Source organism: Mustela lutreola, chromosome 10 (assembly GCF_030435805.1).
Source record: "Mustela lutreola isolate mMusLut2 chromosome 10, mMusLut2.pri, whole genome shotgun sequence".
Lineage (NCBI taxonomy): Eukaryota > Metazoa > Chordata > Mammalia > Carnivora > Mustelidae > Mustela > Mustela lutreola.
This window is the reverse complement of record NC_081299.1, coordinates 105378301-105522479: the sequence shown is the minus strand read 5'-3', so window position 1 is coordinate 105522479 and position 144179 is coordinate 105378301. Positions and strand designations below refer to the sequence as shown.

At 48.0% G+C, this 144179-nt stretch overlaps 1 long non-coding RNA gene across 2 annotated transcripts; it reads left to right on the top strand.

The window, feature by feature from the left end:
* The first annotated feature begins 119285 nt into the window (after window positions 1-119285).
* On the top strand, window positions 119286-122290 carry LOC131809648 (uncharacterized). Of its 2 annotated transcripts, none has more exons than XR_009345242.1 (4): window positions 119286-119471; window positions 120149-120317; window positions 120993-121390; window positions 122149-122289. It is a non-coding gene; the product is annotated as an uncharacterized LOC131809648 (long non-coding RNA). The 2 variants fall into 2 exon arrangements; XR_009345243.1 differs by lacking the exon at window positions 119286-119471 and adding an exon at window positions 119478-119672 and having other exon boundaries at window positions 122149-122290.
* Window positions 122291-144179: the final 21889 nt, after the last annotated feature.

Sequence of the window (144179 nt, the reverse complement as noted above, 5' to 3'; positions counted from 1 at the left end):
TTCAGTTTGGGTTCTGTTTCAAAACATGATCAAGGAATAACAGGCCTCAAGAAATTAACTCTGAAAAATACCTTCTCACATAAAGTTGTCCCGGGTGGGGCAATTCTGTTTTTCAACCTCGAAGTAGGCACAGAAGGACATTTTGTTGGCTCCATGTTGTCTCAAGGAAAATGGCAGAAGTCGAATGGCTGAGAGAGGACCTACCTGGAAAGGGTATAAAGGGCCAGATGAAGTGGTCCTGTGTTCATTTCTCCATCTTTGCAGCTTTTCAGTGCAATTTATTTTTAGGTCGTGAAGTCCATGAAGTTCACGGAGTACATTCTAAATGTCTTAAAAAGCATTAATGTCTTTGTCCAAGCTCCCTGGAACCCACCTTCCCATCTCCTTGGCATCTTGTCCATCTAAAGCTCTTTAGCATGCGTCAGACTCTTCCCGCGAGCGCCTCCTTCCAGCCCTTGGCAAACACCATTCTACTTTCTGTCCTTCGGAATCCACTCTAGGTAGGTCCTCAGAGTGGAGTCAAAGTTGGTTATCTTCATGCATACTCCTCTCACTTAGCATACCCTCCTCAACCTTCGCCCACGGGGTGGCGCATGTCAATGTTTTTGTCCTCTTTAGCGAATGAATACTATCCCAACGTCTGTATATACATCTGTTCCTCCCTGGACAGATACTTGGATTGCGTTCATGGGTTAGCTTTTAGGAACCATGCTGCCATGAGAAGGTGTGCTCAGATAAGTCTCCAGGACCACACTATCCTGTTCATGAATGTGGGTACCTAGCACAGAAGGGCAAGTACTAAAACACACGGTAGTGCGAAAGTTGATTTTTTAAAAACAGTTTATTCATTCATTTGTCAGCATGAGAAAGAGGCATGCAGAAGCAGGAGAAGTGGCAGGCAGAGCAGGCAGGGGAGAAGCAGGCTCCCGGCTGAGCAAGAAGCCCGATGCGGGACTCCATCCCCGGATCCTGAGACCGTGACCTGAGCCGAAGGCAGGCACTCAACAGACTGAGCCACCCAGGTGTCCCACTAAAGTTGATTTTTGGGAAGAGCTGTCATACTGATTTCACAACCATACTCTTAAACATTCCTACCACACCCAATCAGCAAGGTTCCTAATTCTCTCTATCTTTGCCATGGCTTGGTCTTTTCCTTTCTCCCGAGTGTTTTGTTTTGTTTTGCTTTGCTTTGTTGTGTTTTGTTTTGTTTTTCTTTTTCCATGGGGAGCCAACCTCATGGATGCATAAAGGTATCTCATCGCTTGCAATTTCGTTCCTTGCGTATAGCTTTGAGGTTAGGTCTCTTGCCCATGTGTACATTCACACATCACATTTGACTTGTTTTTCTCTTGTTGTTGATGTTGTTGAGTTCCTGGGATCTCTAGCTATTGTGGATATTGAGAACCTGCCAGATCCATGGTTTGCAAACATGCTCTCCCGACTTCTGGACTGTGCTTTCCCTTGGTTGATAACGTCATTCAAGTCACAAAGATTTTAAGTGTCCTGAATGTCCCGTGTGTGAGTTTCCTTTTCTTTTCCATCCTGTGCCTTGCAGGTCGTATCCATGAAATCATTGCGCAATCCTGTTAAGTGAAGGTGAGGAAGATGGATGCTGCGGCGCTCGGAATTCAGAGATGAAACAGGATCGCTGGTGGAGGCAGGCAGCAGCAGGAACTGGAGACGCACAGGCCTGATGCTGGGGTCCTGACCAGATGCGATGGCGCGATGATAGGAATAGGTACGGTGGGCGAGCAGGAGCCGTGTACTGGAAATGGTACCCTGCCCATTTGGGGCAGCACTGTGTGTGGTGATGGCAGCAGTGAGACATAGGACTGGACATGTCCCCAAGCTCAGCCCTTCTTCACAGGGAGCCTTTTATTGCACCCTGCTCCAGTCCTGTTTGAAGGGTTTCTTAATCCGACGAGGGACATAGACTCCTTCCACGACAAAGGGTGATGATAGTGGTGTGGTGACACCTGTCTCCGAGGAACTTCTCATCCCTCTATCGTGAGCCACTGTGACAGGTGAGCCACTGTCTGGAGTCAGCCGCCAAGAAGGGGTTCGAATGCCTCAAGGACACTGGGAACAACCTCCAAGAGGGACCAGTCTGTCATTGCCATGCTGAGCTGAATTCAGGTAAGACCTTTGTACCGTTGTTGTGTGTTCCCAGTTCATGGTCACGTAGTTCTGCAGGTTCTTCGATGGGAGAGAGGGCAGGGCCGTGTCTGAAGGGGAGCTGGAGAGCTCTGGCACGTCCACGACTGAGATGGAGACCCTGCCCCGAGTCATCCCTCAAGTGAACAAAGGGATGGATGTCATGCAGCATCCACCTTCCAGCCACTACTATTCATGCCACCTTTCTGGAAAACTTGTAGTGAGGCCCTCGGAAAGGATGGAGGGGGCGCACCTGTAGTCGCTCCTGTGGCACGTAGGGATATTACCTGCTTGGGGTGAGTCACCTTGAAGAAAAAAAGGGTTTGCCCCCTGTCAAGAGTGCTCCGAAATGACTAGAAGGGCATGAGGACTGCAACTGGTGAAAGCCTGTTTGAAAACCTCTCTAGGGCTGAAAGGGGTAGAATGTCCTGAGCATTGCCTCCTCGTGAATAGGCTATGTCATTTCCTTGCTTGAGGGAAGAAAAGAAATCATCCCGTATTTTCCACACTGAAAATCAAGGAAACACAGAACCTTGGATTGTATTTTGTTGTTGTTGTGGAAAGTCAGTAAGCCACCGTACAGTACCTCATCAGCTTCCGAGGTAGTGCCCAGCTGTTCATCAGTTGCGTTTCGCCCCCAGTGCTCATCCCATCGCATGCCCTCCTTTATGCTCCTGCCCGAATCGTCCCATACCCGCACCCAGCTCCCCTCCAGCAACCCTCTGCTTGTTTCTTTGCTTTTTTTTAAATTTAATTTTTCTTTATTTTCAGCATAACAGTATTCATTATTTTTGCACCACCCCCAGTGCTCCGTGCAATCCGTGCCCTCTATAATACCCACCACCTGGTACCCCGACCTCCCACGCCCCCGCCCCTTCAAAACCCTCAGATTGTTTTCCAGAGTCTATAGTCTCTCAAGGTTCACCTCCCCTTCCAGTTTTCCCCAACTCCCTTCTCCTCTCTAACTCCCCATGTGCTCCCTGCTATTTGTTAGGCTCCTCTGCTTGTTTCTTAGGGAAGAGCCTCGCATCGTTTTTCTCCCTCTCTGGTGGCTTCCCATTCAGTTTTCCCTCCCTTCCCCTGTGATTATCAAATGGCTTCATGCATAGGTGGAACTTAAGACCCAGGGCAGGGGATCCCAGTGGGCTTTCTTTCAGTGAGGTTATTGTGTACCTTTCCATGTTTGGCCGCGTTTCGCTTTTCCTGGGAACTGACCCATTCCAGTGATATGTGTCCATTGTGTGTGGGGGGACGGGGGTTCTTCATTCTTGCTCAGGGAGTTGGGATCCTGAAGCTGGTGTCAGGAGAACCTCCTCTGTGTTCCTGTTCCCCTGGTGCCCTTGTGGGGCCTCCCTTTCCTTCTCTGGAAGACGATGAGAGATCCAGTTGTGCAGTGTTTTCCAGAAGGCCCTCTAGCTCCAGTCTTCCAGGGGCTAGAAATAGCCTGCTTTGGTTTAGTCCACCAAACACGGGGTAGCAATATTTCCTTCAACTCCTTCAGGAAGACACACAACGAGGTAGAATGGAAATACCAGAGGAGCGTAGCTCCAAGGGGACGTGGGTGAAATGCTTTTACGACAGCCAATATCATAGGAAGGTGTGTTTTTTCTGTGATCACTGAGGTGGGCACTGGCCTTTCCATATCAACAGATGTCACTTTTGTCTTTGGGCTCTTTCACTGATCTTTAATGTGCATTCACGTACAGCCGGAGGAGACCTGATTGGGAAACTCTCAGAGCGTAATCTCATCTTCGATCTCCTAATACCCACCTTTCAAAGACAATTTTGAAAATACAGTCTAATGGACGTACAGTATTTTCGTCGTTTCAGTTGAAGAGTAGGGATTCAGGAGTTCTGTATGTGACTCCGTGCTCAGCACAGTAAGTGTCTTCTTAATCCCCACCCCCACTTCCACCCCTCCGCCCACCTGGTTCCCACCAGTATGTTCCCTATATTTGAGCCGGTGTTTTTGATGGCCTCTCTTTCCTGATTCCCTTTATTCTTTTCTGTTTCTGAAAAGTCACACATGAATCAAAGCCCATGTTAACAAAACACCCACGGATGTTAAGTCTTCCGTCTGTATCTTGGTCTGTGTGAATTGTGGAGAAGAGACCACCAGGTTCGGTCCACAGTGGCTCCCAGGGTTCCCCATCCCTGCTCTGTACCTGCCTGTCTCTCCTCTGAGCGGTTGCTGAAAGGTTTCTGACCAAGGGAACATAGGGCAAGAGATGGTCTTTGACAGCTTCAAGCTTTCATGACCAAACCCGTTGTCACTTCCCTGGGACTCTCTTGTGTTCCATCGCTTTCTGCCCAGGATCCCGGAACTTGGCAAGGCAGCACTGGTGTTTCGAATGGCCTTGCACAGAGGCCACAGTGGAAGCAGCGTAGGAGTGCCCAGGCTACTAGGGAGAAAGGGACTCAAGCTCAGGATTTCGCTTCCACTGAACAAACTGTCTTTCCTGCCATCCTGCCTCCCTATACTCTGGAGGAGAAGAGGAGGAGAGGCCTGTGGGGGGTGGACCAAGCCCTGCCTGGCTGTTGATCTTCCTGACAATCAAACACCTCTTTGTGGCTGCCAGACGGTTGCCCATCGATCTCTTCCTGGTGGTGAAAGAGAGGACGTTTTGTCCAGTGGTCCGCTGGCAAGTTGTCTCTCCGTGTGCTCCGGGGACAGGTGGCCGGGGCATTAGCTGCGAGCATGCTGGAAGTGCAGAGTGTCAGTTCCCTCCCAGGGGTACTCAGTCGGAATCTGCCCTTTGCCGAGAAACCCTGGGCATCAGAGCCTGAGAGGGTCGTCCCCCCAAAAGCACTGTGGAATGTTCCACAGAGGGAACGCTAATGGGCCACCTTGATCCACCAGCGGGGAAGGGGTGGTTGTTTCCTGGGCCCTTTGGGCCATTTCTCTCTGCCGAGAACCCCCTGAAGGGTTGATTCCCCAGTGGCCCTGGTGGGGATGGTTCTGGGAGAAAGGAAAGAACACCCCCCAGGCTGGGACTTAGAGTCGAGATGGAAGCTAAGCCTGCACCCATAGCAGGAGCTCCAACTCACCCAGGCTGAGCGACTGCTCAGGAGCTCTGTGTTGTGCTTTGGCTAGGTCCTTATGTGTCAGCTGATGGTATTGGGGATTTTTCTTGTGGTGCTGGATCCTGTCTTCTTAGATTCCCTGGCGCTGCATCTGCAAGGTTGGGGACCCTTGGCGTGTCCTTTTGCTTCCATGTAATTTTGGACATCCTCTTTGGATTCCGGGTTGACCCAGTGCTGGTTGGGTAGCATGTAATTGAACTTCCATGGATTCGTGGTCTCTCCAGGGTTGCTCTTAGGGTTCATTTGGCGTTCCATAGCATCGTGCTGAGAAAAGATGCGTGGGATGATATCCATCTCTTGGAGTTTGTTGAGACTTGGGTTGTGCCCTAACGTGTGATCTACTCTGGAGAATGTTCCATGTGCACTGGAAAGCACTGCGGATGCTGCTGTTTCAGGGTGGAAGGTTCTGCATCTACGTGTTGAAACGGGTGCATCCCTCAAAGCCATAGATTCCTTGTTGATTGTCAGTTTGGATCCTGTGTCCATTAGCAGATGTGGGGTGTTAGAGTCCCCCACTGCATGGTACTGCTGTCAAAGGTGACCTAATTTGTTATGCACTGTAGGATGCCTTTGGGTGCTCCCCTGGTGCGTGTCTACATATTTCGAGATGTTCTCTCCTATTACATGGCCTCCCTTGCGAGGAAGTAGTGTCCTTCTCTGTGGCTTCGTACCTCCCCCCTTTGGTTCAGAGTCTGTTGTGTCTGGAGAGAAGGATTCCTACCCTTGCTTCGTTTCACATCCATTTGCATGATAGATGCTTCTCCCCTGCTCACATTCCCTGTGTGTGTTGGTCTACCGTGTCAGGCGAGTTCCCCATTTCAGACAAGTGAGTGGAACATGGGTGTGTCACCTGGTGGATGATGGAGACCAGGGACTTCAGAACCACCTGGACCTGACAGTGCCCTTGGCCAGCCAGGAGAGTGTGGGGTTTCTCTGGTCAAGGATCCGAACCTTTATCCTGGCAAGGGAGAACCAATCTCTGCTCCATCAGGCCCCAGTCAGGGAGCAGTGGCTACCATGGACCTGACCAAGAGGGTCAGGGGCCTGAAGGGCCCCACGGCCTTGCCAAGAACTGCGTAAGGAAATGCAGGATGGCTGGACATCCTAGTTCCTAGGTCAGCATAGATGTGAATAGAGCCAGGGACACCTCCCAGTTTCTTTAGTTTTTCTCCAGCCTCACCCAAAAGAAGCAGGGAAAAGGAATCCAGAGATCCTGGATAAGGATCCCAGGGGGATTCCAGTCTTGGTAAAGGGTGAACCTGGAGAGCCTATAGGGAAACTGAGGACGGGATGTCCTGCCTGCCCTTCTTCCATTTACAAAATATCTTCCTCAGGTTTTGGAGCTTCCACAGGCAGGGTTGGATCTCTTTGCATGTGTTTTCCCTACATCGTGCTGATGCAATTCAGGAGACTGACCTCGACAACCGTCAGTCCCAAATACTGGGTCCAAACCCACACAAGCACACGCACACATAGCATATCCCCAAGGAAGCAAGACATCGTCCTCCTTGCTTTAGAGGGGAGAGAAGCAGCCCCTCTCCTGGGCAGCACATAGTTCTGGGGAGGGGAAGGAACTCTCCAGGACTCTCCTGGTCAGGGTATGTTGCCTTCCTGGGGAAGGACCTGCAACGTCTCCATCTCAGGGGCCCTGAGGGCTGTCTCTGCTGTTTGCCCAGATGCCTGACACAGAAATGAACCTGTCCTCTGAGGAAACGGCATTTGGAGGTGCCACCAGTATTGAGTAGTGCCACCAGAAGTGAGGAGGGCTGGCTCCTCTCCTTTCTGCCCCATTGAATAGCTGCTGACTCTGTAAGATTTCTGGGTTCAGGAATGAAGAAGAGAGTCTGGACACGTTGTACATTACCGTAGGAAATAAAAGAACCAAACGCACACGTGGGCAGGTAGAGGAGAAAATAAAAACCTTTATTATTATTATTATTATTATTATTACTATTACTATTTTGGTAAGAAAACTTTAATCCCAAGGGTTCTCATTCCTTTTTGTTGTTGTTGTTGTTGTTGTTGTTGTTGTGGTTAAATAACAACCCTTTATTTATATTCAATATTGCCCCCTCCAGAACAAGTAATTCTGTAGGGGAGAGGAAGGGGTGTTGAGCAGCAGATGGGGCTCGTGCACCACAAGTAGCCCAGGGGCCGAGGGGCAATCCTTGGCTCAGCCAGTGTGCACGGGTTCAGGTCTGATGGTGGCTGTAGCCAGTGGTCCTGGTGCTTGTGTTCTGCTGGCCAGCTAGGACCGCGGCTCCAGCTGGCATGACAGGTTGTAGCTAAGGACAGAGGGACACCTGTGAGTCGAGCAGCAGCTGGCATTCAGGAGTCCCTCCCAGGGTTTTCCCACAGCTGGTGTCTGGCTGCCCAGGGAGCCCTAGAAGGAGGATCCCAGGCGGGGCCAGCAGAAAGAGTCCACCCCGACGTCACCTGACCCAGCTCCTGAGTGGGCCTCACCTGTCATCCTCGCTGAGCCGCTCCACAGCCCAGAACCAGGCCGTGAATGGATGCTGGGGCTCTAGGCAGTAATTCTCTGCCGCCGCCTGGAGCAGCATGATGTCCGTGAGGACTCGGTATTCCTGGGCCGGGAGAGAGGCACAGGATGCACCCCGAGCCTGGGTGGGGAAGCTACAGGGCCAGGTGAGGGCCGAGCAGCGGGACAGGGGACGGGTCCTGGGTCTTGGCACACATGACCACCCTCCTGCATGCAACTTCCTCTGGTCCCAAACTGTTCTCAGAGGCTAGTAGAATTAGCCCCTCCTCCATCAAGGGAAGTTCTCCTTGATGCCCTTCTGGATCCCTATTGACTGACTCGATGGGTCCTGCACTTCATTCTTAGCAACCTGTCCCAGGAAATGGGAGATGGAGGGGAGTGGATGGAGCCAAGCAATGTTCTTCCCAGGGGCGTCTCTGATAGGGGTTGCCTGCCCTTCCCTACAGCCAGGGCTACGTATGCTCACCTTATTCTTTTTGCGGTGGTTGATCTCATTGCCCTGGAAAGCAGACAACCGTTGTCCTTCAGAAAGAGGCCCCCGGTCAGTCCTAGCAGCTTACACCCACCCGTTCTGAGGCTGCGTGTAGGCCAGGACCCAGGAGGGGGCCGCCAAGCCACACACACAATGAGACTGGGGTTAGGGCAAGCCCTGGGGTCCAGAGGAAGGAAGACTGGGGGCTGGTGAAAGGGCTCCAGGTCAGCCCCCTGCAGCACAACAGTCTGTGGTGACTGAAGGGAGCGGCAGACGCCTCAGGCAGGCAGGGCCTGCTGGGCTCCTGAAGTGTGGCTGATGTGCAGGGTCCTGACTTCACTGTCCCCGACAGGCAAGGTCTGAGGGAGAGGCTGCAGCCCATGCACACAGAGCGCATGCAGCTTCACCTTCAGGATGCGCTGGCGCTTGCCCAGTCCTGGGCCACCCGTCTGGGTGCAGACTCCCTTCCCGCAGCACTGAGATGGGCGCAGAGTCCCTTCCCTCAGCACTGAGATGGGCAAGAGATGCCAGTTCTTAGGGGCGGCTGTGAGGCTGTGGGGAAGGGAGGTCTCCGAAGGACTCAGAGCTCAGGGCTCAGTCCGGGGACTCTCTGCTCCCTGTCCTCAGGACTCTGGTCCCTCCTCCACAATCCTCAGGCTCACCCACCTCCAGGTAGTCCTCCATTGCTGTATCCAGCACCACCAGGTCGGAGAGGAAAGTGCCAAGGTATGGGACGACACCCTGTGTCATGAGGGGTAGGTTTGGGATGGATGCGTCCCTGCTGTCTGGTGCCCACAGGGGCCCTCCCCGAAAAGACTTCAGCGTCCTGGCCCACCCCACTTTCCCACATGGAAAAGGGCCTAGGACCCTTAGTTGCTTCCCCTGGATTCGCTTTCCCCTCACCCTCCCAGAACATCAGACTCCTCCTAATCCCCTCCAGGGCCTGCTTTTTGAAATTCAAAAAACCCCTGGCTATGGAGCCCTGGGCCCCTCCCCAGCCCCAAATCCATTCTCTACCCAGCCTGCTAGACTACTTCCTCCTGGTCACGGTGGGGGGGGGAAGAAGACATTGAGCAACTGTGGTGGCAGGAGGTGGAGCTGGAGTGGCAGGTCCCACCTGTCCTGATCTGGACGCTTCTAGCCCTCAGGGAGGAGCCCCTCTCCCCTGGCCTTGGAGGCCCTGTCCCTCAGGCACACTCACCTTCTTGGGCAGCCCCTTCCGCGCTCTCTGCAGCTGCCTCACCAGGCTGGCCAGTTTATTCGAGGGCCGCGTCTAGAGGGCCAAGGACAAGATCCTTGAGAGCAGAATAGCCTCAGTCCCCTTGCGCCCACCGTCTTTGACTGCAGACCCTAGACGTCCGACCTACGTCTGCTGATACTGACGCTCCATTCCCCTGAAGCATGCCACGAGTCCTTGTAGAACAATCTCAGCTCCCCCATTCAGTCCATGGGGGACCTGCAGCTTGGAGCCTGGCCTCCCTGAGCCTGTTTTCCCATGGGCAGAAGGGGGAACTCCACCTACCTCCTGTGGTCTCCTGAGCACTCAGGATCCTCTTAGGATCATCATTTTTGTGGCCCACAACCCATCCCCACCCCATCTGTGAGCAGGGGCCTGTCCTCTGGGCTGTCCGCGTTCATGTGGGCCCCCAGGTGGACCTTCTCGATGGACACAGAGAGACCTAAAATCTAGCCTAGGGAGTGTGGATGGGCAGCACCCGCTTGTCCCAGCCCCAGGGGGAATCTTCAGCCCAGGCTGTCAGCACATTCCTGCCAAAGGCTTCTGCTCCCCGAGGAATGCTTCAGGCCATTCCCTACTTCATCCACACAGGATCATGCCTCCTCACACCCCTCTCCTGTCCTTGGAGCCCTGCACCTCCCGTGCTACCTTGATGAGTAGTTCCCTGCCCTGGGGGTTGTCTTCTCTGCAGAGCTTTTGGAATGTTCGGAAGCTCTTCCTAGAAGAGAGGGAAAGAAGTTAGGCTCAGGGGAGTCCTAACGTGGCAGGGTAGAGTGCGAGTCCCTTTTCTTGGAGAAGCCCCGCATGTCCCCGGGGCTGGCTGAGGGTTTGCTCTGGGCTGCTCTGAGCACTGGGGTCTTCGTAGGACATGGGAGGGAGTTCTCCTGGGCGTCCCCCTGGGCGTCCCTTCCCAGCTTAATTGAACAGCTCGGTTTGGGTGGGGTTCTGGCTGAACCATGGGCCGAGACTTCAGTGGCTGCCAAGTCACCACGTGGAAATATGGGATTCAGCTGAGGCCAGGGTGGGGCATGGAGGACATTGGATTTCTCAAGCAAGAGGCCTGGTGGCCTGTTCCCCAGGAAGGCTGAGAGGAGCAGCCCCGGGCCCAGGTCCTTTGGTCGGGGTTTGCTGCCTCCCAGGAGGTCCAAGCTGACTGAGGGGGGCAAAGGACAGGCCTGGGGGAGATCCCGCCTCCATCCTGGTCCCTCCTGCAGAGAAGCCTCCTCACCTGGAAACGTTGTCCCATGTCCTCTGCAGGCGGTGGATGGAGGCACTCTGCAGAGCCGCCAGGATGGCACGCAGGGAGGAGTAGTTCCCTAGGATCTGACAGGCCTGGGGGAGGGAAGAGAAGGAGCTGTCAGTGGGAGAGCAGGAGCCCCAGATGCTCGAGAGCTTTAGTGCCCCCCTCGGTTTAGGGCTCCCCCACGGGTGAAGCTGATGTCCAGGGAGCTGCAGAAGGGCACAGGTCAGCCCTAAAGAGGAACACTGCTGGCGAGAGGGAGGATTTTCCCTCACTGCAAAGGAGGAGTCACGTGGGAACTGAGCGTCCCAACGTTGGGCCATGCCCCCGGGAGGAAGAGCCTAGGGACCACAGGCCTTAGAGCAGGGCCTTCAGCCCTGAGAAGGGAGCAAGACAGAAGAGCAGTTCCCGAGGCTCAGGAGAGCCTCAGGGAGCTGGGCCTCCCACAGCATACCTTGGCCACCCGGATCCAGTGGCCCACCACCACGGCCCTGTCCCGCGCTGTCATGCTTGGGTCGCCAAGGCACGTGGTGACGATGCAGCTGGCCACAGCATTGAACTGGGCGATGGTGGCCCGGACTGTGGGTGCCAGGTGCTCGTTGCCAGGCCTGTTCCTCCGGGACCAGACGGAGCCCAGGCACTGATGGGGCACCACCTTCTTGAACAGCTCCTAGGGGACAGGGGGAGGTGTGTTGAGCCCCACACATGTTCGCCCATGCAAGGCTCATGTCCTCGGGAGGGGTCCCAGGTCAGAGCTGGAGCTCAGGAGGCTGCGAATGTGGCCGGAGCCTGCTTAGAGAGCCTGGATTTCATGCCCCTCTTCTTCTCCGAGGGAAGCCAGTGCGGGATGCCCCAGGAGCCAAGAGAGGCAAGGGAAGGGAGGAAGGCGTGTGCACCCTGATCATTCCATGTCCAGGGGGCCGCTCCAGGTGGTGCTCCCAAGGGGGCATCTCCTCCTCCAAATGCTCCTCCCTGCGGTCCCTGTCTCCTTTCAGGTGCCCATTGTCACCTGGTGGCTGAAAGCATGGCTTTCCGTGTCTAGCCTGTCCTTCAGGACGCATCAGATGCCTAAGCCCGGTTGATGGTGCTCAGGCTCCCAGGCAGATGGGTGGGCGACCCGTGGACGGGATTGCACCCAGGGAGCTGCCCTCCTCCCCGCGGGGGACCAGAGCCTTCCCATTTACGGGCTCTCGCTTCTGACTCATTGCATCTGCGTGGTACCTCTGCCTCAGTCCTTCTCCGTGCCTGTCTCCACAGTCCGCAGCTGGACAGTGAAAGCTCAGGTCTAAAAACCCTGATGGGTTTCCCCGGCCGGTTAGGGCTGCAGCTGAGATCTGGCCCTATATCCTAGGAGTCCACATCAGGGAAAAGCCGGTATAGGGCAGCGGAGAGCAGAAGAAAAGCCGGCCCTGCCCTCCTGCCCTGGGGGGCCCAGCTGCTCACCGCATCCATGTAGGTGAGCTGCTCTGCCACCAGCTTGGGAGGGAAGTCCAGGAGGTCAGGCTCCCTCTCTTTGAGCCGCTTCTTGGGTTGGCAGGATGCCTCTGCGGCTGGAGTGGGCTCAGTGGCACCTGAGACAGGTGGCGTGCAAACTCCCAGGCAAGCCGATGGCCCAGCCGTCTGTGCCTCAGGACCCGGCGACCATCCGTAACCTAGGAGCCCCTGTTCCAGTTCTGGAGCAGCCGGTGGAGGGGAGGCTGGCTCGGACCCTGAAGGTGATGGCTGATGCAGAGCCAGGGTTGCCTCTCGCTCCATGGGAGGCTCTTTGGCCGGCTCAGCTGCTGGAACGCGTCGCATAGCGGACACGGGGGTGGGAGTAAGGGGAACGATTCAGCCACATCACTGACACTCCATGTGCCTTTCCCTGAACAGGACGGATCCCATGGCCTTTCAAGGAATACCCAGCCCATGAGCCCCATCCCAGATGGCCTTCCCAGCTTGCAATGCCCCTTACCCTCCGCCTCAGCCTCTGTGAGCTGCAGAAGTTGCCGCTGCCTCAGCGGAACGGGGGCATGGGTGTTCAGGTCCCGGTCATGCCACGTGACGTGCACATAGGCCCCCTTGACCTCCACATGGGCAGTGTGCAGGGACTGCCTGATATCCTGCCGTGTCTGCTCGGGCCAGGTTCCCAAGATGGGACACAGAGTGCTGGGGAAAGTCAAATGTGGGGCAGAGTCAGAGACCTGGCCTTCCCTTCCTTTTCCACGCTACTCCCACAGCACCATTCTTTCGGTGTGGGCCCCACAGAATGGCGCCAGCCCACGTGCAACCCCTCTGGAGCTGTCCTTGCTGACTGCTGACCACGTGGGATGAGGGAGGGACCTCCCATAGGTCTGTCCTTTGGCCCCTCAGTCATGCATCCTCCCTGCAGACCAGTGTCTGGGCTTTGGTTGGAGGCCGACGGGTGAGTGGTCCGGTCCCCACCCTTTCTGTCCTTGGCCCCACTGGTGGTGGTCGGCGGAGGTGGGTATGGATAGGGGCAGGCGGAGCAAGAATGGACCATCCAAGGGATGGCTGTTGTAGGCACCACCTCAGCCCACAATGGGCTCTGCTTCCCAGAGTGCTTGGCATCCCGTCCACACCTCTCTCGGACTCTTTGGCTTCTTCAGAGGAAGCCGCCCCACTGAGCTCTCCCGTGGAAATCGAGAGTCCTGGGAGATCCATGGTTCTGAACATCCCTCGCCAGCAACATCCCCTGTCGCCTCCCACCCCGCTCTGTGGAGGCAGCAGGACCTCCTCTGGCACCCAAAGACCTATCCTGTTCTTCCTTGATCGTAGAGGTGCATCCTCGTAGTCCCAAGAGAGGTGGATCCATTCTTCCCTAGAGTAGGTCACAGAGATGCCCCATCTGATGAACGCTAGACATGCGTGCTTAGGATGTGGAGAGTGCCTATGTGACCCTGGGGCGAGAATGGAGACCCAGACATTGTCTCTACGTTACCCATTCACTGCTCTTGGTGACTAGAGAGTGCCTGCATTCCTAGGTGCTTAAGAGCCATGATTGAATGAAATCATCCCAAACAAGACTTTGCAAATCCGGAGTGGCCCTTGGGCTGCTCTGCCTGCTCCCAGTGTCCCCTCGACCTGGGCACATAAAGGACCACAGTCAGGAGCAGCTAGATGGCATCTCAGAGGTCCTTTGCCAATAGGCAAGCTGCCAGCTTTCCGTTTCCTTTCTACAGACCCAGCAGGACCACAGGCCTGTGAGGGTTGAGCCTGAACGCGTCTTCCCTGGAGAGGGAAATGTTCAGCGCGAAGATGCCCAGCATGTCCAGCAGCCCTTTCTGCAGAGCCGGGCCCCAGAGAGGCGCGTGCCATGTTTCCTCCCATGACTCCCTGCAGTCGCCCTACGAGGTTCATCCTCTTAGCACCTCCACTTTTCCGGACAGGAGAGGGAAAGTCAGAGAGGTGCAGTGACATTCCCAAGACCTACAACTAGTAGACGGAAGGCTCCCCCTTGTGCTGGCTACGGGGTGGGCACTCACCTAGGGAACTGCTGATCCAGGACCTGCTGGGCTGACGTGAACATCTGATAGATGGAGCACATGGTGGTGACGTTTGAGAGGCTTCTATCCGGGAAGGATAGCAGCAGGGAATGTCCCCATCTCTGCACTGCGCCTTCTCTGAGCGCCAGCATCGTGCAGGCCTCGTCCGGGGACAGGGATGATGCCTTTTCCAGCAGGCAGACAAGGGGGCGGGGTGGGGAGCAACATAGTCAGCTTCAACGCCGTGAAGCCCCAGGAAGAGCAGGGTCTGGAGCTCAGACTGCATCCTCCCATCCCTTTGGGAACTTGGGCAAGACGACGAGGGACTTGTGTGCCCACCCAGAAAAAAGGTTCTTGGCTGAAAACCTAAAAGCAACCTCCAAAGGACCCATCTAGGCTTAAATGTACTGGTGCCTTCAACATGTGTGGTTAGCTGGACAGCAATAGCCTGTCTGTCTCTTCCCAGCCTGTATGAAGATCTGTATGTGTATGCCATGGAGTCCTGAGGAAGGAGCCCTGCTGTCGAGAGGACAAAAGAGAGGTTGAGAATCTCCAAGCCTGCTCAAGATCATCCGCGTTGGGTCTGAGATCTGTCCAAAGCATGGGCTGCATGGCATTTCGCCTATGCTGATGCGGTTTGGCCTGTTGCTGTCAGGGGCAGAAAGGTTCAGGGGGAAACCACCTTCCTTGGCAGGCCCCAGGGCAGCCAGTTGTGTCTAGTCTGGGTTGTGGCCTGGCCCCGGTCATCTCTGGGTCCTGAGACTGGCCATGAACCTGGGCCCGTTCTCACCCCAGACCAGGACTGGATGTTGTTGGTGGCCTGAGGTCCCTGCTGCTTGTCAAGGGAGGTGGAGTAGCTGAAGCCTTGCAGCAGCTCATGCCAGAGCCAGCTACCTGGGCCAGGAGGCATCGGAGGCCTTCCACCCAATCTTTGGGTCTACGGTCTGGCAGATGGAGTGACCCAAATCATCTGTGAGGACCCTTGAGGTGCCCGTTCCTTGCAGCATTGCTGGAATGGGCAAGCAATTTGAGTCACGTCAAGTTCCAGCAGCAATGCTAGACCGAGTCACTGTGGCAGACCACGTCCTTTAGGGGGGACTGTGAGGACCTAGAGGGAAAGAGCCTGTGAGCTGGTGGACCTCCTAGGATTCGATGTGTTCTGAGAGATGATACATTCCAGAAAGACCTGTAGAATGGCTTGATCCCACCGGCCCCTTGGTAGGTTCAATCACCCTATCTGGTATGAGGATTTAGAAGGGCGTGGGCCAGTTCTCCAGAACCCAGCTGGGTTCTCCACAGCTTAGCTGGCATGAGTAGGGAAAAATCGTAAAACCCGTGGGAAAAGGCCCAGATACTCATGGCTTCGTGAAAAGCAACACAAGGCCAGAGGAAAGAAAGCAAAACAACTTCCCCCCATGCCCCGGAAAGCATTCACTCTATTCTCTACCAGTCCCACGTAGGTGAAGAGTGTCTTCCTCCCTTACTTACTCATAGGTGTGGCATATGTGCGGAGGTGTGGGTTACTCTGGGGTGGGGCCGGTGGAATAGTCAAGTGGAAACACTCTGGGAAGGCCCCAGGTTTGTCCCCATCGTTGCATGGGGGCCCTGGGTGTGGAGGAGCTTCTTCCTATTCTCACCTCAGAGCAGCACTGATCCTGGGTGGCCTGGGACACCTGACCCTTGTCCAGCGAGTTGGAGTCGTTGAAGTCCCCAGCCAGCTCATTCACAGTCTCTGGGGTGCAGCTCTGAAAATGCAGTGCCCCATAGACACAGGGCCAAGAGCCATTAGCAGCCTCCCGGAACATTGCCACCAGGGGACACCCCCACTAGACATCGTGTTCTCCAGTTCAGGCTAAGAGGGATGGCTGAAAAGACATCGAGCAAGGAGGTAGCCAGAGGACACTCTAAGGCTCATGACTACCATGAGCCTTATCATTGTGTCAGCCCTCCCCTTTTCATCCAGCCTGCTATGACCTGGGGTATGAACATGACAGATGGGTCCAGCCTCCAACACCAGGCAGCTTGCTTCTGCCCAGGAAGGGCATATCCCTCATTCCCTGTCCCAAATTCTACAGACACACACACACACACACACACACACACACACACACACACAGAGAGAGAGAGAGAGAGACGAGCTCCCACACTGTAAGAGACAGTGGTGTGTGCCCGCTGAGGTGGGACCACAGTTGTTGCCCGCTCTCCAGTGGGCTGCCCCGAGCTGCCTTGTGTTACCTGTTGGTGTCTCCGGCCCCATGACCAGAAGCTTCGGAAAAGAGGGCTGAAGCACTGTCTGCAACTGCAGTAATGTCTCTGGCTCTGGGCTCCCGTGGGCCCAGCACCCCTGGAAGTAGGAAGACAACAACTGAACATGGTGTTCTGTCGAAGGTCTCCACTCAAGTGTGCTGGAGAGCAGGTTGCCCTTTGAAAGTGGGTGCCTGGTTACCAGAGTTCCAAGTTCGGTTGGGGCCTATCATGAAGAATATGAGGTCACGCTTTCAGGATTCTAATACCTGGGGCCCTTCTTAAAGTCACCCCCTCTCTGCAGCCCCTTCACTTGACTCTTGACCTCTCTTCCCCGGGACTGTACACAATGAGCCAAAAGTGCCAGAGGCACCATGCTCTGGAATTGGCACTCAGGTCCTCCCTTTCAGGAGACAGAGCTGAAGTCAGACGTTTGTTCTCTGTCCTTTCCCACTCCTGTGTCCTCAGTCATTGTGTGTCTCCCCTAGTGCCCACATTCCCAACCTGCATAGTGGGGACCAGGGAGAATCTAGTTCCTTGGGACATCTTAGGGTGTATGTAGACCGTATTTGTGGTATGTGTGCGACGGTGTCACGGGAATCAGAGGCACACAGAGAAGGCCAGATGAATTGCAGGAAGGGGTGGGACGTGGCCTGGAGGAACACTCCGAGGAGGCCTGGGTCCCGGCTTTGTGTCGTTTTGGAACCGTCCCTTTCCCTCTTGGCGTCATTATAATGGGGCACCATGATGGGGTGGAAATGCACGCAGATGCAGACTTGGTCATCCTCGGTAGTGAAACGGTTCAGTTGTTTCCCACATAGCTTTAGAAAGAGACATCTTTCCCTCGTTCTGGTATATGAGGGGAGCAGCCTTCCCAGTGGCTCCCAGGGATCCCGACCTGTGGTGGAGGCATCACTCTCCAAGCTCTGGGTGGTTAGCGAGTGGCTTCTGAGCCACACGATGTACTTACTCAACGTGATGAAATAGCATGCCTCGTGTTTCTCTAGATGTCAGGCAAGGAGTTGCGCACTTCCTAGTTTCTTTGCTCATGGTCCACTTCTCCCTTGTTCCCCTTTTCTTCTCGGACTCTGAAGCGAAAAGCATGCCCAGATGGTTGGGGCTGCCATCCATCGAGGCTCACAGTGCCAGGAACGGAGGCAGTGGCAAGGCCAACATGCGCCCAGAAACTCAGATTCTGAGTTGAATGGCTCCCCGAATGATGGGTGCTAAGTTGGGGAAAATCCTCTGCTAGTCGAGCCTCAGTCACAACCACGGGCTCACAAGTATGGTGATGTGGAGGAAACATGCGAATTTGTGCCTCCATTCCTCTTCTGCAACAACCGTGGGGCATTCAGTCCGTGCATTTGAAGATGCAGGGTATTGGGGCAATGCCGTTGCAGAGGGACAAGAGATCGCTACCTGTCTCCCAGGCCTGAGGCCCTGTCCCTGCCTTCCTCACTACCCTCTGCTCTGCTCCCAGTTGCTCTCCAGCCACACTGGATGCCTCTTTCATGTCCTCTGGCCAACCCAGCTTCTGGTAGTGAGGCTCTAAGGCAGAGGTGCCTTCCCTCTTCATGACACAGGGCAGCCAGACTTGTGCGGGACTAGCTCCCTTGTTTTCATTCTGTCCTCAGCGCTGTCCCCCTCAGTGAGGCCTTTCGGGCCTTTCTCTCCAATGACTCTGCAGCCTTCTTTCAGAGTATTCTTCGTTTGTCTCACGGAACGCTTGCTCTTTTCTTTCGCATGGCACTGTTTGGTGCGTTGGTCCATCTCTAGACTGTGGGACCCTCCATACTGTGTTGCACAGTGACTTGTCCCAGTGTGCATTCCCACGGATGGTGTCCAAGGGTTCCCTGTTCTCCGTGTCCTCACCGGCATTTGTTAGCTCCTATGCTCCCAACCAACAATGTACCGTAGGATCCCAGAGTTCCACGCCTGGGAACATACTCCTAGACAGCCAAGGAATATGTCCAAGAACTCCCTGCGCCCACCCCCATGGTCAGGAATCCTTGTGAACACCACTTATTCTGGTCATCCTTTTAGGGCCTAGGAAAATGAAGTCATTGTGTTGTGTAGCTGAGACGTGCACAGTGCTCGATGTCAGTTCTTTCAATCCAACTGGGGCCGAAAATATTTTACTATTCATAATGAGCCTCAGGAAAGTTGACTTGGTAAAGGAATGACACGTAAGCAAAACTGGAAACAGCAGAAGCTAAAGTCAGTAGATGACGACAGGCATAGGAACACCCAAGGCCCTTGCATCAACAATGGGTTCTGAGTGGGGGGAAAAAATCAGGGAAGGAAAAATCAAGCAGACGAAGGAGAATGTTCAGTTTGGGTTCTGTTTCAAAACATGATCAAGGAATAACAGGCCTCAAGAAATTAACTCTGAAAAATACCTTCTCACATAAAGTTGTCCCGGGTGGGGCAATTCTGTTTTTCAACCTCGAAGTAGGCACAGAAGGACATTTTGTTGGCTCCATGTTGTCTCAAGGAAAATGGCAGAAGTCGAATGGCTGAGAGAGGACCTACCTGGAAAGGGTATAAAGGGCCAGATGAAGTGGTCCTGTGTTCATTTCTCCATCTTTGCAGCTTTTCAGTGCAATTTATTTTTAGGTCGTGAAGTCCATGAAGTTCACGGAGTACATTCTAAATGTCTTAAAAAGCATTAATGTCTTTGTCCAAGCTCCCTGGAACCCACCTTCCCATCTCCTTGGCATCTTGTCCATCTAAAGCTCTTTAGCATGCGTCAGACTCTTCCCGCGAGCGCCTCCTTCCAGCCCTTGGCAAACACCATTCTACTTTCTGTCCTTCGGAATCCACTCTAGGTAGGTCCTCAGAGTGGAGTCAAAGTTGGTTATCTTCATGCATACTCCTCTCACTTAGCATACCCTCCTCAACCTTCGCCCACGGGGTGGCGCATGTCAATGTTTTTGTCCTCTTTAGCGAATGAATACTATCCCAACGTCTGTATATACAACATCTGTTCCTCCCTGGACAGATACTTGGATTGCGTTCATGGGTTAGCTTTTAGGAACCATGCTGCCATGAGAAGGTGTGCTCAGATAAGTCTCCAGGACCACACTATCCTGTTCATGAATGTGGGTACCTAGCACAGAAGGGCAAGTACTAAAACACACGGTAGTGCGAAAGTTGATTTTTTAAAAACAGTTTATTCATTCATTTGTCAGCATGAGAAAGAGGCATGCAGAAGCAGGAGAAGTGGCAGGCAGAGCAGGCAGGGGAGAAGCAGGCTCCCGGCTGAGCAAGAAGCCCGATGCGGGACTCCATCCCCGGATCCTGAGACCGTGACCTGAGCCGAAGGCAGGCACTCAACAGACTGAGCCACCCAGGTGTCCCACTAAAGTTGATTTTTGGGAAGAGCTGTCATACTGATTTCACAACCATACTCTTAAACATTCCTACCACACCCAATCAGCAAGGTTCCTAATTCTCTCTATCTTTGCCATGGCTTGGTCTTTTCCTTTCTCCCGAGTGTTTTGTTTTGTTTTGCTTTGCTTTGTTGTGTTTTGTTTTGTTTTTCTTTTTCCATGGGGAGCCAACCTCATGGATGCATAAAGGTATCTCATCGCTTGCAATTTCGTTCCTTGCGTATAGCTTTGAGGTTAGGTCTCTTGCCCATGTGTACATTCACACATCACATTTGACTTGTTTTTCTCTTGTTGTTGATGTTGTTGAGTTCCTGGGATCTCTAGCTATTGTGGATATTGAGAACCTGCCAGATCCATGGTTTGCAAACATGCTCTCCCGACTTCTGGACTGTGCTTTCCCTTGGTTGATAACGTCATTCAAGTCACAGAGATTTTAAGTGTCCTGAATGTCCCGTGTGTGAGTTTCCTTTTCTTTTCCATCCTGTGCCTTGCAGGTCGTATCCATGAAATCATTGCGCAATCCTGTTTTGTGAAGGTGAGGAAGATGGATGCTGCGGCGCTCGGAATTCAGAGATGAAACAGGATCGCTGGTGGAGGCAGGCAGCAGCAGGAACTGGAGACGCACAGGCCTGATGCTGGGGTCCTGACCAGATGCGATGGCGCGATGATAGGAATAGGTACGGTGGGCGAGCAGGAGCCGTGTACTGGAAATGGTACCCTGCCCATTTGGGGCAGCACTGTGTGTGGTGATGGCAGCAGTGAGACATAGGACTGGACATGTCCCCAAGCTCAGCCCTTCTTCAAAGGGAGCCTTTTATTGCACCCTGCTCCAGTCCTGTTTGAAGGGTTTCTTAATCCGACGAGGGACATAGACTCCTTCCACGACAAAGGGTGATGATAGTGGTGTGGTGACACCTGTCTCCGAGGAACTTCTCATCCCTCTATCGTGAGCCACTGTGACAGGTGAGCCACTGTCTGGAGTCAGCCGCCAAGAAGGGGTTCGAATGCCTCAAGGACACTGGGAACAACCTCCAAGAGGGACCAGTCTGTCATTGCCATGCTGAGCTGAATTCAGGTAAGACCTTTGTACCGTTGTTGTGTGTTCCCAGTTCATGGTCACGTAGTTCTGCAGGTTCTTCGATGGGAGAGAGGGCAGGGCCGTGTCTGAAGGGGAGCTGGAGAGCTCTGGCACGTCCACGACTGAGATGGAGACCCTGCCCCGAGTCATCCCTCAAGTGAACAAAGGGATGGATGTCATGCAGCATCCACCTTCCAGCCACTACTATTCATGCCACCTTTCTGGAAAACTTGTAGTGAGGCCCTCGGAAAGGATGGAGGGGGCGCACCTGTAGTCGCTCCTGTGGCACGTAGGGATATTACCTGCTTGGGGTGAGTCACCTTGAAGAAAAAAAGGGTTTGCCCCCTGTCAAGAGTGCTCCGAAATGACTAGAAGGGCATGAGGACTGCAACTGGTGAAAGCCTGTTTGAAAACCTCTCTAGGGCTGAAAGGGGTAGAATGTCCTGAGCATTGCCTCCTCGTGAATAGGCTATGTCATTTCCTTGCTTGAGGGAAGAAAAGAAATCATCCCGTATTTTCCACACTGAAAATCAAGGAAACACAGAACCTTGGATTGTATTTTGTTGTTGTTGTGGAAAGTCAGTAAGCCACCGTACAGTACCTCATCAGCTTCCGAGGTAGTGCCCAGCTGTTCATCAGTTGCGTTTCGCCCCCAGTGCTCATCCCATCGCATGCCCTCCTTTATGCTCCTGCCCGAATCGTCCCATACCCGCACCCAGCTCCCCTCCAGCAACCCTCTGCTTGTTTCTTTGCTTTTTTTTAAATTTAATTTTTCTTTATTTTCAGCATAACAGTATTCATTATTTTTGCACCACCCCCAGTGCTCCGTGCAATCCGTGCCCTCTATAATACCCACCACCTGGTACCCCGACCTCCCACGCCCCCGCCCCTTCAAAACCCTCAGATTGTTTTCCAGAGTCTATAGTCTCTCAAGGTTCACCTCCCCTTCCAGTTTTCCCCAACTCCCTTCTCCTCTCTAACTCCCCATGTGCTCCCTGCTATTTGTTAGGCTCCTCTGCTTGTTTCTTAGGGAAGAGCCTCGCATCGTTTTTCTCCCTCTCTGGTGGCTTCCCATTCAGTTTTCCCTCCCTTCCCCTGTGATTATCAAATGGCTTCATGCATAGGTGGAACTTAAGACCCAGGGCAGGGGATCCCAGTGGGCTTTCTTTCAGTGAGGTTATTGTGTACCTTTCCATGTTTGGCCGCGTTTCGCTTTTCCTGGGAACTGACCCATTCCAGTGATATGTGTCCATTGTGTGTGGGGGGACGGGGGTTCTTCATTCTTGCTCAGGGAGTTGGGATCCTGAAGCTGGTGTCAGGAGAACCTCCTCTGTGTTCCTGTTCCCCTGGTGCCCTTGTGGGGCCTCCCTTTCCTTCTCTGGAAGACGATGAGAGATCCAGTTGTGCAGTGTTTTCCAGAAGGCCCTCTAGCTCCAGTCTTCCAGGGGCTAGAAATAGCCTGCTTTGGTTTAGTCCACCAAACACGGGGTAGCAATATTTCCTTCAACTCCTTCAGGAAGACACACAACGAGGTAGAATGGAAATACCAGAGGAGCGTAGCTCCAAGGGGACGTGGGTGAAATGCTTTTACGACAGCCAATATCATAGGAAGGTGTGTTTTTTCTGTGATCACTGAGGTGGGCACTGGCCTTTCCATATCAACAGATGTCACTTTTGTCTTTGGGCTCTTTCACTGATCTTTAATGTGCATTCACGTACAGCCGGAGGAGACCTGATTGGGAAACTCTCAGAGCGTAATCTCATCTTCGATCTCCTAATACCCACCTTTCAAAGACAATTTTGAAAATACAGTCTAATGGACGTACAGTATTTTCGTCGTTTCAGTTGAAGAGTAGGGATTCAGGAGTTCTGTATGTGACTCCGTGCTCAGCACAGTAAGTGTCTTCTTAATCCCAACCCCCACTTCCACCCCTCCGCCCACCTGGTTCCCACCAGTATGTTCCCTATATTTGAGCCGGTGTTTTTGATGGCCTCTCTTTCCTGATTCCCTTTATTCTTTTCTGTTTCTGAAAAGTCACACATGAATCAAAGCCCATGTTAACAAAACACCCACGGATGTTAAGTCTTCCGTCTGTATCTTGGTCTGTGTGAATTGTGGAGAAGAGACCACCAGGTTCGGTCCACAGTGGCTCCCAGGGTTCCCCATCCCTGCTCTGTACCTGCCTGTCTCTCCTCTGAGCGGTTGCTGAAAGGTTTCTGACCAAGGGAACATAGGGCAAGAGATGGTCTTTGACAGCTTCAAGCTTTCATGACCAAACCCGTTGTCACTTCCCTGGGACTCTCTTGTGTTCCATCGCTTTCTGCCCAGGATCCCGGAACTTGGCAAGCCAGCACTGGTGTTTCGAATGGCCTTGCACAGAGGCCACAGTGGAAGCAGCGTAGGAGTGCCCAGGCTACTAGGGAGAAAGGGACTCAAGCTCAGGATTTCGCTTCCACTGAACAAACTGTCTTTCCTGCCATCCTGCCTCCCTATACTCTGGAGGAGAAGAGGAGGAGAGGCCTGTGGGGGGTGGACCAAGCCCTGCCTGGCTGTTGATCTTCCTGACAATCAAACACCTGTTTGTGGCTGCCAGACGGTTGCCCATCGATCTCTTCCTGGTGGTGAAAGAGAGGACGTTTTGTCCAGTGGTCCGCTGGCAAGTTGTCTCTCCGTGTGCTCCGGGGACAGGTGGCCGGGGCATTAGCTGCGAGCATGCTGGAAGTGCAGAGTGTCAGTTCCCTCCCAGGGGTACTCAGTCGGAATCTGCCCTTTGCCGAGAAACCCTGGGCATCAGAGCCTGAGAGGGTCGTCCCCCCAAAAGCACTGTGGAATGTTCCACAGAGGGAACGCTAATGGGCCACCTTGATCCACCAGCGGGGAAGGGGTGGTTGTTTCCTGGGCCCTTTGGGCCATTTCTCTCTGCCGAGAACCCCCTGAAGGGTTGATTCCCCAGTGGCCCTGGTGGGGATGGTTCTGGGAGAAAGGAAAGAACACCCCCCAGGCTGGGACTTAGAGTCGAGATGGAAGCTAAGCCTGCACCCAACAGCAGGAGCTCCAACTCGCCCAGGCTGAGCGACTGCTCAGGAGCTCTGTGTTGTGCTTTGGCTAGGTCCTTATGTGTCAGCTGATGGTATTGGGGATTTTTCTTGTGGTGCTGGATCCTGTCTTCTTAGATTCCCTGGCGCTGCATCTGCAAGGTTGGGGACCCTTGGCGTGTCCTTTTGCTTCCATGTAATTTTGGACATCCTCTTTGGATTCCGGGTTGACCCAGTGCTGGTTGGGTAGCATGTAATTGAACTTCCATGGATTCGTGGTCTCTCCAGGGTTGCTCTTAGGGTTCATTTGGCGTTCCATAGCATCGTGCTGAGAAAAGATGCGTGGGATGATATCCATCTCTTGGAGTTTGTTGAGACTTGGGTTGTGCCCTAACGTGTGATCTACTCTGGAGAATGTTCCATGTGCACTGGAAAGCACTGCGGATGCTGCTGTTTCAGGGTGGAAGGTTCTGCATCTACGTGTTGAAACGGGTGCATCCCTCAAAGCCATAGATTCCTTGTTGATTGTCAGTTTGGATCCTGTGTCCATTAGCAGATGTGGGGTGTTAGAGTCCCCCACTGCATGGTACTGCTGTCAAAGGTGACTTAATTTGTTATGCACTGTAGGATGCCTTTGGGTGCTCCCCTGGTGCGTGTCTACATATTTCGAGATGTTCTCTCCTATTACATGGCCTCCCTTGCGAGGAAGTAGTGTCCTTCTCTGTGGCTTCGTACCTCCCCCCTTTGGTTCAGAGTCTGTTGTGTCTGGAGAGAAGGATTCCTACCCTTGCTTCGTTTCACATCCATTTGCATGATAGATGCTTCTCCCCTGCTCACATTCCCTGTGTGTGTTGGTCTACCGTGTCAGGCGAGTTCCCCATTTCAGACAAGTGAGTGGAACATGGGTGTGTCACCTGGTGGATGATGGAGACCAGGGACTTCAGAACCACCTGGACCTGACAGTGCCCTTGGCCAGCCAGGAGAGTGTGGGGTTTCTCTGGTCAAGGATCCGAACCTTTATCCTGGCAAGGGAGAACCAATCTCTGCTCCATCAGGCCCCAGTCAGGGAGCAGTGGCTACCATGGACCTGACCAAGAGGGTCAGGGGCCTGAAGGGCCCCACGGCCTTGCCAAGAACTGCGTAAGGAAATGCAGGATGGCTGGACATCCTAGTTCCTAGGTCAGCATAGATGTGAATAGAGCCAGGGACACCTCCCAGTTTCTTTAGTTTTTCTCCAGCCTCACCCAAAAGAAGCAGGGAAAAGGAATCCAGAGATCCTGGATAAGGATCCCAGGGGGATTCCAGTCTTGGTAAAGGGTGAACCTGGAGAGCCTATAGGGAAACTGAGGACGGGATGTCCTGCCTGCCCTTCTTCCATTTACAAAATATCTTCCTCAGGTTTTGGAGCTTCCACAGGCAGGGTTGGATCTCTTTGCATGTGTTTTCCCTACATCGTGCTGATGCAATTCAGGAGACTGACCTCGACAACCGTCAGTCCCAAATACTGGGTCCAAACCCACACAAGCACACGCACACATAGCATATCCCCAAGGAAGCAAGACATCGTCCTCCTTGCTTTAGAGGGGAGAGAAGCAGCCCCTCTCCTGGGCAGCACATAGTTCTGGGGAGGGGAAGGAACTCTCCAGGACTCTCCTGGTCAGGGTATGTTGCCTTCCTGGGGAAGGACCTGCAACGTCTCCATCTCAGGGGCCCTGAGGGCTGTCTCTGCTGTTTGCCCAGATGCCTGACACAGAAATGAACCTGTCCTCTGAGGAAACGGCATTTGGAGGTGCCACCAGTATTGAGTAGTGCCACCAGAAGTGAGGAGGGCTGGCTCCTCTCCTTTCTGCCCCATTGAATAGCTGCTGACTCTGTAAGATTTCTGGGTTCAGGAATGAAGAAGAGAGTCTGTACACGTTGTACATTACCGTAGGAAATAAAAGAACCAAACGCACACGTGGGCAGGTAGAGGAGAAAATAGAAACCTTTATTATTATTATTATTATTATTATTACTATTACTATTTTGGTAAGAAAACTTTAATCCCAAGGGTTCTCATTCCTTTTTGTTGTTGTTGTTGTTGTTGTTGTTGTTGTGGTTAAATAACAACCCTTTATTTATATTCAATATTGCCCCCTCCAGAACAAGTAATTCTGTAGGGGAGAGGAAGGGGTGTTGAGCAGCAGATGGGGCTCGTGCACCACAAGTAGCCCAGGGGCCGAGGGGCAATCCTTGGCTCAGCCAGTGTGCACGGGTTCAGGTCTGATGGTGGCTGTAGCCAGTGGTCCTGGTGCTTGTGTTCTGCTGGCCAGCTAGGACCGCGGCTCCAGCTGGCATGACAGGTTGTAGCTAAGGACAGAGGGACACCTGTGAGTTGAGCAGCAGCTGGCATTCAGGAGTCCCTCCCAGGGTTTTCCCACAGCTGGTGTCTGGCTGCCCAGGGAGCCCTAGAAGGAGGATCCCAGGCGGGGCCAGCAGAAAGAGTCCACCCCGACGTCACCTGACCCAGCTCCTGAGTGGGCCTCACCTGTCATCCTCGCTGAGCCGCTCCACAGCCCAGAACCAGGCCGTGAATGGATGCTGGGGCTCTAGGCAGTAATTCTCTGCCGCCGCCTGGAGCAGCATGATGTCCGTGAGGACTCGGTATTCCTGGGCCGGGAGAGAGGCACAGGATGCACCCCGAGCCTGGGTGGGGAAGCTACAGGGCCAGGTGAGGGCCGAGCAGCGGGACAGGGGACGGGTCCTGGGTCTTGGCACACATGACCACCCTCCTGCATGCAACTTCCTCTGGTCCCAAACTGTTCTCAGAGGCTAGTAGAATTAGCCCCTCCTCCATCAAGGGAAGTTCTCCTTGATGCCCTTCTGGATCCCTACTGACTGACTCGATGGGTCCTGCACTTCATTCTTAGCAACCTGTCCCAGGAAATGGGAGATGGAGGGGAGTGGATGGAGCCAAGCAATGTTCTTCCCAGGGGCGTCTCTGATAGGGGTTGCCTGCCCTTCCCTACAGCCAGGGCTACGTATGCTCACCTTATTCTTTTTGCGGTGGTTGATCTCATTGCCCTGGAAAGCAGACAACCGTTGTCCTTCAGAAAGAGGCCCCCGGTCAGTCCTAGCAGCTTACACCCACCCGTTCTGAGGCTGCGTGTAGGCCAGGACCCAGGAGGGGGCCGCCAAGCCACACACACAATGAGACTGGGGTTAGGGCAAGCCCTGGGGTCCAGAGGAAGGAAGACTGGGGGCTGGTGAAAGGGCTCCAGGTCAGCCCCCTGCAGCACAACAGTCTGTGGTGACTGAAGGGAGCGGCAGACGCCTCAGGCAGGCAGGGCCTGCTGGGCTCCTGAAGTGTGGCTGATGTGCAGGGTCCTGACTTCACTGTCCCCGACAGGCAAGGTCTGAGGGAGAGGCTGCAGCCCATGCACACAGAGCGCATGCAGCTTCACCTTCAGGATGCGCTGGCGCTTGCCCAGTCCTGGGCCACCCGTCTGGGTGCAGACTCCCTTCCCGCAGCACTGAGATGGGCGCAGAGTCCCTTCCCTCAGCACTGAGATGGGCAAGAGATGCCAGTTCTTAGGGGCGGCTGTGAGGCTGTGGGGAAGGGAGGTCTCCGAAGGACTCAGAGCTCAGGGCTCAGTCCGGGGACTCTCTGCTCCCTGTCCTCAGGACTCTGGTCCCTCCTCCACAATCCTCAGGCTCACCCACCTCCAGGTAGTCCTCCATTGCTGTATCCAGCACCACCAGGTCGGAGAGGAAAGTGCCAAGGTATGGGACGACACCCTGTGTCATGAGGGGTAGGTTTGGGATGGATGCGTCCCTGCTGTCTGGTGCCCACAGGGGCCCTCCCCGAAAAGACTTCAGCATCCTGGCCCACCCCACTTTCCCACATGGAAAAGGGCCTAGGACCCTTAGTTGCTTCCCCTGGATTCGCTTTCCCCTCACCCTCCCAGAACATCAGACTCCTCCTAATCCCCTCCAGGGCCTGCTTTTTGAAATTCAAAAAACCCCTGGCTATGGAGCCCTGGGCCCCTCCCCAGCCCCAAATCCATTCTCTACCCAGCCTGCTAGACTACTTCCTCCTGGTCACGGTGGGGGGGGGAAGAAGACATTGAGCAACTGTGGTGGCAGGAGGTGGAGCTGGAGTGGCAGGTCCCACCTGTCCTGATCTGGACGCTTCTAGCCCTCAGGGAGGAGCCCCTCTCCCCTGGCCTTGGAGGCCCTGTCCCTCAGGCACACTCACCTTCTTGGGCAGCCCCTTCCGCGCTCTCTGCAGCTGCCTCACCAGGCTGGCCAGTTTATTCGAGGGCCGCGTCTAGAGGGCCAAGGACAAGATCCTTGAGAGCAGAATAGCCTCAGTCCCCTTGCGCCCACCGTCTTTGACTGCAGACCCTAGACGTCCGACCTACGTCTGCTGATACTGACGCTCCATTCCCCTGAAGCATGCCACGAGTCCTTGTAGAACAATCTCAGCTCCCCCATTCAGTCCATGGGGGACCTGCAGCTTGGAGCCTGGCCTCCCTGAGCCTGTTTTCCCATGGGCAGAAGGGGGAACTCCACCTACCTCCTGTGGTCTCCTGAGCACTCAGGATCCTCTTAGGATCATCATTTTTGTGGCCCACAACCCATCCCCACCCCATCTGTGAGCAGGGGCCTGTCCTCTGGGCTGTCCGCGTTCATGTGGGCCCCCAGGTGGACCTTCTCGATGGACACAGAGAGACCTGAAATCTAGCCTAGGGAGTGTGGATGGGCAGCACCCGCTTGTCCCAGCCCCAGGGGGAATCTTCAGCCCAGGCTGTCAGCACATTCCTGCCAAAGGCTTCTGCTCCCCGAGGAATGCTTCAGGCCATTCCCTACTTCATCCACACAGGATCATGCCTCCTCACACCCCTCTCCTGTCCTTGGAGCCCTGCACCTCCCGTGCTACCTTGATGAGTAGTTCCCTGCCCTGGGGGTTGTCTTCTCTGCAGAGCTTTTGGAATGTTCGGAAGCTCTTCCTAGAAGAGAGGGAAAGAAGTTAGGCTCAGGGGAGTCCTAACGTGGCAGGGTAGAGTGCGAGTCCCTTTTCTTGGAGAGCCCCGCATGTCCCCGGGGCTGGCTGAGGGTTTGCTCTGGGCTGCTCTGAGCACTGGGTTCTTTGTAGGACATGGGAGGGAGTTCTCCTGGGCGTCCCCCTGGGCGTCCCTTCCCAGCTTAATTGAACAGCTCGGTTTGGGTGGGGTTCTGGCTGAACCATGGGCCGAGACTTCAGTGGCTGCCAAGTCACCACGTGGAAATATGGGATTCAGCTGAGGCCAGGGTGGGGCATGGAGGACATTGGATTTCTCAAGCAAGAGGCCTGGTGGCCTGTTCCCCAGGAAGGCTGAGAGGAGCAGCCCCGGGCCCAGGTCCTTTGGTCGGGGTTTGCTGCCTCCCAGGAGGTCCAAGCTGACTGAGGGGGGCAAAGGACAGGCCTGGGGGAGATCCCGCCTCCATCCTGGTCCCTCCTGCAGAGAAGCCTCCTCACCTGGAAACGTTGTCCCATGTCCTCTGCAGGCGGTGGATGGAGGCACTCTGCAGAGCCGCCAGGATGGCACGCAGGGAGGAGTAGTTCCCTAGGATCTGACAGGCCTGGGGGAGGGAAGAGAAGGAGCTGTCAGTGGGAGAGCAGGAGCCCCAGATGCTCGAGAGCTTTAGTGCCCCCCTCGGTTTAGGGCTCCCCCACGGGTGAAGCTGATGTCCAGGGAGCTGCAGAAGGGCACAGGTCAGCCCTAAAGAGGAACACTGCTGGCGAGAGGGAGGATTTTCCCTCACTGCAAAGGAGGAGTCACGTGGGAACTGAGCGTCCCAACGTTGGGCCATGCCCCCGGGAGGAAGAGCCTAGGGACCACAGGCCTTAGAGCAGGGCCTTCAGCCCTGAGAAGGGAGCAAGACAGAAGAGCAGTTCCCGTGGCTCAGGAGAGCCTCAGGGAGCTGGGGCTCCCACAGCATACCTTGGCCACCCGGATCCAGTGGCCCACCACCACGGCCCTGTCCCGCGCTGTCATGCTTGGGTCGCCAAGGCACGTGGTGACGATGCAGCTGGCCACAGCATTGAACTGGGCGATGGTGGCCCGGACTGTGGGTGCCAGGTGCTCATTGCCAGGCCTGTTCCTCCGGGACCAGACGGAGCCCAGGCACTGATGGGGCACCACCTTCTTGAACAGCTCCTAGGGGACAGGGGGAGGTGTGTTGAGCCCCACACATGTTCGCCCATGCAAGGCTCATGTCCTCGGGAGGGGTCCCAGGTCAGAGCTGGAGCTCAGGAGGCTGCGAATGTGGCCGGAGCCTGCTTAGAGAGCCTGGATTTCATGCCCCTCTTCTTCTCCGAGGGAAGCCAGTGCGGGATGCCCCAGGAGCCAAGAGAGGCAAGGGAAGGGAGGAAAGCGTGTGCACCCTGATCATTCCATGTCCAGGGGGCCGCTCCAGGTGGTGCTCCCAAGGGGGCATCTCCTCCTCCAAATGCTCCTCCCTGCGGTCCCTGTCTCCTTTCAGGTGCCCATTGTCACCTGGTGGCTGAAAGCATGGCTTTCCGTGTCTAGCCTGTCCTTCAGGACGCATCAGATGCCTAAGCCCGGTTGATGGTGCTCAGGCTCCCAGGCAGATGGGTGGGCGACCCGTGGATGGGATTGCACCCAGGGAGCTGCCCTCCTCCCCGCGGGGGACCAGAGCCTTCCCATTTACGGGCTCTCGCTTCTGACTCATTGCATCTGCGTGGTACCTCTGCCTCAGTCCTTCTCCGTGCCTGTCTCCACAGTCCGCAGCTGGACAGTGAAAGCTCAGGTCTAAAAACCCTGATGGGTTTCCCCGGCCGGTTAGGGCTGCAGCTGAGATCTGGCCCTATATCCTAGGAGTCCACATCAGGGAAAAGCCGGTATAGGGCAGCGGAGAGCAGAAGAAAAGCCGGCCCTGCCCTCCTGCCCTGGGGGCCCAGCTGCTCACCGCATCCATGTAGGTGAGCTGCTCTGCCACCAGCTTGGGAGGGAAGTCCAGGAGGTCAGGCTCCCTCTCTTTGAGCCGCTTCTTGGGTTGGCAGGATGCCTCTGCGGCTGGAGTGGGCTCAGTGGCACCTGAGACAGGTGGCGTGCAAACTCCCAGGCAAGCCGATGGCCCAGCCGTCTGTGCCTCAGGACCCGGCGACCATCCGTAACCTAGGAGCCCCTGTTCCAGTTCTGGAGCAGCCGGTGGAGGGGAGGCTGGCTCGGACCCTGAAGGTGATGGCTGATGCAGAGCCAGGGTTGCCTCTCGCTCCATGGGAGGCTCTTTGGCCGGCTCAGCTGCTGGAACGCGTCGCATAGTGGACACGGGGGTGGGAGTAAGGGGAACGATTCAGCCACATCACTGACACTCCATGTGCCTTTCCCTGAACAGGACGGATCCCATGGCCTTTCAAGGAATACCCAGCCCATGAGCCCCATCCCAGATGGCCTTCCCAGCTTGCAATGCCCCTTACCCTCCGCCTCAGCCTCTGTGAGCTGCAGAAGTTGCCGCTGCCTCAGCGGAACGGGGGCATGGGTGTTCAGGTCCCGGTCATGCCACGTGACGTGCACATAGGCCCCCTTGACCTCCACATGGGCAGTGTGCAGGGACTGCCCGATATCCTGCCGTGTCTGCTCGGGCCAGGTTCCCAAGATGGGACACAGAGTGCTGGGGAAAGTCAAATGTGGGGCAGAGTCAGAGACCTGGCCTTCCCTTCCTTTTCCATGCTACTCCCACAGCACCATTCTTTCGGTGTGGGCCCCACAGAATGGCGCCAGCCCACGTGCAACCCCTCTGGAGCTGTCCTTGCTGACTGCTGACCACGTGGGATGAGGGAGGGACCTCCCATAGGTCTGTCCTTTGGCCCCTCAGTCATGCATCCTCCCTGCAGACCAGTGTCTGGGCTTTGGTTGGAGGCCGACGGGTGAGTGGTCCGGTCCCCACCCTTTCTGTCCTTGGCCCCACTGGTGGTGGTCGGCGGAGGTGGGTATGGATAGGGGCAGGCGGAGCAAGAATGGACCATCCAAGGGATGGCTGTTGTAGGCACCACCTCAGCCCACAATGGGCTCTGCTTCCCAGAGTGCTTGGCATCCCGTCCACACCTCTCTCGGACTCTTTGGCTTCTTCAGAGGAAGCCGCCCCACTGAGCTCTCCCGTGGAAATCGAGAGTCCTGGGAGATCCATGGTTCTGAACATCCCTCGCCAGCAACATCCCCTGTCGCCTCCCACCCCGCTCTGTGGAGGCAGCAGGACCTCCTCTGGCACCCAAAGACCTATCCTGTTCTTCCTTGATCGTAGAGGTGCATCCTCGTAGTCCCAAGAGAGGTGGATCCATTCTTCCCTAGAGTAGGTCACAGAGATGCCCCATCTGATGAACGCTAGACATGCGTGCTTAGGATGTGGAGAGTGCCTATGTGACCCTGGGGCGAGAATGGAGACCCAGACATTGTCTCTACGTTACCCATTCACTGCTCTTGGTGACTAGAGAGTGCCTGCATTCCTAGGTGCTTAAGAGCCATGATTGAATGAAATCATCCCAAACAAGACTTTGCAAATCCGGAGTGGCCCTTGGGCTGCTCTGCCTGCTCCCAGTGTCCCCTCGACCTGGGCACATAAAGGACCACAGTCAGGAGCAGCTAGATGGCATCTCAGAGGTCCTTTGCCAATAGGCAAGCTGCCAGCTTTCCGTTTCCTTTCTACAGACCCAGCAGGACCACAGGCCTGTGAGGGTTGAGCCTGAACGCGTCTTCCCTGGAGAGGGAAATGTTCAGCGCGAAGATGCCCAGCATGTCCAGCAGCCCTTTCTGCAGAGCCGGGCCCCAGAGAGGCGCGTGCCATGTTTCCTCCCATGACTCCCTGCAGTCGCCTTACGAGGTTCATCCTCTTAGCACCTCCACTTTTCCGGACAGGAGAGGGAAAGTCAGAGAGGTGCAGTGACATTCCCAAGACCTACAACTAGTAGACGGAAGGCTCCCCCTTGTGCTGGCTACGGGGTGGGCACTCACCTAGGGAACTGCTGATCCAGGACCTGCTGGGCTGACGTGAACATCTGATAGATGGAGCACATGGTGGTGACGTTTGAGAGGCTTCTATCCGGGAAGGATAGCAGCAGGGAATGTCCCCATCTCTGCACTGCGCCTTCTCTGAGCGCCAGCATCGTGCAGGCCTCGTCCGGGGACAGGGATGATGCCTTTTCCAGCAGGCAGACAAGGGGGCGGGGTGGGGAGCAACATAGTCAGCTTCAACGCCGTGAAGCCCCAGGAAGAGCAGGGTCTGGAGCTCAGACTGCATCCTCCCATCCCTTTGGGAACTTGGGCAAGACGACGAGGGACTTGTGTGCCCACCCAGAAAAAAGGTTCTTGGCTGAAAACCTAAAAGCAACCTCCAAAGGACCCATCTAGGCTTAAATGTACTGGTGCCTTCAACATGTGTGGTTAGCTGGACAGCAATAGCCTGTCTGTCTCTTCCCAGCCTGTATGAAGATCTGTATGTGTATGCCATGGAGTCCTGAGGAAGGAGCCCTGCTGTCGAGAGGACAAAAGAGAGGTTGAGAATCTCCAAGCCTGCTCAAGATCATCCGCGTTGGGTCTGAGATCTGTCCAAAGCATGGGCTGCATGGCATTTCGCCTATGCTGATGCGGTTTGGCCTGTTGCTGTCAGGGGCAGAAAGGTTCAGGGGGAAACCACCTTCCTTGGCAGGCCCCAGGGCAGCCAGTTGTGTCTAGTCTGGGTTGTGGCCTGGCCCCGGTCATCTCTGGGTCCTGAGACTGGCCATGAACCTGGGCCCGTTCTCACCCCAGACCAGGACTGGATGTTGTTGGTGGCCTGAGGTCCCTGCTGCTTGTCAAGGGAGGTGGAGTAGCTGAAGCCTTGCAGCAGCTCATGCCAGAGCCAGCTACCTGGGCCAGGAGGCATCGGAGGCCTTCCACCCAATCTTTGGGTCTACGGTCTGGCAGATGGAGTGACCCAAATCATCTGTGAGGACCCTTGAGGTGCCCGTTCCTTGCAGCATTGCTGGAATGGGCAAGCAATTTGAGTCACGTCAAGTTCCAGCAGCAATGCTAGACCGAGTCACTGTGGCAGACCACGTCCTTTAGGGGGGACTGTGAGGACCTAGAGGGAAAGAGCCTGTGAGCTGGTGGACCTCCTAGGATTCGATGTGTTCTGAGAGATGATACATTCCAGAAAGACCTGTAGAATGGCTTGATCCCACCGGCCCCTTGGTAGGTTCAATCACCCTATCTGGTATGAGGATTTAGAAGGGCGTGGGCCAGTTCTCCAGAACCCAGCTGGGTTCTCCACAGCTTAGCTGGCATGAGTAGGGAAAAATCGTAAAACCCGTGGGAAAAGGCCCAGATACTCATGGCTTCGTGAAAAGCAACACAAGGCCAGAGGAAAGAAAGCAAAACAACTTCCCCCCATGCCCCGGAAAGCATTCACTCTATTCTCTACCAGTCCCACGTAGGTGAAGAGTGTCTTCCTCCCTTACTTACTCATAGGTGTGGCATATGTGCGGAGGTGTGGGTTACTCTGGGGTGGGGCCGGTGGAATAGTCAAGTGGAAACACTCTGGGAAGGCCCCAGGTTTGTCCCCATCGTTGCATGGGGGCCCTGGGTGTGGAGGAGCTTCTTCCTATTCTCACCTCAGAGCAGCACTGATCCTGGGTGGCCTGGGACACCTGACCCTTGTCCAGCGAGTTGGAGTCGTTGAAGTCCCCAGCCAGCTCATTCACAGTCTCTGGGGTGCAGCTCTGAAAATGCAGTGCCCCATAGACACAGGGCCAAGAGCCATTAGCAGCCTCCCGGAACATTGCCACCAGGGGACACCCCCACTAGACATCGTGTTCTCCAGTTCAGGCTAAGAGGGATGGCTGAAAAGACATCGAGCAAGGAGGTAGCCAGAGGACACTCTAAGGCTCATGACTACCATGAGCCTTATCATTGTGTCAGCCCTCCCCTTTTCATCCAGCCTGCTATGACCTGGGGTATGAACATGACAGATGGGTCCAGCCTCCAACACCAGGCAGCTTGCTTCTGCCCAGGAAGGGCATATCCCTCATTCCCTGTCCCAAATTCTACAGACACACACACACACACACACACACACACACACACACACACACACAGAGAGAGAGAGAGAGAGACGAGCTCCCACACTGTAAGAGACAGTGGTGTGTGCCCGCTGAGGTGGGACCACAGTTGTTGCCCGCTCTCCAGTGGGCTGCCCCGAGCTGCCTTGTGTTACCTGTTGGTGTCTCCGGCCCCATGACCAGAAGCTTCGGAAAAGAGGGCTGAAGCACTGTCTGCAACTGCAGTAATGTCTCTGGCTCTGGGCTCCCGTGGGCCCAGCACCCCTGGAAGTAGGAAGACAACAACTGAACATGGTGTTCTGTCGAAGGTCTCCACTCAAGTGTGCTGGAGAGCAGGTTGCCCTTTGAAAGTGGGTGCCTGGTTACCAGAGTTCCAAGTTCGGTTGGGGCCTATCATGAAGAATATGAGGTCACGCTTTCAGGATTCTAATACCTGGGGCCCTTCTTAAAGTCACCCCCTCTCTGCAGCCCCTTCACTTGACTCTTGACCTCTCTTCCCCGGGACTGTACACAATGAGCCAAAAGTGCCAGAGGCACCATGCTCTGGAATTGGCACTCAGGTCCTCCCTTTCAGGAGACAGAGCTGAAGTCAGACGTTTGTTCTCTGTCCTTTCCCACTCCTGTGTCCTCAGTCATTGTGTGTCTCCCCTAGTGCCCACATTCCCAACCTGCATAGTGGGGACCAGGGAGAATCTAGTTCCTTGGGACATCTTAGGGTGTATGTAGACCGTATTTGTGGTATGTGTGCGACGGTGTCACGGGAATCAGAGGCACACAGAGAAGGCCAGATGAATTGCAGGAAGGGGTGGGACGTGGCCTGGAGGAACACTCCGAGGAGGCCTGGGTCCCGGCTTTGTGTCGTTTTGGAACCGTCCCTTTCCCTCTTGGCGTCATTATAATGGGGCACCATGATGGGGTGGAAATGCACGCAGATGCAGACTTGGTCATCCTCGGTAGTGAAACGGTTCAGTTGTTTCCCACATAGCTTTAGAAAGAGACCTCTTTCCCTCGTTCTGGTATATGAGGGGAGCAGCCTTCACAGTGGCTCCCAGGGATCCCGACCTGTGGTGGAGGCATCACTCTCCAAGCTCTGGGTGGTTAGCGAGTGGCTTCTGAGCCACACGATGTACTTACTCAACGTGATGAAATAGCATGCCTCGTGTTTCTCTAGATGTCAGGCAAGGAGTTGCGCACTTCCTAGTTTCTTTGCTCATGGTCCACTTCTCCCTTGTTCCCCTTTTCTTCTCGGACTCTGAAGCGAAAAGCATGCCCAGATGGTTGGGGCTGCCATCCATCGAGGCTCACAGTGCCAGGAACGGAGGCAGTGGCAAGGCCAACATGCGCCCAGAAACTCAGATTCTGAGTTGAATGGCTCCCCGAATGATGGGTGCTAAGTTGGGGAAAATCCTCTGCTAGTCGAGCCTCAGTCACAACCACGGGCTCACAAGTATGGTGATGTGGAGGAAACATGCGAAATTGTGCCTCCATTCCTCTTCTGCAACAACCGTGGGGCATTCAGTCCGTGCATTTGAAGATGCAGGGTATTGGGGCAATGCCGTTGCAGAGGGACAAGAGATCGCTACCTGTCTCCCAGGCCTGAGGCCCTGTCCCTGCCTTCCTCACTACCCTCTGCTCTGCTCCCAGTTGCTCTCCAGCCACACTGGATGCCTCTTTCATGTCCTCTGGCCAACCCAGCTTCTGGTAGTGAGGCTCTAAGGCAGAGGTGCCTTCCCTCTTCATGACACAGGGCAGCCAGACTTGTGCGGGACTAGCTCCCTTGTTTTCATTCTGTCCTCAGCGCTGTCCCCCTCAGTGAGGCCTTTCGGGCCTTTCTCTCCAATGACTCTGCAGCCTTCTTTCAGAGTATTCTTCGTTTGTCTCACGGAACGCTTGCTCTTTTCTTTCGCATGGCACTGTTTGGTGCGTTGGTCCATCTCTAGACTGTGGGACCCTCCATACTGTGTTGCACAGTGACTTGTCCCAGTGTGCATTCCCACGGATGGTGTCCAAGGGTTCCCTGTTCTCCGTGTCCTCACCGGCATTTGTTAGCTCCTATGCTCCCAACCAACAATGTACCGTAGGATCCCAGAGTTCCACGCCTGGGAACATACTCCTAGACAGCCAAGGAATATGTCCAAGAACTCCCTGCGCCCACCCCCATGGTCAGGAATCCTTGTGAACACCACTTATTCTGGTCATCCTTTTAGGGCCTAGGAAAATGAAGTCATTGTGTTGTGTAGCTGAGACGTGCACAGTGCTCGATGTCAGTTCTTTCAATCCAACTGGGGCCGAAAATATTTTACTATTCATAATGAGCCTCAGGAAAGTTGACTTGGTAAAGGAATGACACGTAAGCAAAACTGGAAACAGCAGAAGCTAAAGTCAGTAGATGACGACAGGCATAGGAACACCCAAGGCCCTTGCATCAACAATGGGTTCTGAGTGGGGGGAAAAAATCAGGGAAGGAAAAATCAAGCAGACGAAGGAGAATGTTCAGTTTGGGTTCTGTTTCAAAACATGATCAAGGAATAACAGGCCTCAAGAAATTAACTCTGAAAAATACCTTCTCACATAAAGTTGTCCCGGGTGGGGCAATTCTGTTTTTCAACCTCGAAGTAGGCACAGAAGGACATTTTGTTGGCTCCATGTTGTCTCAAGGAAAATGGCAGAAGTCGAATGGCTGAGAGAGGACCTACCTGGAAAGGGTATAAAGGGCCAGATGAAGTGGTCCTGTGTTCATTTCTCCATCTTTGCAGCTTTTCAGTGCAATTTATTTTTAGGTCGTGAAGTCCATGAAGTTCACGGAGTACATTCTAAATGTCTTAAAAAGCATTAATGTCTTTGTCCAAGCTCCCTGGAACCCACCTTCCCATCTCCTTGGCATCTTGTCCATCTAAAGCTCTTTAGCATGCGTCAGACTCTTCCCGCGAGCGCCTCCTTCCAGCCCTTGGCAAACACCATTCTACTTTCTGTCCTTCGGAATCCACTCTAGGTAGGTCCTCAGAGTGGAGTCAAAGTTGGTTATCTTCATGCATACTCCTCTCACTTAGCATACCCTCCTCAACCTTCGCCCACGGGGTGGCGCATGTCAATGTTTTTGTCCTCTTTAGCGAATGAATACTATCCCAACGTCTGTATATACAACATCTGTTCCTCCCTGGACAGATACTTGGATTGCGTTCATGGGTTAGCTTTTAGGAACCATGCTGCCATGAGAAGGTGTGCTCAGATAAGTCTCCAGGACCACACTATCCTGTTCATGAATGTGGGTACCTAGCACAGAAGGGCAAGTACTAAAACACACGGTAGTGCGAAAGTTGATTTTTTAAAAACAGTTTATTCATTCATTTGTCAGCATGAGAAAGAGGCATGCAGAAGCAGGAGAAGTGGCAGGCAGAGCAGGCAGGGGAGAAGCAGGCTCCCGGCTGAGCAAGAAGCCCGATGCGGGACTCCATCCCCGGATCCTGAGACCGTGACCTGAGCCGAAGGCAGGCACTCAACAGACTGAGCCACCCAGGTGTCCCACTAAAGTTGATTTTTGGGAAGAGCTGTCATACTGATTTCACAACCATACTCTTAAACATTCCTACCACACCCAATCAGCAAGGTTCCTAATTCTCTCTATCTTTGCCATGGCTTGGTCTTTTCCTTTCTCCCGAGTGTTTTGTTTTGTTTTGCTTTGCTTTGTTGTGTTTTGTTTTGTTTTTCTTTTTCCATGGGGAGCCAACCTCATGGATGCATAAAGGTATCTCATCGCTTGCAATTTCGTTCCTTGCGTATAGCTTTGAGGTTAGGTCTCTTGCCCATGTGTACATTCACACATCACATTTGACTTGTTTTTCTCTTGTTGTTGATGTTGTTGAGTTCCTGGGATCTCTAGCTATTGTGGATATTGAGAACCTGCCAGATCCATGGTTTGCAAACATGCTCTCCCGACTTCTGGACTGTGCTTTCCCTTGGTTGATAACGTCATTCAAGTCACAAAGATTTTAAGTGTCCTGAATGTCCCGTGTGTGAGTTTCCTTTTCTTTTCCATCCTGTGCCTTGCAGGTCGTATCCATGAAATCATTGCGCAATCCTGTTTTGTGAAGGTGAGGAAGATGGATGCTGCGGCGCTCGGAATTCAGAGATGAAACAGGATCGCTGGTGGAGGCAGGCAGCAGCAGGAACTGGAGACGCACAGGCCTGATGCTGGGGTCCTGACCAGATGCGATGGCGCGATGATAGGAATAGGTACGGTGGGCGAGCAGGAGCCGTGTACTGGAAATGGTACCCTGCCCATTTGGGGCAGCACTGTGTGTGGTGATGGCAGCAGTGAGACATAGGACTGGACATGTCCCCAAGCTCAGCCCTTCTTCAAAGGGAGCCTTTTATTGCACCCTGCTCCAGTCCTGTTTGAAGGGTTTCTTAATCCGACGAGGGACATAGACTCCTTCCACGACAAAGGGTGATGATAGTGGTGTGGTGACACCTGTCTCCGAGGAACTTCTCATCCCTCTATCGTGAGCCACTGTGACAGGTGAGCCACTGTCTGGAGTCAGCCGCCAAGAAGGGGTTCGAATGCCTCAAGGACACTGGGAACAACCTCCAAGAGGGACCAGTCTGTCATTGCCATGCTGAGCTGAATTCAGGTAAGACCTTTGTACCGTTGTTGTGTGTTCCCAGTTCATGGTCACGTAGTTCTGCAGGTTCTTCGATGGGAGAGAGGGCAGGGCCGTGTCTGAAGGGGAGCTGGAGAGCTCTGGCACGTCCACGACTGAGATGGAGACCCTGCCCCGAGTCATCCCTCAAGTGAACAAAGGGATGGATGTCATGCAGCATCCACCTTCCAGCCACTACTATTCATGCCACCTTTCTGGAAAACTTGTAGTGAGGCCCTCGGAAAGGATGGAGGGGGCGCACCTGTAGTCGCTCCTGTGGCACGTAGGGATATTACCTGCTTGGGGTGAGTCACCTTGAAGAAAAAAAGGGTTTGCCCCCTGTCAAGAGTGCTCCGAAATGACTAGAAGGGCATGAGGACTGCAACTGGTGAAAGCCTGTTTGAAAACCTCTCTAGGGCTGAAAGGGGTAGAATGTCCTGAGCATTGCCTCCTCGTGAATAGGCTATGTCATTTCCTTGCTTGAGGGAAGAAAAGAAATCATCCCGTATTTTCCACACTGAAAATCAAGGAAACACAGAACCTTGGATTGTATTTTGTTGTTGTTGTGGAAAGTCAGTAAGCCACCGTACAGTACCTCATCAGCTTCCGAGGTAGTGCCCAGCTGTTCATCAGTTGCGTTTCGCCCCCAGTGCTCATCCCATCGCATGCCCTCCTTTATGCTCCTGCCCGAATCGTCCCATACCCGCACCCAGCTCCCCTCCAGCAACCCTCTGCTTGTTTCTTTGCTTTTCTTTAAATTTAATTTTTCTTTATTTTCAGCATAACAGTATTCATTATTTTTGCACCACCCCCAGTGCTCCGTGCAATCCGTGCCCTCTATAATACCCACCACCTGGTACCCCGACCTCCCACGCCCCCGCCCCTTCAAAACCCTCAGATTGTTTTCCAGAGTCTATAGTCTCTCAAGGTTCACCTCCCCTTCCAGTTTTCCCCAACTCCCTTCTCCTCTCTAACTCCCCATGTGCTCCCTGCTATTTGTTAGGCTCCTCTGCTTGTTTCTTAGGGAAGAGCCTCGCATCGTTTTTCTCCCTCTCTGGTGGCTTCCCATTCAGTTTTCCCTCCCTTCCCCTGTGATTATCAAATGGCTTCATGCATAGGTGGAACTTAAGACCCAGGGCAGGGGATCCCAGTGGGCTTTCTTTCAGTGAGGTTATTGTGTACCTTTCCATGTTTGGCCGCGTTTCGCTTTTCCTGGGAACTGACCCATTCCAGTGATATGTGTCCATTGTGTGTGGGGGGACGGGGGTTCTTCATTCTTGCTCAGGGAGTTGGGATCCTGAAGCTGGTGTCAGGAGAACCTCCTCTGTGTTCCTGTTCCCCTGGTGCCCTTGTGGGGCCTCCCTTTCCTTCTCTGGAAGACGATGAGAGATCCAGTTGTGCAGTGTTTTCCAGAAGGCCCTCTAGCTCCAGTCTTCCAGGGGCTAGAAATAGCCTGCTTTGGTTTAGTCCACCAAACACGGGGTAGCAATATTTCCTTCAACTCCTTCATGAAGACACACAACGAGGTAGAATGGAAATACCAGAGGAGCGTAGCTCCAAGGGGACGTGGGTGAAATGCTTTTACGACAGCCAATATCATAGGAAGGTGTGTTTTTTCTGTGATCACTGAGGTGGGCACTGGCCTTTCCATATCAACAGATGTCACTTTTGTCTTTGGGCTCTTTCACTGATCTTTAATGTGCATTCACGTACAGCCGGAGGAGACCTGATTGGGAAACTCTCAGAGCGTAATCTCATCTTCGATCTCCTAATACCCACCTTTCAAAGACTATTTTGAAAATACAGTCTAATGGACGTACAGTATTTTCGTCGTTTCAGTTGAAGAGTAGGGATTCAGGAGTTCTGTATGTGACTCCGTGCTCAGCACAGTAAGTGTCTTCTTAATCCCAACCCCCACTTCCACCCCTCCGCCCACCTGGTTCCCACCAGTATGTTCCCTATATTTGAGCCGGTGTTTTTGATGGCCTCTCTTTCCTGATTCCCTTTATTCTTTTCTGTTTCTGAAAAGTCACACATGAATCAAAGCCCATGTTAACAAAACACCCACGGATGTTAAGTCTTCCGTCTGTATCTTGGTCTGTGTGAATTGTGGAGAAGAGACCACCAGGTTCGGTCCACAGTGGCTCCCAGGGTTCCCCATCCCTGCTCTGTACCTGCCTGTCTCTCCTCTGAGCGGTTGCTGAAAGGTTTCTGACCAAGGGAACATAGGGCAAGAGATGGTCTTTGACAGCTTCAAGCTTTCATGACCAAACCCGTTGTCACTTCCCTGGGACTCTCTTGTGTTCCATCGCTTTCTGCCCAGGATCCCGGAACTTGGCAAGCCAGCACTGGTGTTTCGAATGGCCTTGCACAGAGGCCACAGTGGAAGCAGCGTAGGAGTGCCCAGGCTACTAGGGAGAAAGGGACTCAAGCTCAGGATTTCGCTTCCACTGAACAAACTGTCTTTCCTGCCATCCTGCCTCCCTATACTCTGGAGGAGAAGAGGAGGAGAGGCCTGTGGGGGGTGGACCAAGCCCTGCCTGGCTGTTGATCTTCCTGACAATCAAACACCTGTTTGTGGCTGCCAGACGGTTGCCCATCGATCTCTTCCTGGTGGTGAAAGAGAGGACGTTTTGTCCAGTGGTCCGCTGGCAAGTTGTCTCTCCGTGTGCTCCGGGGACAGGTGGCCGGGGCATTAGCTGCGAGCATGCTGGAAGTGCAGAGTGTCAGTTCCCTCCCAGGGGTACTCAGTCGGAATCTGCCCTTTGCCGAGAAACCCTGGGCATCAGAGCCTGAGAGGGTCGTCCCCCCAAAAGCACTGTGGAATGTTCCACAGAGGGAACGCTAATGGGCCACCTTGATCCACCAGCGGGGAAGGGGTGGTTGTTTCCTGGGCCCTTTGGGCCATTTCTCTCTGCCGAGAACCCCCTGAAGGGTTGATTCCCCAGTGGCCCTGGTGGGGATGGTTCTGGGAGAAAGGAAAGAACACCCCCCAGGCTGGGACTTAGAGTCGAGATGGAAGCTAAGCCTGCACCCAACAGCAGGAGCTCCAACTCGCCCAGGCTGAGCGACTGCTCAGGAGCTCTGTGTTGTGCTTTGGCTAGGTCCTTATGTGTCAGCTGATGGTATTGGGGATTTTTCTTGTGGTGCTGGATCCTGTCTTCTTAGATTCCCTGGCGCTGCATCTGCAAGGTTGGGGACCCTTGGCGTGTCCTTTTGCTTCCATGTAATTTTGGACATCCTCTTTGGATTCCGGGTTGACCCAGTGCTGGTTGGGTAGCATGTAATTGAACTTCCATGGATTCGTGGTCTCTCCAGGGTTGCTCTTAGGGTTCATTTGGCGTTCCATAGCATCGTGCTGAGAAAAGATGCGTGGGATGATATCCATCTCTTGGAGTTTGTTGAGACTTGGGTTGTGCCCTAACGTGTGATCTACTCTGGAGAATGTTCCATGTGCACTGGAAAGCACTGCGGATGCTGCTGTTTCAGGGTGGAAGGTTCTGCATCTACGTGTTGAAACGGGTGCATCCCTCAAAGCCATAGATTCCTTGTTGATTGTCAGTTTGGATCCTGTGTCCATTAGCAGATGTGGGGTGTTAGAGTCCCCCACTGCATGGTACTGCTGTCAAAGGTGACTTAATTTGTTATGCACTGTAGGATGCCTTTGGGTGCTCCCCTGGTGCGTGTCTACATATTTCGAGATGTTCTCTCCTATTACATGGCCTCCCTTGCGAGGAAGTAGTGTCCTTCTCTGTGGCTTCGTACCTCCCCCCTTTGGTTCAGAGTCTGTTGTGTCTGGAGAGAAGGATTCCTACCCTTGCTTCGTTTCACATCCATTTGCATGATAGATGCTTCTCCCCTGCTCACATTCCCTGTGTGTGTTGGTCTACCGTGTCAGGCGAGTTCCCCATTTCAGACAAGTGAGTGGAACATGGGTGTGTCACCTGGTGGATGATGGAGACCAGGGACTTCAGAACCACCTGGACCTGACAGTGCCCTTGGCCAGCCAGGAGAGTGTGGGGTTTCTCTGGTCAAGGATCCGAACCTTTATCCTGGCAAGGGAGAACCAATCTCTGCTCCATCAGGCCCCAGTCAGGGAGCAGTGGCTACCATGGACCTGACCAAGAGGGTCAGGGGCCTGAAGGGCCCCACGGCCTTGCCAAGAACTGCGTAAGGAAATGCAGGATGGCTGGACATCCTAGTTCCTAGGTCAGCATAGATGTGAATAGAGCCAGGGACACCTCCCAGTTTCTTTAGTTTTTCTCCAGCCTCACCCAAAAGAAGCAGGGAAAAGGAATCCAGAGATCCTGGATAAGGATCCCAGGGGGATTCCAGTCTTGGTAAAGGGTGAACCTGGAGAGCCTATAGGGAAACTGAGGACGGGATGTCCTGCCTGCCCTTCTTCCATTTACAAAATATCTTCCTCAGGTTTTGGAGCTTCCACAGGCAGGGTTGGATCTCTTTGCATGTGTTTTCCCTACATCGTGCTGATGCAATTCAGGAGACTGACCTCGACAACCGTCAGTCCCAAATACTGGGTCCAAACCCACACAAGCACACGCACACATAGCATATCCCCAAGGAAGCAAGACATCGTCCTCCTTGCTTTAGAGGGGAGAGAAGCAGCCCCTCTCCTGGGCAGCACATAGTTCTGGGGAGGGGAAGGAACTCTCCAGGACTCTCCTGGTCAGGGTATGTTGCCTTCCTGGGGAAGGACCTGCAACGTCTCCATCTCAGGGGCCCTGAGGGCTGTCTCTGCTGTTTGCCCAGATGCCTGACACAGAAATGAACCTGTCCTCTGAGGAAACGGCATTTGGAGGTGCCACCAGTATTGAGTAGTGCCACCAGAAGTGAGGAGGGCTGGCTCCTCTCCTTTCTGCCCCATTGAATAGCTGCTGACTCTGTAAGATTTCTGGGTTCAGGAATGAAGAAGAGAGTCTGTACACGTTGTACATTACCGTAGGAAATAAAAGAACCAAACGCACACGTGGGCAGGTAGAGGAGAAAATAGAAACCTTTATTATTATTATTATTATTATTATTACTATTACTATTTTGGTAAGAAAACTTTAATCCCAAGGGTTCTCATTCCTTTTTGTTGTTGTTGTTGTTGTTGTTGTTGTTGTGGTTAAATAACAACCCTTTATTTATATTCAATATTGCCCCCTCCAGAACAAGTAATTCTGTAGGGGAGAGGAAGGGGTGTTGAGCAGCAGATGGGGCTCGTGCACCACAAGTAGCCCAGGGGCCGAGGGGCAATCCTTGGCTCAGCCAGTGTGCACGGGTTCAGGTCTGATGGTGGCTGTAGCCAGTGGTCCTGGTGCTTGTGTTCTGCTGGCCAGCTAGGACCGCGGCTCCAGCTGGCATGACAGGTTGTAGCTAAGGACAGAGGGACACCTGTGAGTTGAGCAGCAGCTGGCATTCAGGAGTCCCTCCCAGGGTTTTCCCACAGCTGGTGTCTGGCTGCCCAGGGAGCCCTAGAAGGAGGATCCCAGGCGGGGCCAGCAGAAAGAGTCCACCCCGACGTCACCTGACCCAGCTCCTGAGTGGGCCTCACCTGTCATCCTCGCTGAGCCGCTCCACAGCCCAGAACCAGGCCGTGAATGGATGCTGGGGCTCTAGGCAGTAATTCTCTGCCGCCGCCTGGAGCAGCATGATGTCCGTGAGGACTCGGTATTCCTGGGCCGGGAGAGAGGCACAGGATGCACCCCGAGCCTGGGTGGGGAAGCTACAGGGCCAGGTGAGGGCCGAGCAGCGGGACAGGGGACGGGTCCTGGGTCTTGGCACACATGACCACCCTCCTGCATGCAACTTCCTCTGGTCCCAAACTGTTCTCAGAGGCTAGTAGAATTAGCCCCTCCTCCATCAAGGGAAGTTCTCCTTGATGCCCTTCTGGATCCCTACTGACTGACTCGATGGGTCCTGCACTTCATTCTTAGCAACCTGTCCCAGGAAATGGGAGATGGAGGGGAGTGGATGGAGCCAAGCAATGTTCTTCCCAGGGGCGTCTCTGATAGGGGTTGCCTGCCCTTCCCTACAGCCAGGGCTACGTATGCTCACCTTATTCTTTTTGCGGTGGTTGATCTCATTGCCCTGGAAAGCAGACAACCGTTGTCCTTCAGAAAGAGGCCCCCGGTCAGTCCTAGCAGCTTACACCCACCCGTTCTGAGGCTGCGTGTAGGCCAGGACCCAGGAGGGGGCCGCCAAGCCACACACACAATGAGACTGGGGTTAGGGCAAGCCCTGGGGTCCAGAGGAAGGAAGACTGGGGGCTGGTGAAAGGGCTCCAGGTCAGCCCCCTGCAGCACAACAGTCTGTGGTGACTGAAGGGAGCGGCAGACGCCTCAGGCAGGCAGGGCCTGCTGGGCTCCTGAAGTGTGGCTGATGTGCAGGGTCCTGACTTCACTGTCCCCGACAGGCAAGGTCTGAGGGAGAGGCTGCAGCCCATGCACACAGAGCGCATGCAGCTTCACCTTCAGGATGCGCTGGCGCTTGCCCAGTCCTGGGCCACCCGTCTGGGTGCAGACTCCCTTCCCGCAGCACTGAGATGGGCGCAGAGTCCCTTCCCTCAGCACTGAGATGGGCAAGAGATGCCAGTTCTTAGGGGCGGCTGTGAGGCTGTGGGGAAGGGAGGTCTCCGAAGGACTCAGAGCTCAGGGCTCAGTCCGGGGACTCTCTGCTCCCTGTCCTCAGGACTCTGGTCCCTCCTCCACAATCCTCAGGCTCACCCACCTCCAGGTAGTCCTCCATTGCTGTATCCAGCACCACCAGGTCGGAGAGGAAAGTGCCAAGGTATGGGACGACACCCTGTGTCATGAGGGGTAGGTTTGGGATGGATGCGTCCCTGCTGTCTGGTGCCCACAGGGGCCCTCCCCGAAAAGACTTCAGCGTCCTGGCCCACCCCACTTTCCCACATGGAAAAGGGCCTAGGACCCTTAGTTGCTTCCCCTGGATTCGCTTTCCCCTCACCCTCCCAGAACATCAGACTCCTCCTAATCCCCTCCAGGGCCTGCTTTTTGAAATTCAAAAAACCCCTGGCTATGGAGCCCTGGGCCCCTCCCCAGCCCCAAATCCATTCTCTACCCAGCCTGCTAGACTACTTCCTCCTGGTCACGGGGGTGGGGGGGAAGAAGACATTGAGCAACTGTGGTGGCAGGAGGTGGAGCTGGAGTGGCAGGTCCCACCTGTCCTGATCTGGACGCTTCTAGCCCTCAGGGAGGAGCCCCTCTCCCCTGGCCTTGGAGGCCCTGTCCCTCAGGCACACTCACCTTCTTGGGCACCCCTTCCGCGCTCTCTGCAGCTGCCTCACCAGGCTGGCCAGTTTATTCGAGGGCCGCGTCTAGAGGGCCAAGGACAAGATCCTTGAGAGCAGAATAGCCTCAGTCCCCTTGCGCCCACCGTCTTTGACTGCAGACCCTAGACGTCCGACCTACATCTGCTGATACTGACGCTCCATTCCCCTGAAGCATGCCACGAGTCCTTGTAGAACAATCTCAGCTCCCCCATTCAGTCCATGGGGGACCTGCAGCTTGGAGCCTGGCCTCCCTGAGCCTGTTTTCCCATGGGCAGAAGGGGGAACTCCACCTACCTCCTGTGGTCTCCTGAGCACTCAGGATCCTCTTAGGATCATCATTTTTGTGGCCCACAACCCATCCCCACCCCATCTGTGAGCAGGGGCCTGTCCTCTGGGCTGTCCGCGTTCATGTGGGCCCCCAGGTGGACCTTCTCGATGGACACAGAGAGACCTGAAATCTAGCCTAGGGAGTGTGGATGGGCAGCACCCGCTTGTCCCAGCCCCAGGGGGAATCTTCAGCCCAGGCTGTCAGCACATTCCTGCCAAAGGCTTCTGCTCCCCGAGGAATGCTTCAGGCCATTCCCTACTTCATCCACACAGGATCATGCCTCCTCACACCCCTCTCCTGTCCTTGGAGCCCTGCACCTCCCGTGCTACCTTGATGAGTAGTTCCCTGCCCTGGGGGTTGTCTTCTCTGCAGAGCTTTTGGAATGTTCGGAAGCTCTTCCTAGAAGAGAGGGAAAGAAGTTAGGCTCAGGGGAGTCCTAACGTGGCAGGGTAGAGTGCGAGTCCCTTTTCTTGGAGAAGCCCCGCATGTCCCCGGGGCTGGCTGAGGGTTTGCTCTGGGCTGCTCTGAGCACTGGGGTCTTCGTAGGACATGGGAGGGAGTTCTCCTGGGCGTCCCCCTGGGCGTCCCTTCCCAGCTTAATTGAACAGCTCGGTTTGGGTGGGGTTCTGGCTGAACCATGGGCCGAGACTTCAGTGGCTGCCAAGTCACCACGTGGAAATATGGGATTCAGCTGAGGCCAGGGTGGGGCATGGAGGACATTGGATTTCTCAAGCAAGAGGCCTGGTGGCCTGTTCCCCAGGAAGGCTGAGAGGAGCAGCCCCGGGCCCAGGTCCTTTGGTCGGGGTTTGCTGCCTCCCAGGAGGTCCAAGCTGACTGAGGGGGGCAAAGGACAGGCCTGGGGGAGATCCCGCCTCCATCCTGGTCCCTCCTGCAGAGAAGCCTCCTCACCTGGAAACGTTGTCCCATGTCCTCTGCAGGCGGTGGATGGAGGCACTCTGCAGAGCCGCCAGGATGGCACGCAGGGAGGAGTAGTTCCCTAGGATCTGACAGGCCTGGGGGAGGGAAGAGAAGGAGCTGTCAGTGGGAGAGCAGGAGCCCCAGATGCTCGAGAGCTTTAGTGCCCCCCTCGGTTTAGGGCTCCCCCACGGGTGAAGCTGATGTCCAGGGAGCTGCAGAAGGGCACAGGTCAGCCCTAAAGAGGAACACTGCTGGCGAGAGGGAGGATTTTCCCTCACTGCAAAGGAGGAGTCACGTGGGAACTGAGCGTCCCAACGTTGGGCCATGCCCCCGGGAGGAAGAGCCTAGGGACCACAGGCCTTAGAGCAGGGCCTTCAGCCCTGAGAAGGGAGCAAGACAGAAGAGCAGTTCCCGAGGCTCAGGAGAGCCTCAGGGAGCTGGGCCTCCCACAGCATACCTTGGCCACCCGGATCCAGTGGCCCACCACCACGGCCCTGTCCCGCGCTGTCATGCTTGGGTCGCCAAGGCACGTGGTGACGATGCAGCTGGCCACAGCATTGAACTGGGCGATGGTGGCCCGGACTGTGGGTGCCAGGTGCTCGTTGCCAGGCCTGTTCCTCCGGGACCAGACGGAGCCCAGGCACTGATGGGGCACCACCTTCTTGAACAGCTCCTAGGGGACAGGGGGAGGTGTGTTGAGCCCCACACATGTTCGCCCATGCAAGGCTCATGTCCTCAGGAGGGGTCCCAGGTCAGAGCTGGAGCTCAGGAGGCTGCGAATGTGGCCGGAGCCTGCTTAGAGAGCCTGGATTTCATGCCCCTCTTCTTCTCCGAGGGAAGCCAGTGCGGGATGCCCCAGGAGCCAAGAGAGGCAAGGGAAGGGAGGAAGGCGTGTGCACCCTGATCATTCCATGTCCAGGGGGCCGCTCCAGGTGGTGCTCCCAAGGGGGCATCTCCTCCTCCAAATGCTCCTCCCTGCGGTCCCTGTCTCCTTTCAGGTGCCCATTGTCACCTGGTGGCTGAAAGCATGGCTTTCCGTGTCTAGCCTGTCCTTCAGGACGCATCAGATGCCTAAGCCCGGTTGATGGTGCTCAGGCTCCCAGGCAGATGGGTGGGGGACCCGTGGACGGGATTGCACCCAGGGAGCTGCCCTCCTCCCCGCGGGGGACCAGAGCCTTCCCATTTACGGGCTCTCGCTTCTGACTCATTGCATCTGCGTGGTACCTCTGCCTCAGTCCTTCTCCGTGCCTGTCTCCACAGTCCGCAGCTGGACAGTGAAAGCTCAGGTCTAAAAACCCTGAAGAGTTTTAGTTAATAATAATGTGTCAATATTGGTTCATTATTTGTAACATAGCTATCATATAAATGCAATATATTAATAATAGAACTGGGAGAACTGAATAAGAGAACCCTGCTATCTGTTCAATTTTTTTGTAATCCTAAAACAGTTCTAAAATTAGTGTATCGATTAATACAAACCTGAAGTTCCTTTGATCAGATTTGGTGAAGTAAAACAAAAAGTCACAATAAAAATTATTTTCTTGTTAGTGTGTCTCTCCTCATGGAGTTCATTCTTGTCCTTAATTTTACCAAGACCAGCAAACTAGGACCTAACTCCTTAGAAGGTCAGAAGCCCCACAACCCAATTCTCTGCATTCAAGTGTCTCCCTTCCTTGAGCCCCTAATGCCTCTCCTATAGCCACTTCTATCCTTCAGGAACTTCACTTTTTGATTCCACTACATGTGCTACGTGGCTAAAGGATAGGATAGGATAAAGAACAAGGGTAACAGTCGTTTTGTTTTTTTTTTTTTTTTTTATCATTATTCATTTATTTGACAGAGAGAGAGAGATTGAGAGAGAGCCATCACAAGTAGGCAGAGAGGCGGGGGGGGGGGGCGGGAAGCAAACTCCCCGCTTAGCAGAGAGCCTGATGCGGGGCTCGATCCTAGGACAAGAGATCATGACCTGAGCCAAAGGCAGAGGCAGAGGCTTTAACCCACTGAGCCAATTGTTTTAAGTACAATTTCAAATCGCAGAGAACCACCAGGTACATCTGAGTCTTCAAAGACATACTCTTGCCAGGTGATGACTGCACTGCAGGTCAACAAACATGTGGGATCAATTCAAGGCTCAGAGCCCTACAAAATCCTTATTTAGGGTAGCTCCTTAAGGTCTTCTGTTCTGGAATTAACTAAAGAGGAATTGTTGCTATTTTTCTCCCTGCACTGCCACTGCCACTTCTGGAAACCAGAACCCAGAATCAACCCGTTTTCTCTGTGCAAAAAGAAAAACTTAAAAGTGGAAGGCGTATGCATTAGCTAGGAGTTGAACCTGGATCTCCCACATTGTTCTTGTGGAACAAGAATTCTACCACTGAACCACCAAAGCTTCATCCTAGGTTGCACCTAGGTCTTATCGTCTTCAAAGACTCTGAAAAGAATTCTTAAAATAAATGTGTATAGATCTCTTTGGTAGACACATAGATCAAACAGTAAAGACACCCAGAGCAAAGTCTGCATAAGAAACTTAAATTATGCAACACTATAAAGTTGAGGTATTCAAATAAAAATCATCTTCTCACTTCAGATGCATTCTTTTGCTGCCCCATTTCTTAGGGCCTCCAAGCTCCCTTTCCTCCCAAATTTAATACCAACATGTCTTTCCCCTCAATAGACATTCAGGACCCAGTAACATTTAGGGAAGGTAGACTTTTGTGGATATACCTGAGTTAATCCAGAAGATCTGGGTGATAACAGCTTCTCTCACCCTACCTCTATTTTGTGTCCTGGAAAGAGGCCAAGGATCAATGGTCCTGCTTTTTTCCTGTATTTGAGAGAGACTTACAAAAGGATGAATACCTGAAAATTTCATTGGAAGATCTTCCATTTAACCACACCTCCTTTGGCCACTCAAGGAGGCCATACCATGACAAAAAATTGGACTAGATCCTAGACAGATGCTAGAATGTTACTCTTCTATCCAATATAAACTGTTTCTTTTCTTTTCTTTTCTTTTCTTTTTTTTTTGTCCTTTGCCTCTGACTGATATTCTGATATTTATATTTTCACTCTTTAATGCTTGCATTCTAGGGAGAGAGACTTCTTTGCACCTCTGTGGCTCCTGTCCTTAAAAAGTCATACAGATTCCTAGCCCAAACATGTGGGGGAGCTCTCCAGGTCCCGTGTCGTCCGCACCCCCCCCTTCTTAATTTCCCCAGAGAAAATTGGGGAAAGAAATTCTCTATTTCAGTGTCATCAAAGGACATTTCAGCCATCCATGTTTTTCTAAAAAATAGCCTGCTCCTTATATGGGCAATACACCAAGCCCTGTGCTTCAGAGGCATCTCAGAGTCAACAAATGCTACAACTCACTGCAGCCAGGAGTTCAATTTAAGGAAATTAGATTCTCCAAAACAGTTAATCATCAGTCACAGGCTTACTAGTAATCTTTTTTTTTTTAAGGATTTTATTTATTTATTTGACAGAGAGAAATCACAAGTAGTCAGAGAGGCAGGCTTCCTGCCAAGCGGGACTCAATCCCACTGACCCTAAGATCATGACCCCAGCCGAAGGCAGCGGCTTAACCCACTGAGCCACCCAGGCGCCCTGTACTAGTCTTGTCATAATTATGGTATATCACATATCCACTGAAATACTTAGAACACCTTAAGAGGCAGATAAATACTATTGTTATAATGATCACAGAAGGACATAATTATTGTACCCACAAACCCTCCCCAAACAAAAACCCAGTAACAAAGACCTAACTGCATTAACCGAAATATGTTTCTTCCTTAGATCTTCTAATTCCTCCACCAATTCCAACCAGCATCTGCTGCTTCTTACTTTCCCCGGTTAGAATTTTACTTGCTCTGAACTGGCAAGTTAGATACGTTCTCAGACTCTGTATAGCGACAGTTCGAGGCTGAGGGTTGATCAAGGGGTCTGGATGAATTTCCCACGTGTTCCTGCCGGAGTCTGTTGTACAGTTGCTCACACCACAACTTTCTCAGAGTTGTGGTGTGAGCGGACGGAACAGTTTATTTTGCTATCTTGTTCGAATGTCCCCACTTGACGCTGTTGCCTGATGGAAACCTCCTTCCGAAGCCTTTGCTTCGAGTGCCTGTGGGCTTGCTAGGTCAGTCCTCCAAAGACGACCGCGTAAACGTCTTCCTTCTGGAGCGTTTCCGCTCCCCGGTGCTCCTTCCCACGGTCACTCTGGAACTTCTTTCTAGAGACCCACCATGCGCCAAGGCGTGTGTGAGGCATTGGTTCAGTGGTAGAATTCTCGCCTTCCACGCGGGAGACCCGGGTTCGATTCCCGACCAATGCATCCTGCCTCGTTCCCTTTTTTTCCCATCCGCGACCCTCCTGTGCCTTTCCCCGCTCCTCTCCCCTCCCCTGCAGACCTCAGACGCTCACGAGGCCCCTCCTCCTCGCTTTCCCGGTGGCAAAGGCCAGGTCCTGTGGTTTCCTGATTCTGGCCGCCAGGAGCAGGAAAAACGAGACCCCGAATCCGCGGGCCATTTCCAAGCAGAAAGCAAGAAGGAGCCGATCTACACTGGGGCTGGGCCTGAGTGGAGTAGCCTTTGGCGTGCAGCGCGGCAACCACCTCGCTCGAGAGTTCTCACCTGTCCACCCCCCCCCCCCCAAGTGTCTGCTCGGGGTCTGCAGTTTAGACTGCTTGGACTTAAGACCACAGTTACTTTCAGGCTTTCCCCTGCAGGACCCACGGAACCCAAAGGGCCACCAGGTCACTGAGGCCCGTGCTGGACCTGGGGTCGGCCGCTGGGCCACGTCTCACCCCGGAGCGAGGGCAGCCACGGGAAGGTCGCCGGAGGGGAGCCGCCCCGGGACCGGGCAGACACCCAGTGGCCGGGGCGGCGTCGGCGGCCCGAGGAAGGCGCAGGCTGGTGGACGCCAGGGGGGCTGCGGCCAGAGGCCCCTCGCTCGCGCGGCTGGTCGCCGCGGTCCGCGCTCCTCCCGCCGGCCCATCGCGGTTCCGGGGAAGGACCGCCGCGTGCCCGGCGATGCGCCTCAACAGGTGTGGGCCGGAAGAAGAAGAGTATACTTGTGAAAGGAAGAGGAACTAAAGACTCCGGGAACCGTGGAGCCGGGTTTGTTCTCTAGCTCTTGGGCGCTCCTTGGAAAGGATTCCAATTAGAGGGTAGTAGGGGCGTGACTGCGTTAGACGCTACGGGTGACGAATTTTCCTCCGAAAATCTTTGGAGGATTTGCCTACCTAACAGCAGCTTAAAAGTGAAGATTAGTGACATTGGGGGAGATTCCCCTCCTTTCCGCTTTAAAAAATAAACTAAACAACAACCAACACAACAAACTTGATTTAGGGGCGCCTGGGTGGCTCAGTCGGTTAAAGCCTCTGCCTTCCGCTCCTGTCCTGATCTGGGATCCTGGAATGGAGCCCCGGGCTGGGCTCCCTGTTCAGCGGGGAGTCCGCTTCTCCCTTTCCTTCTGCCCCTCCCCGCAGCTCAGGCTCACAGGCACGCGCGCGCGCGCTCTCTCTCTAATACACAGATAAAATCTTCAAAAATTTTAAAAAACAAACGTGATTGATTCAACCTCAAGAGTTTTGTGGAGGGGGTGGGAGGAAGGTGGGGGGAGTGGGGAAGATTGAGGGTGGGGGGTTGAAAAATTGTAACATACATAAGGTAAAATGCACAGAACACACCTGTGTAGCCTACACACAGATGAAGAAGTAAAATATTATTAGCCCTTTAATCAACCACTCCCATGCTTTACCAGGTCATAACCTTCTACCTCACCCCCTACTCCCACTTAATTATTAGTGGTGCTGTTGTTATTTTGCCTCTCTGTAATATTCTCTCATCAGGGTTCCGTTTTGAAGGCCCTTCTTGGTAATGAATTGGAGCACGGGTCCATGTTGGTTAGCCACTTGAATTTTCTCCTGTGTTTTTTCCCCCGACTTTGGTGATTTTTCCTATAGGTCTGTCTTTTTCTTCTCCTTTTGCAATAACTCATTAAGAATCTTTGATACCACTTGATTATGCTGACTGCAGATACATTCGCCTCAATTGTGCCTTGACTTTTTACCCTTGATTCTGTGCTGCAATGAACAGAGATTCTTGAAGCAGGTGACTTAGCCTCTTCACTAAAAATTGGTCTTTTTTGTCTTGTGTTTTCAATCCTTGCTTACTCTTGAGATCATGCGACTACCTCGATACATTAATACCAACTAAAATCATCCGTGGTTTCGTTTCACATTTTGGTGCCTAATCCACATGGAAGTTACTCTGGTGATGGTGGAGGTAGGGATCATATTTCATCCCTCTTCTCCCCTCCTCCCCCCACCCGGCACAGTACATGGCATTGAATTCTTATATGCTATAATCATTGAACATTTATAATGTTTTTAACACCTTTGGATTTTGAATCTTCATCATAGCCTGCTTTCTCTATTTGTGTATATACCAAAGAAGCTCGATTCTCTTAATAGTTCCAGTAATTTATTTCATATATATAAATAATTGTAGTATTCTTTTTTTTCATTTGCACTTCTCCTACTTCTTCTTGCCTTTCCTCACTGGCTAAGATCTCCATCACAGTGGTGTAGAGAAGTGATGGCAGCGGGCCTCTTTGTCTGCTTCCTGACAATTCCTGATTGGCAAGGGTAAGGGGGGAAAAGGTCAGTATTCTATCATCAACTATAATGTGTGTTGAAGGGGTTTTGTCTGTCTGTTTTTTGGTCTAGAAGCTACCCCTTCAGCAGATGAGGGCTGTTCTCTTCCTGTTAGGCTAAGAGGTTCTGAAAAATCATAAACTGATAACGAATTTTTTCAAACACCTTTTCTGGGCTTTGGTGATTCCCATTTTCCTCCCATATAAGTTGTTAGTGTGACGAATTCATTTATTTTCTAATGATAATCAACTGCTTCCCCAGTGTAAGACCAGTTTTGTCATGACACATTTTAAATATATATTTTGTTTGATTCAGTCTTTTTTTTTTGTTTCCGCAGCTGTGTATACTCAGCACTAAGCGAGGCCTGTAATTTCTGTTTTTCCCATTGCCTTTTTGGGGTTTTTGGTTTCCACCCAAACTCATAAACCTAAGTTGGGGAATTCTGTCATCTTTTGATGCTTGTAGAATTTCTTTGCTTTTGGAGTCATTTCTTCTAATGACCTTTTTTGGTCCTTGGGCTTTCTTTGCAGGAAGAAAGCCTGCAAAGAATTAAAAAAAAAAAAAATTAATGCTTGTAGGACCAGTCCTCCTCCCCACCCTACCCACATCATACTGCAATATACCTACATTTCCTCTAAAACATTTAATGGGTTGGCATATGCATGTTTATGAACTCATTTAGTGTTAATCTCGTGTCTACCCATTGAGTAGCAGTGACTTCCATCTTCCCTCTTCCCAGTTTTATCAGAGCAGTCTTTTCAAAGAGCCAACCACTGACTTTTTGCGAACGTTGAGGAGGGTATGCTAAGAGAGAGGAGTATGCATGAAGATAACCAACTTTGACTCCACTCTGAGGACCTACCTAGAGTGGATTCCGAAGGACAGAAAGTAGAATGGTGTTTGCCAAGGGCTGGAAGGAGGCGCTCGCGGGAAGAGTCTGACGCATGCTAAAGAGCTTTAGATGGACAAGATGCCAAGGAGATGGGAAGGTGGGTTCCAGGGAGCTTGGACAAAGACATTAATGCTTTTTAAGACATTTAGAATGTACTCCGTGAACTTCATGGACTTCACGACCTAAAAATAAATTGCACTGAAAAGCTGCAAAGATGGAGAAATGAACACAGGACCACTTCATCTGGCCCTTTATACCCTTTCCAGGTAGGTCCTCTCTCAGCCATTCGACTTCTGCCATTTTCCTTGAGACAACATGGAGCCAACAAAATGTCCTTCTGTGCCTACTTCGAGGTTGAAAAACAGAATTGCCCCACCCGGGACAACTTTATGTGAGAAGGTATTTTTCAGAGTTAATTTCTTGAGGCCTGTTATTCCTTGATCATGTTTTGAAACAGAACCCAAACTGAACATTCTCCTTCGTCTGCTTGATTTTTCCTTCCCTGATTTTTTCCCCCCACTCAGAACCCATTGTTGATGCAAGGGCCTTGGGTGTTCCTATGCCTGTCGTCATCTACTGACTTTAGCTTCTGCTGTTTCCAGTTTTGCTTACGTGTCATTCCTTTACCAAGTCAACTTTCCTGAGGCTCATTATGAATAGTAAAATATTTTCGGCCCCAGTTGGATTGAAAGAACTGACATCGAGCACTGTGCACGTCTCAGCTACACAACACAATGACTTCATTTTCCTAGGCCCTAAAAGGATGACCAGAATAAGTGGTGTTCACAAGGATTCCTGACCATGGGGGTGGGCGCAGGGAGTTCTTGGACATATTCCTTGGCTGTCTAGGAGTATGTTCCCAGGCGTGGAACTCTGGGATCCTACGGTACATTGTTGGTTGGGAGCATAGGAGCTAACAAATGCCGGTGAGGACACGGAGAACAGGGAACCCTTGGACACCATCCGTGGGAATGCACACTGGGACAAGTCACTGTGCAACACAGTATGGAGGGTCCCACAGTCTAGAGATGGATCAACGCACCAAACAGTGCCATGCGAAAGAAAAGAGCAAGCGTTCCGTGAGACAAACGAAGAATACTCTGAAAGAAGGCTGCAGAGTCTTTGGAGAGAAAAGGCCCGAAAGGCCTCACTGAGGGGGACAGCGCTGAGGACAGAATGAAAACAAGGGAGCTAGTCCCGCACAAGTCTGGCTGCCCTGTGTCATGAAGAGGGAAGGCACCTCTGCCTTAGAGCCTCACTACCAGAAGCTGGGTTGGCCAGAGGACATGAAAGAGGCATCCAGTGTGGCTGGAGAGCAACTGGGAGCAGAGCAGAGGGTAGTGAGGAAGGCAGGGACAGGGCCTCAGGCCTGGGAGACAGGTAGCGATCTCTTGTCCCTCTGCAACGGCATTGCCCCAATACCCTGCATCTTCAAATGCACGGACTGAATGCCCCACGGTTGTTGCAGAAGAGGAATGGAGGCACAATTTCGCATGCTTCCTCCACATCACCATACTTGTGAGCCCGTGGTTGTGACTGAGGCTCGACTAGCAGAGGATTTTCCCCAACTTAGCACCCATCATTCGGGGAGCCATTCAACTCAGAATCTGAGTTTCTGGGCGCATGTTGGCCTTGCCACTGCCTCCGTTCCTGGCACTGTGAGCCTCGATGGATGGCAGCCCCAACCATCTGGGCATGCTTTTCGCTTCAGAGTCCGAGAAGAAAAGGGGAACAAGGGAGAAGTGGACCATGAGCAAAGAAACTAGGAAGTGCGCAACTCCTTGCCTGACATCTAGAGAAACACGAGGCATGCTATTTCATCACGTTGAGTAAGGACATCGTGTGGCTCAGAAGCCACTCGCTAACCACCCAGAGCTTGGAGAGTGATGCCTCCACCACAGGTCGGGATCCCTGGGAGCCACTGTGAAGGCTGCTCCCCTCATATACGAGAACGAGGGAAAGAGGTCTCATTCTAAAGCTATGTAGGAAACAACTGAACCGTTTCACTACCGAGGATGACCAAGTCTGCATCTGCGTGCATTTCCACCCCATCATGGTGCCCCATTATAATGACGCCAAGAGGGAAAGGGACGGTTCCAAAACGACACAAAGCCGGGACCCAGGCCTCCTCGGAGTGTTCCTCCAGGCCACGTCCCACCCCTTCCTGCAATTCATCTGGCCTTCTATGTGTGCCTCTGATTCCCGTGACACCGTCGCACACATACCACAAATACGGTCTACATACACCCTAAGATGTCCCAAGGAACTAGATTCTCCCTGGTCCCCACTATGCAGGTTGGGAATGTGGGCACTAGGGGAGACACACAATGACTGAGGACACAGGAGTGGGAAAGGACAGAGAACAAACGTCTGACTTCAGCTCTGTCTCCTGAAAGGGAGGACCTGAGTGCTAATTCCAGAGCATGGTGCCTCTGGCACTTTTGGCTCATTGTGTACAGTCCCGGGGAAGAGAGGTCAAGAGTCAAGTGAAGGGGCTGCAGAGAGGGGGTGACGTTAAGAAGGGCCCCAGGTATTAGAATCCTGAAAGCGTGACCTCATATTCTTCATGATAGGCCCCAACCGAACTTGGAACTCTGGTAACCAGACACCCAATTTCAAAGGGAAACCTGCTCTCCAGCACACTTGAGTGGAGACCTTCGACAGAACACCATGTTCAGTTGTTGTCTTCCTACTTCCAGGGGTGCTGGGCCCACGGGAGCCCAGAGCCAGAGACATTACTGCAGTTGCAGACAGTGCTTCAGCCCTCTTTTCCGAAGCTTCTGGTCATGGGGCCGGAGACACCAACAGGTAACACAAGGCAGCTCGGGGCAGCCCACTGGACAGCGGGCAACAACTGTGGTCCCACCTCAGCGGGCACACACCACTGTCCCTTACTGTGTGGGAGCGCGTCTCTCTCTCTCTCTCTCTCTGTGTGTGTGTGTGTGTGTGTGTGTGTTTGTAGAAGTGGGGACAGGGGATGAGGGATATGCCCTTCCTGGGCAGAAGCAAGCTGCCTGGTGTTGGAGGCTGGACCCATCTGTCATGTTCATACCCCAGGTCATAGCAGGCTGGATGAAAAGGGGAGGGCTGACACAATGATAAGGCTCATGGAGGTCATGAGCCTTAGAGTGTCCTCTGGCTACCTCCTTGCTCGATGTCTTTTCAGCCATCCCTCTTAGCCTGAACTGGAGAACACGATGTCTAGTGGGGGTGTCCCCTGGTGGCAATGTTCCGGGAGGCTGCTAATGGCTCTTGGCCCTGTGTCTATGGGGCACTGCATTTTCAGAGCTGCACCCCAGAGACTGTGAATGAGCTGGCTGGGGACTTCAACGACTCCAACTCGCTGGACAAGGGTCAGGTGTCCCAGGCCACCCAGGATCAGTGCTGCTCTGAGGTGAGAATAGGAAGAAGCTCCTCCACACCCAGGGCCCCCATGCAACGATGGGGACAAACCTGGGGCCTTCCCAGAGTGTTTCCACTTGACTATTCCACCGGCCCCACCCCAGAGTAACCCACACCTCCGCACATATGCCACACCTATGAGTAAGTAAGGGAGGAAGACACTCTTCACCTACGTGGGACTGGTAGAGAATAGAGTGAATGCTTTCCGGGGCATGGGGGGAAGTTGTTTTGCTTTCTTTCCTCTGGCCTTGTGTTGCTTTTCACGAAGCCATGAGTATCTGGGCCTTTTCCCACGGGTTTTACGATTTTTCCCTACTCATGCCAGCTAAGCTGTGGAGAACCCAGCTGGGTTCTGGAGAACTGGCCCACGCCCTTCTAAATCCTCATACCAGATAGGGTGATTGAACCTACCAAGGGGCCGGTGGGATCAAGCCATTCTACAGGTCTTTCTGGAATGTATCATCTCTCAGAACACATCGAATCCTAGGAGGTCCACCAGCTCACAGGCTCTTTCCCTCTAGGTCCTCACAGTCCCCCCTAAAGGACGTGGTCTGCCACAGTGACTCGGTCTAGCATTGCTGCTGGAACTTGACGTGACTCAAATTGCTTGCCCATTCCAGCAATGCTGCAAGGAACGGGCACCTCAAGGGTCCTCACAGATGATTTGGGTCACTCCATCTGCCAGACCGTAGACCCAAAGATTGGGTGGAAGGTCTCCGATGCCTCCTGGCCCAGGTAGCTGGCTCTGGCATGAGCTGCTGCAAGGCTTCAGCTACTCCACCTCCCTTGACAAGCAGCAGGGACCTCAGGCCACCAACAACATCCAGTCCTGGTCTGGGGTGAGAACGGGCCCAGGTTCATGGCCAGTCTCAGGACCCAGAGATGACCGGGGCCAGGCAACAACCCAGACTAGACACAACTGGCTGCCCTGGGGCCTGCCAAGGAAGGTGGTTTCCCCCTGAACCTTTCTGCCCCTGACAGCAACAGGCCAAACCGCATCAGCATAGGCGAAATGCCATGCAGCCCATGCTTTGGACAGATCTCAGACCCAACGCGGATGATCTTGAGCAGGCTTGGAGATTCTCAACCTCTCTTTTGTCCTCTGGACAGCAGGGCTCCTTCCTCAGGACTCCATGGCATACACATACAGATCTTCATACAGGCTGGGAAGAGACAGACAGGCTATTGCTGTCCAGCTAACCACACATGTTGAAGGCACCAGTACATTTAAGCCTAGATGGGTCCTTTGGAGGTTGCTTTTAGGTTTTCAGCCAAGAACCTTTTTTCTGGGTGGGCACACAAGTCCCTCGTCGTCTTGCCCAAGTTCCCAAAGGGATGGGAGGATGCAGTCTGAGCTCCAGACCCTGCTCTTCCTGGGGCTTCACGGCGTTGAAGCTGACTATGTTGCTCCCCACCCCGCCCCCTTGTCTGCCTGCTGGAAAAGGCATCATCCCTGTCCCCGGACGAGGCCTGCACGATGCTGGCGCTCAGAGAAGGCGCAGTGCAGAGATGGGGACATTCCCTGCTGCTATCCTTCCCGGATAGAAGCCTCTCAAACGTCACCACCATGTGCTCCATCTATCAGATGTTCACGTCAGCCCAGCAGGTCCTGGATCAGCAGTTCCCTAGGTGAGTGCCCACCCCGTAGCCAGCACAAGGGGGAGCCTTCCGTCTACTAGTTGTAGGTCTTGGGAATGTCACTGCACCTCTCTGACTTTCCCTCTCCTGTCCGGAAAAGTGGAGGTGCTAAGAGGATGAACCTCGTAGGGCGACTGCAGGGAGTCATGGGAGGAAACATGGCACGCGCCTCTCTGGGGCCCGGCTCTGCAGAAAGGGCTGCTGGACATGCTGGGCATCTTCGCGCTGAACATTTCCCTCTCCAGGGAAGACGCGTTCAGGCTCAACCCTCACAGGCCTGAGGTCCTGCTGGGTCTGTAGAAAGGAAACGGAAAGCTGGCAGCTTGCCTATTGGCAAAGGACCTCTGAGATGCCATCTAGCTGCTCCTGACTGTGGTCCTTTATGTGCCCAGGTCGAGGGGACACTGGGAGCAGGCAGAGCAGCCCAAGGGCCACTCCGGATTTGCAAAGTCTTGCTTGGGATGATTTCATTCAATCATGGCTCTTAAGCACCTAGGAATGCAGGCACTCTCTAGTCACCAAGAGCAGTGAATGGGTAACGTAGAGACAATGTCTGGGTCTCCATTCTCGTCCCAGGGTCACATAGGCACTCTCCACATCCTAAGCACGCATGTCTAGCGTTCATCAGATGGGGCATCTCTGTGACCTACTCTAGGGAAGAATGGATCCACCTCTCTTGGGACCACGAGGATGCACCTCTACGATCAAGGAAGAACAGGATAGGTCTTTGGGTGCCAGAGGAGGTCCTGCTGCCTCCACAGAGCGGGGTGGGAGGCGACAGGGGATGTTGCTGGCGAGGGATGTTCAGAACCATGGATCTCCCAGGACTCTCGATTTCCACGGGAGAGCTCAGTGGGGCGGCTTCCTCTGAAGAAGCCAAAGAGTCCGAGAGAGGTGTGGACGGGATGCCAAGCACTCTGGGAAGCAGAGCCCATTGTGGGCTGAGGTGGTGCCTACAACAGCCATCCCTTGGATGGTCCATTCTTGCTCCGCCTGCCCCTATCCATACCCACCTCCGCCGACCACCACCAGTGGGGCCAAGGACAGAAAGGGTGGGGACCGGACCACTCACCCGTCGGCCTCCAACCAAAGCCCAGACACTGGTCTGCAGGGAGGATGCATGACTGAGGGGCCAAAGGACAGACCTATGGGAGGTCCCTCCCTCATCCCACGTGGTCAGCAGTCAGCAAGGACAGCTCCAGAGGGGTTGCACGTGGGCTGGCGCCATTCTGTGGGGCCCACACCGAAAGAATGGTGCTGTGGGAGTAGCGTGGAAAAGGAAGGGAAGGCCAGGTCTCTGACTCTGCCCCACATTTGACTTTCCCCAGCACTCTGTGTCCCATCTTGGGAACCTGGCCCGAGCAGACACGGCAGGATATCGGGCAGTCCCTGCACACTGCCCATGTGGAGGTCAAGGGGGCCTATGTGCACGTCACGTGGCATGACCGGGACCTGAACACCCATGCCCCCGTTCCGCTGAGGCAGCGGCAACTTCTGCAGCTCACAGAGGCTGAGGCGGAGGGTAAGGGGCATTGCAAGCTGGGAAGGCCATCTGGGATGGGGCTCATGGGCTGGGTATTCCTTGAAAGGCCATGGGATCCGTCCTGTTCAGGGAAAGGCACATGGAGTGTCAGTGATGTGGCTGAATCGTTCCCCTTACTCCCACCCCCGTGTCCGCTATGCGACGCGTTCCAGCAGCTGAGCCGGCCAAAGAGCCTCCCATGGAGCGAGAGGCAACCCTGGCTCTGCATCAGCCATCACCTTCAGGGTCCGAGCCAGCCTCCCCTCCACCGGCTGCTCCAGAACTGGAACAGGGGCTCCTAGGTTACGGATGGTCGCCGGGTCCTGAGGCACAGACGGCTGGGCCATCGGCTTGCCTGGGAGTTTGCACGCCAGCTGTCTCAGGTGCCACTGAGCCCACTCCAGCCGCAGAGGCATCCTGCCAACCCAAGAAGCGGCTCAAAGAGAAGGAGCCTGACCTCCTGGACTTCCCTCCCAAGCTGGTGGCAGAGCAGCTCACCTACATGGATGCGGTGAGCAGCTGGGCCCCCCAGGGCAGGAGGGCAGGGCCGGCTTTTCTTCTGCTCTCCGCTGCCCTATACCGGCTTTTCCCTGATGTGGACTCCTAGGATATAGGGCCAGATCTCAGCTGCAGCCCTAACCGACCGGGGAAACCCATCAGGGTTTTTAGACCTGAGCTTTCACTGTCCAGCTGCGGACTGTGGAGACAGGCACGGAGAAGGACTGAGGCAGAGGTACCACGCAGATGCAATGAGTCAGAAGCGAGAGCCCGTAAATGGGAAGGCTCTGGTCCCCCGCGGGGAGGAGGGCAGCTCCCTGGGTGCAATCCCGTCCACGGGTCCCCCACCCATCTGCCTGGGAGCCTGAGCACCATCAACCGGGCTTAGGCATCTGATGCGTCCTGAAGGACAGGCTAGACACGGAAAGCCATGCTTTCAGCCACCAGGTGACAATGGGCACCTGAAAGGAGACAGGGACCGCAGGGAGGAGCATTTGGAGGAGGAGATGCCCCCTTGGGAGCACCACCTGGAGCGGCCCCCTGGACATGGAATGATCAGGGTGCACACGCCTTCCTCCCTTCCCTTGCCTCTCTTGGCTCCTGGGGCATCCCGCACTGGCTTCCCTCGGAGAAGAAGAGGGGCATGAAATCCAGGCTCTCTAAGCAGGCTCCGGCCACATTCGCAGCCTCCTGAGCTCCAGCTCTGACCTGGGACCCCTCCCGAGGACATGAGCCTTGCATGGGCGAACATGTGTGGGGCTCAACACACCTCCCCCTGTCCCCTAGGAGCTGTTCAAGAAGGTGGTGCCCCATCAGTGCCTGGGCTCCGTCTGGTCCCGGAGGAACAGGCCTGGCAACGAGCACCTGGCACCCACAGTCCGGGCCACCATCGCCCAGTTCAATGCTGTGGCCAGCTGCATCGTCACCACGTGCCTTGGCGACCCAAGCATGACAGCGCGGGACAGGGCCGTGGTGGTGGGCCACTGGATCCGGGTGGCCAAGGTATGCTGTGGGAGGCCCAGCTCCCTGAGGCTCTCCTGAGCCTCAGGGAACTGCTCTTCTGTCTTGCTCCCTTCTCAGGGCTGAAGGCCCTGCTCTAAGGCCTGTGGTCCCTAGGCTCTTCCTCCCGGGGGCATGGCCCAACGTTGGGACGCTCAGTTCCCACGTGACTCCTCCTTTGCAGTGAGGGAAAATCCTCCCTCTCGCCAGCAGTGTTCCTCTTTAGGGCTGACCTGTGCCCTTCTGCAGCTCCCTGGACATCAGCTTCACCCGTGGGGGAGCCCTAAACCGAGGGGGGCACTAAAGCTCTCGAGCATCTGGGGCTCCTGCTCTCCCACTGACAGCTCCTTCTCTTCCCTCCCCCAGGCCTGTCAGATCCTAGGGAACTACTCCTCCCTGCGTGCCATCCTGGCGGCTCTGCAGAGTGCCTCCATCCACCGCCTGCAGAGGACATGGGACAACGTTTCCAGGTGAGGAGGCTTCTCTGCAGGAGGGACCAGGATGGAGGCGGGATCTCCCCCAGGCCTGTCCTTTGCCCCCCTCAGTCAGCTTGGACCTCCTGGGAGGCAGCAAACCCCGACCAAAGGACCTGGGCCCGGGGCTGCTCCTCTCAGCCTTCCTGGGGAACAGGCCACCAGGCCTCTTGCTTGAGAAATCCAATGTCCTCCATGCCCCACCCTGGCCTCAGCTGAATCCCATATTTCCACGTGGTGACTTGGCAGCCACTGAAGTCTCGGCCCATGGTTCAGCCAGAACCCCACCCAAACCGAGCTGTTCAATTAAGCTGGGAAGGGACGCCCAGGGGGACGCCCAGGAGAACTCCCTCCCATGTCCTACGAAGACCCCAGTGCTCAGAGCAGCCCAGAGCAAACCCTCAGCCAGCCCCGGGGACATGCGGGGCTTCTCCAAGAAAAGGGACTCGCACTCTACCCTGCCACGTTAGGACTCCCCTGAGCCTAACTTCTTTCCCTCTCTTCTAGGAAGAGCTTCCGAACATTCCAAAAGCTCTGCAGAGAAGACAACCCCCAGGGCAGGGAACTACTCATCAAGGTAGCACGGGAGGTGCAGGGCTCCAAGGACAGGAGAGGGGTGTGAGGAGGCATGATCCTGTGTGGATGAAGTAGGGAATGGCCTGAAGCATTCCTCGGGGAGCAGAAGCCTTTGGCAGGAATGTGCTGACAGCCTGGGCTGAAGATTCCCCCTGGGGCTGGGACAAGCGGGTGCTGCCCATCCACACTCCCTAGGCTAGATTTCAGGTCTCTCTGTGTCCATCGAGAAGGTCCACCTGGGGGCCCACATGAACGCGGACAGCCCAGAGGACAGGCCCCTGCTCACAGATGGGGTGGGGATGGGTTGTGGGCCACAAAAATGATGATCCTAAGAGGATCCTGAGTGCTCAGGAGACCACAGGAGGTAGGTGGAGTTCCCCGTTCTGCCCATGGGAAAACAGGCTCAGGGAGGCCAGGCTCCAAGCTCCAGGTCCCCCATGGACTGAATGGGGGAGCTGAGATTGTTCTACAAGGACTCGTGGCATGCTTCAGGGGAATGGAGCCTCAGTATCAGCAGACGTAGGTCGGACGTCTAGGGTCTGCAGTCAAAGACGGTGGGCGCAAGGGGACTGAGGCTATTCTGCTCTCAAGGATCTTGTACTTGGCCCTCTAGAAGCGGCCCTCGAATAAACTGGCCAGCCTGGTGAGGCAGCTGCAGAGAGCGCGGAAGGGGCTGCCCAAGAAGGTGAGTGTGCCTGAGGGACAAGGCCTCCAAGGCCAGGGGAGAGGGGCTCCTCCCTGAGGGTAGAAGTGTCCAGATCAGGACAGGTGGGACCTGCCACTCCAGCTCCACCTCCTGCCACCACAGTTGCTCAATGTCTTCTTCCCCCCATGACTAGGAGGAAGTAGTCTAGCAGGCTGGGTAGAGAATGGATTTGGGGCTGGGGAGGGGCCCAGGGCTCCATAGCCAGGGGTTTTTTGAATTTCAAAAAGCAGGCCCTGGAGGGGATTAGGAGGAGTCTGATGTTCTGGGAGGGTGAGGGGAAAGCGAATCCAGGGGAAGCAACTAAGGGTCCTAGGCCCTTTTCCATGTGGGAAAGTGGGGTGGGCCAGGACGCTGAAGTCTTTTCGGGGAGGGCCCCTGTGGGCACCAGACAGCAGGGACTCATCCAGCCCAAACCTACCCCTCATGACACAGGGTGTCGTCCCATACCTTGGCACTTTCCTCTCCGACCTGGTGGTGCTGGATACAGCAATGGAGGACTACCTGGAGGTGGGTGAGCCTGAGGATTGTGGAGGAGGGACCAGAGTCCTGAGGACAGGGAGCAGAGAGTCCCCGGACTGAGCCCTGAGCTCTGAGTCCTTCGGAGACCTCCCTTCCCCACAGCCTCACAGCCGCCCCTAAGAACTGGCATCTCTTGCCCATCTCAGTGCTGAGGGAAGGGACTCTGCGCCCATCTCAGTGCTGCGGGAAGGGAGTCTGCACCCAGACGGGTGGCCCAGGACTGGGCAAGCGCCAGCGCATCCTGAAGGTGAAGCTGCATGCGCTCTGTGTGCATGGGCTGCAGCCTCTCCCTCAGACCTTGCCTGTCGGGGACAGTGAAGTCAGGACCCTGCACATCAGCCACACTTCAGGAGCCCAGCAGGCCCTGCCTGCCTGAGGCGTCTGCCGCTCCCTTCAGTCACCACAGACTGTTGTGCTGCAGGGGGCTGACCTGGAGCCCTTTCACCAGCCCCCAGTCTTCCTTCCTCTGGACCCCAGGGCTTGCCCTAACCCCAGTCTCATTGTGTGTGTGGCTTGGCGGCCCCCTCCTGGGTCCTGGCCTACACGCAGCCTCAGAACGGGTGGGTGTAAGCTGCTAGGACTGACCGGGGGCCTCTTTCTGAAGGACAACGGTTGTCTGCTTTCCAGGGCAATGAGATCAACCACCGCAAAAAGAATAAGGTGAGCAAACGTAGCCCTGGCTGTAGGGAAGGGCAGGCAACCCCTATCAGAGACGCCCCTGGGAAGAACATTGCTTGGCTCCATCCACTCCCCTCCATCTCCCATTTCCTGGGACAGGTTGCTAAGAATGAAGTGCAGGACCCATCGAGTCAGTCAGTAGGGATCCAGAAGGGCATCAAGGAGAACTTCCCTTGATGGAGGAGGGGCTAATTCTACTAGCCTCTGAGAACAGTTTGGGACCAGAGGAAGTTGCATGCAGGAGGGTGGTCATGTGTGCCAAGACCCAGGACCCGTCCCCTGTCCCGCTGCTCGGCCCTCACCTGGCCCTGTAGCTTCCCCACCCAGGCTCGGGGTGCATCCTGTGCCTCTCTCCCGGCCCAGGAATACCGAGTCCTCACGGACATCATGCTGCTCCAGGCGGCGGCAGAGAATTACTGCCTAGAGCCCCAGCATCCATTCACGGCCTGGTTCTGGGCTGTGGAGCGGCTCAGCGAGGATGACAGGTGAGGCCCACTCAGGAGCTGGGTCAGGTGACGTCGGGGTGGACTCTTTCTGCTGGCCCCGCCTGGGATCCTCCTTCTAGGGCTCCCTGGGCAGCCAGACACCAGCTGTGGGAAAACCCTGGGAGGGACTCCTGAATGCCAGCTGCTGCTCAACTCACAGGTGTCCCTCCCTCTATCCTTAGCTACAACCTGTCATGCCAGCTGGAGCCGCGGTCCTAGCTGGCCAGCAGAACACAAGCACCAGGACCACTGGCTACAGCCACCATCAGACCTGAACCCGTGCACACTGGCTGAGCCAAGGATTGCCCCTCGGCCCCTGGGCTACTTGTGGTGCACGAGCCCCATCCGCTGCTCAACACCCCTTCCTCTCCCCTACAGAATTACTTGTTCTGGAGGGGGCAATATTGAATATAAATAAAGGGTTATTTAACCACAACAACAACAACAACAACAACAACAACAAAAAGGAATGAGAACCCTTGGGATTAAAGTTTTCTTACCAAAATAGTAATAGTAATAATAATAATAATAATAATATTAAAGATTTTTATTTTCTCCTCTACCTGCCCACGTGTGCGTTTGGTTCTTTTATTTCCTACGGTAATGTACAACGTGTCCAGACTCTCTTCTTCATTCCTGAACCCAGAAATCTTACAGAGTCAGCAGCTATTCAATGGGGCAGAAAGGAGAGGAGCCAGCCCTCCTCACTTCTGGTGGCACTACTCAATACTGGTGGCACCTCCAAATGCCGTTTCCTCAGAGGACAGGTTCATTTCTGTGTCAGGCATCTGGGCAAACAGCAGAGACAGCCCTCAGGACCCCTGAGATGGAGACGTTGCAGGTCCTTCCCCAGGAAGGCAACATACCCTGACCAGGAGAGTCCTGGAGAGTTCCTTCCCCTCCCCAGAACTATGTGCTGCCCAGGAGAGGGGCTGCTTCTCTCCCCTCTAAAGCAAGGAGGACGATGTCTTGCTTCCTTGGGGATATGCTATGTGTGCGTGTGCTTGTGTGGGTTTGGACCCAGTATTTGGGACTGACGGTTGTCGAGGTCAGTCTCCTGAATTGCATCAGCACGATGTAGGGAAAACACATGCAAAGAGATCCAACCCTGCCTGTGGAAGCTCCAAAACCTGAGGAAGATATTTTGTAAATGGAAGAAGGGCAGGCAGGACATCCCGTCCTCAGTTTCCCTATAGGCTCTCCAGGTTCACCCTTTACCAAGACTGGAATCCCCCTGGGATCCTTATCCAGGATCTCTGGATTCCTTTTCCCTGCTTCTTTTGGGTGAGGCTGGAGAAAAACTAAAGAAACTGGGAGGTGTCCCTGGCTCTATTCACATCTATGCTGACCTAGGAACTAGGATGTCCAGCCATCCTGCATTTCCTTACGCAGTTCTTGGCAAGGCCGTGGGGCCCTTCAGGCCCCTGACCCTCTTGGTCAGGTCCATGGTAGCCACTGCTCCCTGGCTGGGGCCTGATGGAGCAGAGATTGGTTCTCCCTTGCCAGGATAAAGGTTCGGATCCTTGACCAGAGAAACCCCACACTCTCCTGGCTGGCCAAGGGCACTGTCAGGTCCAGGTGGTTCTGAAGTCCCTGGTCTCCATCATCCACCAGGTGACACACCCATGTTCCACTCACTTGTCTGAAATGGGGAACTCGCCTGACACGGTAGACCAACACACACAGGGAATGTGAGCAGGGGAGAAGCATCTATCGTGCAAATGGATGTGAAACGAAGCAAGGGTAGGAATCCTTCTCTCCAGACACAACAGACTCTGAACCAAAGGGGGGAGGTACGAAGCCACAGAGAAGGACACTACTTCCTCGCAAGGGAGGCCATGTAATAGGAGAGAACATCTCGAAATATGTAGACACGCACCAGGGGAGCACCCAAAGGCATCCAACAGTGCATAACAAATTAAGTCACCTTTGACAGCAGTACCATGCAGTGGGGGACTCTAACACCCCACATCTGCTAATGGACACAGGATCCAAACTGACAATCAACAAGGAATCTATGGCTTTGAGGGATGCACCCGTTTCAACATGTAGATGCAGAACCTTCCACCCTGAAACAGCAGCATCCGCAGTGCTTTCCAGTGCACATGGAACATTCTCCAGAGTAGATCACACGTTAGGGCACAACCCAAGTCTCAACAAACTCCAAGAGATGGATATCATCTCAAGCATCCTTTCTCAGCACGATGCTATGGAACGCCAAATGAACCCTAAGAGCAACCCTGGAGAGACCACGAATCCATGGAAGTTCAATTACATGCTACCCAACCAGCACTGGGTCAACCCGGAATCCAAAGAGGATGTCCAAAATTACATGGAAGCAAAAGGACACGCCAAGGGTCCCCAACCTTGCAGATACAGCGCCAGGGAATCTAAGAAGACAGGATCCAGCACCACAAGAAAAATCCCCAATACCATCAGCTGACACATAAGGACCTAGCCAAAGCACAACACAGAGCTCCTGAGCAGTCGCTCAGCCTGGGCGAGTTGGAGCTCCTGCTGTTGGGTGCAGGCTTAGCTTCCATCTCGACTCTAAGTCCCAGCCTGGGGGGTGTTCTTTCCTTTCTCCCAGAACCATCCCCACCAGGGCCACTGGGGAATCAACCCTTCAGGGGGTTCTCGGCAGAGAGAAATGGCCCAAAGGGCCCAGGAAACAACCACCCCTTCCCCGCTGGTAGATCAAGGTGGCCCATTAGCGTTCCCTCTGTGGAACATTCCACAGTGCTTTTGGGGGGACGACCCTCTCAGGCTCTGATGCCCAGGGTTTCTCGGCAAAGGGCAGATTCCGACTGAGTACCCCTGGGAGGGACCTGACACTCTGCACTTCCAGCATGCTCGCAGCTAATGCCCCGGCCACCAGTCCCCGGAGCACACGGAGAGACAACTTGCCAGCGGACCACTGGACAAAACGTCCTTTCACCACCAGGAAGAGATCGATGGGCAACCGTCTGGCAGCCACAAACAGGTGTTTGATTGTCAGGAAGATCAACAGCCAGGCAGGGCTTGGTCCACCCCCCACAGGCCTCTCCTCCTCTTCTCCTCCAGAGTATAGGGAGGCAGGATGGCAGGAAAGACAGTTTGTTCAGTGGAAGCGAAATCCTGAGCTTGAGTCCCTTTCTCCCTAGTAGCCTGGGCACTCCTACGCTGCTTCCACTGTGGCCTCTGTGCAAGGCCATTCGAAACACCAGTGCTGGCTTGCCAAGTTCCGGGATCCTGGGCAGAAAGCGATGGAACACAAGAGAGTCCCAGGGAAGTGACAACGGGTTTGGTCATGAAAGCTTGAAGCTGTCAAAGACCATCTCTTGCCCTATGTTCCCTTGGTCAGAAACCTTTCAGCAACCGCTCAGAGGAGAGACAGGCAGGTACAGAGCAGGGATGGGGAACCCTGGGAGCCACTGTGGACCGAACCTGGTGGTCTCTTCTCCACAATTCACACAGACCAAGATACAGACGGAAGACTTAACATCCGTGGGTGTTTTGTTAACATGGGCTTTGATTCATGTGTGACTTTTCAGAAACAGAAAAGAATAAAGGGAATCAGGAAAGAGAGGCCATCAAAAACACCGGCTCAAATATAGGGAACATACTGGTGGGAACCAGGTGGGCGGAGGGGTGGAAGTGGGGGTGGGGATTAAGAAGACACTTACTGTGCTGAGCACGGAGTCACATACAGAACTCCTGAATCCCTACTCTTCAACTGAAACGACGAAAATACTGTACGTCCATTAGACTGTATTTTCAAAATTGTCTTTGAAAGGTGGGTATTAGGAGATCGAAGATGAGATTACGCTCTGAGAGTTTCCCAATCAGGTCTCCTCAGGCTGTACGTGAATGCACATTAAAGATCAGTGAAAGAGCCCAAAGACAAAAGTGACATCTGTTGATATGGAAAGGCCAGTGCCCACCTCTGTGATCACAGAAAAAACACACCTTCCTATGATATTGGCTGTCGTAAAAGCATTTCACCCACGTCCCCTTGGAGCTACGCTCCTCTGGTATTTCCATTCTACCTCGTTGTGTGTCTTCATGAAGTAGTTGAAGGAAATATTGCTACCCCGTGTTTGGTGGACTAAACCAAAGCAGGCTATTTCTAGCCCCTGGAAGACTGGAGCTAGAGGGCCTTCTGGAAAACACTGCACAACTGGATCTCTCATCGTCTTCCAGAGAAGGAAAGGGAGGCCCCACAAGGGCACCAGGGGAACAGGAACACAGAGGAGGTTCTCCTGACACCAGCTTCAGGATCCCAACTCCCTGAGCAAGAATGAAGAACCCCCGTCCCCCCACACACAATGGACACATATCACTGGAATGGGTCAGTTCCCAGGAAAAGCGAAACGCGGCCAAACATGGAAAGGTACACAATAACCTCACTGAAAGAAAGCCCACTGGGATCCCCTGCCCTGGGTCTTAAGTTCCACCTATGCATGAAGCCATTTGATAATCACAGGGGAAGGGAGGGAAAACTGAATGGGAAGCCACCAGAGAGGGAGAAAAACGATGCGAGGCTCTTCCCTAAGAAACAAGCAGAGGAGCCTAACAAATAGCAGGGAGCACATGGGGAGTTAGAGAGGAGAAGGGAGTTGGGGAAAACTGGAAGGGGAGGTGAACCTTGAGAGACTATAGACTCTGGAAAACAATCTGAGGGTTTTGAAGGGGCGGGGGCGTGGGAGGTCGGGGTACCAGGTGGTGGGTATTATAGAGGGCACGGATTGCACGGAGCACTGGGGGTGGTGCAAAAATAATGAATACTGTTATGCTGAAAATAAAGAAAAATTAAATTTAAAGAAAAGCAAAGAAACAAGCAGAGGGTTGCTGGAGGGGAGCTGGGTGCGGGTATGGGACGATTCGGGCAGGAGCATAAAGGAGGGCATGCGATGGGATGAGCACTGGGGGCGAAACGCAACTGATGAACAGCTGGGCACTACCTCGGAAGCTGATGAGGTACTGTACGGTGGCTTACTGACTTTCCACAACAACAACAAAATACAATCCAAGGTTCTGTGTTTCCTTGATTTTCAGTGTGGAAAATACGGGATGATTTCTTTTCTTCCCTCAAGCAAGGAAATGACATAGCCTATTCACGAGGAGGCAATGCTCAGGACATTCTACCCCTTTCAGCCCTAGAGAGGTTTTCAAACAGGCTTTCACCAGTTGCAGTCCTCATGCCCTTCTAGTCATTTCGGAGCACTCTTGACAGGGGGCAAACCCTTTTTTTCTTCAAGGTGACTCACCCCAAGCAGGTAATATCCCTACGTGCCACAGGAGCGACTACAGGTGCGCCCCCTCCATCCTTTCCGAGGGCCTCACTACAAGTTTTCCAGAAAGGTGGCATGAATAGTAGTGGCTGGAAGGTGGATGCTGCATGACATCCATCCCTTTGTTCACTTGAGGGATGACTCGGGGCAGGGTCTCCATCTCAGTCGTGGACGTGCCAGAGCTCTCCAGCTCCCCTTCAGACACGGCCCTGCCCTCTCTCCCATCGAAGAACCTGCAGAACTACGTGACTATGAACTGGGAACACACAACAACGGTACAAAGGTCTTACCTGAATTCAGCTAAGAATTGCCATTGTCCAGCATGGCAATGACAGACTGGTCCCTCTTGGAGGTTGCTCCCAGTGTCCTTGAGGCATTCGAACCCCTTCTTGGCGGCTGACTCCAGACAGTGGCTCACCTGTCACAGTGGCTCACGATAGAGGGATGAGAAGTTCCTCGGAGACAGGTGTCACCACACCACTATCATCACCCTTTGTCGTGGAAGAAGTCTATGTCCCTCGTCGGATTAAGAAACCCTTCAAACAGGACTGGAGCAGGGTGCAATAAAAGGCTCCCTTTGAAGAAGGGCTGAGCTTGGGGACATGTCCAGTCCTATGTCTCACTGCTGCCATCACCACACACAGTGCTGCCCCAAATGGGCAGGGTACCATTTCCAGTACACGGCTCCTGCTCGCCCACCGTACCTATTCCTATCATCGCGCCATCGCATCTGGTCAGGACCCCAGCATCAGGCCTGTGCGTCTCCAGTTCCTGCTGCTGCCTGCCTCCACCAGCGATCCTGTTTCATCTCTGAATTCCGAGCGCCGCAGCATCCATCTTCCTCACCTTCACAAAACAGGATTGCGCAATGATTTCATGGATACGACCTGCAAGGCACAGGATGGAAAAGAAAAGGAAACTCACACACGGGACATTCAGGACACTTAAAATCTTTGTGACTTGAATGACGTTATCAACCAAGGGAAAGCACAGTCCAGAAGTCGGGAGAGCATGTTTGCAAACCTGGGTTTGAAAGGTTCTCAATACCCACAATTACTAGAGATCTCAGAAACTCAACAACACCAAAATAAATAAATAAACAAACAAACAAATAAATAAATAACATTTTTGTGTGAATGTAGATATGGGAATTAGAAATAACCTCGAATCTATACAAATGGAACGAAATGGAAAGGATACTTCCCAGCAATAATATTTCAGGAAATTCTAATTATAACAAGCAATGACATACCATTACATAGCCATGAAGTTGACTCGCCATGGATACTGGCTGGGGAAATACTTAGAATACTCGAAAAGTTCAAGTGTTGGCCAAGATGCAGAGAAGTTGGAACCATGTTTTTTGTGTGTGATAGGAATATTTAAGGGCATTGTTTTGGTATTAGTAAGGCAGTCCTTCATAAAAATCAACTTTGAAAATGCCATGTGTTTTAGTCATTGCACTTCTGCAGTAGATAACCAAATTAATGGACAGGGTAGTCTTGACGATTTATCTGAGCACACCTTTTCATGCCAACGTTGTTCCTAAAAGCTAACCCATGAACGCAATCCAAGTATCTGTCCAGGGAGGAAAAGATGTATATACAGTCATTGGGATAGTATTCATTCTGTAAAGAGGAAGAAAACATTGGCATGCCCCACCATATGGGCGAATGTTGAGGATAGTATGCTAAGTGAAAGGAGTATTCATGAAAATACCAACTTTGACTCCACTCTTAGGACCTACCTAACGTAGATTCCTAAGGACAGAAAGTAGAATGGTGTTTGCCAAGGCCTGGAAGAAGCGCTCATGGGAAGAGTCTGAGTCATGCTAAAGAGCTTTAGATGGACAAGATGCAAGGAAATGGGAAGGTGAGTTCCAGGGAGCTTAGACAAAGATATTACTGCTTTCACGACATTTAGAATGTACTCTTTGAACTTCATGGACTTCATGACCTAACAATAAATTACACTGGAAAGTGTAATTTGCTAAGATGGTGAAATGAACACAGGACCATTTCATCTGACCATTTATACCCTTCCAGGTAGGTCCTATCTCAGCCATTTGACTTCAGCCATTTTCCTTGAGACAACATGGAGCAAACAAAATGTTGTCCTTCTGTGCCTTTTTCAAGGTTTAAAATCAGACTTGCCCCAAACAGGACAACTTTATGCGAGAAGGTAATTTTCAGAGTTAATGTCTTGAGACATTTTATTCCTTGATCATGTTTTTAAACAAAACCCAAATTGAACATTCTACTTCATCTACTTGAATTTTCATTCACTGATTTTTCAACTCAGAACCCAGTGTTGATGCACGTGGCCTGGATGTCACTATGCCTATCATAACCTACCGACTTTAGGTTCTGCTGTTTTCAGTTTGGTTTACCTGTCATTCCTTTGCCAAGTCAACTTTCCTGAGGTTCATTATGAATGGTAAAATATCCTTGGCTCCAGTTGTATTGAAGGAATTGACACTGAGCACCATTTCAGCTACACAACACAATGATTTAATTTTCCTAGGCCCTAAAAGGATGACCAGAATAAGTTGACCACCATCACCTCTTAGAGATACAAAGAGAAAAGAAAGAGCAAAGAAAGGAAATGTTCTTCTTTGTGTGATGAGATCTCTCCAGATGGCCTCTCTTAACACCTCTCAAATACACCATCGAGCAGTATGAACTGTAGTCATAAGGTTGTACATGACGTCCCTCTTATATCTTTCTCTTACAACTGGAAGTTTGTAGCTCTCCATGATTCACTCAATCCCTGCCCCACCCTCTGCCCTCTGCTTCTGGCTCCTTCAATCTGAAGGCTTTTGCTGAGTTTGCTTTTCTCCTTTTCTCTTCTTGGTTTCAGATTCCACATAAAAGGGGAAAATATATCTTTTTTGTAGTATCTTTCTATATCTCTATTCCTGCATACACTTAGCTTTTGGCCTTCCTCTCACTTATTTTCACATGGCTTAAAAGTCCAGGTTTCATCACATTTGTCATGATTTCCTTTCCTATGAATAAATAATATCCTAATATAGATTTAAACTCCTCTTTACCCTGTCAACACTAATGAGCATGGTTGTTTACAGTGTCTTGCCTGTTGTAATTAATGCTTGATGAAGAAGAAACAGAATAAGAAGAAGAAGGAGGAGGAGGAGGAGGAGGAGGAGGAGGAGAAGAAATAATTGTCTTTGAACATGGAGGTGGATGCTCAGATTTCGTGAACATATCCCTTGATTTTTTTCATTATTGTGTAATGATAGTCACCATTAAATGTATCATTAGTTTTTGTTGCAGTGTTCCAAGATTGTTTTATGTACAACAACAAGTGCTCCATGAAATATGTGCCCTCCTTAATAACCCCCACCAGGCCCACACATCTCCCCTCCAAAACCTTCAGCTTGTTTCTGAGAGTCCACAGTCTCTCTTGGTTCATCTCCCACTCATATTTCCCCCAATTCACTGTTCCTTTCCTTCCTCCAATGTCCTCCATGTTAATCCTTGGGTTCCATGTGTGAAACCATATGCTAATTGACCTTCTCTGCTTGACTTATTTCACTCAGCACCATTTCCTCCAGTTCCATCCATGTTGATGCAAAAGTTAGGTATTCATCCTTTCTGATGGCTGAGTAATATTCCATTGTATATATGGACCAAAGCTGCTTTATCCATCCTCTGTTGAAGGGCATCTTGGCTCTTTCCACAGTTTGGCTATTGTGGACATTGCTACTATGAACCTTGGGGTACATATGGCCCTTCTTTTCACAACATCTGTATTCCTTGGTTTTCCGTATGCCAAAACCACTTGTTCATGGACCACATGGAGAAACAAGGTGTCAGCGGTCCAATCCAAAAATGTTCACCGCTTTCAGCACAAAATAGTGATTTATCAGCACCAGTTTGACAGCAACAAAGAGGCATTTTGAAAGCCAGGAAAATGAACAGCAAGGACAGGGCTTTGTCCACACCTGCAGGGGTCTCCTCACATTCTCTTCCTCAGTAGGTTGAGTCAGGATGGAAGGCGTCAATAGTGTATGGGTTTCATTAGGCCAGTGGCTTCCCTTTCTTCTTTCCTCCTGGATCTCTGTGATGTGTGCAGAGCACAAACCCCTTTTAAGAGGGATGGCTGAAACTGAAAATGGGTACGGTGGGAGCCTGAGTTCCTGAGTCAGCCCTGACATGTGGGCAGAGGCAGGCGTTGGTGGCCACCCTGAGTGTGGTGCACAGGGTTACTTGGAAATCCACAAAAATGGGCTGGAGAAGCTTGTGAGGGGAGTGGCATGAGGCACTGCTGCAAACTACACTGATTTCCCAAAGGATTTTACAAGTGCTCACACAAGTTTTAACCTGAACCCTCAGGGAGATTAGAGTGAGGCATCAGTACAGCCTAAGGGTGTAGCAAAAAACAGGGCCTGACACTTGGCTCATGCGGACTCTGGAGGGGTGAGGCTGGCTGGGTATAGATTTGGGATAAAGGCACCAAGGAACAAACGGGCTCAGGAGGAAAAAGAGCTATGACCTGGCGATACAATGGAAGGAGGAATACCATTGCACTGAAAAGTGAGACTGGTTTCTGAGAGTGTCCTTGAAAACTCTGAACTAGAGAAAATGGTCTCAATCCAGCCCTCAGAGGGAAAACACACACCAAAAAAATAATGGACATTTATGAAGGGCTTAGGAAGCCAGATGTTCCAGTGAACTGAGCATCAACCCACAGTTGGAATCTGGGAGGGAAAAACCATTGGGTTGGCCATGACCTGAGAAGGGACCTTAGACCAGTCACATTGCCTTTCATTTTCCTCATCTGCTGGGGACAAAGGATGACTTTCAGTTCCAAAGTTAGCAGCAGGCCTATAGGAGAATGCACCGCAAAATGTATACCTCATTCCATTTTGTTTACAAAAGATAATTTGGGGACACCTGGGTGGCCCAGTCAGTTAAGCCTCTGCCTTTGGCTCAGATCATGATACCAGAAACCTGGGATCAAGTCCCATGTCAGGCAGCCTGCTCAGCAAAGACTCTGCTTCTCCTTCTTCCTCTGTCTCTCCTCCCTGCTCATCTTCTCTCTAAAATAGGTCTATCTATCTCTCTATCTATAGAGAGAGAGATAGATATATAGATAGATAGATTTTTAAACATAATTTGGAAGCCTTGATGGATTACCTCTCTGTGAATGCCAAGAAGGGGAATAGAATTTTCCAGAATAAGAGTGCCAAATGTGCCAAATACCACACCCCCTTATCATCTTTAGGAGAAAGTTTTTTTTTTTTAAACAAACACCATTTGATGAGTTTGACACACAGACATCATCCTCAAAAGTTCCCTAATGCCCTTATAATCCTTCCCTCCCTCAACCATCCTGTCACCAGGTAATCACTGTTGCTTGCTTGCTTGCTTGCTTGATTTATTTAGTTTTGTGCAAGGGTGCTCTTTATTTTTATTTAAATTTAATTAATTTGCATGCAAATTATTATTAGTTTCAGAGATAGGGGCCACGGATTCCTCAGTCTCATATAATACCCAGTGCTCATTACATCATGTGCCCTCCTTTATGTCCATCACCCAGTTACCCTATCCCCCCACCCACTTCCCCTCCAGCAACCCTCAGTTGGTTTCCTATGATTAAGAGTCTCTTATGGTTTGTCTACCTCTCTTTCATCTTCTTTAATTCTTCCTCTCTTCCCCTATGATAAAATGACTGTTTTGTTTTATAAATGCCTAAGATGAGTGAGATCACATGATAACTGTCTTTCTCTGATTTATTTTGCTTAGCATAATACCCTCCAGTTCCATCCACATCATTGCAAATGGAAAGATTTCATATTTCTAGATGGGTGAGTAGTATTCCCTTATATATACCACATCTATACCATTCCATGTATATACCACATCTTCTTTATGCATTCATCTGTCAATGGACATTTGGACTCCTTCCATAGTTTGGCTATTGTGGACATTGCTGCTAGAAACATTGGGGTACATGTGTCCCTTTGGATCACTACATTTGTGTCTTTGGGGTAAATAGCTAGTAGTGCTGGGTCATAGGGTAGTTCTATTTCCAACTTTTTGAGGAACCTTCAAATTGTTCTCCAGAGTGCTCCACCAGTTTGCATTCCCACCAACAGGGCCAGAGGGTTCCCCTTTCTCCTCACCCTCACCAACATCTGTCATTTCCTGACTTGTTAATTCTAGCCATTCTGACCAGTGTGAGGTGGTATCTCATTATGGTTTTGATTGGTATTTCCCTGATGCCAAGTGATATTGAGATTTCTTTCATGTGTCTGTTGGTCATTTGCTTGTATTCTTTGGAGAAATGTCTATTCCTGTGTTCTGCTCATTTCTTGATTGGATTATTTCTTTTTTGGGGTGTTGAGTTTGGTAAGTTCTTTATAGATTTGAGGTACTAGCCTTTCTTTTTTGGGGTGTTGAGTTTGGTAAGTTCTTTATAGATTTGAGGTACTAGCCCTTTATCTGACAAGACATTTGCAAATATCTTCTTCCATTCTGTCAGTTGTCTTTTGGTTTGGTCGATAGTTTCCTTTGCTGTGCAAAAGCTTTTTACCATCATGAAGTCTCAATAGTTCATTTTTGCCTTTGTTTCCTCTGCTTCCTGTCACTTTAATTTTGCATCCCCTGAATTTTATATACATGGAAACAGGATGTACACTCTGTACAGTATGGCTTTTTTACTCACCATAATAATTTTCAGATTCAACTTTATTGTGTGCATCAATAGTCTGTTGCTTTTTGTTGTTGAGTAATATTCCATCATATGGATACACTAAAATTTGTTCATCCATTCACCTTTTGATGAGCACTTCAGTTTTGTCCAGTTTGCTTTTCTAGATTAAGCTGCTGTGAATAGTCATGTCCACATCTTTGTATGGACATATGCCTTCATTTCTCTGAAAATAGAAAACCTACACAGAATGGGAAACATACCTTTTTAAGAAACTGCCAAATTATTTTTCCTAGTGGTTGTACCATTTTACACGTCTATCAGCAGACTCGGGACAGTTGCAGTTGCTTCACATCCTTGCCAAAACTTGGTGCGGTCAGACATTTTAATGTTAATTGTACTTGTAGATTTTGTAGTCGTGTCTCAATCCGATTTTTGTTTCCCTTTCCTTAATGACTAATGATGTGGCACATCTTTTCATGCAATATATTTGCCATTGTAAGACCTTCTTTGGGGAAGTGGCTGATGGAGATGAAAAACTGGATTGTCTTAAAATAGAGTTCTAAGAATTGTTTATATATTCTAGATACAAGTCTTCTTCAGATATATGTTTTATAAACATCTTCTCCCACTTTATGCCTCATGGAGGATTTTTGAGAATGAAGAAGTTATAGCTTGAAGGGTAGATGGTACTCCCAGTCTGGTGTAATTCATTCTAGAGTCTCTGGTCCTTTAGTAGCTGCTTCTGCTGCCAGACCTTCCTCCAATTCTCGCTCATCACAGTGACATGGAAACATCAAGTCATCTCCATTTAAAAACTGCAGGTCAGGTATGACCTTCACTGCCCACACTCCATCTCATTTGAAGCAATGGTGCCACATTTCCACAATTTTCTTCCTTGTTTGGTAACACATAGGGAATATTTTTTTCCTCATATATACACTGTATGTTTTAAATACATGCAATGTTGTCAGTTATAGCTCAGTTGAAAAAAAAAAAAAAAGCTTCCTGTAGCAGTTATGATAGCTGCATAACACATGACCCCAAATCTTACAGTCCAAATAAACACCCTTTTTTATTGCTCAGAAGCCTACAGTTCTGCTGATAGGAGGCAAGCTCCACTGATCTCAGGTTGGCTCTCTTACATGCCTGCAGTCTCTCTATTTGCAAGGGGTTCAGCAGAATTCAGCCCCCATATTACTGTTAACCTGCTGTTTAGGTCTCTGTGCTTCCAGTTCACTGCATTGTCATACTAACATGGCTTCCAGCAGGCTGTGGGATCCCTCTTATTAGCTGCTGGGCTCAGAAGGTTTGTAGACCTCTAGGACTGTCTTGTTTGGATTCTCAGAGAGACAGACCCTGAGAAAAACATTTGAGTCTAAGTAGCTTATTCCAGGAAGTAGAGAAGTGGAGATGGAAAAGAAGGTAGAGGGGCAGCCAATACAGTGTCTGTGTTAATAAAGAGGCAACCACTGTGGGAAACTGGAGCACTGTGCCACTGGGAATGTGCTTCCGTATTATCTCATCCAAGGGACAAAGAATGGAACCTTTGCTGAGGCTGAGAATCATCTGCTGAGAGGTACATGAGCTTCTTTCTTCCTTCATCAGGGCTTTGACTCTCAGGGTTCTTCCTCAAGGCTTTGTTGCAAAGGAGGTGCTGGCCCCGGAGGCTGGGACTAGTCTGGCCAGCTAGGTTCCCACTGACCTATTTTAAGTCCACAACAAGTAGGCAACATCTACCATGTTCAAGGACCTGGTGGGTAATCACAAAGTGCAAAAGACTCAAACAATACCAGTAATAAGTCGACCTGTTTTCCTTCACAGCAGAATCACCTAAAGCCACTTTGGGGAGAAACCAAGGGGGCTGAATTTCTGCATGTAAGGGTACTGGTGTGCCAGTAGTGCATTGGCTGTACCTGTCATGGCTTTGCTGTGGATCAGTAGGATGGAATGCCCATCAGAAGCCAGTACTCCATCATCTCGAGCATGCATCACCAAACAGAAATCTGCTTTTTTTTTGAAGCAGCAGATATTTTTAGTGATTTATCAGGAAAAGCTTTGTTACACGAGATGATGGATCACTGCAGAACATTAAAGAAATCCCTGCAGCCTCATAATTTGAGAGTCTATGAAGGAATTGAAGTTCAATGCAAGCAAACTTAACAGTAAGAAGAGTCTACAATGCCCTAATTTCTCAGAACATATTGTGTCAAAACTTGCACAATGTGGCTTCTAACCTACTGTGTTCACAAAATGAACAAGGGCTGTGACAAATTCCTGCTTCCAATCCACAGAGTCTTTCCCAGACTCGGACTGAATGTTTCTGGACCTGCATATTATTCTGCCTTTCAGATTTTCACCATCTCACAAGGCTCACCATCTCACCATTTGGGCTCTTGTCCCCTCTCCTGCCTATCTCCAGCCACATTTTCAATCTACTGTATAGATGGATACCAATCTGAATAACTTCTGAGGTTCCAGCAGCCTCAGCAGTATCGACATTCACACACAGGTTAATTGATGAACACATTCATTCATTTCAGGAAGTAGTGTTGAAAGTATCTGTGTGACCAATATTAGGGAACTCACAAAGCCCCAATAAATATTCACTTACACTGTTTGACATGTGACCCACCCACACTGGAGAGGACAATCTGCTTCACTGTTCACCAGCTTAAATGTTAATCTCATTCAGAAATACCCTCCACAGACACAGCCAGAACAATGCTTGACCAAAATATCAGGGCACCCCAGAACCCAATCAAGTTGACATATAAAATTAACCATCCTAATATTCTTCATTTCTGCCAGCATCCCCAAGTATGGAGGGGCCTTAGTTAATTAAATCAGTCTCTGTTCATGGATATCTGATGATTTTTCATCTTTTGTTATTGTAAGTAGCTCCACGATGAATAGCCCTGTGCACACATATTCCATTTGTTTGCCACTGCATGGGTGGTTCAGCTTCCCACTGGGTCAATGGATAAATGCATACATAACTGACCTCCCTGGGGACTATAGCATTTTGCATTCTACCAACAGTGTCTGAAAGCACTTGTTCCCTAAGGAAACAGGGATCCATGTTTGGTCAAGAACACCACCACTCTTGGCTATGGAGATTGGTTTAGGACCAAGCTGGCCAATAGGAGGGACTGATGAGAGTTTTTGTGGAAGCATGAGGACAGAGAAGCTGTCTCTCCCTGGCAATGGCTCAGCTAGTCATTGTAAACCTCCCGGCTCCGGGGCAGCCATGTACAGAAAGCCTGGTCAAGAGTGATACCAAGAAAGATGTAGTGGCCAGAGAGACAGAAAAGACTGAATCCTGATGGACGAATAGAGCCCCTGGACCCAGCTGGACCTGAATCACAGGCTGTTCCTATACTTTTTCAGTTACGAAACCAAAAATTCTGTTTTTACACATCGAATACCATTTCACTTTCATGTAGAATCTACAAAATAAAACAAGCAAAAAATACAGGAAAAAAAATACCCATGAATTGAAACTTGGGGCTGCCAGATGGGAGGGTGTTTGGGGACAGGCAAAATGAGCGAAGGTGAGTGGAAGGTGTAAGCTTCCAGTGATGGGACGAATAATTCACAGGGATTAAAAGTACAGCATAGGGAAAATAATCAGTGGTATTGTGAAAGCATTGTATGGTGACAGATGGTAGCTACACTTGTAAGCATCATGTATAGAATTGTCCACTCACTATGTTATACACCTGAAACTAATGTAAAGTGGTAAAGTGTGTATCAACTCTACTTCCATTTTTGAAAAGTTGAAATGAATCCATTTTCCTACAACCAAGAGAGCCCTACCAGATGCAGCATGCTGCACAGAATATGATCTCTGCCTTCGTGTATATTTAGAATTGAAATAAAGACATGAAAAACAATGAGAACAATGTGAGACAGAGTAGTATCAGGTGCTGTACTTTGTTATAGTCTGAGTGCCATGAGTCCTTCAGAAGTCAGAGGAAGGGCAGGCAGTGGGCCATGATAGGATTTGGGTGGGTGGAACTTTGAAGAGCTCCATAATTCTGTGCCTGCAATTGGAAATCTGATATTGTCCAAGAATCAAAAGTTTTGTTTTTTGGTTTTTTTTTTATCGTGTTGGGGCAAACTTGTATTCAAGGTGAAAGTACAGAAACTTTAAACTGCTGTCTTAGGGGATATGGCCTCAGACCCTTCCAAGGGTGATAGATATGTCATATTTGATAGATGCATGGTTTTACGCTTCCAACGTCTGAACTATTTAAATTCTGAAACACATTTGGCCCTACAGAGTGCCTAAAAGACTGTGTCTCTGTGCTTCATGTGTCCGGGAAGTGAGGAGACATCTTTTCTGAGGCCTAGATATTGGGGTTGATGTCAAGGAACCCAAAAGGCATGACTTGAAAGGCACCCATCCCATGAGCAGCAGGGAAAAGATAGGATGGCTTAAGCACTTTAGATGTACAAACAATCCAGTGTCTCCAGGTGATAAGTCTCTACTATCACCCTAGTGATACCCAGTGGGACTGCTGGGTAAAACTAGTCAAACTATGATCTTCCCAAAGTTGCTTCATCAAGGGAACAGGTGGGGAAACATCCAAGTCGGGCCACTCTCATTGGTCACATGGACACCGTGGTGCTGGCCACCCATTCAGCGTGTGAGTGCCCATCTTCCAACTGACTCAAAAGTGTCAATAAAGTGCCATGTGCTATGTGCTGTTTCAGATCCTTAGCCTGAGGCAGGTAAACCCCTAAAGGCAGAGCCTGAGGAAAGGATTTGAGCCAGGTGGCTAACTCGGAGGTGGCCCAGGATTTGCTGCGGAAGTAAGGCAGGAACATCATCAATACAGGACTTGTCAAGGAGTGAGCTACTGCTGTGAGCAGCTGGGACTCCCTCCTGTTAAGAACCTCTAGGAGACTATATGGAGCATGCCTCAGAATTGCCCCACTGAGCAGGGAGGAAGCCGGGGAACCTATCCACCCACTGGCTGAATGTTGCATGAGGGGCAGTGTCTTCCATCCCCCAGGAGGAGAAAAAGGGAGAGGCAAACAGGTACTAGAGATAGGAAATCTGTCAGGGTGCACAGAAACTTCCCACCAGCTGCAGGTGAGCACAAGGTAAGCTGAGAAGATGTGGCACACGATGTCTTCTTCAGGGATTCCACTAAGAGTTCCCACCCAACATTTGCTCATCTTGATTGGCCACACTGTTCAGCTGCCTCTCTTCTCTGGCCCCATAGAAGCCCCCAAAGTCAGGGGGCTTTGTTTCCAATCATAGCTGTATCCTCCACGCCTAGTATGATGGGTGGGTCAGATCAAAGTCCAGTTAGGATTTACCAAATGATCAGATACCACAATATTTGTTTCAGTTTCTCCCTGGGTTCTTTATTCCAATTGTTCTCCACAGAGTGCACTGCAGGTAAGATGGCAGTTTCTTCTGCTGCCACTGACTGAAGGCAGGGTTGGGAAAGAATCCTTTCCATGTCCTCACATTAACCACATTTGGCCCTCCCTCCAGATGCTAAGGCAGGAGGCCTCTGTGGCTGGACCAAGTCATTGCCCAACTTCCTGCCCACCCCTGGCAGGAAGCAAACCTTTACTCTAGGTGCCTTCTCAGGATCAGGCAATGTCCTCACTTACACTCCACACAATAGCTCTTATACTTGCCATCATAAAAGTCTCAGAGCTGGTTGGCTCTCTTTGGGTTTCCCAAGATAAGCAGACTCACTGCTGCCCAGATGTCTGGCTGCTGCCTGGTCCTTGGGTAGCTTCATTCACCAGTTTTGCAGTGATGTAAAAGGAAGCTTCTTCTGTTAGTTTAGGATAAACATAATCCTTTCAGCAGTGACTGATTCAAAACTTCCATACAGGCAGGGCCTAGGGGAAGCCCTCTGGTTGGAAGGGGGATCAGAGGATTTATGGAGAGCTACCTTAATATGGCAAGCACTTCAATATCACTTAGATGGTATGATAATTTGCAGTGGCTTAATGGAGAGGTTGTTGGATTATAGGAAGCTAAAGGATGCCATCACTTGGGCCCTTATTCCTTATGAACAAGATGCCCTACGATAGAATTGGTCATGAATGGGATGGGCGAGAGGCAGAGCAAAGCCAAAGAAGACCTCAGCATTTAGCCACCTTGAAAATTCATGTGACCTCTGCTGGTTTTGTTTTTAATAACATGAGTGTTTTTGCAGGCAAATCAGGTTAAATATCTGTTAGATACTTATATATTTAGATATTAAATATCCAAGCTCAGTCCTGAGCTTGAATGAGTATCTTTTGTTTATAGTGGTACAATTTCCAAGAATTCCCCTGGTGCAGGTGCTGCCATCCAGATCCTCATCTCCTCAGCTGCTGGTACTAGAGAAGTGCCTCCATCTGCCTAGCTGAGAAACTGTTTACCACATCACTGACTGATCTGCGGAGATTTTGGAATTTGTAAATCCCTGTGTTTCCCTGAATGAAAACAGACATTGTGCCAGAAACTCACTGTCAGAGAGAAACGTCTAATATTGGTAAATATTATTTATCTTACTTAGCAAATAAGAAAGAGGCCAGAGTGCCCATCTCAAACCAAGACTCTTCCTCACAGGATAGATGCGACTGGGTGAAGTAATGAACAGAATTCTTTCCTTCATCTACATGTGCATTTGGAAGTGGAATTGTGTCCTGTCACAAGACACCTAGGTTTTAAAACACAAAAGATAACATGTCTTTATGAGGTTGAAAGCATGTAACTCTTACTATGGTGAGGCGATGAGTCAGTGGCAGGTAGGAGATGTCCTGTGGATTGATTTATTTTTTGCTCCCCTCTGTACTGCTAACATGGGAATGCCTTTTTCCACATAGCTCAGTCCCTGAAAGTCCCTGAAAGAGAGTTTTGTGACCTGTAACCTGGCCATTTCAAACTATCCCTTGCAACAGTGCCAGTCTTTGGAATTTCAGTGTTGACTAGGAGCTGTGACTACATCACATCACTTGTGTCCCTTTATGAGAGAAAATTGTTGTAGTTCAAATATAAACCCTATGATTTCAAATATCTGGAGTGTGGATACCCAAGGCAAGAAGCCATGGCCATGTATAGAATACTTCCAACTTCAAATACTCCATCCCTTTTTCTCCATAAACCACTGAAAGATCTCAGAAATCCCAATATTCAAAATCCAGATAGTCAACCTCGAAAGAAATCTGCAAGCATTAGAATAACTGTATTCAAAAGTCACATTAGCTCAACAATGGATTTATGACTTATTGTCAACCATGTGTATATTAGCCCATACCCTTTACTTATGACTGCTGCATTTACCTGGTGCATTTGGACTTTGTGTTTTGAATTACAAACCTTATGAACCTCTCACTGGTCTAAATGCCTATTCAATTGTGGCTACAAATGGCACAGAAACTGCTGCTGATGTGCAAAGGCTGACAAAATCTCCAAGTCTGTTTGAACATAGTTTAAATCGAAGAGGGTTTCAATAGGATTCCATTATAATTTGTTCTACTAGTGTCAAAATGAGTGCAAAGAACAAAAGAGAAATTGTTTTAAGGTTGCTTTATGGAAGCAATTCACTCGTTTGAAACAAGAAATGACACTGAGCATAATCAAAAGATAAAATTGCTAATCGTATGATGGCTGACGTGGTTCTTCATATTCTATTGAAAGACATTCAGTTAACTGTCAAGCCTGTTAACTCAAGTGCTACAGGAAGGGCATTTCTTAAAGCAGTGCCATCTGGTTGCCTCAGTTTCCCAGGTGACTATGAGTGGTTAGAGCATATTCATCCATATTCTAGTCCATGCAAATCCACACAGCATTGCCTCTTCTCTCAACCTCTCTACTTGCTCTCCAAGCCTCCTGCCATTTCATCTTCTTGAAGCAAACCCTTCTCCTCTCTCCTCAGAATCCTCCAACAACTTCCCAGTGCTAAAGAAAATGGTCTGCACTCCTCAGGCTTGTGAGCTTGGGACAGCTACCCAATATCCACTGTTCATTCACGTCTTACAACACTGATTTTCTTCCAGGGAGCCATGCCCTGTTAGAAAATAGCAGGTACAGCCTCCCTTGTGGCCAGGGGTGGTCTATGAGCTGTACTGGAAACCCTGGGACTTCCTTAAGAAAATGCTTTAAGGGGAGCTACTTCACCTGGATGGTCATGGCCTATCATCCTTTTATCTTCTCCTCGGGATCAGATCTATAACATGGACAAGATGGTGGAAGCTCCTACTGCCAACAGATAGTCTCAAGGGTGGAGAATCAGAAAAGTAGATGGAGCACAGGTCTTTGAAGCTGTCATACCAGTTCTAGTGAGCCAACACCTTGACTTCTTATCCATGAAAGAGTTACCACCCAGTATACTGAAGCTACAGAATTTGTAGCTGCTGACCCAATTGCTAATGGATAGGGTTGGCATGGAACAGTCTCCATACTTAGTGCTTTAAGCTTCCCTATCAACTTTTGCATCACTTATTTCTCAATCCTAACGCAAGCTCATTCCAAACAGGCACAGATCTTGGATTCCTATATCAGGTTTGCCAGCATGCTAGTTCCAGGGATTTGTATCTTCTACTTCCTCCCAGAGACAGTCTACCAAGCCTGGTTGCTTCTTCCACCCAGCCTTTTAATTTTTTTTTAAGATTTTATTTATTTGACAGAGAGAGATCACAAGTAGACATAGAGGCAGGCAGAGAGAGAGAGAGGAGGAAGCAGGCTCCCCGCCGAGCAGAGAGCCCAACACGGGGCTCAATCCTGGGACCCTGAGATCATGACCTGAGCCAAAGGCAGAGGCTTAACCCACTGACTACCCTGGTGCCGCTCCAACCAGCCTTTTAACAGATAAAAAAGGGGGCAGTGATCTATTTTACATTTGGTGGATTTTAAAAAAGCTTTTTAATGATCTTCTGAGTATATGTACCAGGAATCAGGACAGGTGGACAGGCCCTGTTCAGGGGCAAGAAGTGGGGTCTGGCCTCAGCTGCTTCTGGGCACCTGGCAAATCATCCCCTTGCTCCATTACTGGTCACAGTGACGGAGCGCCTGGATGCGGTGAACTTGTCAGCTTCCTTCCAGGCACGTGGACCTTTATTTTAAAGTTATGATCACTGGAAGATATTATCTCAGTCCCCAGGTAGTGAAAGATCTTTCACAAACAATGTCATGATTGGAGTGACTCCTCCCAGAGCCGCCGGTCATAGAAGTCAGGCTGTACCTGCTAACCTCAGTCTGTCTGAGCTCCCACCTGCTAAGAAAACCCCTTATCAAATAGACAAAAGCTGCTTTAAAGAAAAATGGGTCTGTGGGTGAATCAGCACTCTAGGTGAATGGCTACAGGGCTCTATTGTCTAAACAAAATGACAGGAAAAAGGGAATTCAATTGGATAACTAATAGGTGAAGGGGATTAAGAGTACTTGTGAGGAGTACTGAAACATGTACAGAAATGTTGAATCAGTATATTGAACACCTGAAACTCATATAACACTACATGGCAGTTATACTAGAATAAGATCATTTTAAAGATTGTATTTGTTTATTTGTCAGAGAGAGAGAGAGAGTAAGCACAAGCAAGGAAAGCAACAGGCAGAGGAAGAAGCAGGCTCCACTCAGAGCAAGGACCCTGATGCAGGACTGAACCTAGGACTCTGGGATCGTGCGTGACCCAAGCCAAAGGCAGACACTTACCCAGTTGAGCCACCCAGGCATCCCGAATTTCTTTTCTTTCTTCCCCCACTTAACATGCCTGACACAATGATGAGGTTAGACTTTAATATAGGATGAAAACACGAGGCAAACTTTTAGTGATGTCACTTTAAGGTCTGGCTGATTTGTCATTTCGCTACTATTCTTCATAATCTTTATCAACCAATTGCTATAACCTCTCTTTATTCAAAATAGGCATATTTTACATAAATGATAGGATTCAGTCTCTACCTCTCTTTCTCTTTGCTTTTACTCCTCTTTTTAATGTTAGTTCCTAATTTAAGGCTCTGTATATAATAACTATTCAATAATTCTTGGAAAATAATCTCTGTAATTGAAATTCATACCACATTCAGAAGTACCATTAACCTATTTACAGGTGGGAAGCCTGACCATCGGGTTTAATGAGTTGCCCTAAGTCAGAAATTAAGTCTGTCTTTGAGATTTCAAATGCATTACAATATTTTCATTGAGCCAAGTTTTTAATAGTGCTATCTGCTGAGAAACAGATGATCATTTGCGAACTCAAAGGTGTTTATTAATTTGTCTGCTTGCTTTCCTCTCCCTTGTAAGTAATGATATCAATAAGTAGTCACATTTGTGAATACTCACTCGTGCCCTCTATTTATTCACATGGAAGCCCTTTCTCAATTAAAAGCAAATGATCTACCATCTCCGTTTGTCTTATAGTGGGGTCCAGACTGCTTGCCAGGATTCCAGGGCCTTCAGTCTTGGGACTTGGCAAGTCTGGTGAAGGCGAGGAGTGAGGAATGGAGGTGGACACAGTGGGAGGGAAGAATGTTTACCCAACTGCCCTGGAGACTCCCTCTCTCCCAGGTGCAGAATCCCCATCGAAATCTAGGGAACTTAATCTGAAAAATCTGCATGTGCTGGGAGGAGTGTGTTCTCACGAATGGATGTTGGTGCTTCTCAAGCAAAGGTTTCCTAAATCTGGCCACTGCAGAGTGTGAAGCTTGCCTGTTGACTCACACCTACTCAACTGTATTATCAGGTCCTGACATCCCAATTACAATAACACCCAGTGGGTTTCTCCATGAAGGACTGTATCTAACACTGCTCAGGTCCTCCGGGCCTCACCTGTTTCTTGGTCCAGCCACAGCAGACTCCAACTTCTTTTCACAGGTACAATTCAGTAATGTTCGAGACTGGCCTTATTAAATGTCACTTGATCCCAGTACAGCAATAAGCACTACCAACAAACAAACCTATGAAAGCAATGGGATTATCCCTCCATTTCCTCACACATAATCCCTTTCATACCATTTCCACTCTTTTTTAATAGAAAAGATCATAACAGAGCCTCACAAAAACCTGCTTCAGGAAACACCAAAGGAAGTGGAAAGATCCTTATCCCGCTTGGGAGCCCCAGTGGAAACCCTCAAAAGGAAGAAGGAGCTCAGTGTGGTTCTTCCCTAGTAGGGAATGACCCTCCAGTCCTTCCTGCCGCCAACCCCACCCCACGCCAGAGAACTAAGCCTTCCCAGCCCTGCCTACACATCCAAGTGTAAATGAAGATGGTATCATTTACTAGCTTACACAAATTCCCTAGACAATGGCATGAAATCATGAAAGCAGGTTGCTCAAGATTACAGACCTATACAGAAAAAGGGGAAATAAACATTCAAGGTGAACTTGACAACTTAAATAAAACAAAATTTTATAAATAGAACAGTGAGAACAAGGAAAATAACCTCATCAGACCTAAGATAGAAAACACAGACAAGGATAAATGTCATTAGTGATGCACTGTTACTTAAAAGCTAATATGACTCTGGTGACAACTGTCTTGGTCCCTGTCCTCTTTCCCTCTGGGGATAGTTTGAAAAATGCCACAAATTCTTCTTTAGCTGAAGCCACACCTTTAGATGACACACACCCACAAATGATTTGGGGCAGCCAGTCCTTAGAAATATAACCCAGTTATGGCTGGAGAACCTCAGGCAGTCTCTATTCTAAGGGATACAAGAAAACTCCTGGAGCAGAGCTGGACCGAACCCACAGTGGAGCCCACCCCAAGCAACCAGCAGCCAGAGACAGAACCACCCCAACCAATGGAGACTGGTGAGGAAGAAAAACAGACACTTGTTGCCATAAGGCCTATGTAAGTCATGGGGTTTGAGGAGCTGTTTTTCAACATTACTGTGGAAATGTTGACAGGGAAGAAGAAACTCACACCAAGAAGCTTCACCAGCCATGAAGGTCTGCAAGCCCATAAAGAGATGACCCCAAGGATAACATAGTAATGAAAAGCAGAAAAAAAATGGATCTGAGTAACAGACGCTGCCCACTGATACAAACTTTCTGTCAACAAAAGTCCATGCTAATCAGGGTGCAGGCAAGACTCCTTTTCCTGACACTGGCCAGTAGATTTTAGAACTTCCTGTGTGTGCAGTATACTGTGCCAAGGGCAGATGAACGACCTGGAGCTTCATACCTCGTAAGGAGGTAAAATCCACAGAGGGAAGCCCTTTTGACTCAGATCATAAGACAGCAAGTATGCTGATTGTGCTTCAATGCTAAATCAACACTTCAAACATCATCATTTAAACACTTTAAATCATCATCATTAGTATGAAAGAGAAATATACATTTGAAAAATGCACCTATTTACAGACCTAAAAATGTCCCTTATACAGATTATATGCAAATACAAAATCCTAATGTGGATGAAATACTAACTACCTAGCAGATGAAAGGCTCAGCTCAGTCCATCAGTGCTGTGAAAGGGGATGTGGTCAAGGACATGGTGGGAGAAGGCTAGTGGAAAAGGGGGAATCAGGAGTCGGGACTAGTCATCCCCTAAAGTCAGCTTGCACGGAAGGACACCTGGTGTGATACACCACCTAATATGCCACCATGCAAAATTATTTCTAGTAAGTTCTGGAAAGCATTAAGAACTCAAAGAGAAAAGTCCAGAAGAGTCTGGAACAGAAAAGAGTCCAGACTTTTCAAAGAGAAAAGTCTGCAAGCACACTTTTTCTGATGCCATGGAGACTTCAAATTTCAGAAAAACTCTCTCAAGTGCCATGTTTTCCATCCACATCCACTTTTAGGTATTAACATCACTGGACATATTTGACACGGAATTATTCCTGGAGTCATCCAGAAGTTAAGCAATAACGGACTGAAGATAACCCTTACCACACCCCATGGCAACATAAGGAGATGCTCTCCTTTCTCCTGCCTGAATCCCAGCCCCTATCCCTCACCTCCCCACAAGATGCTTGACACCAGAATCAATAAATAGATAACCATTAGACTAGGCACACAGCAGGGATGTCCCCTCTGGTCGTCCACTGGTTTCCATCCATGTTCCTAGAAATCCAAGCTTCCCACATGACCAACATTTCTGACTGTCACTTCCATATGGCTCTGGGCATCACTTAATCTCACCCCAGCTTCCTAACCACAACCTGTCCACGCCCGAGATCCAATAAAGCTCACCAAATCCCCTCTCCTGCACCAAATCTCTTCTGGCTCCACCTAAAACATGGAGTCCCTTGAGGGGACTGCTTCCCTGTAGACTGCCAGGTAAGTCTTTCATTATTCCTACACCACATACTGCCGGGCCTAAGATGTCGTCGGCATCCTCCCTGCTCCACACTGCAATATCCAGACCAGGGCAGTGCTTCCACTCATGCACACCAACGCTTCTTTGCTAGTCACACAACCAGTCTGCATGCCAATTAGCCCACCCACCCGAGCAGCACACAGTCTTCCGCTCATCCCGGCGTACTCACAGAAGATTTCAGGGCCTGGCTCACTCTTTCTCTTGTAACTAGCACTGATTTCAGCATTTCCAAAGGTCATGCCTGACTTCCACACTGCAAGGAGGCTGTCCTCCACCCCCTGTCCCACCATGCAGGTATGCCCAAACCAGACCCTAGACCCAGGCACTGCTTTTCACCTCCCCACATCTGGGGGTCCTGTCACCTGCCATTTCCCCTTGTCCCTGCTCACCTTCTAGAAAGCTAATTCCAGCAGCTCTTCAACCCTACCAGGTCCTTGAACCCAAACACCACACCATCTGGCCACTATCTATATAGGCTCAAGTCTTCCCTTCTTTTTCTCTCCTATTTGGTTTCCACAGCCCACCTTTTTAATCAGCTCTTGCACATTACCCCCAATGCCCTTCTTTTCCCCTTTCTATATTCACTCAAGAGAACCCCAGTCTCAGTTTCGGTCTTGAATCAATTCAATGTAGTTCTGTGCACACAGGCCATGTGCTAGACATAAAAAGGCATTTAAAAAATTGGTTTAGGAGGCGGAGTCAAGATGGAGGAGAAGTAGCAGGCTGAGACTACTTCAGCTAGCCAGAGATCAGCTAGATAGCTTATCTAAAGATTTCAAACACCTAAAATCCAACGGCATATCAAAGAGAAGAACAGCAATTCCAGAAACAGAAAATCTACTACTTTCTGAAAGGTAGGACTGGTGGAGAAGTGAATCCAAAGCCACGGGAAGATAGACCCCGGGGAGAGGGGCCAGATCCCGGCAAGCGGCATTGCAACGGAGCACAAAATCAGGACTTCTAATAAAAAAAAAAAAAAAAAAAAATCAGGACTTTTAAAAGTCTTTTCTGCTGAGGGACATCGCTCCAGAGGCTAAAACGGAGTGAAGCCCACACGGGGTCAGCATGGCCTCAGGTCCTGCAGGGTCAAAAAAGGATCAGGGGTGTCTGAGTGTCGCAGAGCTTACAGGTATTAGAACGGGGAAGCCGGCTACAGAGACAGAGCCAAGAGTGAGCTCACAGCTCGGGATTACCTTGAACCGGTCGCAGGCTCAATGAGCTCGGAGTGTGGCTGGAAGTCAGGCAGACAGAGTTATTGGGCACTGTTCTCTGAGGGCGCACTGAAGAGTGGGGCCCCAGGCTCTCGGCTCCTCCAGGCAGAGACCAGGAGGCCAGGAGGCCGCCATTTTCATTCCCGTCCTCCAGAACTCTAAGGAAAGCACTCAGGGAACAAAAGCTCCTGAAAGCAAACCTGAGGGGATTACGCAGCCTGGCCCTAGAAATTCCGCCTGAGGCAAAGACACTTGAGAGTCACTACAACGGGCCTCTCCCCCAGAAGATCAACGAAAAATCCAGCCAAGACCAAGTTCACCTACCAAGGAGTGCAGTTTCTTTTTTTTTTTTTTTTTTTTTTTAAAGATTTATTTATTTGACAGAGAGAAATCACAAGTAGACAGAGAGGCAGCCAGAGAGAGAGAGAGAGAGGGAAGCAGGCTCCCCGCTGAGCAGAGAGCCCGATGCGGGACTCGATCCCAAGACCCTGAGATCATGACCCGAGCCGAAGGCAGCGGCCCAACCCACTGAGCCACCCAGGCGCCCCAGGAATGCAGTTTCAATACCAAGTAGAGCAGCAGAATTCCAGAGGAAGAGAAAGCAAAGCACGGAACTCATGGCTTTCTCACCATGATTCTTTAGTCTTGCAGTTAATTTAATTTTTTTTCTTTTTCAATTTTTTTTTCTAGTCTTCTGCTATAATTTTTTAACTTTTACCCTTTTCTTTTTTAACATTTTAAAACTAGTTTATCTAATATATATATATATATTTTTCTTTTTTATAATTTTTCTTTATTCATTTTCTTTTTATAATTGTTTCTTTTCTTTCTTTCTTTCTTTCTTTCTTTCTTTCCTTCTTTTTTTTTTTCTTTCTGAACCTCTTTTTATCCCCTTTCGCCCCCCTCACGATTTGGGATCTCTTCTGATTTGGTTAAAGCATATTTTCCTGGGGTTGTTGCCACCCTTTTAGTATTTTACTTGCTCCTTCATATATTCTTATCTGGACAAGAGGACAAGGCAGAAAAATTCACCACAAAAAAAAGAACAAGAGGCAGTACCGAAGGCTAGGGACCTAATCAATACAGACATTGGTAGTATGTCAGAACTAGCGTTCAGAATGACGATTCTCAAGGTTCTAGCCAGGCTCAAAAAAGGCATGGAAGATATTAGAGAAACCCTCTCAGGAGATATAAAAGCCCTATCTGGAGAAATAAAAGAACTAAAATCTAACCAAGTTGAAATAAAAAAAGCTATTAATGAGGTGCAATAAAAAATGGAGGCTCTCACTGCTAGGATAAATGAGGCAGAAGAAAGAATTAGCGATATAGAAGACCAAATGACAGAGAATAAAGAAGCTGAGCAAAAGAGGGACAAACAGCTACTGGACCACAAGGGGAGAATTTGAGAGATAAGTGACACCATAAGACGAAACAACATTAGAATAATGGGGATTCCAGAAGAAGAAGAGAGAGGGGAGCAGAAGGTATACTGGAGAGAATTATTGGAGAGAATTTCCCCAACATGGCAAAGGGAACAAGCATCAAAATCCAGGAGGTGCAGAGAACGCCCCTCAGAATCAATAAGAATAGGTCCACACCCCATCACCCATTAGTAAAATTTACAAGTCTTAGTGACAAAGAGAAAATCCTGAAAGCAGCCCGGGAAAAGAAGTCTGTAACATACAATGGTAAAAATAATAGATTGGCAGCAGACTTCTCCACAGAGACCTGGCAGGCCAGAAAGAGCTGGCATGATATATTCAGAGCACTAAATGAGAAAAACATGCAGCCAAGAATAATATATCCAGCTAGGCTATCATTGAAAATAGAAGGAGAGATTAAAAGCTTCCAGGACAAACAAAAACTGAAAGAATTTGCAAACACCAAACCAGCTCTACAGGAAATACTGAAAGGGGTCCTCTAAGCAAAGAGAAACCCTAAAAGTAGTAGATCAGAAGGGAACAGAGATAATATATAATAACAGTCACTTTACAGGCAATACAATAGCACTAAATTCATATCTCTCAAAAGTTACCCTGAATGTAAATGGGCTAAATGCCCCAATCAAAAGACACAGAGTATCAGAATGGATAAAAAAAAACAAAACCCATCTATATGTTGCCTACAAGAAACTCATTTTAAACCCAAAGACACCTCCAGATTTAAAGTGAGGGGGTGGAAAAGAATTTACCATGCTAATGGACATCAGAAAAAAGCAGGAGTGGCAATTCTTATATCAGATCCATTAGATTTTAAGCCAAAGACTATAATAAGAGATGAGGAAGGACACTATATCATACTTAAAGGATCTGTCCAACAAGAAGATCTTACAATTTTAAATATCTATGCCCCGAACGTGGGAGCAGCCAAGTATATAAACCAATTAAGAACAAAATCAAAGAAACACATCAACAATAATACACTAATAGTAGGGGACTTTATACTCCCCTCACTGAAATGGACAGATCATCCAAGCAAAAGATCAACAAGGAAAGAAAGGCCTTAAATGACACACTGGACCATATGGACATAACAGATATATTCAGAACATTTCATCCCAAAGCAACAGAATACACACTCTTCTCTAGTGCACATGGAACATTCTCCAGAATAGATCTCATCCTCGGTCCTAAATCTGGTATCAACCGGTATCAAAAGATTGGGATCATTCCCTGCATATTTTCAGACCACAATGCTCTGAAGCTAGAACTCAACCACAAGAGGAAATTTGGAAAGAACAAAATACATGGAGAGTAAACAACATTCTTCTAAAGAATGAATGGGCCAACCAGGAAATTAAAGAAGAATTGAAAAAACTCATAGAAACAAATGATAATGAAAACATAACGGTTCAAAATCTGTGGGACACAACAAAGGCAGTGCTGAGAGGAAAATATATAGTGGTACAAGCCTTTATCAAGAAACAAGAAAGGTCTCAGGTACACAACCTAACCCTACACCTAAAGGAGCTGGAGAAAGAACAAGAAAGAAACCCTAAGCCCAGCAGGAGAAGAGAAATCATGAAGATCAGAGCACAAATCAATGAAATAGAAACCAAAAAACCAACAGAACAAATCAACGAAACTAGGAGCTGGTTCTTTGAAAGAATTAGTAAGATTGATTAAACCCCTGGCCAGACTTATCAAAAAGAAAAGAGAAAAGAGTCAAATAGATAAAATCATGAGTGAAAGAGGAGAGATCACAACTAACACCAAAGAAATACAAACAATTATAAGAACATACTATGAGCAACTCTACGCCAACAAATTTGACAATCTGGAAGAAATGGATGCATTCCTAGAAACATATAAACTACCACAACTGAACCAGGAAGAAATAGAAAGCCTGAACAGACCCATGACCAGTAAAGAGATTGAAACAGTCATCAAAAATCTCCAAACAAACAAAAGACCAGGGCCAGATGGCTTCCCGGGGGAATTCTACCAAACATTTAAAGAAGAACTAATTCCTATTCTCCTGAAACTGTTCCAAAAAATAGAAATCGGAGGAAAACTTCCAAACTCATTTTATGAGGCCAGCATCACCTTGATCCCAAAAACCAGACAAGGATCCCATCAAAAAAGAGAGCTATAGACCAATATCCTTGATGAACACATCATCAAGGAAAATTGAAAATTCTCACCAAAATACTAGCCAATAGGGTTCAGCAGTACATTAAAAGGATTATTCACCATGACCAAGTGGGATTTATTCCAGGGCTGCAAGGTTGATTCAACATCCGCAAATCAATCAATGTGGTGCAACACATCAATAAAAGAAAGAACAAGAACCATATGATACTCTCAATAGATGCTGAAAAAGCATTTGACAAAGTACAGCATCCCTTCCTGGTCAAAACTCTTCAAAGTGTAGGGATAGAGGGCACATACCTCAATATTCTCAAAGCCATTTATGAAAAACCCACCACAAATATCATTCTCAATGGAGAAAAACTGAAAGCTTTTCCGCTAAGGTCAGGAACACGGCAGGGATGTCCATTATCACCACTGCTATTCAACATAGTACTAGAAGTCCTAGCCTCAGCAATCAGGCAACAAAAGGAAATTAAAGGCATCCAAATCGGCAAAGAAGAAGTCAAACTATCACTCTTCACAGTTGATATGATACTATATGTGGAAAACCCAAAAGACTCCACTCCAAAACTGCTAGAACTTGTACAGGAATTCAGTAAAGTGTCAGGATATAAAGTCAATGCACAGAAATCAGTTGCATTTCTCTACACCAACAACAAGACAGAAGAAAGAGAAATTAAGGAGTCAATCCCATTTACAATTGCACCCAAAACCATAAGATACCTAGGAATAAACCTAACCAAAGAGGCAAAGAATCTATACTCAGAAAACTATAAAGTACTCATGAAAGAAACTGAGGAAGACACAAAGAAATGGAAAAATATTCCATGCTCCTGGATTGGAAGAATAAATATTGTGAAAATGTCTATGCTACCTAAAGCAATCTACACATATAATGCAATTCCTATCAAAGTACCATCCATCTTCTTCAAAGAAATGGAACAATAATCCTAAAATTTATATGGAACCAGAAAAGACCTCGAATAGCCAAAGCGATATTGAAAAAGAAAGCCAAAGTTGGTGGCATCACAATTCCAGACTTCAAGCTCTATTACAAAGCTGTCATCACCAAGACAGCATGGTACTGGCACAAAAACAGACACATAGATCAATGGAACAGAGTAGAAAACCCAGAAATAGAACCTCAACTCTATGGTCAACTAATCTTCAACAAAGCAGGAAAGAATGTCCAATGGACAAAAGACAGCCTCTTCAATAAATGGTGTTGGGAAAATTGGACAGCCACATGAAGAAAAATGAAATTGGACCATTTCCTTACACCACACACGAAAATAGACTCAGAATGGATGAAGGACCTCAATGTGAGAAAGGAATCCATCAAAATCCTGGAGGAGAACAGGGGCAGCAATGTCTTCGACCTCAGCTGCAGCAACATCTTTGTAGGAACATTGCCAAAGGAAGGGAAGCAAGGGCAAAACTGAACTATTGGGATTTTATCAAGATCAAAAGCTTTTGCACAGCAAAGGAAACAGTTAACAAAACCAAAAGACAACTGACAGAATAGGAGAAGATATTTGCAAATGACATATCAGATAAAGGGCTAGTGTCCAAAATCTATAAAGAACTTAGCAAACTCAACACCCAAAGAACAAATAATCCAGTCAAGAAAGGGGCAGAGGACATGAACAGACATTTCTGCAAAGAAGACATCCAGATGACCAAAAGACACATAAAAAAGTGCTCCACATCACTCGGCATCAGGGAAATACAAATCAAAACCACAATGAGGTATCACCTCACACCAGTCAGAATGGCTAAAATTAACAAGTCAGGAAATGACAGATGCTGGCGAGGATGTGGAGAAAGGGGAACCCTTTTACACTATTGGTGGGAATGCAAGCTGGTGCAACCACTCTGAAAAACAGCATGGAGGTTCCTCAAAATGTTGAAAATAGAACTACCCTATGACCCAGTAATTGCACTACTGGGTATTTACCCTAAAGATGCAAACATAGTGATCCAAAGGGGCACGTGCACCCGAATGTTTAGAGCAGAAATGTCCACAATAGCCAAACTATGGAAAGAACCTAGATGTCCATCAACCGATGAATGGATAAAGAAGATGTGGTATATATACACAATGGAATACTATGCAGCCATCAAAAGAAATGAAATCTTGCCATTTGCGACAACGTGGATGGAACTACAGGGTATCATGCTTAGTGAAACAAGTCAAGCAGAGAAAGACAACTATCATATGATCTCCCTGATATGAGGAAGTGGTGATGCAACATGGGGGCTTAAATGGGTAGGAGAAGAATAAATGAAACAAGATGGGATTGGGAGGGAGACAAACCATAAGTGACTCTTAATCTCACAAAACAAACTGAGGGTTGCTGGGGGTGGGGGGTTGGGAGAAGGGGGGTGGGGTTATGAACATTGGGGAGGGTATGTGCTTTGGTGAGTGCTGTGAAATGTGTAAACCTGGCGATTCACAGACCTGTACCCCTGGGGATAAAAATATATTATATGTTTATAAAAAATTAAAAATTTTAAGAAAATTGTCTTAAATATTGAATGCATATGTAAAAGAATAAGCTTCATAAACATGTAACTTGTGATATATAATTAAAAAAAAAAAAAACACTTTAATTCCACCCACCCAACCAAGCATCCAAGCCTATCAGTCTTTTGTACCACCATGCCAGCAACCCCCATCCACACTGTTCACCCAACCTACAGTCCCCTCCAGGGCCAACAGCAGATACACATGTGCCTGTATGCCCAAGCACAACCAGGCTGGCCCAAGAGAAGGAAAAGGCCCCAGAACCCTGGCATAATGATTCTGAAGCATACTGGAGCCTAAACTACATATATATTCCTCCTTGCAAAAAGTGAACCAAGCTCCTCTTTTAGCTTTGCCAATAGATTAGTTTCTTACATCCATTACAGCCTGTTGTATATACCCGTTAGAGTGCAGAATTTTAAATTCTTCCCTAAAAACATACACATATCCAAAATGTTACCATGATTAATAATTTACTTCCATAGATATTCTCCACACCATTTAAACTAAAAGTTAACAGTGGCCTAGAGAGACACTGTTGGTTTCCCTCCAGCCCCCCACCCCACCGATTCCCACAATCAGACCTTTCCTCTTCCTAACAGAGCACCTCTCTGCACAGAGTCAAGTCCTTTCGGGAGGCTGGCCTATCCCTGGCCCTAGGAGGGAAGACCTGATGCTGTTGAGCAAATTACAGTGCCAACACACCCCTTGCCAGTGATAGGTTTAGGCTCAAGCCTGTGACCTAACACTTCAATAAGAAATGGGAAAAATTATGATGGAGATGTCTGGAAAAGATTCATTGTTTTTAAAGAGACACAAAGAAGAAGAATTTCTTCTGTTTCTGCCTCTGGATGTTGTTCTTTCTGGGTGCAATACTTGTAAGGGCTGTAGGCATTTTGCCACCTTGAAGACAGGACTGCCACACTGAGGACACTAAGGATGGCAAGACAGGGAGGCAGAGCAGGTCTGAGCTGTTAACATCACAGAACTGCCGAATGAATTAGCTGTCTCAGGGTTCATCCTAGCTTGGGGCTGCTTTTATAGGAGGAAAAAAAAAATCCTTATCATTTGCATTTCAGTTTTCTTTTACCTGCATCCAAAAACATCCTTGTAAACACCGAAATAAAACCTGACAGCTGAACAGGAAACAATTACCAGTTATGACTGAAGAAGTTGTAAAAGATAGCCATCCTAAGAAAATGGATTACCTTCATATCTTTATATTTAGAAGGTAAACAAGATGTAGAAAATAAAATTCTTACAAGTCAGGAAGATATTAACCCTTTGTAATCCAGAACTGGCAATCCACATGTAAAAGTCATTCTATATAAAGACGGAACCCAATTGCCTAGTGCTAAAGTTTTAAAAAGTAGAGCTGATTTATTTAGATATTTTGACATACATTTCTCAAATACAGGATCCTAACATGTTCTTTTTAACTAATAGGGAGTACCAATATAACACACAACATAAATATATACCAATGATACACAATGTTTAAGTCAAATGTGCTTCATATACATTTTAATATATCTATACCTTCAGTAGGATCAAGTTTCATCACACTTTTAAGTCAATGCAAAATTGCCTCTGCTTCTCTTGATCTGAATTGGGGCTAGCCTATATTACAGTCAAAACCACTCATCAGGAAGTCACTGATAGAAATAAAACAACAGATAAAGTAGGAGCTAGCTGGTAACCTCTACCTGCACCCATCTCCAGCAACTAAGGAAGTAGAAAAGTGATGATGAGGGCAGAGAGAGCCATCTTACTTACGTCAAATAATTATTAATAATTATAGTAATGGCTTACAAAAGAGCTTTGATTATATTAACTTAATTAAATCTCTAGTAGCCATAGGAAGCAGGTACCATCCTTAGGGTGAGTGGAAGGTCAGAGAGGTTAGGTTAGACTTGAACCCAAGCAGTCAGGCTCCCACACTGCTCTGCCATATCAGTATTAACAGGAAGTGTTGAGGAGGTACGGGGAAGTATAACTGGAAAATGATTTTTTAGAAGACTTTATTGATTCATTTGAGAGAGAGAGAAAATATGAGAGAGAGAGACAGGGACAGAGACAGAGAGACAGAGAATAGGAGTGGGGGAGGGGAAGAAGGAGAGGGAGAGGGGGAAGAAGACTCCCTGCTGAGCAGGGAGCCTGACACAGGGCTGAATCCCAGGACTCTGAGATCATGATCTGAGCTGAAGTCAGATGCTTAATCAACTGAGCCACCCAGGTGCCCCCAAAACATGATCTTTTTTAATCATAAAGATCTGGTAGAAGTCACAGAATTAAAGAGTTGCTAAATCTAAAAGTGGACTGACCCAGACGTTGGTTTATTTAGGACACCAAAGTCAGCTTGCACATGGAATGACCTTCCTCCTGGACAGGTTACAAAGGTGCTCTTTCCCCGAAGAACCTCAGCAAAGGCTGAAATGGCCTTCCACAAAGGCTTCTCTTTACCTCTGGAAATCCATCACAATGTCCCCCAACCCGCCAGCAGCTACAAACACAGCCCACTGTATTCCTTACAGAAAAAGCCAAAGGCCTCTGGTCACCAGGCAGCCTCTTCTCACTCCCAGGCCTCAATCTGCTAGCAGCATGGGAAAGCCAGAAACCCACAACCTGAGGAATGGGTGGCAGATCATTTGTTATAGGAGTCTAGCAGAACATAAGAAAGCCATTTAAGTATTATGTAAGTCTTCACTTACTGATGTGGAAAAAATGGCCAAGAAATGTTAAGTCAAAAGTCTAGGGTTAGGGGTGTCTGGGTGGCTCAGTGGGTTAAAGCCTCTGCCTTCGGCTCGGATCATGATCCCAGGATCCTGGGATCGAGTACCACATCGGGCTCTCTGCTCAGCAGGGAGCCTGCTTCCTCCTCTCTCTCTGCCTACCTCTCTGCCTACTTCTGATCTCTGCCTGTCAAATAAATAAATAAAATCTTAAAAAAAAAAAAAAAAAGTCTAGGGTTAGACTCTGCCTAATGACCATTCAGGTAAAACTGTGTTTCTGTGTGCTACGCACCTAAGACAGACACAGACAAACAGGGGGAGAGACAGAGAGAGAAGAGGATGCACATAAGCAAGGGCAAGCATAGAAAACATGCTTACCAAAACTGGAACAATGGACATTAGGAGATCGCAGAATTTGAAGAGCTTTCTCACACTTCAATTATTTTTTTGCTCATTTGTATCATTCCAATGTTTACAATGAGTACATTAAATTTCATAGCCAAAAAAACTATGCACAACAACATGGATGGATCTTGAAGGCTTTATGCTAAATAAAATAAGTCGATAGAGAAAGACAAATATGTACTCAATGATCTCACCTGTACATGGAGTAGAAAGAAAGAAAAAAACTGACTGATGCATTGGAAGAGAAATCAGACTTGCTGTTACCAGAGAGGAGAAGTAGGGTGGGAGCGGGAACTAATGGAAGGGAAAAATAAAATAAAATAAAATAAAATAAAAAATAAAAGAGCCGCTAGAGTGTTTTGGAGAGATCTTTTTTTCAGACATTTTTCAAAGCCTAATTCCTATGACAAAGGAAAGAACAACTCAGCAAACACAACACCAAACTATAATGTTCTCCAAACCTGTCTTACTCTTTAAAACTGAAGTACATTCAAGACCCACACAATATATTAAATAGTATTTTCACCAACACCAAAATGCCCCCTAAAGCAAATAACTTAAATTTCTTCTGTCCAACACTGTAATAGAACTGTTACAACACATATGTTGTAGATAATACCTTGTAATGGCCTGTTGGTATCTTTAGGGAAAGCTGTGTTTCTCTAATTGCCATTTACCAAAAAGTGCAGAAAAATAACAGAGCCAGGCAAAAAGAAATTATCTCCGCCCAGCCACTCAATAACTTGTACTGACCCAGGGTCAAGCACATGTGTGACACCCCTGAATGGAAAAGATGATGACATTACCAATCATGACAAGTTCATATAAAAGACCTGGTGGCCTTAGCACACATTCAGTCATGTTTCTTCATTCTGTGTAAACCTGGCACCAACAAGCAACTTCCAGAATACAATCTCCATCAGGTATTCCATCGGCTAGCAACAATGGCTTATAAAAATGAGGTCTTTTCAGGTTATACTGAAAAGAGAGATCAAGAGTCAGAGATCAAGACTCCCTCGGGTCTTTCCATTAAGAAACACAATATAAAGTACAAATGGGGCCCTAATTTAGCAGGTTCCTGAAATGAAGCCAAGTATTGGCTTCTATTGGCAATCATCTATATAGATAAATTAATATTACCCTGACCAATCAATATTTTCCTGTGCTCATTCTTTTATAGCAGCTGGAAGATCTATCTCCATTTTTTGTCAACATCAGGGGTAATTTTGAGGGAGAGAGAGAGCACCAAAGAGAGGAGGGGAGCGGGAGCAGAAGCAGAGGGAGAGGGTGAGAGAGAAACTTTTGCAGGTTCCATACGCAGCATGGAGCCTGACACAGGGCTCAATCTCACAACCCTGAAATCATGACCTAAGCCAAAATCAAGAGTCAGATGCTTCACTGACTGAGCCACCCAGACATGCCAGGAGTACTATCTAATATATCTGCTTCTTGCCTCTTATTGATATTTGGGGTAACACAGCAAGCCCGCCTCCATACTGTTACAAGCCTGGGCTGCTGTGTGGGCCCCGTTACAAGGCCCACAGCAGTCTAGCTTTCCTGTCCCATGGGCTGCAGCCAACCTGTCTTCTCATCACTGCTCACTGCCACAGTAAGGACAGACAGACCATGTGTGCCCACCTTCTGCAAAACCTGCTCCTGCTATGGATTCCATGGCTACTCACTTCTCTTCTCCAGCACCACTTTTTTCCCTTACCTCTTCCCTTTTCTGTCTCCAGTCACTGCTCAGTATTGGCGCCAAAGATCTGACTTTTTAGAAAGCAAGTCAAAAGAAAAGAAAGGCGTTCTTTACAAAGAAAGATCCTGAAGGTCAACTCAGGTCACTCCCCTGCTCATCCACCCCCTGGGGCTTCCCATCTCACCCTTCAAAAAAATAAAATAAAATAAACCCAAGTTCTCCGTGAGACCTACAAGCCCCACCTGGTCCTACCATTTCCTCGTCCACCCCCAACTCCTCCAACTCTATTGACTTCCCTTAGATTATCAAGCATATTGATAACTCAGAGTCTTTACATTTACAGTTCCCTCTGTTTGGAACACTACTCCCATAAATAATCCCAAACTGTTCCCTGCTCAATCCAGTTCTTGACACTAACAGAGGAGGCCTTCCCTGACCCTTCCATCTAGACCAGCATACACACTCCCCAATTAAGCTTCATTTTCCTATAATCATTACCTGAAACTATACACTTATTTGTTATTTGTTTATTGTCCATCTGCCCCAATAGACTGAAAACCTCATGAAACTGGAGCTTCATTTGGCCCACAGCAAGCCCTCAGTATTACTTGCAGAACGACTTCAAAAAAGTGTATACTATCTAACATAGAGCTCAAAGAGTGGGAAATCCATTTATTAAAAGGGAAACCCTTACTTCCCTCCAATTAGATAAATCCCCCACTATAACTCCCACAGGTTTAAGTAAAATTTATAAAATATCATGTAAGGTTTTCTCGGTGACCTAGGATTATCAACACAAAAGTCAATGCTCTCTTGATACACATGGGCATAAGCAGAGATATGAGCAGTACTGTTTTATGTGGGAATGTATCAGAATGCCTTTCCAGAACTACTTTCTCAGGAATAGATGAGCCAGAATGAGATTCAGTCTCTAGGAACAGGGCAAATAATAGGCAGGCCAGCTAATCAGAGTATACCATCTCCTACAGGAACAGGTCCATGACCCATGGAAAGCCAAACAGTGTGGTCTCAAGATCTGGAGCCCAGAGGGGTCACACTCTTCTCAAGGGTCACTAGCTTTCAGGGACCATCTCTCCTGCACCTGGCAGAGTCAGTCTGACAATGAGGTGGAAGCACAGAAAAGAAACAAACACAGAGCCAAGAGTGGAAAGGAATAATTTTCACCAACAGGGAGGTCAACAAAGAGAGTGGACATGAGAATGGGTGGGTGTTCTGGACTCCACTTACATCCCTGTCAACATACATACATACTTAAAGCCAAATGTACCCCTGGAATAGTTGTGTGTATCATTAAATTCCCTCCTTTTGAAGTCAGACTTTCTGCCACTTACAACCAAGAATCTTGACTCATACAAATATGCTCAACATATACAGCTAACCCTTGAACAATGCAGGGACTAGGGGTGACTACTCCCCCCATTTAACTTTTGACTCCCCAAAATCTTAACTCATAACAGCCTGTTGACCAGAAGCCTCACCAATAACATAAACAATTAACACATATTTTGTATACATGTAATATGCACATGGTATGCTGTATTCTTACAATAACGTAAGCTAGAGAAAAGAAAATGTTATTAAGAAAATCATAAGGAAGATAAAATACATTTACATTTCTGTAGTGTTATTATAAAAAAAAAATCACATAAAAGTGGACCCATGCAGTTGAAACCCACTGTTCAAGGGTCAACTGTACTATCACTTGGGTGGAACAGAATTTTTTTAAAAAGAAAAAAAAAATCCCTCAACTGGTTAAACACACACACAAGTAGTTGCCAGGGCTGGAGGGAGGAAAGAACAGAGACTGCTTCATGGGTACAGGGTTTTCTGTTGGAGTGATGAAAATGTTCTGGAACTAGATAGAGGTGTGATGATTGCACAGTACTGTAAATGTTCTAAAGCCAGTGAATTATTCACTTTAAAATGATTAATTTTATATTATGTGAAATTTACCTCAATAAACAAAACTTTAATTGTGAAAACAATGCTGCAATGCATTTTTAATCGCCTTTAAGTGTACCTGTCATCATTTCCTAGAAAAGGAAATTAAGCTAAATGATATGTAAATTTTTAGCATATTAGCACATACTAACAGATTACTTTCCAGAGAGATCATACTAAATTAGAATTCTATCAAAGGTATACTGGAAAGAAAAGACAGATAACCAAGAGGAATCATTAAGGGAAAAAACACACACCAGGCACCTTGGTGGTTCAGTGTAAGCCTCTGCTTAGGTCATGACCTCAGGGCCCAGGATCAAGCTCTGGGTCTGGCTTTCTGCTCAGCAGGGAGACTGCTTCCCCCCTCTCTCAGCTTGCCTCTCTGCCTACTTGTGATCTCTCTTTCTCTCTCTCTCTGTCAAATAAATAAAAAGTCTTAAGGGGCGCCTGGGTGGTTCAGTGGGTTAAAGCCTCTGCCTTCAGCTCAGGTCATGATCCCAGAGTCCTGGGATCTAGCCCCACATCTAGCTCTCTGCTCAGCAGGGAGCCTGCTTCCCTTCCTCTCTCTCTCTGCCTGCCTCTCTGCATACTTGTGATCTCTTTCTGTCAAATAAATAACTCTTTAAAAAAAAGTCTTAACACACACAAACACCAGCAACTTTGCTAAAATAATAGGTAAATACATTCTTATTTGTAAGTTTATATATCCTAGAGAACTGAAGTGACACTTAAAACACTGGTTCTTATCACTTCTTCATTTGTGACATATATATGTATAATTTAAACACTTGTTCTAATTTTTCCTGTTGATATATAGGCGCTCTTTATGTACTGAGGATATAACTATATCCTATCCTATAAATTTCAAATATTTTTCCAGTTCATTCCTTACTTTTCACTTCAGTTAAAATGATGTGTCTGCTTGTGCACATATTTATTTTAGGTACAGAAGGAGAGGATCAGAACCATTCTCTCCAAAATAAACAGCTGCAATATGACACACGCGCGCGTGCGCGCACACACACACACACACACTCACAAGATATTATTTTACCTCTAACCCAAAGTTCAGCATAAGCTCTACTACAACAAGCCTAAATAAGCCAAACACATCCTTCTCTTATCAGACATAAAATCCATGGAAAATGGAGGCTTACACTGTTTGTCCAAGAAATATGACCATATAGAAATAAAACACGTTAAATCCCTTTCAGAAGTTGTAAAGAAGCAACATATGTCACTGTTCCCCTCTCTTCCATGCGGTCTTAAAAATACTACCAAAGATCTCATTAAAAGAATTTTTTCTAGTTAGAACCAGTCCTTTTGGAGGGACAGTGACTCTGTTTCAGTTGCTGTATATTTAAAATTTTACAATAGCGTCTCTGCAATTTGGTTTCCATGAAAGAAGCCTCACCCAAGCCTATCCTTCCCAACAGCCCTCTGGTCCGGCTGCCCCTCTCCTCTGACCTCTTTGCCTAACCTCTTTTCCCTTTTGTCCACACTTTGTCCTCTCCTACAGCTCTTCTCCTTGGGGTTAGAGGGGTGGTGTGATAATGAGTGCATGTACACAAGGGAGAAGGTCAGGGGACTCTTTCAGGAGACCTTAATTCTCAGTCTCAAATCACTACTTTAACGGTGGGAACACTGGCTTGTGAAAACAATCATTGGGGCAGGAAGGCTTTTAGAAATTTTTCAAAATATCAGGTAGCTGTTACTCTCCCAGAGACTTACACCCGCCTATTTGGAAATCACGTTTTGGGGTTTGCTTTTTAAATAGTTGTTAATTCTAGACTTGGATTGTAAGCTCTGGCAATCCCAACACTGGATATAGCAACTGGAACATATTCTGTCTGAATAAAAAATACCTGCTAAATGAACAACAGGACCATGGAGCCAGCCGCCTCGATTCAAACCCTGCCTCTGTCACTTACCAGCTATGTCACCCTGGACAAGATTCTTAACCTCTCTGGATCTCATCCATAAAATGAGGAGAATATTACCTACCTTATTTGGAGGATTACCTGAAATAATTCACGTAAAAGTATTTCTGGCAGTGCTGGGCACATGGAAAGTGCTGATTAAATGCTAATTATTACTATTACAAATAAAGAAGTATGTTACCAAAACGAATCAGATAAACAAGAAGCTCTTCAAGTTCTCAGTGTATTTATCATCTAGGAGGAAACATCCAGCAGATACAAAGCCAAAGGCCATAAATGCCAAACACAAAGTTCAAAATGCCATGGGAATTCTGAGGAAATATCATCTCAGGGCAGAGGGATAAAGAAAGTTGATGTGGAAAATGTAGTGTCCTCACGCTGTCTCCTGAAAGGGTTTTAGATGGTAGGATGGACACCTCTGGGGAAAGGGATGGTGTGTCAGTTTGGGCTCCCTGAGAAGGAGACACCAAGACAGCATTACACCTGTAGGAGATTTATTGGGGGAACTGGCTGTGAAGGGGAAAAGGGAGAGACCTGAGAAGGCATGGGGAGGTTGAACCACAATGCAGGTCTGACTCCCTGTGAAGGAGACAGGGAAGGAAGGAAGGCTGGAAGGGAGGATTTCAGACTCCCAACTCAATCTGAAGAGGGTCTTGACCAACCCATTGGGAGTCCTCATGCCAGAGTCACCCTTCAGAGGCATCTGGATCTTGCGTGAGTGGACCACAGTAGTAGCCCCACTTGCTCAGTAACTGCAAGTAGCCAAAGAAAGCTCAGCTTTGGCTAAGAAGTGGTGGTGAATCTAGAGGGCAGCAGCTGGAGCCATCAGTCAGTCATGATCCCCAAAGCAGAGGCCTAAGTGATACATTCTCATGGTCCCACAGTGGGGCACAGGCAGTGTCACTAGTAACTATTTGTCCTTGAAACCCTGGTTGACGTTCAGTGAATATGTGCCATCACTTAAAATCAAACGCAAGACAATATCACAGGGCTCCTTATCTTTTTAGGCTAAAGCACAGTTGCAATAGTAAAATGAAATATTTACTGTTAAAAGGCCTTTCAGATGTGGGTTCAGTTTCTAAAATAATACAAAAGACATAAAAATGGTAATGAAATCTCTCTTTTATAAAAATCGAGTTAAAAACTTGAAATGGACATTCAGAACTATGTCAGAAACAAAGTTTGACTAAGAATCTGAAAGGTAAGTCCTTTCTGAACTGGTAGCTTCAGGCAGCATATTGATCCAATGAGAATATAAGAAAACACTGCAAAAGGGCAAGGTGCCACACGAATATGTATAATCCCAAGACATCTTATGTGAGGTGAAGTGGCATTCAAGGCAAAAATGGAGAAGATCAAAATTACCCTTAGCCACTAGAGCCACACCCAGCAGGACAGATGGTCCCACAGAGGAGAGGCATGAAGGAAGGAAGACCATTGAGAACACAGCACTTCCCTGGGCCCACCCACTGCACTCGGGGACACATAGTCACTGAGTGGAAGGCCAAACAATATGTGCACTCCCTAACTGTCCTTGTTTTACATATATATACATTTCCTGGCTTCTGGCCAATTACTGAATACGTAAGTTAAATGCATTTATGAGAGTGTTCCCCCAAAGAACAACAATAATCAGTAACAAGTCTTACTGATTACAGTAATTCCTTTGTTTTAAGGCATGGGAGAGGGAACAAGACACCCTTAGTCCCTATTACTACACGGGCAAGAAAACTGGCTCAGTAGCCAGGTCTACCTCTTTACCTTCACAGAGAAAACAGAAGCCAGGGCAAGAGAGCTCCCTCCACATCTAGGACCCCATTCTTAGTTCCTCCAAGTGGCCTTAGAGGAAGTGATGTCCCTCTTGTCAAGCCTGATCTGCTCCACACCCTTCATCCCACTGAAGGCCTCACCTTTGTCCATCATTTGTATTCCCCTTCTCTGCACGGCTTCTTCAATTTTGCTCTTTCATTAGTTCCTTCTTCTACATATATATAAGATCAATTGGCTCAGCTCTCAGAAAAAGCACACCCACACATACCAACCCACCCACCCATCCTTGACCTGGGATTTCCTCCCTCTCTTTCTGGCATATGAATCTGTATTCTTTCCACTTCAAGACCCAGAACTATGACTCAAGCTAGCTGAAGCAAAAACAGGGTGTTACTGACACCTGCAACCAAGAAACTCAGAGTTGGAGATGGCACAGACACAGCCGACCTCTCCGCTCACAAAGGGTCTGCTGCACTCCTCTCATCCTCCATCTCTCTGCCCCGCTTCCCTCTCATTATGGATTCCATTTGAGGTTGGTTCCCTCCACACTGGGGAAAGATGAACGCTGGCAGCATATGCTATACCCTCAGGGTTTGCAATCCAAAAGGTGGGAGCTCACACTCCCCTGGCACTCATGTTTCAAATCTCAGAAAGTCTGAGAATCTTGGGCCAATCATCAAGGGGGCAAAACTAGATCTGGCCCCTACCCTCTACTTAGGTCTTCCTGGCTCCCAAGAACTACCACACCACAGGATAAAAGCCAATGGACACTAAACTCCATGGTGGCCACACCATTGTCTTCACACAAGTTCCTCTCTCTGCAATCCCCTCATCCCCAATCTGTCCCCCGGGAAAACCTCATATTCATCACTCCAAATCCACCTCAGACCGCATCTCCCTCAGGAAGCACTGGCAACCTCTCCAAGAGGCATAGGTTCTGGGATTCTGCCCTATGAATATCTAAATACACAGCCCTCCCGAGCAGATAGACAGACAGAGAGACACACACACACACTCACTCATACACTCATGAGAAAATGTGTAATGAACTGAAATATCTTTTAAATCTGAAGACAGCATAGTTGTCTACTACTTTTATATATTACAGTACAATAACATATTCCTCCTTTAAAAAAACTTAAAGGTTGATATCCAGGATCTATAATGAACTCCTCAAACTCAACACACACAAAACAGACAATCATATCAAAAAATGGGCAGAAGATATGGACAGACACTTCTCCAATAAAGACATACAAATGGCTATCAGACACATGAAAAAATGTTCATCATCACTAGCCATCAGGGAGATTCAAATTAAAACTACATTGAGATATCACCTTACACCAGTTAGAATGGCCAAAATTAGCAAGACAGGAAACAACATGTGTTGGAGAGGATGTGGAGAAAGGGGAACCCTCTTCCACTGTTGGTGGGAATGCAAGTTGGTGCAGCCTCTTTGGAGAACAGTGTGGAGATTCCTCAAGAAATTAAAAATAGAACTTCTCTATGACCCTGCCATTGCACTCCTGGGTATTTACCCCAAAGATACAGATGTCGTGAAAAGAAGGGTCATCTGTACCCCAGTGTTTATAGCAGCAATGGCCACGGTCACCAAACTGTGGAAAGAACCAAGATGCCCTTCAACGGACGAATGGATAAGGAAGATGTGGTCCATATACACTATGGAGTATTATGTCTCCATCAGAAAGGACGAATACCCAACTTTTGTAGCAACATGGACGGGATTGGAAGAGATTATGCTGAGTGAAATAAGTCAAGCAGAGAGAGTCAATTATCATTTGGTTTCACTTATTTGTGGAGCATAACAAATAGCATGGAGTACATGGGGAGTTAGAGAGGAAAAGGGAGTTGGGGGAAATTGGAAGGGGAGGTGAACCATGAGAGACTATGGACTCTGAAAAACAATCTGAGGGTTTTGAAGGGGTGGGGGGGGTGGGAGTCGGGGTACTAGGTGGTGGGTATTATAGAGGACATGGATTGCAAGGAGCACTGGGTGTGGTGAAAAAATAATGAATACTGTTATGTTGATAATAAAAAATAAATTAAAAAAAAACAACTTAAAGTTTAAGTGGAATCAATTTGCCATTTTGAAAGACAATTTTTTAAAAATGAACAATTCTCTACAGTTTTATCTGTAGAAAGGTCAGTATTCTAAACAGCTAGTAAAATGATCCATGCCCAATTACAAGTAAAACACCAACAAAATCAAAATACAAGTTAAAAAAAGTTTACATCAGGGCGCCTGGGTGGCTCAGTGGGTTAAGCCACTGCCTTCGGCTCAGGTCATGATCTCAGGGTCCTGGGATCGAGTCCCGCATCGGGCTCTCTGTTCAGCAGGGAGCCTGCTTCCTCCTCTCTCTCTCTCTCTGCCTGCCTCTCTGCCTACTTGTGATGTCTCTCTGTCAAATAAATAAATAAAACCTTTAAAAAAAAAGTTTACATCAAAATATTCTGGACCTATCAATTAACTCTCTTCTCAGAATAAAAGGAGGAAGTCAGCCTTTTTCAGTTTCCCAAACAAAACATCTGAGCTCCATTGGACTTTTATCCTCGGTTCATACTTCTCTCATCAGAAGTCCAGACATTCCTGAGCCCTAGAGGCAGGGAGTAGTGTATTTCGGATAAACACATCTGTGTCCAAAGTTCATCTCACGTTCCTGAGGCTACAAATATAAAATGTTGGTAACTGATGAAAAATTAGGAAAGTGAGCATTATGGCAAGGTGACTTTGCTTCAAACAAGGTTAAATGAGAGAGACAAAACAAAGACATCCTGAAGAGCCTGAAATTACACCTCAGGATTTGCTCTGGTTGTAGAATGTCCTTTGGCACTAACATCCATGCGAATATTTTACCACCTGCTCAGCCTGCCCAAGGCCCAGAGAGGCCAATAAACAGGAAAACACAAAGGGAGTCTTTTTATCTTCTGCCATCCTGAAATCAAATATAGCCTCCCTAGAAGTCTCTAGTCTCCCTAGAGATATAAGACTACCTAAATTTAAGTCTCCCTAGAAGAATCTAGTAAAACAGACTAGGAAGAGAACAGCACAAGTCCAAGCAATATTTTTGGGAGACATGCAAAAAACCCTAGGGCTTTTGTTTCTATGTTAATATCCAGTGTGGTGGGTAAATATATATATAAATATGCTTTTGGGTCAGATAACTAGCAGAGGTACAACACGGCCTTTAGAATCAGGAATCCCAGCTCTGCCGCTAACTGACTGAGTGCTGACAGACAAGCAGTTAAGCTCACTGAGCCTCAGTTTCTGCACCCTCTCAGTGGAGGGTAGGAACACTGCCTGCATCAGAGGTTGTGGGAAGATGTGATGGAACCAGGATGAAAATAAACAACCATACCATAGCTTTCTACCCTACTATTATGTTCCAGACCCCCTGTCCCACAACCTCCTAGACATCTCCACTTGGATCTTGCCCTTTTCTCAAAATCAATGCCCCTAACACCAAATTCGTCTTTCCCTATCATTAGCCAGGATCTCCACCTAACTCCTCTGGCCCTCCTCCCGACACTCCCATTCTCCAAGATGCCTCCCTCCAATGATCAAATTACACCAATGTGTCTATTGATAGTCGGACTGCAGTGCACATGGTAGTCTCAATCCTTGCTGCTAGTAGGCTCACTGGGAGCAACATTTAGGAAATGAGAGCAGTCAACTGAGTCATAAACATGTTCAAATCCAGCAATTTGACTTCAGTGGAATCTGTCCTAAGGAAATGACACAAAATAGAGACAAAGCTGCTTCCCAAGATGCTTAGAGCAGTATTATTCAGATCAGAGAAAAAAAGAAAGAGAGAGCGAAAGGAAGGAAACAGTTCAGCCATCCAGGAAATGGTAAGCTAACTTACAACACAGAGTTTCAACAAATGTTTGTAGTTAATAAAAATGGGAGGAAAATGCAAATAATAAAATAACTTTAAATGGCAACATTTAAAATTGTAAGCAAGGGGCTCCTGGGTGGCTCAGTGGGTCAAAGCCTCTGCCTTCAGTTCAGGTCATGATCACAGGGTCCTGAGATGGAGCCCCAGGGTCCTCTCTGCTGAGCAGAGAGCCCAATGCGGGCTGAGCAGAGAGCCTGCCTCCCCCTCTCTCTGCCTACCTCTCTGCCTACTTGTGATCTCTCTCTGTCAAATAAATAAATAATTTTTTTAAAAGATTTTATTTATTTATTTGACAGAGAGAGATCACAAGTAGGCAGAGAGGCAGGCAGAGAGAGGAAGGGATGCAAGCTTCCCACCAATCAGAGAGCCCTATACGGGGCTCGATCCCAGGACCTGAGATCATGACCTGAGCCGAAGGCAGCGGCCTAACCCACTGAGCGGCCCAACCCACTGAGCCACCCAGGCGCCCCAATAAATAAAATCTTTAAAAAAAAATTGTAAGCGAACTTGTCCCTATCTAAAGTAACAAATGCTTAAAAGGAAATAGACCAAAACAGTCCATTTTACTCCATCAATATATAGAGAGCATTTGTGAGAGACTCCTCTCCACTCTGGTTCCAAATATTGGGACCAAGCCCCAATGTCACTCGATTTGCCTTGACTGAGGCCTCTTCTCCCAGATCTCTTCTGCTTCAGACTGATCACTCCTCGCCTGGCTTCAACACACTTGTTTCATTACTTAACTGAGACAATCACTGGTCCCCGCTGCCTTGGCCCTTTGAAATCCCGCCCCTCCTCTCCATTCATGGAGTATCTTCTTTCAGACCCTTGTCATTTGTCTCTTCTTTCTCTGCCAGCAGGGTCACCCCTACCATCACCACTCACCCCCAATCCATTTTCCTCGCCCTGCTGACAGCCAGGCAGCTCTCAATTCTTATCATTTGACTTGCTAAGCATTCTTCAAGAGGGCCCTCCCACCTGCAAAGTAAGATAGGAGCTTCCAACTCAGACGAACAACACCTTTTGTGATCTGACCCCCAAACTGCCTCAGTTTCTGCCAGTCAGGCTGCCACTCCTCTCCCCCAACCAAGATCCCCCAGTCCAACTCACTGTCCTGTCCCTACCCCTGGCCTACATACCACTCTAGTCACATATCTGACACTGTGAACACCCTCAGGGCAAGAATTCTACCACTCTTTCTCATGACCAGTGTTACCCTGGGACTCCCTTAATGGACAGGAGGAAGGAGCAGGCTGGTGTACTTCACCTCTCTACATCATTGCCATGTGTATTTCCACTACCAGCTTCCATCTCCCCTTGCTTGGAACTGCCTTCCTGCTGCGCTTCCCATATGCTAATCTTGCTCTGTCCCGTACGCAGCTACTAGCCACATACAGCTACTGAGCCCTTAAAATGCAGCTAGTGTAAAATGAGACGTGCTAGAAGTGTCCAACACGCACTGGATTTCAAAGACTTGATATGAAAAACAGAACGCAAAAAAATAATAATGTTTTATATTGGTTACCTGTTGATATAATACAGACTAGAGCTGTGGGATTCAATAATGTGCATTATTAAAATTAATGTCACCTCTTTCTTTTTACTTTCTTAAATGTGGCTACTAAAAATTTTGAAGTTACACATGTGGCTCAGTAGTCTAGACAACCTTCAAGGGACCAGCATGAGGAAAGCCTTCCTCAAAAGGCCCTTCTGTTTGTGCCACTCTTCATGATCTTTTCTGACCCTTTGGAATCCTAAAATGGAGTCCAACATAGAAGCCACTATCTACTTATATGCCATACTATATGCTTCCTGGTACACCATTCTTCTTGCTACATCAATACCATTTATAGATGGGGATTTGTAGTAGGGACTCAACCTTTAACTAAACATGGCATCTTTGCTGGAATAAGATAGCAATACACGGATTTTTTTTGGTTTCTGTTTTGTTTTGTTGACTCATTTACTCTCCCATTGATGATTTCAACAATGCAGGGAGAACTGGAAGTCAGGGGACCTAATGGCTCTTTGGTCTACCTGTAATTAACACAATGCATATAGGTCATGTGCACATAGATCCACGGCTTGGCCCCTTGCAAGGTCTATCTGGTCCTCAGTCTCCACCCTTGTAAAATAAGGTTAATGGTATCAGGCCAATCTACAATACACAATCAGATTAAAGTAGCTAAATAAGTTCTAACTGGAATGAGAACTACTCTACTTTCCACAGTTCGTTGGGTGTCTCGCAGTTTGTGTTGTCTTTAACACGACTAATTTTTAGAAAGAGAGAGCAAATTTACAGCAACTATCCAAATACCAGGGATGGTGTGGGAAAGTACCTATCAAAATACTTTTCCTAGTCTGTTCATGATGGAGGACCAGTAATAGGAGAGGAAACTATTACATGCCTGCTGCAAGCTGAAGTCATTTATACCTTATACTCACAACACATTTTACAAAGTAGACATGACCATACCCATCTGACAGAGTAAAGAAACCGAGGTTCAAAGACAGGCTAAGTAACCAGCCAAAGTGATGTTGCCAACGACTGGAAATCCAGGTCAGTGGTATCATCTTTGTAAAAAAGAAAATCTTTATTATTGCTTGAAGACAAAATATGTGAAAATCAAGAGTATTACAAGAAATATGCAAATAAAAATACAACAATAATGTCTATTCATTTCCTTCAGTAGTTTTCTTGCTCTTGGCTAATTCTTGTCTTTCAGATCAAGAGACCATTTTTTTTCCTAAGTAGACTTTTTCTTTAAGTAGCAAGCAAATAGGGTATATGATGTGCTAGGAACTTGTCCATGAATGTACTGTATTTCTTTAACATTTTTAAACCAGAGTTGTTGGCCAGAGTTTACGTGAGACATTATCACTAGAAGTCTCCAGACACATTTGCAAAAATGTAGTCCCTATGGGTAAGACTGCAGCCAGAAAGGACACTGGGTCATTCTACAAACAAATGCATCCACAAAAAACAGCCTCATATCAAAGAACCTGCCTGTGGTACAAACTGAGGTCATCATGAGCTCAACGAACTGAAAAAAGAAAGTTCCTCAAAATAAAATACTGCACCTTAAAGTGAAACCACAATTACACAGTCTCAAAAATGAACTACTTTCTCAGACTGGTAACAATGTACTGTGCATCTCTAAGAAGCCAAACTCATCTAGGTTTAATCGATTCCACCTTTACAAAATGGAGCCAACATAATCCTGCAGATTTGGACAGAACAAAAGTTCAAATTCTACAGAAACAGTCCCAGAGTATCAAATCTGTTCCTTTATCAAGTGTCCCCGCGGTAGTATTTATCAGTCACTAGAAGAACTCTGCACAATGCAACCTGTGTGAGCATGAGATTTTACTACAGGGAGGAGACAGGTCAGTTTACCAAGGACACCACACTTCACTTTCACAACTCTTGAAAACTAATCTCTAACAGTAAGTAATTAACAGTAAGTAATTAACACCACACTTCACTTTCACAACTCTTGAAAACTAATCTCTAACAGTAAGTAATTAATTTTCATTCATTCCAAACTGAACGAGATAGTGTAAACCTCAAGGAATCTGAGATTGTAAATAACCTCACTTGGGAACCAGGTGTGTGTGTGTGTGTGTGTGTGTGTGTCCTCTGAGGTACTTCACAGGGTATAAAAAGAAATAATTAGCAAGTTTTAATATCATGGACACGATCTTTATCTAAAATTCTCACATATAAAATGAATTCTTTTATGTCATATTTCCTCAAGTGTGTTTTTTCCCTCATTTTAAGAATAAAAAAGACATCCAGAGGAAACAAGGTGTCCTTTTCTCAGCCTCCAAAAACACTAGGGACAGCACAGGTAGCACAGGTGTTTGGTCTTAAACAAAAGTTAAGACTAAGTAGGGAAGAAAATGAAAAACAGAACACAGCCTAGCAAAGCAGCCAGAGATCACATGCAGCAGGTGACAGGAAGCCTTGGGGACACTTCACAGCCACCAGGATGAGCTTCAGGGCTCCACAGAACCTCCACCCAGAAGTCCACAAAAACAAAAACGAAAGGCGGCAAAGAACTCTCACTGTCATCCTGGCAACAAAGCAGCAGCAGCCTCCTTGAACCCAGGAAAGCCACCCCTCCCTCCACAAACAGGAGGAGCCCCCTTCACACCAACCACACAAGGAAGCCCAAGCGGCCAGACCCAAAATAAAAATAAGAGGAGCGCGGGAAGATAGACGACAGCTCAATTAAATTTATCCTGGGAGCACTGGGAGGCTCCGTCTCTCTGAAGACTCCAACTCAAAAGTAAAAATAAAATTTAAGGGGAGGGAGCCCACAGAAGAGAGGACAATTCAGTTAAGTCTGGGCTGGGAACACTTGGAGACTCTACTTCAGGTGTCAGAGTCAGAAATAAAAATTAAAAAACAAGGGGGGGAGGTGTCAGTTTATTTTGTGTGTGAGTGTGTGTGCGTGTGTGTCTGTGTAGCACCTGGAGTGCAGGATTTGCCAGGGAGGGGAAAGTGGCGGCTCCGCCGGCCTTGAGGTGACCAGGCTCAAATCCGGGGTGAGTTTACGCCCTGGGCGACAGGGCAGAGTCTGAGGCCAGACTGCCCGCAGTCGGGAACAATGCTGGGCCCCGGAAAGGAGGGTCTCACACCACCCCCACGGGCCCCCGCATGCCGTCGGCATCCCAGCCCCCACCCTCCCCCGGCCCACGTCAGGGCAAGAACGCCCGAACCCGGGGTCCCAGAGCGGGCCTCACCCAGCAGTCAGCGTCAGCCCGTCCTTCTCGGGGTCCAGCACCTTCTGGGTGGACTTTTTGGCAACCCCGTGGCTCCTTCCAGGGAACGTCCCGCCGCCGCTGGAAACCGCCCGCTGGAAACCGCCTCTGGAAACCGCCCGCTGGCGGAGCAGGGGCGCCTGCGCCTTGCGAATAACCGCATAGGATCCGGGTCCCTGTCGCGCGGACCCCTAGCCAACCGCCAACGGCGGTGTCCGTTGCCTGAGCCGCAGCCGCCTCAGTCGCCGCAGCCGCCGCAGCCGCCACAGCCGCCGCAGAGGAGGCTCTAGGGAGGAGGGGCGGGGGGGGGGGGGAGGTACTGCGAAATCCAGGGGCAAAAAGGCGGTGTCCACGCTGAATCCCCGCTGCACTGCGGGAGATGCGAGTCAGCCTTTCGGATGCCGGGCGAGCGCAGCCCACTAGGACCTGCCAACGGAGGCGCTAGTTCGCGGGCCGGCTCTGAGCTCCTTCTTCCTCCTCCCCCGGCTGTGGGTGGCAAGGCCTCTCGGGAAATGTAGTTCTTTAGGGGACGAGGTGCAGGGAACTTACCTTTCCAGAGTCCCCAAGTTGCGGGACAGCACCCGCCTGCCCCCTCCAGGAAGAGGCCCAGAGTTCCCAACCCTTCACTCCTTGCTCTGGGCCACCAGCCCATTTTCCTCTAGTGCAATGTGAACCACAAGAACATCTCAGTAAGAAAAAGTCAAGGCTTGGGGCGCCTGGGTGGCTCAGTGGATTAAGCCGCTGCCTTCGGCTCAGGTCATGATCTCAGGGTCCTGGGATTGAGTCCCGCATCGGGCTCTCTGCTCAGCAGGGAGCTTGCTTCCCTCTCTCTCTCTCTCTCTGGCTGCCTCTCTGTCTACTTGTGATTTCTCTCTGTCAAAATAAATAAATCTTAAAAAAAAAAAAAAAAAAAGAAAGAAAAGAAAAAGTCAAGGCTTTTAAAATGCAAACTATTGAGGCGCCTGGGTGGCTCGGTGGGTTAAGCCGCTGCTCAGGTCATGATCTCAGGGTCCTGGGATCGAGTCCCGCATTGGGCTCTCTGCTCAGCAGGGAGCCCGCTTCCCTCTCTCTTTCTCTCTGCCTGCCTCTCCATCTACTTGTGATTTCTGTCAAATAAATAAATAAAATCTTTAAAATGCAAACTGTTTTTCCTTTTGACTTCTAGGATTCACACAAAGGAGGGAGTCCGAGTCCCTTTGACCAAACTAAAATCAGAGCTCCAGCTTCACATGAATATCAGTGGCTTTGGCAGCAGGAAGAGCATCCCTAGACTGTGCGTGAGGAGTCCAGACGGTACACTTGGTTCCTGGGATCCAGCTTCACTGGGGTATGAGGTAGACTTGCCTAGAGGGCTCCTCAGGCTCTTGTCTCTTGCTTTGTAGGAAGTGCACCCACCTTCCCTGTGGTGTGCAAGGTCCCACAGCAATCCAGTAGCAGAACCAGAAATAGAACCTGAGGGACCTGACTCTCAGGCTGGTATGCTTTTGCAGATTAGGTGCCTGAAACCTGGAACAAAACTTTGAAAAGGAAAATGGCCTGGAGATTTCTTACAAGAGATCTTTAGGATTGTTTACTGGCCTCTCGATCCTCTGACACTCCAAATGTGGACGATTGAGCGAGTACTTAAGCTGGCTCCTTAAAATCATGGGCTTTCCGTCCACTTGGAGCACAATTTTTCTCATTCAAGGGAACCTGTACCTTGGGGAGAAACCCAAGAGATGTGACATAACTTTGTATTCTCATAATTAGCATAATAGTTGACCTCCAGAAGCACTTGCTAAAAGTTTATTACAGAAAATGGAATAAGAGCTAGTTCCATCTACACTATTTGGACAACTCTAAAAATAGAAAGCCTCTAACAACTAGAAGAAATGTGTTTGCACGCCTGGGTGATAGAAATGTCCATATCCGAATCCAAGGAACATGGGATTGTGACTATTTCTTAGAAAAAGGAAATCATCTTCAATGATCTGGGTGGTCCCTAAATCTGACGACTGTCTTCTATTTAGAAGAGACAGAAGAGGAGAAGACACAGAGAAGGCCATGTAAAAATGGAGGCAGATATTGGAGTCATGTAGCCATAAGCCAAGTGATCCCTGGAGCCACCAGAAGATAGAAGAAACAAGGATGGATTCTGTCAGGGGGTTGTCCAGAGGGAGCACCAACACCTTGATTTTAGACTTCTGAACTTAAGAAATCAGAAAATAAATGTCTGTTATTTTAAGCCACCTTGTTTGTGGTACTTTGTTGTAGCAGCCCTGGAAAATGAATACCACCAGATGCTGGAGACAACCCAGTGTGACTGTCTAGCAAGATCAGAATGACCAATATTGATTATAAGACCCTGAATAAATAAACATTCAAGAATCCATAATGAAACTCAAAAGAATGCTTTGTGATGTCCTAGGTGGGTGTTTCCAGTAGAAAACATAGCGTGTACTTTTGACTATTTGGGGCAGAGTTGGTTTTTTGTTTGTTTGCTTTTGTTTTTGTTTTTAGCTTATTTATTTGAAAGAGAGAGTGAGAGAAGGGGGAGGGGTGGGTAGAGGGAGAGGGAGAGGGGCAGAGGGAGAAGAAGAAGCAGTCTCCCTGCTGAGCAGGGAGCCCCATCTTGTCTCTAGGCTGATTATCATCCAAGGACCCTGGGATCAGGACTTGAGCTGAAGGCAAGTGCTTAATGGACTAGGTCACCCAGGCCCCCCTGGGTGGGCATTTTTTTAAAAAGAAGAGAATGTGAGAGCCACAGATGGCTAAGACCCTTTCTCAGTAACAAATGGAGAACCTGATCTGAACTGGGTATGTGTTTCACGATTCTAACCAGGGAAGAGTGCAGGGCCTTAGAGCTTTATAATTCCCCCCCATACGTCACATACCAGAAAGGATCATGTGTTCCTGATGACAGAAAATTGAATTCACGTCTTCAGGAAGACAGAGCCCAAGAAACCAGGACTGAGTGAGGGAAATGAGAGACCAAAAGGTCCAAAGAATGAGAGAAACACTTAACGATTCTTGATGTTGTCTGCAGGAGAATTTTAGATTTTTGTTTTGTTTTGTTTTTGTATCCAATTTACATATATTCAAACCAACACATATTTACTGAACAAGTCATACCATTAAACTGTGATGACCATAGTTTTCTAATTCCCATTCTTTTCTATTTCACAGAAAATTGTTGTTTCAAGGGCCATGTGAAAACTGCAACTCCTGCCGTTATTGATGTTAAATACTTATCAAACAATTCTACCATTCCTCATTGTTGGGCTTATACCCAGCACAGGGCCAGGGTCAGCAGTCAATCACTATTTGTGGAATAAACAAAATCATTCATTTCTTCGTTAATATCTCCATGAGCATTATTAAGGAATGTTGTTTAGTACAATGTTTTCAATTTAACTAATGTGTTTTGAATCCAAATGTTAAAATTCTACCCTTCTTCCCTCAGAAATCTTTCTAAAATATAAAGAGATCTCCCTGTCTTCTTAAAGAGCTTATTCACTGTTTATGAAATCACAATCTGCCCCACCCATCCACTGTGATTCCCTTCAACTCCTCTTACAGGGGTGTTGCTACCAGACACAAAGGAGAAATGCCTGGTAGATCTTCCCCATCTAATTTTAACCATTTCTTGACCCCAAATTCAGTCTCTGCTACCAGAGATCATTTGTTTACCTTTTGAACATCCATATTGGAATGTTTCTATATGTTTAGAACTTCCAGTTCTTAGTTTCCAGATAATGTAAAGGTTAAGGTATTTTACTTTCTAGTTGTCTCTCATCAGAGTTGTTCAGTTTGGAAGGATTTGGGGTTTCTTTAGGTTGACTAAATTATCCTGTGCCTGAACATCAGTCCTAGTTGTCATGATTATTCTATTAATTTTAATGTGTGTGAAAATTCAACTTTTTGATGCAAATTTTCTTATCAGATAAGCTCATTGTGCCTGTCCTCAGAAGTAAGATCTTTTTGTATGCTAGACGCACTGTGGATCTTCATTTGGATATTGCCACAGAGAGCCAGCCCCAGTGAACTTCTGTGACATAGTCTATCTTTATTGATCTTTGCATTCTTATTTTCTTAAATGGGAAAGCAATGATCTAATAAATTAATTTTTTATATCAACTCTTAGCCTAAAATTTTGAATTCATTCGATGTGTATGCTGTGCCCCCGAGAATCCGCATCTATCTAAAATTCCTAAGAAAAGAGGGATGCACCTCCCTAAGAATGAAATGCCAAACTCAACACCTAAGAAACAAGAAGCCCAATGTCCTTGTTTTCCAGATGCTATATTACTGTAGACACCAAAAACATGTGTTTTTCTCCAGAAAGATTTCCAAATAGTCTTTTCTTTCCAAATATCTGTTAAATGAGGAGATTTAATACTTTAAACTTGATTATAAATCATTTTATATGAGAATTTCACTTCAGGACAGACTTGAAAATGTTTTCAAAAATATGCTAGCCTTTTTTTTTTTGATGTTTGCACTTTACCATATTTTTTTAAATTTTTTATTTTTTATAAACATATATTTTTATCCCCAGGGGTACAGGTCTGTGAATCACCAGGTTTACACACTTCACAGCACTCACCAAATCACATACCCTCCCCAATGTCCATAATCCCACCCCTTCTCCCAAACCCCCTCCCCCCGGCAACCCTCAGTTTGTTTTGTGAGATTAAGAGTCACTTATGGTTTGTCTCCCTCCCAATCCCATCTTGTTTCATTTATTCTTCTATTTTGATATGTCTGATGGACGCTTGATAACAAAGAAATGCTTTAAGGGGAAAAAAAAAACCTAATCACTTTTTTTTAATTAAATTAATTTATTTATTTTCAGAAAAACAGTATTTGTTATTTTTTCACCACACCCAGTGTTCCATGCAATCTGTGCCCTCTATAATACCCACCACCTGGTACCCCAACCTCCCACCTCCCCCCCGCCACTTCAAACCCCTCAGATTGTTTTTCAGAGTCCATAGTCTCTCATGATTCACCTCCCCTTCCAATTTACCCCAACCCCCTTCTCTCTAACTCCCCATGTCCTCCATGCTCTTTTTGTTATGCTCCACAAATAAGTGAAACCATATGATAACTGACTCTCTCTGCTTGACTTATTTCACTCAGCATAATCTCTTCCAATCCCGCCCATGTTGCTACAAAAGTTGGGTATTCATCCTTTCTGATGGAGGCATAATACTCCATAGTGTATATGGACCACATCTTCCTTATCCATTCACCCATTGAAGGTTATCTTGGTTCTTTCCATAGTTTGGCGACCGTGGCCATTGCTGCTATAAACACTGGGGTACAGATGACCCTTCTTTTCACGACATCTGTATCCTTGGGGTAAATACCCAGGAGTGCAATGGCAGGGTCATAGGTAAGTTTTATATTTAATTTCTTGAAGAATCTCCACACTGTTCTCTAAGAGGCTGCACCAACTTGCATTCCCACCAACAGTGGAAGAGGGTTCCCCTTTCTCCACATCCTCTCCAACACATGTTGTTTCCTGTTTTGTTAATTTTGGCCATTCTAACTGGTGTAAGGTGATATCTCAACCCCCAAACTACTAGAACTCATATAGCAATTCAGCAACGTGGCAGGATACAAAGTCAATGTACAGAAATCAGTGGCTTTCTTATACACTAACAATGTAAATACAGAAAGGGAAATTAGAGAATCGATTCCATTAACTATAGCACCAAGAACCATAAGATACCTGGGAATAAACCTAACCAAAGAGGTAAAGGATCTATACTCGAGGAACTACAGAACACTCATGAAAGAAATTGAAGAAGACACAAAAAGATGGAAGACCGTTCCATGCTCTTGTATCAGAAGAATAAACATTGTTAAAATGTCTATACTGCCTAGAGCAATCTATACCTTTAATGCCATTCCGATCAAAATTCCACCGATATTCTTCAAAGAGCTGGAGCAAATAATCCAAAAATTTGTATGGAATCAGAAGAGACCCCGAATCGCTAAGGAAATGTTGAAAAACAAAAATAAAGCTGGGGGCATCACGTTACCTGAATTCAAGCTTTACTACAAAGCTGTGAGCACCAAGACAGCATGGTCCTGGCATAAAAACAGACACATAGACCAGTGGAACAGAGTAGAGAGCCCAGATATGGGCCCTCAACTCTATGGTCAATTAATCTTCGACAAAACAGGAAAAAATATACAGTGGAAAAAAGACAGTCTCTTCAATAAATGGTGCTGGGAAAACTGGCCAGCTGTATGTAGAAGAATGAAACTCGACCATTCTCTTACACCGTACACAAAGATAAACTCAAAATGGATAAAAGACCTCAACGTGAGACAGGAATCCATCAGAATTCTAGAGGAGAACATAGGCAGTAATCTCTTCGATATCAGCCACAGCAACTTCTTTCAAGATATGTCTCCAAAGGCAAAGGAAACAAAAGCGAAAATAAACTTTTGGGACTTCATCAAAATCAAAAGCTTCTACACAGCAAAGGAAACAGTCAAAAAAAACCAAAGAGGCAACCCACGGAATGGGAGAAGATATTTGCAAATGCCAGTACAGACAAAAGGTTGATATCCAGAATATATAATGAATGCCTCCAACTCAACACACACGAAACAGGCAAACATATCAAAAAATGGGAAGAAGATATGAACAGATACTTCTCCAATCAAGAAATACAAATGGCTATCAGACACATGAAAAAATGTTCATCATCGCTAGCCCTCAGGGAGATTCAAATTAAAACCACATTGAGATATCACCTAATCACTTTTCTAAATTTACTCAAGCAGATATCTTTGGAGCTGTGCATTTCAATCACAATGTCATCTGCTTTGGATATATTTTCTTTTCTTTTTTTTAACATCAGAACAGTATTAACATTTCAGTGGTGAATCCTGGTAACACATCAACATTATAAGAATGTAAGGCCATAACCTTTTATAAATTCAAAAAATTATCTTTGAGTGATAAGGTCAGAAAAATAAAGAATCATGGAAACTCTCTAGATAGTTAATACAACTTGCATAGAAGGACAATGTACAAAGGCTGGAGAGAGATGAAGTTTCATAGGTGAGAATCCTGTGAAAATGTGCTTATGACCTCACCTCTTTCCCCATTACACAAAATGTCACTATTAGGTTTAATATTAGGTAAGACGTACTCCGTAATTTAGAACCAGGTGCTAGATTTTCTGAAAATGAGTGGAGGAGGAGGAGTCAAGATGGCGGAGGAGTAGCAGGCTGAGATGACATTAGGTAGCAGGAGATGAGCTAGTTTATCAAACCATTCCAAACACCTACAAATCCAACAGGAGATCAAAGAGAAGAAGGTCAGCAATTCTAGAAGCAGAAAATCAACCACTTTCTGGAGGGCAGGACCTGTGGAGAAGTGAATCCAAAGCCACAGGAAGATAGACCGCGGGGGGAGGGGCCGGCTCCCTGCAAGCAGCTGAGCAATGGAGCACAAAATCAGAACTTTTTAAAGTCTGTTCCACTGAGGGACATCGCTCCAGAGGCTAAGTCAGGGTGAAGCCCATGCTGGGACAGTGTGTTCTCAGGTCCTGTGAGATCACAGAAGGATTTGGGGTGTCTGAGTGTCACAGAGCTTGCAGGTGTTAGAGTGGTGAAGCCAGCTACAGAGACAGAGCCGAGGAGTGAGATCTTAACTCCGGGTTACCTTAAACTGTGATCCTTGGGACAGTCTGGCCACTGCTCTTTGAGTGGGGATCACACAAGATCCGGGGGACCCCCCTGGAAGAGTGCAGGGATCTTCTGGGTTTGGAAACTCCAGACAGGGCTGTGTGCCAGAGACGGAGAAGCTTGGCCGCAGGCTGGGTGAGCTCAAAGCATGGCCAGAGGCCTGGGAGACAGGAGTGATTGAGCGCTTTCCTCCAAGGATGCACTGAGGAGTGGGGCCCCAAGCTCTTGGCTGCTATGGGCCAGAGAATGAAAGACAGCCATTTTCATTCCCGTCCTCCAGAACTCTATGGAAAGCATTCAGGGAAAAAAGGCTCCTGAAAGTGAACCCGAGTGGATTACTTAACCCAGCCCCTGGTAAGGGCGGTGAAATTCTGCCTTGGGCAAAGACACTTGAGAATCACTACAATAGGTCCCTCCCCCAGGAGATCAGCAATAAATCCAGCCAAGACCAAGTTCGCTTACCAAGGAGAACAGTGGAATTCCAGATGAGGAGAAAGCAAAGCATGGAATTCATGCCTTTCTCCCCATGATTCTTTAGCCTTGCAAAGTTAATTTAATTTTTTAATTTAATTTTTTTCTTATGCTAATTTTTTAACTTTTTAATCTTTCCCTTTTACCATTTTTAACTAGTTTAACAATACCTTTCATAAAAAATATTTTTGAACCTTCCTTAATATAGTCATATTTTATCCTATATTGTATCTAACTTGATTTTTTTTTATACACATAAGGTTTTCTCTTCTAAAAAAATCTGGGATGCAACTTCTTCTAATAGATCAAAATATACCATAAATCAGGCACAGGACTTTGCTCTAGTCTCCAGCCTGAGTAAATTCTCTCCACTTTTTATTCTTTATACTTCCAAACAACTTATCTTATTCCACTCCTATTTTAGAATTTTTTTAAATTTCATCTTTAGTGTCATATTCCATCCCTTCATCGTCTTTACCCTTATTTTGTGTAGTGTGTGTGTGTGTGTGTGTGTGTGTGTGTGTATTTTCATTCTATAAAATTTTGGAAGGTAGTTTCTTCTAAGAGACCAAAAGACTTGCAAAATTAAGTGGGTGACTCTGTGACTCTGTTCTCTTCACCAGTCTAATATATATATATATATATATATTTTTTCCTTTTTTATATGTTTTCTTTTTTTCCCCTGAACTTCTTTTTAACCTCTCTCTTCCCCCCAAGATTTGGGGCCTCTTCTGATTTGGTTAAAGCACATTTTCCTGGGGTCTTTGGTACCTTTTTAATATTTTACTCTCTCCTTCATATATTCTTATCTGGATAAAATGACAAGACAGAAAAACTCACCACGGGGGGGGGGGGGGGACAAGAGACAGTATCAAAGGCTAGGGACCTAATCAATACAGACATTGGCAATATGTCAGATCTAGAGTTCGGAATGATGATTCTCAAGGTGCTAGATAATAGAGAAACCCTGTCTGGAGAAATCAAAGCCCTTTCTGGAGAGATAAAAGAACTAAAATCTAACCAAGCTGAAATCGAAAAAGCTATTAATGAGGTACAATAAAAAATGGAGGCTCTTGCTGCTAGGAAAAATGATGCAAAAGAGAGAATTAATGATATAAAAGACCAAATGACAGAGAATAAAGAAGCTGAACAAAAGAGAGAGAAAGAACTACTGGACCATGAGGGGAGAATTCAAGAGATAAGTGATACCATAAGATGAAACAACATTAGAATAATTCAGATTCCAGAAGAAGAAGAAAGAGAGAGAGGAGCAGAAGGTATACCAGAGAGAATTATTGTAGAGAATTTCCCTAATATGGCAAAGGGAACAAGCATCAAAATCAAAATCCAAGAGGCACACAGAACCCCTCTCAAAATCAATAACAATAGGTCTACACCCCATCATCTAACAGTAAAATTCACAAGTCTTAGTGACAAAGATAAAATCCTGAAGGCAGCCCGGGACAAGAAGTCCGTAACTTATAATGGTAAAAATATTAGATTGGCAGTGGAAAAGCCATCAATATGCTGTCTACAAGAAAGTCACTTTAGACCCAAAGTCACCTCTGGATTTAAGGTGAGGGAGTGGAAAACAATTTACCATGCTAATGGACATCAAAGGAAAGCTGGCATGTCAATCCTTATATCAGATCCATTCGATTTTAAGCCAAAGAGTCTAATAAGAGATGAGGAAGGACACTATATCATATTCAAAGGGTCGGTCCAACAAGAAGATCTAACAATTTTAGAATTTTTTTTTATTTATTTGACAGAGAAATCACAAGTAGGCAGAGAGGCAGGCAGAGAGAGAGAGGGAAGCAGACTCCCTGCTGAGGAGAGTGCCTGGTGTGGGGCTGGATCCCAGGACTCTGAGATCATGACCTGAGCTAAAGGCAGAGGCTTAACCCACTGAGCCACCCAGGTTCCCCAAATATCTAACAATTTTAAAAATCTATGCCCCTAACATGGGAGCAGCCAACTATATAAACCAATTAATAACAAAATCAAAGAAACACATCAACAATAATACAATAATAGAAGGGGACTTTAACACTCCCCTCACTGAAATGGATAGATCCTCCAAGCAAAAGAGCAACAAGTAAATAAAGGTCTTAAATGACAAACTGGAACAGATGGGCGTCACAGATGTATTCAGAACATTACACCCCAAAGCAACAGAATACACATTCTTCTCCAGTGCACATGGAATATTCTCCAGAATAGATCACATCCTGGGTCATAAATCAGGTCTCAATCGGTACCAAAGGACTGGGATCATTTCCTGCATATTTTCAGAACACAATGCTCTGAGCTAGAACTCAATCTCAAGAGGAAATTTGGAAAGAACCCAAATACATGGAGATGAAAGAGCATCCTTTAAAGAATGAATGAGTTAACCAGAAAATTAAAGAAGAATTGAAAAAAATCCATGGAAACAAATGATAAGAAAACACAACACTATGAAATCTGTGGGGCACAGCAAAGGCAGTCTTGCGAGGAAAATACATAGCAGTACAAGCCTTTCCCAAGAAACAAGAAAAACCTCAAATACACAACCTACCCATACACCTAAAGAAGCTGGAGAAAGAACAACAAAGAAAGCCTAAACCCAACAGGAGAAGAGAAATAATAAATATCAGAGCATAAGTCAATGAAATAGAAACAAACAAACAAAAATAGAACAAAACAATAAAACTAGGTTCCTTGAAACAATAAAACAATAAAATTCTGGTTCCTTGTAAGAATTGATAAGGTTGGGGCACTGGGTGGCTCAGTGGGTTAAAGCCTCTGCCTTCAGTTCAGGTCATGATCCCAGGGTCCTGGGATTGAACCCCCCATTGGGCTCTCTGCTCAGCAGGGAGCCTGCTTTCTGTTCCTCTCTCTCTGCCTGCCTCTCTGGCTACTTGTGATCTCTGTCTGTCAAATAAATAAATAAAAGCTTTAAAAAAAAAAGAATTAAAGATTGAGAAACTCCTGGCCAGACTTATCAAAAAGAAAAGAGAAAGAGCCCAAATAAATTAAATCATGAATGAAAGAGGAGAGATTGCAACCAACACCAAAGAAATACAAACAATTATAAGAACATACTATGAGCAAATAGACGCCAGCAAATTTGACAATCTGGAAGAAACAGATGCATTCCTAGAGACTTATAAACTACCACAATTGAACCAGGAAGAAATAGAAAACCTGAGCAGACCTGTAACCAGAAAGGAGATTGAAGCAGTCATCAAAAATCTCCCAACAAACAAGAGCCCAGGGCTAGACAGCTTCCCAGCGGAATCTACCAAACATTTAAAGAAGAATTAATTCCTATTCTCCTGAAACTGTTCCAAATAATAGAAATGGAAGGAAAACTTCCAAACTCATTTTATGAGGCCAGTATTACCTTGATCCCAAAACCAGACAAAGATCCCGTCAAAAAAGAGAATTACAAACCAATATCCTTGATGAACACAGATGCGAAAATTCTCACCAAAATACTAGCCAATAGGATCCAACAGTATATTAAAAGGATTATTCACCATGCCAAGTGGGATATATTCCAGGGCTGCAAGGTTGGTTAGACATCCGCAAATCAATCAATGTGATACAGTACATTAATAAAAGAAAGAACAAGAACCATATGTTACTCTCAATAGATGCTGAAAAAGCATTTGACAAAGTACAGCATCCTTTCCTGATCAAAATTCTTCAAAGTGTAGGAATAGAGGGCACATACCTCAATATCATCAAAGCCGTCTATGAAAAATCCATCGTGAATATCATTCTCAATGGAGAAAAACTGAAAGCTTTTCCACTAAGGTCAGGAACACGGCAGGGATATCCATTATCACCACTGCTATTCAACATAGTACTAGAAGTCCTAGCCTTAGCAATCAGGCAACAAGAAGAAATTAAAGGCATCCAAATCTAAAGAAGAAGTTGACTATCACTCTTCACAGATGATATAATACTATATGTGGAAAACCCAAAAGGCTCCACTCCAAATCTGCTAGAACTTGTACAAGAATTCAGTTAAGTGTCAGGATATAAAATCAACGCACAGAAATTAGTTGCATGTCTTTACACCAACAACAGGACAGAAGAAAGAAAAATTAAGGAGTCAATCTCATTTACAGTTGCACCCAAAACCATAAAAAACCTAGGAATAAACCTAACCAAAGAGGCAAGAAATCTATACTCAGAAAACTATAAAGTGCTCATGATAGAAACTGAGACAAAGAAATGGAAAAATGTCCCGTGCTCATGGGTTGGAAAAACAAATATTGTGAAGATGCTATGCTACTTAAAGCGATCTAAACGTATAATGCAATCCCTATCAAAATCCCATCCATTTTGTTCAAAGAAATGGAACAAATAATCCTAAAATTTATATGGAACCAGAAAAGACCTCGAATAGCCAGAGGAATATTGAAAAAGAAAACCAAAGTTGGTGGCATCACAATTCCAGACTTCAAGCTCTATTACAAAGCTGTCATCACCAAGACAGTATGATACTGGCATGAAAACAGACACATAGATCAATGGAACAGACTAGAGAGCCCAGAAATAGACCCTCAACTCTATGGTCAACTAATCTTCGACAAAGCAGGAAAGAATGTCCAATGGATAAAAGACAGTCTCTTCAGCAACTTCTATTGGGAAAATTGGACAGCCCCATGCAGAAAAATAAAACTGGACCATTTCCTTACACCACACACGAAAACAGACACAAAATGGATGAAGGACCTCAATGTGAGAAAGGAATCCATCAAAATCTATGAGGAGAACACAGGAAGCAACCTCTTCGAACTCAGCCACAGCAACTTCTTCCTAGTAACATTGCCAAAGGCAAAGGAAGCAAGGGCAAAATGAACTATTAGGAATTCATCAATATCAAAAGTTTTTGCACAGCAAAGGAAACAGTTGACAAAACCAAAAGACAACTGACAGCAAGGTGGTCTTTAGCTTCCAGGTGTTTGAGTTCCTTCTAAACTTTTCCTTGTGATTGAGGTCCAGTTTCAAAGCATTGTGATCTGAGAATATGCAGGGAATAATCTCAGTCTTTTGGTATCGTTTGAGTCCTGATTTGTGACCCAGTATGTGGTCTATTCTGGAGAAGGTTCCATGTGAACTTGAGAAGAATGAGTATTCTGTTGTTTTAGGGTGGAATGTTCTGTATATATCTATGAGGTCCATCTGGTCCAATGTGTCATTCAATGCTCTTGTTTATTTATTGATATTCTGCTTCAATGATCTGTCTATTTCTGAGAGAGGCGTGTTAAGATCTCCCACAATTAGTGTATTCATATCAATATGACTCGTTATCTTGATTAACAGTTTTCTTAAGTAATTGGCTGCTCCCATATTGGAAGCATAGATATTTACAATTGTTAGATCATCTTGGTGTATAGTCCCTTTAAGGATTATGTAGTGTCCTTCTGGATCTCTGACTACAGTTTTTAGTTTGAAGTCTAATTTATCTGATATGAGAATCGCTACCCCAGCCTTCTTTCGAGGCCCATTGGCATAAAAGATGCTTCTCCATCCCTTCACTTTCAGTCTGGGTGTATCTTTAGGTTTAAAATGGGTCTCTTGTAGACAACATATGGATGGGTCCTGTCGTTTTATCCAATCTGCAACCCTGGGCCGTTTTATGGGCGCATTTAGGCCATTCACATTGAGGGTGATTATTGATAGATACGTTTTTATTGACATCGAGTTACCTTTGAAGTCTTTCTTTCTGTAGACTGCTATTCTTGGGATTATTCCTCTTTTATAGAACCCCCCTTAATATTTCCTGCAGTGTCGGCTTGGTGGTTGCATAGTCTTTTAAGCCTTGCCGGTCTTGGAAACTCTTTATCTCTCCATCCATTTTGAATGTCAGTCTTGCTGGATAAAGTATTCTTGGCTGCATGTTCTTCTCATTTAGTGCCCTGAATATATCTTGCCAGCCTCTTCAGGCTTGCCAGGTCTCTGTGGACAGGTCTGACGTTACTCTGATGGGCTTCCCTCTGTAAGTAAGGAGCCTCTTTGCCCTAGCGGCTTTCAAGAGATTATACCTACAATTATAATTCCTCAATTTGACTATCAGGTATCGTAATGTTTCTTTGGAATGTATAATCCTGGGTGGAGACCGTTCAGCCTCTAGTACATGAACGCTGGTTCCGTTCACGAGATTGGGAAAATTTTCATGAAGGACTTGTTCCACTATATCTTCTAGACTTCTTTCTTTCTCCTCCCCTTCAGGGATTCCAATAATTCTGACCTTGGAACGTTTCATGGCATCATTTATTTCCCTGATTCTGTTTTCGTGGTTTCTAAGCTGTTTGTTCCAGGCTTCCTCCTGATCCTTTCTCTCTGTTTGTCTTCCAGATCACTAATTCTATCTTCTGTCTCGGTTACTCTAAATTTGAGAGAGTTTAGATTAGATTGGAACTCATTGAGAGCATTGTGAACCTCCTCCCGGGTAGCTTTAAGCTCCGCCCTAACATTGTGAACATCCTCTCTGGTCGCTTTCAGTTCGGCCCTAATCAATTCTGTTTGGTCATCCATGGCTTTCTCGAACCTAGCTATTGCCTGGATAATTGTTAGCCTGAATTCTCTTTCCGACATATTGTCTATGTTGATAGCCGTTAGCTCTGTTGCAGAAGGTCCATCCTCTGTATTTTTCTTCTGTTAGGCATTCCTCCTCCTAGTCATTTTGGTGGGAGATGACTGAACAGATGTAGCTGGATGTATCAACTGTGGTGCAGTCAAAGTGCACCCTGGAACACTTCTGAGCAATCAGGATTCCCCACCCAAACGAGAGACAAAAGAAAAGAAAAAGAAAAAGAAAAAAATAAAAAAAGAGAGAGAGAGACAGAGAGACAGGAAAGAAAGGGAAGATGAAAAAGAAGGTTCAGCCCAGATGGGCCCCAAGGTAAAATTTATGAAGTAGACAAACAAAAAGAGATAAAAAGTCTGATACAAGTATATGACAAGAGAAAAAATATATATATGCAAATAAAGAAAGAACCTCATCAAAAAGAACCCCAAGTATAAAATTTATATGCTATCAGGACAAACACAAAAAACACAGAAACACTGGTGGAAGAAGATGGGAGAGTTCTTATAAATTCTCAGTGTGTGCGAGGAAGTTTGTTTTGATTCCTCCTGGATGTATCTTGATATCTTTGTTAAAGGACTCAACTTTCCTAAGATAAAGGGGATTAAAAATTGGTTTACCTATAGGGGGAGTATTGATTGGGGAAAGGGGATTACTTTGAAGTTTAACTCTATATGAATATTAGAGGATAAAAATAAAAAGGAATAAACTAGACTAAACTAACCTAAAATTTAAAAAAAGGAATTCAAAAAATTAAAATGCAAAATAAAAACATAGGTGTATGTATCAAAAAGTTCAGGTTAGAAAGGTATTATGGAATTTGATGTACTGTACAGCTCGCTGTGATGGTAAATAGGTTTAAAAAATTACCTATGTGTAAAAAAAAAAAAAAAATGAACCAGAATAGTGGGAACGAGTGAACAATACAAGTTTTCCTATGAAGTAGTGGTTGTTCTCTTGTAATCCTTTTTCTCTCTCTCTTTTTTTTTTTTTTTTTTTTTTTTGTCTTTCTTGGTTTGTTTTCTGGGGGAGGGGCCAGCCACGCGGGTTGTCAGTCAATGATGTTTCCTGAGTTAAGGCCTCCTGCCCTCCTCAAGAGGGTGGGCTCTGAGGAAACTGGTTTTTTTCAGGCTTTTGTTCTCTGGAGGTTTTTATGCTTGTTCACTTTTTTTTTTTTTCTCTCAGCTTGACCGCCTTTGATGGTTTTGTAGTTTTAGAGGAAAACAAACCGCACCCTGATCTCCCTCTCAGAGATAAGCCTCAGTCTGGGTGCAGAGCCTAAATAAGTTCCCCCTTGGCCGCTGGCAGAGCAGGTTCCAAGTTGCAGACCCTGGGGGCGCAGGATCTTTTGCTTATACCCAAAGCCAAGGCAGTGGCAGCTGTCTGGGAGCTCCCGACAGCCAGAGAGGTTCCAAGCAGTGATCTCACACTGAGATTTTGCCGCTGGACTGGGCTGGGAGTGACCGGCTTGCGCGCACCTCTTTCAGAGGTGGCTATGGGTCGCGCGCATGTCTCAGGCACTGAGAACCGGGCGCAGGTCCGTAAGCACCAGGCTAGGCTTTTGCGCACCTCTGTCAGGGGAGAGTTTGGGGTGCACAGCTTAGGCTTTGAAACAATGGTGCAGGTCAAAGAGCGTCGGCCGGGCCTTTGTAACTCAGGGGAGCATGAGGGACATGTGCACGTATCTCAAGCTTTGTGGTAGGGCTCGCGCGTTCTGCCGACTGGCGTGGCTCCCATCCCCTCACAGGAGCTAGAACCCATGCATTCTCGGGCGCGCTGGTGGCTTAAGGACCAAGAGCTGGTTTCTCCGCCGCACTCTCTCTGCCTCGGCCGGGGAGGCTGTCCTGGGAACAGGGACTTAAGCCCCTGTCCCTAGTCGCCCCGATTCCCACAATTTCCCCCCACAATCCTTTGCTCTTTTGGAGTGCTTTCAACCAGTCTCCAAGTTAATGCTGGTCCCCAGACGCAGGGCACTCTCGCTCGTATTGGGGTATTACTTTCCAACCGGTCGCCTCTGGTGGCTCTCTCCCCCTTTTGTTTATCTTCCGTTATCAGTTCACCAGTCCCATTCCGCTTTACCTGCCCACTGGCGTCTTCTGCCCTTGTAGAGATCCAGACGTATATAATTCTGATCTCAGGGTGATTTCATGGGTGATCGGAGTTCTTTGGTAGGTAATAAGCTCACTTGGGGGTACTGGCTGAAAAGGCACCTCCTCCTACTCCCCCGCCATCTTGTCAACCAAGAAATCAAAGAAGAACTGAAACAATTCATGGAAACCAAAGAGAATGAAGACACTTCAGTCCAAAACCTATGGGATACAGCAAAGGCAGTCCTAAGGGGGAAATACATAGCCATCCAAGCCTCCCTCAAAAAAATGGAAAAATCCAGAATACACCAGCTGTCTCTACACCTTAAAGAACTGGAGAATCAACAACAAATCAAACCAACTCCACACATAAGAAGGGAAATCATCAAGATTAGAGCTGAGATCAATGAGGTAGAAACCAGAGGTACAGTAGAACGTATCAATGACACTAGAAACTGGTTTTTTGAAAGAATCAATAAGATTGATAAACCATTGCCCACACTAATCCAAAAGAAAAGAAAGAAAGCCCAAATTCATAAAATTATGAATGAAAAGGGAGACATCACAACTAACACCAAGGAAGTAGAAACAATCATCAGAAGTTATTATCAACAGTTATATGCCAATAAGCTTAGCAACCTAGATGAAATGGATGCATTCCTGGAAAAATATAAACTACCAAAATTAAACCAGGAAGAAATCGACAACCTGAATAGACCGATATCTAATAACGAGATTGAAGCAGTGATCAAAAACCTCCCAAAAAACAAGAGTCCAGTACCTGACGGATTCCCTGGGAAATTCTACCAAACCTTCAAAGAAGAAATAACACCTATTCTCCTGAAGCTGTTTCAAAAAATTGAAGCAGAAGGAAAACTGCCAGACTCTTTCTAGGAAGCCAGCATTACCCTGATCCCCAAACCAGGCAAAGACCCTACCAAAAAGGAGAATTTCAGACCAATATCACTGATGAATATGGATGCTAAGATTCTCAACAAGATCCTAGCCAACAGGATACAACAACACATTAAAAAAATTATCCACCATGATCAGGTGGGATTCATCCCTGGGTTACAAGGATGGTTTAACATTCGCAAATCAATCAATGTGATACAACAATTTAATATGAGAAGAGAGAAGAACCACATGGTCCTCTCAATTGATGCAGAAAAAGCATTTGACAAAATCCAGCATCTGTTCCTGATTAAAACGCTTCAAAGTCTAGGGATAGAGGGAACATTCCTGAACCTCATCATATCTGTCTATGAACGACCCACAGCAAATACCATCCTCAATGGGAAAAAGCTTGCAGCCTTTCCTTTGAGATCAGGAACAAAACAAGGATGCCCACTTTCACCACTCTTGTTCAACATAGTATTAGAAGTCCTAGCAACAGCAATCAGACAACAAAGAGAAATAAAAGGTATCCAAATTGGTAATGAAGCAAACTCTCTCTCTTCACAGATGACATGATTCTTTATATGGAAAACCCAAAAGACTCCACCCTCAAACTACTAGAACTCAAACAGCAATTCAGCAACGTGGCAGGATACAAAGTCAATGTGCAGAAATCAGTGGCTTTCTTATACACTAACAATGAAAATACAGAAAGGGAAATTAGAGAATTGATTCCATTTACTCTAGCACCAAGAACCATAAGATAACTTGGAATAAACCTAACCAAAGAGGTAAAGGATCTGTACTCGAGGAACTACAGAACACTCATGAAAGAAATTGAAGAAGACACAAAAAGATGGAAGACCATTCTATGCTCTTGGATCAGAAGAATAAACATTGTTAAAATGTCTATACTGCCTAGAGCAATCTATCCTTTAAATGCCATTCCGATCAAAATTCCACCAGTGTTCTTCAAAGAGCTGGAGCAAATAATCCAAAAATTTGTATGGAATCAGAAGAGACCCTGAATCGCTAAGGAAATGTTGAAAAACAAAAATAAAGCTGGGGACATCACGTTACCTGAATTCAAGCTTTACTACAAAGCTGTGAGCACCAAGACAGCATGGTCCTGGCATAAAAACAGACACATAGACCAGTGGAACAGAGTAGAGAGCCCAGATATGGGCCCTCAACTCTATGGTCAATTAATCTTCGACAAAACAGGAAAAAATATACAGTGGAAAAAAGACAGTCTCTTCAATAAATGGTGCTGGGAAAACTGGCCAGCTGTATGTAGAAGAATGAAACTCGACCATTCTCTTACACCGTACACAAAGATAAACTCAAAATGGATAAAAGACCTCAACGTGAGACAGGAATCCATCAGAATTCTAGAGGAGAACATAGGCAGTAATCTCTTCGATATCAGCCACAGCAACTTCTTTCAAGATATATCTCCAAAGGCAAAGGAAACAAAAGCAAAAATAGACTTTGGGGACTTCATCAAAATCAAAAGCTTCTGCACAGCAAAGGAAACAGTCAAAAAAAACCAAAGAGGCAACCCACGGAATGGGAGAAGATATTTGCAAATGCCAGTACAGACAAAAGGTTGATATCCAGGATCTATAATGAACTCCTCAAACTCAACACACACGAAACAGGCAAACAAATCAAAAAATGGGAAGAAGATATGAACAGATACTTCTCCAATCAAGACATACAAATGGCTATCAGACACATGAAAAAATGTTCATCATCGCTAGCCCTCAGGGAGATTCAAATTAAAACCACATTGAGATATCACCTTACACCAGTTAGAATGGCCAAAATTAACAAAACAGGAAACAACATGTGTTGGAGAGGATGTGGAGAAAGGGGAACCCTCTTCCACTGTTGGTGGGAATGCAAGTTGGTGCAGCCTCTTTGGAGAACAGTGTGGAGATTCCTCAAGAAATTAAAAATAGAACTTTTCTATGACCCTGCCATTGCACTCCTGGGTATTTACCCCAAAGATACAGATGTCATGAAAAGAAGGGCCATCTGTACCTCAATGTTTATAGCAGCAATGGCCACGGTCGCCAAACTATGGAAAGAACCAAGATGCCCTTCAGTGGACAAATGGACAAGGAAGATGTGGTCCATATACACTATGGAGTATTATGCCTCCATCAGAAAGGACGAATACCCAACTTTTGTAGCAACATGGACGGGATTGGAAGAGATTATGCTGAGTGAAACAAGTCAAGCAGAGAGAGTCAATTATCATATGGTTTCACTTATTTGTGGAGCATAACAAATATCATGGAGGACAAGGGGTGTTAGAGAGGAGAAGGGAGTTGGGGTAAATTGGAAGGAGAGGTGAATCATGAGAGACTATGGACTCTGAAAAACAATCTGAGGGGTTTGAAGTGGCGGGGGTGTGGGAGTTTGGGGTACCAGGTGGTGGGTATTATAGAGGGCACGGATTGCATGGAGCACTGGGTGTGGTGAAAAAATAACAAATACTGTTTTTCTGAAAATAAATAAATTGAAAATATTTTTAAAAAAGATAACTGACAGAATGGGAGAAGATATTTGCAGATATCTTCTTCAAATTGAAGATATCAGACAAAGGGCTAGTATCCAAAATCTATAAAGGGCTCTCAAACTCAAGACCCAAAGAACAAATAATTGAATCAAGAAATGGGCAGAGGACATGAACAGACATTTTTGCAAAGAAGACATCCAGATGGGTAACAGACACATGAAAAAGTGTTCCACATCACTCGGCATCAGGGAAATACAAATCGAAACCTCATTGAGATACCACCTCACACCAGTCAGAATGGCTAAAATTAACAAGTCAGGAAATGACAGATGCTGGTGAGGATGCAGAGAAAGGGGAACCCTCCTACACTGTTGGTGGGAATTCAAGTTGGTGCAAGCACTCTGGAAAACAGCATGGATTTTCCTAAAAAAATTGAAAATAGAGCTACCCTATGCCCCAGCAATGGCACTATTGGGTGTGTATCCTAAATATGCAAACGTAGTGATCCGAAGGGGCATGTGCACCCAAAAGTTTATAACAGCAATGTCCACAATAGCCAAACTATAGAAAGAAACTACATATTCTTCAACAGATGACTAGATAAGGAAGATGTGGTATATATATACAATAGAATACTATGCAGCCATAAAAAATGCAATCTTGCCTTTTGTGACTACGTGGATGGAACTAGAGGGTATTATGCTTGGTGAAATAAGTCAGTCAGAGAAAGACAATTATGATCTCCCTGATATGAGGAAATTGAGAGGCAACATGGGGAGTTTGGGGGGTAGGAAAAGAATAAATAAAAGAAGATGGGATCGGGAGGGAGACCAACCACAAGAGACCCTTAACCTCCCACTGAGCCACCCAGGTGCCCCAAGAGACACTTAATCTCACAAAACAAACTGAGGGTTGCTTGGCGGTGGGGGGGGGTGGGGTGGGAAGAAGGTGGTTTGGTTATGGACATTGGCGAAGGTATGTGATATGGTGAGTGCTGTGAAGTGTGTACACCTGGAGATTCACAGACCTTTACCCCTGGGGCTAAAAATACATTATATGTTAATAAAAATTTTTTAAATTATAAAAAAATGTAGATTATATGATGTCCACAAAAACTATTCATTTAAATGGAGAAGTCCATCACACAGTTTTGCTTCTATATCTTGTAATTTTCTAGAAAAATGAATCTCAAAATAACTCTTAGCGAACACTAATTCTTACTAATCATGACACAATAATGCAAATTCTTTTACTTATCTACATGTAAATGTATGTCCTAAATGGAGACTGCTTTTACCTGGTATTTCAGACAAAATTCTCAGTTTTTTTTTTCAAAGATTTTATTTATTTATTTGACAGAGAAAGATCACAAGTAGGCAGAGAGAGAGAGAGAGAGAGAGGGAAGCAGGCTCCCCCCTGAGTGGATAGCCCGATGCGGGACTCTATCCCAGGACCCTGAGACCATGACCTGAGCCGAAGGCAGGGGCCTAACCCACTGAGCCACCCAGGTGCCCCAAAATTCTCAGTTTTAAGCAACAGAAATTGACTGGCTATTTAGGTAAAGAGGACTCATGCAGAGAATGCCAGGCTCCCAAAATCAATGGAAGATTGGAGATGCAGTCCTGGAAAACAATGAGAAAATTAGATCTAAGGTAGCACTGGGAGGCCTAGAAAAGTCATAGAGCTGAACACATGGGTCAGCATACAAAGACTTCCATGACAATGAAAGAAGTTCCACCGTCCTACACATCTTCAAGTTCAAAGTCTCAAGAATATCCAGTTGGCTAAGTCTTAGATGGCTACCTAGCTCGTGTGTCCACCCACCTGGCTGCTCTGGGTTAGAAAATCTGAGGTGTTAATTCTCTTTGTACGTAGGACCTCCTCCACCAAGACACCTATACAGGATAAGAAATACCCCACCCCTAAAATAATGGAGTGTATTATTGGAGAAAGGGAAGTTGGATGCTGAGTAGCTAAAATAACAACAATAAGGAGTAAACAATAACAAAGAAAATAACAAGGTGAATCATTATTTAGGATTCACGTGACATAAATTAACATATGCCCTGGAATATGAAAATGCACCACCCATTGGGTTGATCTATAATTAAGATCTTGTATTTTATTAAGATGATTTGAAGACATAGTTTACTGCTTTCAGTTAATCTTTAAGGAAGACTTAGAGCTGGTAGTTTGTTTTTTTTTTTTTCCCAATATGTTAACTGGGAAACTCCTGATATCACTTAAACATAGGATATGTGTCAATTACGCAATTATTAAAATCATCTTAGTGAATTACTGGAAAGAATTGAATCCTAATTTTTTTCCTGTTTAACCAAAATTGAATAATTCAAATACCACAGAGAACATTACTAAGTACTTCCCTTTATATTATCCTTCTTTCTATGTCTTCATGTTCCTTTTTTTCCTCTAAATTTCTTTCTCTAAATTGATGTCCCCTCCATGAGACACACGTTTTCAAGTCCTTCTGAGTAATGTTTTTGATCCAATCAGTAGACTTCACTGAGTCCCTACTCTGTGCTAGTTTACACCCAGAACTGAAGTTACAAACAGAATGAGGACATAGTCTCGATCCTCAGAAAAGTCACAGTCTAGCTGAGAAGTCAGACATAGGCCTGAGCTCAGAGAGCTCACAGTCTAGTGCAGGAGATGGATACCTAAGTAGATAATAATAATTAACAATAGCGATACAGGCAGGACATTATGGGAGATACCAGGAAGGACTAGGCAGGAGAGATGAGGGGAGGCAGAGAAGGCTCACTGGAGGAGGTGACATCTGAACTGGGGAAAAGATCTCAACACACCACAGGCAGAGTAAGGAAGAAAACGCAATGGACTGTGCGAAGATCACCAGAAGCAGTCTGGTTTTGTGTGGTTTCCCCTCAGATTTGTGTTTGTGGCTATACTCAGTGTCATGTAGGGGTTGCAGAAATACATGATGTTCTTGTGACCTTATAAAAACAGAGGGCCAAATGATAGTAAAATGTGATGAGGCCAAAGCTGGAAGAGACTCTATAGAAGCAGGACAGGATGAGGGCAAAAGCAGAGGGTCTGAATACCAGTCCTTCCCCCTTACTAGCTATGTAATCTTAAGTAGGTGACTCAATTTTGCAAGCCTCAGTTTTCTTCATTTATAAAATGGAGAGAAACTCACATTAGGCTATTCATTCTAAGGAATAAATGAGTAGAGAAAGGATCGAACACAATGCTTGGTACAAAAACGTTGTTCACTAACTACTATTTTGTTTTTCTCTTGTCCTCCACTTCCAGAAAATACAAACAAGGCAATTTCTTCTTGCTAAGATTGTGCACACTTGATTTCTCCATGTGTCACCTAGGAGGGGTTGACATAGCTGAGTTTCTCATGGTTTTACCTAATTGAATCTGAACACCATCAGAATAGGTCAAAGCAATATCCAAGAACCGTTTATCTCACACATTGGTGACATGTACTCTTCAGTAACAGGGGACGTATTCATGGATGCTGCCATCACATCAGGTTAGATATTGCTCCTTTCTGAATTGTCAGTGATACTGGATTAGGAATGTTGGCTAAGGGAAAAGACATAACATGTGACTCAGAAGTTTGTTCTGGGCATATTTTGCTTCCTCTGCTTTCTGTGAGACCAACCCTATGAAGAGTTTATGGGTCCTTTTCAAAAGTTAAAGTCACAGTTCAGATGATTATAAATCAGGTTATAATAAGTCAAATTAATAATTCTGCTATAACAGTCATAAAACAACAAAATAACACTCCACAGTGTAAAAGGTTTGGTTTAAATAACCTATCCAAAAGATACCAATTGAGGTTTTTCTCCAGCACTTACATGTTCATTTTTAAATCAAATAATAAGTCTTTTGTCTGACCCTCTTCACAATTCAAGGTTCTTCCCATTCATTCATTGATTCAAAAAACATTAACTGAGTTTCTTTTGCTGGGCACTTATTCTAATCACTGAATGGATAGAAATTAAAAAAAAAAAAAGTCAAAATCCTTGTTCCTGAGTTGCTGTCTAGTTGGGTAAACTATCTGAAGATGACACCTTACAAAATAATGTTGAAGTTGTTTTTATTTTTAACTTTCAGAAAGTATTTTAAAAAGCCCTTCCTTTCCTTTGCATTTGTATAATTCTGCCCCACTCCATCTCAGCCCTGGTTGTGAGATTGCCTACTGTAGGTGCAGGCTAAATAATTCCACTGGATTGTCAAGGGTTATCAGCAAGGAAATCCTGGACTCTTAGAACGTCTTGAGAGTAAAATGTGACTGACAGATGTATTCCCTCCGTATAAAATGGAAAAATAAGAATCAAAGTCGTTTAGTAAGTGGTTGTCACCAGCACTGGAGATGGAAAGACCAACCTGAATATGACATGCTAGTGCTGGCGGCATTAGGGTGGCTGGACAATGCCATCTCATCCCAGTACCATTTTGCAAACAATTTTGTGCACCTTCTCCCATTCAGTCTTCACCACAGCCCATTAATCTGGGGTTCTTATCCCCATTTCACCTAGACTATGAGAAGTTGTGTGGCTTCCCAAGGTTATACAGCTCGCAAGAAGCAGGTCAAAAGGACAAATCAGAGGGACTGAGATCAGCAGAGCTCAGGAATTAAGTAAATAACTGGATTGGCCTTTTGGCAGCTGGAGATCAAGATAGACCAGCCCAAAAAGAATGGGATAGACTCATGAAGGAGAATGTAAAGACTTGCCTGGGAACTGAAACCTACCAAGACTTTAGACTCCAACTTTCAAACCAGATGCTACTTTAAAGTTCATCCAGACAAACTTTAGAATCTGGTCACTTCTCCAAATCTCTGAAGTTAATGAATAGTCCAACTAGGTAAGAAGTTCCAGTGTCTTGACTCCTAGGCCAATGCTCAACTTCACCTAAAAAGGTTAGTGGAAGTTCAACT